The sequence below is a fragment of the Amia ocellicauda genome, unplaced genomic scaffold (genome assembly GCF_036373705.1).
Source record: "Amia ocellicauda isolate fAmiCal2 unplaced genomic scaffold, fAmiCal2.hap1 HAP1_SCAFFOLD_124, whole genome shotgun sequence".
Lineage (NCBI taxonomy): Eukaryota > Metazoa > Chordata > Actinopteri > Amiiformes > Amiidae > Amia > Amia ocellicauda.
Genome location: NW_027102689.1, coordinates 40112 through 171268, shown reverse-complemented (window position 1 = coordinate 171268; position 131157 = coordinate 40112). Strand labels below are relative to the sequence as shown.

At 43.6% G+C, this 131157-nt stretch overlaps 31 non-coding genes and 129 pseudogenes across 31 annotated transcripts; 47 read left to right on the top strand and 113 right to left on the bottom strand.

Annotated features, from left to right (window-relative positions):
• The first annotated feature begins 209 nt into the window (after window positions 1-209).
• On the top strand, window positions 210-328 carry LOC136722074 (uncharacterized; annotated as a pseudogene).
• Window positions 329-555: 227 nt separating this feature from the next.
• Window positions 556-674, top strand: LOC136721958 (uncharacterized; annotated as a pseudogene).
• Window positions 675-884: 210 nt separating this feature from the next.
• On the top strand, window positions 885-1002 carry LOC136721913 (uncharacterized; annotated as a pseudogene).
• Window positions 1003-1212: 210 nt separating this feature from the next.
• On the top strand, window positions 1213-1331 carry LOC136722063 (uncharacterized; annotated as a pseudogene).
• A 210-nt stretch (window positions 1332-1541) lies between these two features.
• On the top strand, window positions 1542-1660 carry LOC136722057 (uncharacterized; annotated as a pseudogene).
• A 211-nt stretch (window positions 1661-1871) lies between these two features.
• On the top strand, window positions 1872-1990 carry LOC136722072 (uncharacterized; annotated as a pseudogene).
• Window positions 1991-2217: 227 nt separating this feature from the next.
• LOC136721968 (uncharacterized) lies at window positions 2218-2336 on the top strand (annotated as a pseudogene).
• A 210-nt stretch (window positions 2337-2546) lies between these two features.
• LOC136721911 (uncharacterized) lies at window positions 2547-2664 on the top strand (annotated as a pseudogene).
• A 210-nt stretch (window positions 2665-2874) lies between these two features.
• LOC136721993 (uncharacterized) lies at window positions 2875-2993 on the top strand (annotated as a pseudogene).
• A 216-nt stretch (window positions 2994-3209) lies between these two features.
• LOC136721914 (uncharacterized) lies at window positions 3210-3328 on the top strand (annotated as a pseudogene).
• A 539-nt stretch (window positions 3329-3867) lies between these two features.
• On the top strand, window positions 3868-3986 carry LOC136722035 (uncharacterized; annotated as a pseudogene).
• A 219-nt stretch (window positions 3987-4205) lies between these two features.
• LOC136722003 (uncharacterized) lies at window positions 4206-4324 on the top strand (annotated as a pseudogene).
• A 215-nt stretch (window positions 4325-4539) lies between these two features.
• LOC136721910 (5S ribosomal RNA) lies at window positions 4540-4658 on the top strand. The gene has a single exon (XR_010806187.1). It is a non-coding gene; the product is annotated as a 5S ribosomal RNA (ribosomal RNA).
• A 209-nt stretch (window positions 4659-4867) lies between these two features.
• LOC136722062 (uncharacterized) lies at window positions 4868-4986 on the top strand (annotated as a pseudogene).
• Window positions 4987-5200: 214 nt separating this feature from the next.
• Window positions 5201-5319, top strand: LOC136721962 (uncharacterized; annotated as a pseudogene).
• Window positions 5320-5527: 208 nt separating this feature from the next.
• LOC136721938 (uncharacterized) lies at window positions 5528-5646 on the top strand (annotated as a pseudogene).
• A 225-nt stretch (window positions 5647-5871) lies between these two features.
• On the top strand, window positions 5872-5990 carry LOC136721970 (uncharacterized; annotated as a pseudogene).
• Window positions 5991-6234: 244 nt separating this feature from the next.
• Window positions 6235-6353, top strand: LOC136721937 (uncharacterized; annotated as a pseudogene).
• Window positions 6354-6572: 219 nt separating this feature from the next.
• LOC136721988 (uncharacterized) lies at window positions 6573-6691 on the top strand (annotated as a pseudogene).
• A 219-nt stretch (window positions 6692-6910) lies between these two features.
• LOC136721931 (uncharacterized) lies at window positions 6911-7029 on the top strand (annotated as a pseudogene).
• A 216-nt stretch (window positions 7030-7245) lies between these two features.
• Window positions 7246-7364, top strand: LOC136721951 (uncharacterized; annotated as a pseudogene).
• A 210-nt stretch (window positions 7365-7574) lies between these two features.
• On the top strand, window positions 7575-7693 carry LOC136722004 (uncharacterized; annotated as a pseudogene).
• A 227-nt stretch (window positions 7694-7920) lies between these two features.
• LOC136721899 (uncharacterized) lies at window positions 7921-8039 on the top strand (annotated as a pseudogene).
• A 224-nt stretch (window positions 8040-8263) lies between these two features.
• Window positions 8264-8382, top strand: LOC136721897 (uncharacterized; annotated as a pseudogene).
• A 216-nt stretch (window positions 8383-8598) lies between these two features.
• Window positions 8599-8717, top strand: LOC136721950 (uncharacterized; annotated as a pseudogene).
• Window positions 8718-8926: 209 nt separating this feature from the next.
• LOC136722009 (uncharacterized) lies at window positions 8927-9045 on the top strand (annotated as a pseudogene).
• Window positions 9046-9261: 216 nt separating this feature from the next.
• On the top strand, window positions 9262-9380 carry LOC136721894 (uncharacterized; annotated as a pseudogene).
• A 210-nt stretch (window positions 9381-9590) lies between these two features.
• Window positions 9591-9709, top strand: LOC136722024 (uncharacterized; annotated as a pseudogene).
• Window positions 9710-9918: 209 nt separating this feature from the next.
• On the top strand, window positions 9919-10037 carry LOC136722047 (5S ribosomal RNA). The gene has a single exon (XR_010806209.1). It is a non-coding gene; the product is annotated as a 5S ribosomal RNA (ribosomal RNA).
• A 221-nt stretch (window positions 10038-10258) lies between these two features.
• On the top strand, window positions 10259-10377 carry LOC136721977 (uncharacterized; annotated as a pseudogene).
• Window positions 10378-10587: 210 nt separating this feature from the next.
• On the top strand, window positions 10588-10706 carry LOC136721918 (uncharacterized; annotated as a pseudogene).
• A 211-nt stretch (window positions 10707-10917) lies between these two features.
• LOC136721959 (5S ribosomal RNA) lies at window positions 10918-11036 on the top strand. The gene has a single exon (XR_010806191.1). It is a non-coding gene; the product is annotated as a 5S ribosomal RNA (ribosomal RNA).
• A 216-nt stretch (window positions 11037-11252) lies between these two features.
• On the top strand, window positions 11253-11371 carry LOC136721949 (uncharacterized; annotated as a pseudogene).
• A 209-nt stretch (window positions 11372-11580) lies between these two features.
• LOC136722025 (uncharacterized) lies at window positions 11581-11699 on the top strand (annotated as a pseudogene).
• A 220-nt stretch (window positions 11700-11919) lies between these two features.
• On the top strand, window positions 11920-12038 carry LOC136721930 (uncharacterized; annotated as a pseudogene).
• A 210-nt stretch (window positions 12039-12248) lies between these two features.
• Window positions 12249-12367, top strand: LOC136721917 (uncharacterized; annotated as a pseudogene).
• A 219-nt stretch (window positions 12368-12586) lies between these two features.
• On the top strand, window positions 12587-12705 carry LOC136722054 (5S ribosomal RNA). The gene has a single exon (XR_010806216.1). It is a non-coding gene; the product is annotated as a 5S ribosomal RNA (ribosomal RNA).
• Window positions 12706-12916: 211 nt separating this feature from the next.
• Window positions 12917-13035, top strand: LOC136721947 (5S ribosomal RNA). The gene has a single exon (XR_010806190.1). It is a non-coding gene; the product is annotated as a 5S ribosomal RNA (ribosomal RNA).
• A 216-nt stretch (window positions 13036-13251) lies between these two features.
• Window positions 13252-13370, top strand: LOC136721964 (uncharacterized; annotated as a pseudogene).
• A 216-nt stretch (window positions 13371-13586) lies between these two features.
• Window positions 13587-13705, top strand: LOC136722013 (uncharacterized; annotated as a pseudogene).
• Window positions 13706-13919: 214 nt separating this feature from the next.
• LOC136722026 (uncharacterized) lies at window positions 13920-14038 on the top strand (annotated as a pseudogene).
• Window positions 14039-14250: 212 nt separating this feature from the next.
• Window positions 14251-14369, top strand: LOC136721998 (uncharacterized; annotated as a pseudogene).
• A 216-nt stretch (window positions 14370-14585) lies between these two features.
• Window positions 14586-14704, top strand: LOC136721973 (uncharacterized; annotated as a pseudogene).
• A 205-nt stretch (window positions 14705-14909) lies between these two features.
• On the top strand, window positions 14910-15028 carry LOC136722015 (uncharacterized; annotated as a pseudogene).
• Window positions 15029-15245: 217 nt separating this feature from the next.
• On the top strand, window positions 15246-15364 carry LOC136722053 (5S ribosomal RNA). Its single transcript, XR_010806215.1, has one exon. It is a non-coding gene; the product is annotated as a 5S ribosomal RNA (ribosomal RNA).
• Window positions 15365-19772: 4408 nt separating this feature from the next.
• On the top strand, window positions 19773-19887 carry LOC136722040 (U5 spliceosomal RNA). Its single transcript, XR_010806203.1, has one exon. It is a non-coding gene; the product is annotated as a U5 spliceosomal RNA (small nuclear RNA).
• Window positions 19888-46770: 26883 nt separating this feature from the next.
• Window positions 46771-46885, bottom strand: LOC136722039 (U5 spliceosomal RNA). Its single transcript, XR_010806202.1, has one exon. It is a non-coding gene; the product is annotated as a U5 spliceosomal RNA (small nuclear RNA).
• A 6502-nt stretch (window positions 46886-53387) lies between these two features.
• Window positions 53388-53506, bottom strand: LOC136721984 (uncharacterized; annotated as a pseudogene).
• A 218-nt stretch (window positions 53507-53724) lies between these two features.
• LOC136721916 (uncharacterized) lies at window positions 53725-53843 on the bottom strand (annotated as a pseudogene).
• Window positions 53844-54066: 223 nt separating this feature from the next.
• Window positions 54067-54185, bottom strand: LOC136722031 (uncharacterized; annotated as a pseudogene).
• A 223-nt stretch (window positions 54186-54408) lies between these two features.
• On the bottom strand, window positions 54409-54527 carry LOC136721941 (uncharacterized; annotated as a pseudogene).
• A 219-nt stretch (window positions 54528-54746) lies between these two features.
• Window positions 54747-54865, bottom strand: LOC136721955 (uncharacterized; annotated as a pseudogene).
• A 226-nt stretch (window positions 54866-55091) lies between these two features.
• On the bottom strand, window positions 55092-55210 carry LOC136721896 (uncharacterized; annotated as a pseudogene).
• A 211-nt stretch (window positions 55211-55421) lies between these two features.
• On the bottom strand, window positions 55422-55540 carry LOC136721948 (uncharacterized; annotated as a pseudogene).
• A 216-nt stretch (window positions 55541-55756) lies between these two features.
• On the bottom strand, window positions 55757-55875 carry LOC136721898 (5S ribosomal RNA). The gene has a single exon (XR_010806186.1). It is a non-coding gene; the product is annotated as a 5S ribosomal RNA (ribosomal RNA).
• Window positions 55876-56090: 215 nt separating this feature from the next.
• Window positions 56091-56209, bottom strand: LOC136722002 (uncharacterized; annotated as a pseudogene).
• A 210-nt stretch (window positions 56210-56419) lies between these two features.
• Window positions 56420-56538, bottom strand: LOC136722069 (uncharacterized; annotated as a pseudogene).
• A 210-nt stretch (window positions 56539-56748) lies between these two features.
• Window positions 56749-56867, bottom strand: LOC136722060 (uncharacterized; annotated as a pseudogene).
• A 211-nt stretch (window positions 56868-57078) lies between these two features.
• On the bottom strand, window positions 57079-57197 carry LOC136721904 (uncharacterized; annotated as a pseudogene).
• A 220-nt stretch (window positions 57198-57417) lies between these two features.
• LOC136721925 (uncharacterized) lies at window positions 57418-57536 on the bottom strand (annotated as a pseudogene).
• Window positions 57537-57746: 210 nt separating this feature from the next.
• On the bottom strand, window positions 57747-57865 carry LOC136721982 (uncharacterized; annotated as a pseudogene).
• A 216-nt stretch (window positions 57866-58081) lies between these two features.
• On the bottom strand, window positions 58082-58200 carry LOC136722068 (uncharacterized; annotated as a pseudogene).
• Window positions 58201-58410: 210 nt separating this feature from the next.
• On the bottom strand, window positions 58411-58529 carry LOC136722059 (uncharacterized; annotated as a pseudogene).
• Window positions 58530-58737: 208 nt separating this feature from the next.
• Window positions 58738-58856, bottom strand: LOC136722067 (uncharacterized; annotated as a pseudogene).
• Window positions 58857-59064: 208 nt separating this feature from the next.
• Window positions 59065-59183, bottom strand: LOC136722006 (uncharacterized; annotated as a pseudogene).
• Window positions 59184-59399: 216 nt separating this feature from the next.
• Window positions 59400-59518, bottom strand: LOC136721909 (uncharacterized; annotated as a pseudogene).
• A 223-nt stretch (window positions 59519-59741) lies between these two features.
• Window positions 59742-59860, bottom strand: LOC136722030 (uncharacterized; annotated as a pseudogene).
• A 223-nt stretch (window positions 59861-60083) lies between these two features.
• On the bottom strand, window positions 60084-60202 carry LOC136721940 (uncharacterized; annotated as a pseudogene).
• Window positions 60203-60421: 219 nt separating this feature from the next.
• LOC136721954 (uncharacterized) lies at window positions 60422-60540 on the bottom strand (annotated as a pseudogene).
• Window positions 60541-60766: 226 nt separating this feature from the next.
• On the bottom strand, window positions 60767-60885 carry LOC136721895 (uncharacterized; annotated as a pseudogene).
• Window positions 60886-61096: 211 nt separating this feature from the next.
• LOC136721946 (uncharacterized) lies at window positions 61097-61215 on the bottom strand (annotated as a pseudogene).
• Window positions 61216-61431: 216 nt separating this feature from the next.
• Window positions 61432-61550, bottom strand: LOC136722073 (5S ribosomal RNA). The gene has a single exon (XR_010806219.1). It is a non-coding gene; the product is annotated as a 5S ribosomal RNA (ribosomal RNA).
• Window positions 61551-61765: 215 nt separating this feature from the next.
• On the bottom strand, window positions 61766-61884 carry LOC136722001 (uncharacterized; annotated as a pseudogene).
• Window positions 61885-62103: 219 nt separating this feature from the next.
• On the bottom strand, window positions 62104-62222 carry LOC136722048 (5S ribosomal RNA). The gene has a single exon (XR_010806210.1). It is a non-coding gene; the product is annotated as a 5S ribosomal RNA (ribosomal RNA).
• Window positions 62223-62431: 209 nt separating this feature from the next.
• LOC136722058 (uncharacterized) lies at window positions 62432-62550 on the bottom strand (annotated as a pseudogene).
• A 221-nt stretch (window positions 62551-62771) lies between these two features.
• LOC136722052 (5S ribosomal RNA) lies at window positions 62772-62890 on the bottom strand. Its single transcript, XR_010806214.1, has one exon. It is a non-coding gene; the product is annotated as a 5S ribosomal RNA (ribosomal RNA).
• A 219-nt stretch (window positions 62891-63109) lies between these two features.
• Window positions 63110-63228, bottom strand: LOC136721924 (uncharacterized; annotated as a pseudogene).
• A 210-nt stretch (window positions 63229-63438) lies between these two features.
• LOC136721903 (uncharacterized) lies at window positions 63439-63557 on the bottom strand (annotated as a pseudogene).
• Window positions 63558-63772: 215 nt separating this feature from the next.
• On the bottom strand, window positions 63773-63891 carry LOC136722065 (uncharacterized; annotated as a pseudogene).
• A 210-nt stretch (window positions 63892-64101) lies between these two features.
• On the bottom strand, window positions 64102-64220 carry LOC136721928 (uncharacterized; annotated as a pseudogene).
• Window positions 64221-64428: 208 nt separating this feature from the next.
• LOC136722005 (uncharacterized) lies at window positions 64429-64547 on the bottom strand (annotated as a pseudogene).
• Window positions 64548-64763: 216 nt separating this feature from the next.
• LOC136721935 (5S ribosomal RNA) lies at window positions 64764-64882 on the bottom strand. The gene has a single exon (XR_010806189.1). It is a non-coding gene; the product is annotated as a 5S ribosomal RNA (ribosomal RNA).
• Window positions 64883-65093: 211 nt separating this feature from the next.
• LOC136721915 (uncharacterized) lies at window positions 65094-65212 on the bottom strand (annotated as a pseudogene).
• Window positions 65213-65422: 210 nt separating this feature from the next.
• LOC136721972 (uncharacterized) lies at window positions 65423-65541 on the bottom strand (annotated as a pseudogene).
• Window positions 65542-65761: 220 nt separating this feature from the next.
• On the bottom strand, window positions 65762-65880 carry LOC136722029 (uncharacterized; annotated as a pseudogene).
• Window positions 65881-66090: 210 nt separating this feature from the next.
• Window positions 66091-66209, bottom strand: LOC136721944 (uncharacterized; annotated as a pseudogene).
• Window positions 66210-66425: 216 nt separating this feature from the next.
• Window positions 66426-66544, bottom strand: LOC136721922 (5S ribosomal RNA). Its single transcript, XR_010806188.1, has one exon. It is a non-coding gene; the product is annotated as a 5S ribosomal RNA (ribosomal RNA).
• Window positions 66545-66756: 212 nt separating this feature from the next.
• Window positions 66757-66875, bottom strand: LOC136722064 (uncharacterized; annotated as a pseudogene).
• Window positions 66876-67085: 210 nt separating this feature from the next.
• On the bottom strand, window positions 67086-67204 carry LOC136722041 (5S ribosomal RNA). Its single transcript, XR_010806204.1, has one exon. It is a non-coding gene; the product is annotated as a 5S ribosomal RNA (ribosomal RNA).
• Window positions 67205-67414: 210 nt separating this feature from the next.
• Window positions 67415-67533, bottom strand: LOC136722023 (uncharacterized; annotated as a pseudogene).
• Window positions 67534-67749: 216 nt separating this feature from the next.
• Window positions 67750-67868, bottom strand: LOC136722061 (5S ribosomal RNA). The gene has a single exon (XR_010806218.1). It is a non-coding gene; the product is annotated as a 5S ribosomal RNA (ribosomal RNA).
• A 225-nt stretch (window positions 67869-68093) lies between these two features.
• Window positions 68094-68212, bottom strand: LOC136721987 (uncharacterized; annotated as a pseudogene).
• A 216-nt stretch (window positions 68213-68428) lies between these two features.
• LOC136721929 (uncharacterized) lies at window positions 68429-68547 on the bottom strand (annotated as a pseudogene).
• Window positions 68548-68757: 210 nt separating this feature from the next.
• LOC136722046 (5S ribosomal RNA) lies at window positions 68758-68876 on the bottom strand. Its single transcript, XR_010806208.1, has one exon. It is a non-coding gene; the product is annotated as a 5S ribosomal RNA (ribosomal RNA).
• A 210-nt stretch (window positions 68877-69086) lies between these two features.
• Window positions 69087-69205, bottom strand: LOC136722021 (uncharacterized; annotated as a pseudogene).
• A 216-nt stretch (window positions 69206-69421) lies between these two features.
• Window positions 69422-69540, bottom strand: LOC136722049 (5S ribosomal RNA). The gene has a single exon (XR_010806211.1). It is a non-coding gene; the product is annotated as a 5S ribosomal RNA (ribosomal RNA).
• A 225-nt stretch (window positions 69541-69765) lies between these two features.
• LOC136722071 (uncharacterized) lies at window positions 69766-69884 on the bottom strand (annotated as a pseudogene).
• Window positions 69885-70103: 219 nt separating this feature from the next.
• Window positions 70104-70222, bottom strand: LOC136721992 (uncharacterized; annotated as a pseudogene).
• A 210-nt stretch (window positions 70223-70432) lies between these two features.
• LOC136721952 (uncharacterized) lies at window positions 70433-70551 on the bottom strand (annotated as a pseudogene).
• Window positions 70552-70767: 216 nt separating this feature from the next.
• LOC136721996 (uncharacterized) lies at window positions 70768-70886 on the bottom strand (annotated as a pseudogene).
• A 225-nt stretch (window positions 70887-71111) lies between these two features.
• LOC136721942 (uncharacterized) lies at window positions 71112-71230 on the bottom strand (annotated as a pseudogene).
• A 210-nt stretch (window positions 71231-71440) lies between these two features.
• Window positions 71441-71559, bottom strand: LOC136722070 (uncharacterized; annotated as a pseudogene).
• A 220-nt stretch (window positions 71560-71779) lies between these two features.
• LOC136722018 (uncharacterized) lies at window positions 71780-71898 on the bottom strand (annotated as a pseudogene).
• Window positions 71899-72114: 216 nt separating this feature from the next.
• LOC136722045 (5S ribosomal RNA) lies at window positions 72115-72232 on the bottom strand. The gene has a single exon (XR_010806207.1). It is a non-coding gene; the product is annotated as a 5S ribosomal RNA (ribosomal RNA).
• Window positions 72233-72441: 209 nt separating this feature from the next.
• Window positions 72442-72560, bottom strand: LOC136721971 (5S ribosomal RNA). Its single transcript, XR_010806192.1, has one exon. It is a non-coding gene; the product is annotated as a 5S ribosomal RNA (ribosomal RNA).
• Window positions 72561-72784: 224 nt separating this feature from the next.
• LOC136722028 (uncharacterized) lies at window positions 72785-72902 on the bottom strand (annotated as a pseudogene).
• A 210-nt stretch (window positions 72903-73112) lies between these two features.
• Window positions 73113-73231, bottom strand: LOC136722007 (5S ribosomal RNA). Its single transcript, XR_010806195.1, has one exon. It is a non-coding gene; the product is annotated as a 5S ribosomal RNA (ribosomal RNA).
• A 218-nt stretch (window positions 73232-73449) lies between these two features.
• LOC136722014 (5S ribosomal RNA) lies at window positions 73450-73568 on the bottom strand. Its single transcript, XR_010806196.1, has one exon. It is a non-coding gene; the product is annotated as a 5S ribosomal RNA (ribosomal RNA).
• A 216-nt stretch (window positions 73569-73784) lies between these two features.
• On the bottom strand, window positions 73785-73903 carry LOC136721906 (uncharacterized; annotated as a pseudogene).
• A 219-nt stretch (window positions 73904-74122) lies between these two features.
• Window positions 74123-74241, bottom strand: LOC136721926 (uncharacterized; annotated as a pseudogene).
• A 551-nt stretch (window positions 74242-74792) lies between these two features.
• On the bottom strand, window positions 74793-74911 carry LOC136721936 (uncharacterized; annotated as a pseudogene).
• Window positions 74912-75135: 224 nt separating this feature from the next.
• On the bottom strand, window positions 75136-75253 carry LOC136722027 (uncharacterized; annotated as a pseudogene).
• A 210-nt stretch (window positions 75254-75463) lies between these two features.
• LOC136721995 (5S ribosomal RNA) lies at window positions 75464-75582 on the bottom strand. Its single transcript, XR_010806194.1, has one exon. It is a non-coding gene; the product is annotated as a 5S ribosomal RNA (ribosomal RNA).
• Window positions 75583-75800: 218 nt separating this feature from the next.
• Window positions 75801-75919, bottom strand: LOC136721892 (5S ribosomal RNA). Its single transcript, XR_010806185.1, has one exon. It is a non-coding gene; the product is annotated as a 5S ribosomal RNA (ribosomal RNA).
• A 216-nt stretch (window positions 75920-76135) lies between these two features.
• Window positions 76136-76254, bottom strand: LOC136722032 (5S ribosomal RNA). The gene has a single exon (XR_010806198.1). It is a non-coding gene; the product is annotated as a 5S ribosomal RNA (ribosomal RNA).
• A 220-nt stretch (window positions 76255-76474) lies between these two features.
• Window positions 76475-76593, bottom strand: LOC136721975 (uncharacterized; annotated as a pseudogene).
• Window positions 76594-76816: 223 nt separating this feature from the next.
• On the bottom strand, window positions 76817-76935 carry LOC136721979 (uncharacterized; annotated as a pseudogene).
• A 210-nt stretch (window positions 76936-77145) lies between these two features.
• LOC136721943 (uncharacterized) lies at window positions 77146-77264 on the bottom strand (annotated as a pseudogene).
• Window positions 77265-77480: 216 nt separating this feature from the next.
• On the bottom strand, window positions 77481-77599 carry LOC136721932 (uncharacterized; annotated as a pseudogene).
• A 210-nt stretch (window positions 77600-77809) lies between these two features.
• On the bottom strand, window positions 77810-77928 carry LOC136721986 (uncharacterized; annotated as a pseudogene).
• A 218-nt stretch (window positions 77929-78146) lies between these two features.
• LOC136721907 (uncharacterized) lies at window positions 78147-78264 on the bottom strand (annotated as a pseudogene).
• A 556-nt stretch (window positions 78265-78820) lies between these two features.
• LOC136721893 (uncharacterized) lies at window positions 78821-78939 on the bottom strand (annotated as a pseudogene).
• A 220-nt stretch (window positions 78940-79159) lies between these two features.
• LOC136721908 (uncharacterized) lies at window positions 79160-79278 on the bottom strand (annotated as a pseudogene).
• A 215-nt stretch (window positions 79279-79493) lies between these two features.
• On the bottom strand, window positions 79494-79612 carry LOC136722008 (uncharacterized; annotated as a pseudogene).
• Window positions 79613-79836: 224 nt separating this feature from the next.
• On the bottom strand, window positions 79837-79955 carry LOC136722019 (uncharacterized; annotated as a pseudogene).
• Window positions 79956-80171: 216 nt separating this feature from the next.
• LOC136721963 (uncharacterized) lies at window positions 80172-80289 on the bottom strand (annotated as a pseudogene).
• Window positions 80290-80508: 219 nt separating this feature from the next.
• LOC136722034 (uncharacterized) lies at window positions 80509-80627 on the bottom strand (annotated as a pseudogene).
• A 216-nt stretch (window positions 80628-80843) lies between these two features.
• On the bottom strand, window positions 80844-80962 carry LOC136722051 (5S ribosomal RNA). The gene has a single exon (XR_010806213.1). It is a non-coding gene; the product is annotated as a 5S ribosomal RNA (ribosomal RNA).
• A 215-nt stretch (window positions 80963-81177) lies between these two features.
• Window positions 81178-81296, bottom strand: LOC136721999 (uncharacterized; annotated as a pseudogene).
• A 224-nt stretch (window positions 81297-81520) lies between these two features.
• Window positions 81521-81639, bottom strand: LOC136722037 (5S ribosomal RNA). Its single transcript, XR_010806200.1, has one exon. It is a non-coding gene; the product is annotated as a 5S ribosomal RNA (ribosomal RNA).
• Window positions 81640-82209: 570 nt separating this feature from the next.
• Window positions 82210-82328, bottom strand: LOC136721965 (uncharacterized; annotated as a pseudogene).
• Window positions 82329-82537: 209 nt separating this feature from the next.
• LOC136721921 (uncharacterized) lies at window positions 82538-82656 on the bottom strand (annotated as a pseudogene).
• A 224-nt stretch (window positions 82657-82880) lies between these two features.
• On the bottom strand, window positions 82881-82999 carry LOC136721969 (uncharacterized; annotated as a pseudogene).
• A 210-nt stretch (window positions 83000-83209) lies between these two features.
• On the bottom strand, window positions 83210-83328 carry LOC136721927 (uncharacterized; annotated as a pseudogene).
• A 560-nt stretch (window positions 83329-83888) lies between these two features.
• LOC136722075 (uncharacterized) lies at window positions 83889-84007 on the bottom strand (annotated as a pseudogene).
• Window positions 84008-84231: 224 nt separating this feature from the next.
• Window positions 84232-84350, bottom strand: LOC136721994 (uncharacterized; annotated as a pseudogene).
• Window positions 84351-84560: 210 nt separating this feature from the next.
• LOC136722042 (5S ribosomal RNA) lies at window positions 84561-84679 on the bottom strand. The gene has a single exon (XR_010806205.1). It is a non-coding gene; the product is annotated as a 5S ribosomal RNA (ribosomal RNA).
• Window positions 84680-84895: 216 nt separating this feature from the next.
• On the bottom strand, window positions 84896-85014 carry LOC136721957 (uncharacterized; annotated as a pseudogene).
• Window positions 85015-85227: 213 nt separating this feature from the next.
• LOC136722079 (uncharacterized) lies at window positions 85228-85346 on the bottom strand (annotated as a pseudogene).
• A 209-nt stretch (window positions 85347-85555) lies between these two features.
• On the bottom strand, window positions 85556-85674 carry LOC136721983 (5S ribosomal RNA). The gene has a single exon (XR_010806193.1). It is a non-coding gene; the product is annotated as a 5S ribosomal RNA (ribosomal RNA).
• Window positions 85675-86227: 553 nt separating this feature from the next.
• LOC136721905 (uncharacterized) lies at window positions 86228-86346 on the bottom strand (annotated as a pseudogene).
• Window positions 86347-86569: 223 nt separating this feature from the next.
• LOC136721976 (uncharacterized) lies at window positions 86570-86688 on the bottom strand (annotated as a pseudogene).
• A 211-nt stretch (window positions 86689-86899) lies between these two features.
• On the bottom strand, window positions 86900-87018 carry LOC136721902 (uncharacterized; annotated as a pseudogene).
• Window positions 87019-87233: 215 nt separating this feature from the next.
• LOC136722016 (uncharacterized) lies at window positions 87234-87352 on the bottom strand (annotated as a pseudogene).
• A 212-nt stretch (window positions 87353-87564) lies between these two features.
• Window positions 87565-87683, bottom strand: LOC136721990 (uncharacterized; annotated as a pseudogene).
• A 215-nt stretch (window positions 87684-87898) lies between these two features.
• On the bottom strand, window positions 87899-88017 carry LOC136722078 (uncharacterized; annotated as a pseudogene).
• Window positions 88018-88572: 555 nt separating this feature from the next.
• Window positions 88573-88691, bottom strand: LOC136721900 (uncharacterized; annotated as a pseudogene).
• Window positions 88692-88901: 210 nt separating this feature from the next.
• LOC136721981 (uncharacterized) lies at window positions 88902-89020 on the bottom strand (annotated as a pseudogene).
• A 227-nt stretch (window positions 89021-89247) lies between these two features.
• On the bottom strand, window positions 89248-89366 carry LOC136721974 (uncharacterized; annotated as a pseudogene).
• A 215-nt stretch (window positions 89367-89581) lies between these two features.
• LOC136722076 (uncharacterized) lies at window positions 89582-89700 on the bottom strand (annotated as a pseudogene).
• A 221-nt stretch (window positions 89701-89921) lies between these two features.
• On the bottom strand, window positions 89922-90040 carry LOC136721991 (uncharacterized; annotated as a pseudogene).
• A 215-nt stretch (window positions 90041-90255) lies between these two features.
• Window positions 90256-90374, bottom strand: LOC136721953 (uncharacterized; annotated as a pseudogene).
• Window positions 90375-90583: 209 nt separating this feature from the next.
• On the bottom strand, window positions 90584-90702 carry LOC136722056 (5S ribosomal RNA). The gene has a single exon (XR_010806217.1). It is a non-coding gene; the product is annotated as a 5S ribosomal RNA (ribosomal RNA).
• Window positions 90703-90917: 215 nt separating this feature from the next.
• LOC136722012 (uncharacterized) lies at window positions 90918-91036 on the bottom strand (annotated as a pseudogene).
• A 219-nt stretch (window positions 91037-91255) lies between these two features.
• On the bottom strand, window positions 91256-91374 carry LOC136721961 (uncharacterized; annotated as a pseudogene).
• Window positions 91375-91593: 219 nt separating this feature from the next.
• LOC136721920 (uncharacterized) lies at window positions 91594-91712 on the bottom strand (annotated as a pseudogene).
• Window positions 91713-91927: 215 nt separating this feature from the next.
• On the bottom strand, window positions 91928-92046 carry LOC136722010 (uncharacterized; annotated as a pseudogene).
• A 218-nt stretch (window positions 92047-92264) lies between these two features.
• Window positions 92265-92383, bottom strand: LOC136721960 (uncharacterized; annotated as a pseudogene).
• Window positions 92384-92602: 219 nt separating this feature from the next.
• Window positions 92603-92721, bottom strand: LOC136721919 (uncharacterized; annotated as a pseudogene).
• Window positions 92722-122114: 29393 nt separating this feature from the next.
• Window positions 122115-122229, top strand: LOC136722036 (U5 spliceosomal RNA). Its single transcript, XR_010806199.1, has one exon. It is a non-coding gene; the product is annotated as a U5 spliceosomal RNA (small nuclear RNA).
• The last annotated feature ends 8928 nt before the right edge of the window (window positions 122230-131157 follow it).

Below are 131157 nucleotides of genomic sequence, written 5' to 3'. Positions count from 1 at the left end.
TTACGTCTCCTGGGTAACTTCATCGTAGCTCTTAATACTCTCTTTCAGTCTGGAGGAGATATAATTGAAGAATTGTACACGTACCTGGCTACTTTCAACACCCTTTGCTGCACTGATATTTTTACCACCATTTCTCTTTTTTTTTATTTGCTGGATGTTCCGTCAAAACCCGCCAACCATTAAGAGACATCATGCAGCCAGGCCACTTGGCTTGCAGCCACACCGTCCTGAACGCCCCCGATCTCATCAGATCTTGGAATTTAAACGGGGCAGGGCCTGGTCAGTACTTGGATGGGTGACCTCCTGAAAATGCCAGGTGCTGCAAGCTTTTTACGTCTCCTGGGTAACTTCATCGTAGCTCTTAATACTCTCTTTCTGTCCGGAGGAGATATAATTGAAGAATTGTACACGTACCCGGCTACTTTCAAAACCCATTACTGCACTGATATTTTTCCCTCCATTTTTCTTTTTCTTTTTTTTTTTTTTTTTTTTTTTGCTGGAAGTTCTGTCAATACCCGCCAGCCATGAAGAGACATCATGCAGCCAAGCCTCTCGGCTTGCGGCCACACCGTCCTGAACGCGCCCGATCTCGTCAGATCTCGGAATTTAAACGGGGCAGGGCCTGGTCAGTACTTTTATGGGTGACCTTCTGGAAATACGAGGTGCTGCAAACTTTTTACGTCTCCTGGGTAACTTCATCGTAGCTCTTAATTCTCTTTTTCTGTTTGGACGAGATATAATTGAAGAATTGTACACGTACCCGGCTACTTTCAACAGCCTTTGCTGCAATGATATTTTTCCCTCCATTTCTCTTTTTTTTTTTTGCTGGCTATTCCGTCAATACCCGCCAGCCTTTAAGAGACATCATGCAGCCAGGCATATTGGCTTGCGGCCACACCGTCCTGAACGCGCCCGATCTCGTCAGATCTCGGAAGCCAAACGGGGCAGGGCCTGGTCAGTACTTGGATGGGAGACCTCCAAAAATACCAGGTGCTGCAAGCTTTTTACGTCACCTGGGTAACTTCATCGTAGCTCTTAATAGTCTCTTTCTGTCTGGAGGAGATATAATTCAAGTATTGTACACGTACCCGGCTACTTTCAACACCCTTTGCTGCACTGGTATTTCTCCCTCCATTTCTCTTTTTTTTTTTTGCTGGCAGTTCCGTCAATACCCGCCAGCCTTTAAGAGACATCATGCAGCCAGGTCTCTCGGCTTGTGGCCACACCGTCCTGAATGCGCCCGATCTCGTAAGATCTCGGAAGCTAAACGGGGCAGGGCCTGGTCAGTACTTGGATGGCTGACCTCCTAGAAATACCAGGTGCTGCAAGCTTTTTACGTCTCTTGGGTAACTTCATCGTAGCTCTTAATACTCTCTTTCTGTCTGCAGGAGATATAATTGAAGAATTGTACACGTACCCGGCTACTTTCAACACCCTTTGCTGCACTGGTATTTCTCCCTCCATTTCTCTTTTTTTTTTTTGCTGGCTGTTCCGTCAATACCCGCCAGCCTTTAAGAGACATCATGCAGCCAGGCATCTTGGCTTGCGGCCACACCGTCCTGAACGCGCCCGATCTCGTCAGATCTCGGAGGCTAAACGGGGTAAGGCCTGGTCAGTACTTGGATGGGTGTCCTCCTGGAAATACCAGGTGCTGCAAGCTTTTTACGTCTCCTGGGTAACTTCATCGTAGCTCTTAATACTCTCTTTCAGTCTGGAGGAGATATAATTGAAGAATTGTACACGTACCTGGCTACTTTCAACACCCTTTGCTGCACTGATATTTTTACCACCATTTCTCTTTTTTTTTATTTGCTGGATGTTCCGTCAAATCCCGCCAACCATTAAGAGACATCATGCAGCCAGGCCTCTTGGCTTGCAGCCACACCGTCCTGAACGCCCCCGATCTCATCAGATCTTGGAATTTAAACGGGGCAGGGCCTGGTCAGTACTTGGATGGGTGACCTCCTGAAAATGCCAGGTGCTGCAAGCTTTTTACGTCTCCTGGGTAACTTCATCGTAGCTCTTAATACTCTCTTTCTGTCCGGAGGAGATATAATTGAAGAATTGTACACGTACCCGGCTACTTTCAAAACCCATTACTGCACTGATATTTTTCCCTCCATTTTTCTTTTTCTTTTTTTTTTTTTTTTTTTTTTTGCTGGAAGTTCTGTCAATACCCGCCAGCCATGAAGAGACATCATGCAGCCAAGCCTCTCGGCTTGCGGCCACACCGTCCTGAACGCGCCCGATCTCGTCAGATCTCGGAATTTAAACTGGGCAGGGCCTGGTCAGTACTTTTATGGGTGACCTTCTGGAAATACGAGGTGCTGCAAACTTTTTACATCTCCTGGGTAACTTCATCGTAGCTCTTAATTCTCTTTTTCTGTCTGGAGGAGATATAATTGAAGAATTGTACACGTACCCGGCTACTTTCAACAGCCTTTGCTGCAATGATATTTTTCCCTCCATTTCTCTTTTTTTTTTTTGCTGGCTATTCCGTCAATACCCGCCAGCCTTTAAGAGACATCATGCAGCCAGGCATATTGGCTTGCGGCCACACCGTCCTGAACGCGCCCGATCTCGTCAGATCTCGGAAGCCAAACGGGGCAGGGCCTGGTCAGTACTTGGATGGGAGACCTCCAAAAATACCAGGTGCTGCAAGCTTTTTACGTCACCTGGGTAACTTCATCGTAGCTCTTAATAGTCTCTTTCTGTCTGGAGGAGATATAATTCAAGTATTGTACACGTACCCGGCTACTTTCAACACCCTTTGCTGCACTGGTATTTCTCCCTCCATTTCTCTTTTTTTTTTTTGCTGGCAGTTCCGTCAATACCCGCCAGCCTTTAAGAGACATCATGCAGCCAGGCATCTCGGCTTGCGGCCACACCATCCTGAACGCGCCCGATCTCGTCAGATCTCGGAAACTGAATGGGGCAGGGCCTGGTCAGTTCTTGGATGGGAGAACTCCTGGAAATACCAGGTGCTGCAAGCTTTTTACGTCTGCTGGGTAAGTTTATCGTAGCTCTTAATACTCTCTTTCTGTCTGGAGGAGATATAATTGAAGTATTGTACACGTACCCGGCTACTTTCAACACCCATTGCTGCACTGATATTTTTCCCTCCATTTTTCTTTTTCTTTATTATTTTTTCTGGAAGTTCCGTCAATACCCGCCAGCCTTTAAGAGACATCATGCAGCCAGGCCTCTTGGCTTGCAGCCACACCATCCTGAACGCGCCTGATCTCGTCAGATCTCGGAAGCTAAACGGGGCAGGGCCTGATCAGTACTTGGATTGGAGACCACCAGGAAATACCAGGTGCTGCAAGCTTTTTACGTCTCCTGGGTAACTTCATCGTAGCTCTTAATACTCTCTATCTGTCTGGAGGTGTTATAATTGAGGAATTGTACACGTACCCAGCTACTTTCAACAGCCTTTGCTGCACTGGTATTTTTCCCTCTATTTTTCTTTTTTTTATTTGCTGGCAGTTCCGTCAATACCCGCCAGCCTTTAAGAGACATCATGCAGCCAGGCGTCTCGGCTTGCGGCCACACAGTCCTGAATGAGCCCGATGTCAGAAGATCTCGGAAACTAAACGGGGCAGGACCTGGTCAGTACTTGGATGGGAGATCTTCTGGAAATACCTGGTGCTGCCAGCTTTTTACGTCTCCTGGGAAACTTCATCGTAGCTCTTAATACTCTCTTTCTGTCTGGAGAATATATAATTGAAGAATTGTACACGTACCCGGCTACTTTCAAAACCCTTTGCTGCACTGGTATTTTTCCCTCTATTTTTCTTTTTTTTTTTTGCTGGCAGTTCCGTCGATACCCGCCAGCCTTTAAGAGACATCATGCAGCCAGGCGTCTCGGCTTGCGGCCACACAGTCCTGAATGAGCCCGATGTCAGAAGATCTCGGAAGAAAAACTGGGCAGGGCCTGGTCAGTAATTGGATGGGTGACCTCCTAGAAATACCAGGTGCTGCAAGCTTTTTACATCTCCTGGGTAACTTCAGCGTAGCTCTTAATACTCTCATTCAGTCTGGAGGAGATATAATTGAAGAATTGTACATGTACCCGACTACTTTCAACACCCTTTCCTGCACTGATATTTTTCCCTCCATTTTTCTATTTTTTTTTTTTTTTTTTTGCTGGAAATTCCGTCAATACCCGCCAGCCTTTAAGAGACATCATGCAGCCTGGCATCTCGGCTTGCGGCCACACCATCCTGAACTCGCCCGATCTCGTCAGATCTTGGAAGCTAAACGGGGCAGGACCTGGTCGGTACATGAATGTGAAACCTCCTGGAAATACCTGGTGCTGCAAGCTTTTACGTCTCCTGGGTAACTTTATCGTAGCTCTTAATACTCTCTATCTGTCTGGAGGAGATATAATTGAAGTATTGTACACGTACCCAGCTACTGTCAACACCCTTTGCTGCACTGATATTTTTCCATCCATTTTTCTTTTTTTTTTTTTTTTTTGCTGGAAGTTCCGTCAATACCCGCCAACCTTTAAGAGACATCATGCAGCCAGGCTTCTTGGCTTGCGGCCACACCGTCCTGAATGCGCCCGATCTCGTCAGATCTCGGAAGCTAAACGGGGCAGGGCCTGGTCAGTACTTGGATGGGAGACCTCCTAGAAATACCAGGTGCTGCAAGCCTTTTACGTCTCCTGGGTAACTTCATCGTAGCTCTTAATACTCTCTTTCTGTCTCCAGGAGATATAATTGAAGAATTGTACACGTACACGGCTACTTTCAACAGCCTTTGCTGCACTGATATTTTTCCCTCCATTTTTCATTTTTTTTTTGCTGGAAGTTCCGTCAATATCCGCCAACCTTTAAGAGACATCATGCAGCCAGGCCTCTCGGCTTGTGGCCACACCGTCCTGAATGCGCCCGATCTCGTAAGATCTCGGAAGCTAAACGGGGCAGGGCCTGGTCAGTACTTGGATGGCTGACCTCCTAGAAATACCAGGTGCTGCAAGCTTTTTACGTCTCCTGGGTAACTTCATCGTAGTTCTTAATATTCTATTTCTGTCTGGAGGAGACATAATTGAAGTATTGTACACGTACCCAGCTACTGTCAACACCCTTTGCTGCACTAATATTTTTCCATCCATTTTTCTTTTTTTTTTTTTTTTGCTGGAAGTTCCGTCAATACCCGCCAACCTTTAAGAGACATCATGCAGCCAGGCCTCTCGGCTTGTGGCCACACCGTCCTGAATGCGCCCGATCTCGTAAGATCTCAGAAGCTAAACGGGGCAGGGTCTGGTCAGTACTTGGATGGCTGACCTCCTAGAAATACCAGGTGCTGCAAGCTTTTTACGTCTCCTGGGTAACTTCATCATAGCTCTTAATACTCTCTTTCTGTCTGCAGGAGATATAATTGAAGAATTGTACACGTACCCGGCTACTTTCAACACCCATTGCTGCACTGGTATTTCTCCCTCCATTTCTCTTTTTTTTTTGCTGGATGTTCCGTCAAAACCCGCCAACCATTAAGAGACATCATGCAGCCCGGCCTCTTGGCTTGCAGCCACACCGTCCTGAACGCCCCCGATCTCATCAGATCTTGGAATTTAAACGGGGCAGTGCCTGGTCAGTACTTGGATGGGTGACCTCCTGGAAATGCCAGGTGCTGCAAGCTTTTTACGTCTCCTGGGTAACTTCATCGTAGCTCTTAATACTCTCTTTCTGTCTGGAGGAGATATAATTGAAGAATTGTACACGTACCCGGCTACTTTCAACACCCTTTGCTGCACTGGTATATTTCCCTCTATTTTTCTTTTTTCTTTTTTTCTTTTTTTTTTTTGCTTGCAGTTCCGTCAATACCCGCCAGCCTTTAAGAGACATCATGCAGCCAGGCATCTCGGCTTGCGGCCACACCATCCTGAACGCGCCCGATCTCGTCAGATCTCGGAAGCTAAACGGGGCAGGACCTGGTCAGTACATGAATGTGAGACCTCCTGGAAATACCTAGTGCTGCAAGCTTTTACGTCTCCTGGGTAACTTAATCGTAGCTCTTAATACTCTCTCTCTGTCTGGAGGAGATATAATTGAAGTATTGTACACGTATCCAGCTACTGTCAACACCCTTTGCTGCACTGATATTTTTCCATCCATTTTTCTTTTTTCTTTTTTTTTTTTTTTTTTTTGCTGGAAGTTCCGTCAATACCCGCCAACCTTTAAGAGACATCATGCAGCCAGGCCTTTCGGCTTGTGGCTACAATTTTCGGCTTGTGGCCACACCGTCCTGAATGCGCCCGATCTCGTCAGATCTCGGAAGTTAAACGGGGCAGGACCTGGTCAGTACATGAATGTGAGACCTCCTGGAAATACCTGGTGCTGCAAGCTTTTTCGTCTCCTGGGTAACTTCATCGTAGCTCTTAATTCTCTCTTTCTGTCTGGAGGAGATATAATTGAAGAATTGTACACGTACCCAGCTACTGTCAATACCCTTTGCTGCACTGATATTTTTCCCTCTATTTTTCTATTTTTTTTTTTTTTTTTTTTGCTGGAAATTCCGTCAATACCCGCCATCCTTTAAGAGACATCATGCAGCCAGGCATCTCGGCTTGCGGCCACACCATACTGAACGCGCCCGATCTCGTCAGATCTCGGAAGCTAAACGGGGCAGGACCTGGTTAGTACATGAATGTGAGACCGCCTGGAAATACCTAGTGCTGCAAGCTTTTACGTCTCCTGGGTAACTTTATCGTAGCTCTTAATACTCTCTATCTGTCTGGAGGAGATATAATTGAAGAATTGTACATGTACCCGGCTACTTTCAACACCCTTTGCTGCACTGATATTTTTCCCTCCCTTTTTCTATTTTTTTTTTTTTTTTTTTTGCTGGAAGTTCCGTCAATACTTGCCAGCCTTTAAGAGACATCATGCACCCAGGTCTCTTGGCTTGCGGCCACACCGTCCTGAACGCGCCTGATCTCATCATATCTCGGAAGCTAAACGGGGCAGGGTCTGGCCAGTACTTGGTTGGGTGACCTCCTGGAAATACCAGGTGCTGCAAGCTTTTTACGTCTCCTGGGTAAATTCATCGTAGCTCTTAATACTCTCTTTCAGTCTGGAGGAGATATTATTGAAGAATTGTACACGTACCCGGCTACTTTCAACAGCCTTTGCTGCACTGATATTTCTCCCTCCATTTTTCTTTTTTTTTTTTTTTTTTTGCTGGAAGTTCGTCAATATCCGCCAGCCTTTAAGAGACATCATGCAGCCAGGCCTCTTGGCTTGTAGTCACACCGTCCTGAACGCGCCCGATCATATCAGATTTCGGAAGCTAAACGGGGCAGGGCCTGGTCAGTACTTGGATGTGTGACCTCCTGGAAATACCAGGTGCTGCAAGCTTTTTACGTCTCCTGGGTAACTTCATCGTAGCTCTTAAAACTCTCTTTCTGTCTCCAGGAGATATAATTGAAGAATTGTACACGTACCCGGCTACTTTCAACACCCTTTGCTGCACTGGTATATTTCCCTCTATTTTTCTTTTTTTTTTTTGCTGGCAGTTCCGTCAATACCCGCCAGCCTTTAAGAGACATCATGCAGCCAGGCATCTTGGCTTGCGGCCACACCATCCTGAACGCGCCCGATCTCGTCAGATCTCGGAAGCTAAATGGGGCAGGACCTGGTCAGTACATGAATGTGAGACCTCCTTGAAATACCTCGTGCTGCAAGCTTTTAAGTCTCCTGGGTAACTTTATCGTAGCTCTTAATACTCTCTATCTGTCTGGAGGAGATATAATTGAAGTACTGTACACGTACCCAGCTCCTGTCAACATCCTTTGCTGCACTGATATTTTTCCATCCATTTTTCTTTTTTTTTTTTTTTTTTTTTTTTTTTTTTGCTGGAAGTTCCGTCAATACCCGCCAACCTTTAAGAGACATCATGCAGCCAGGCCTCTCGGCTTGCGGCCACACCGTCCTGAATGCGCCCGATCTCGTCAGATCTCGGAAGCTAAACGGGGCATGGCCTGGTCAGTACTGGGATGGGAGACCTCCTAGAAATACCAGGTGCTGCAAGACTTTTACGTCTCCTGGGTAACTTCATCGTAGCTCTTAATACTCTCTTTCTGTCTGGAGGAGATATAATTGAAGAATTGTACACGTACCCGGCTACTTTCAAAACCCACTACTGCACTGATATTTTTCCCTCCATTTTTCTTTTTCTTTTTTTTTTTTTTTTTTTTGCTGGAAGTTCCGTCAATACCCGCCAACCTTTAAGAGACATCATGCAGCCAGGCCTCTCGGCTTGCGGCCACAACGTCCTGAATGCGCCCGATCTCGTCAGATCTCGGAAGCTAAACGGGGCAGGGCCTGGTCAGTACTTGGATGTGTGACCTCCTGGAAATACCAGGTGCTGCAAGCTTTTTACGTCTCCTGGGTAACTTCATCGTAGCTCTTAAAACTCTCTTTCTGTCTCCAGGAGATATAATTGAAGAATTGTACACGTACTAGGCTACTTTCAACACCCTTTGCTGCACTGATATTTTTCCCTCCATTTTTCTTTTTATTTTATTTTTTTGCTGGAAGTTCCGTCAATATCCGCCAGCCTTTAAGAGACATCATGCAGCCAGGCCTCTTGGCTTGTAGTCACACCGTCCTGAACGCGCCCGATCATATCAGATTTCGGAAGCTAAACGGGGCAGGGCCTGGTCAGTACTTGGATGTGTGACCTCCTGGAAATACCAGGTGCTGCAAGCTTTTTACGTCTCCTGGGTAACTTCATCGTAGCTCTTAAAACTCTCTTTCTGTCTCCAGGAGATATAATTGAAGAATTGTACACGTACCCGGCTACTTTCAACACCCTTTGCTGCACTGGTATATTTCCCTCTATTTTTCTTTTTTTTTTTGCTGGCAGTTCCGTCAATACCCGCCAGCCTTTAAGAGACATCATGCAGCCAGGCATCTCGTATTGCGGCCACACCGTCCTGAACGCGCCCGATCTCGTAAGATCTCGAAAGCTAAACGGGGCATGACCTGGTCAGTACTTGGATGGGAGACCTCCTTGAAATACCTCGTGCTGCAAGCTTTTACGTCTCCTGGGTAACTTTATCGTAGCTCTTAATACTCTCTATCTGTCTGGAGGAGATATTATTGAAGAATTGTACACGTACCCGGCTACTTTCAACAGCCTTTGCTGCACTGATATTTCTCCCTCCATTTTTCTTTTTTTATTTTTTTTTTTGCTGGAAGTTCCGTCAATACCCGCCAACCTTTAAGAGACATCATGCAGCCAGGCCTTTCGGCTTGTGGCCACACCGTCCTGAATGCGCCCGATCTCGTCAGATCTCGGAAGCTAAACGGGGCAGGGCCTGGTCAGTACTTGAATGGGAGACCTCCTAGAAATACGAGGTGCTGCAAGCTTTTTATGTCTCCTGGGTAACTTCATCGTAGCTCTTAATACTCTCTTTCTGTCTCCAGGAGATATAATTGAAGAATTGTACACGTACCCGGCTACTTTCAACACCCTTTGCTGCACTGGTATATTTCCCTCTATTTTTCTTTTTTTTTTTTGCTGGCAGTTCCGTCAATACCCGCCAGCCTTTAAGAGACATCATGCAGCCAGGCATCTCGGCTTGCGGCCACACCATCCTGAACGCGCCCGATCTCGTCAGATATCGGAAGCTAAACGGGGCAGGAACTGGTCAGTACATGAATGTGAGACCTCCTGGAAATACCTCGTGCTGCAAGCTTTTACGTCTCCTGTGTAACTTTATCGTAGCTCTTAATACTCTCTATCTGTCTGGAGGAGATATAATTGAAGTATTGTACACGTACCCAGCTACTGTCAACACCCTTTGCTGCACTGGTATTTCTCCCTCCATTTCTCTTTTTTTTTTTTGCTGGATGTTCCGTCAAAACCCGCCAACCATTAAGAGACATCATGCAGCCCGGCCTCTTGGCTTGCAGCCACACCGTCCTGAACGCCCCCGATCTCATCAGATCTTGGAATTTAAACGGGGCAGGGCCTGGTCAGTACTTGGATGGGTGACCTCCTGGAAATACCAGGTGCTGCAAGCTTTTTACGTCTCCTGGGTAACTTCATCGTAGCTCTTAAAACTCTCTTTCTGTCTCCAGGAGATATAATTGAAGAATTGTACATGTACCCGGCTACTTTCAACACCCTTTGCTGCACTGATATTTTTCCCTCCCTTTTTCTATTTTTTTTTTTTTTTTTTTTTGCTGGAAGTTCCGTCAATACTTGCCAGCCTTTAAGAGACATCATGCAGCCAGGTCTCTTGGCTTGCGGCCACACCGTCCTGAACGCGCCTGATCTCATCATATCTCGGAAGCTAAACGGGGCAGGGTCTTGCCAGTACTTGGTTGGGTGACCTCCTGGAAATACCAGGTGCTGCAAGCTTTTTACGTCTCCTGGGTAACTTCATCGTAGCTCTTAATACTCTCTTTCAGTCTGGAGGAGATATTATTGAAGAATTGTACACGTACCCGGCTACTTTCAACACCCTTTGCTGCACTGGTATTTCTCCCTCCATTTCTCTTTTTTTTTTTTGCTGGAAATTCCGTCAATACCCGCCAGCCTTTAAGAGACATCATGCAGCCAGGCATCTCGGCTTGCTGCCACACCATCCTGAACGCGCCCGATCTCGTCAGATCTCGGAAGCTAAACGGGGTAGGACCTGGTCAGTACTTGAATGTGAGACCTCCTGGAAATACCTGGTGCTGCAAGCTTTTACGTCTCCTGGGTAACTTTATCGTAGCTCTTAATACTCTCTTTCAGTCTGGAGGAGATATAATTGAAGAATTGTACACGTACCCGGCTACTTTCAACACCCTTTCCTGCACTGATATTTTTCCCTCCATTTTTCTATTTTTTTTTTTTGCTGGAAATTCCGTCAATACCCGCCAGCCTTTAAGAGACATCATGCAGCCAGGCCTCTTGGCTTGCGGCCACACCGTCCTGAACGCGCCCGATCTCGTCAGATCTCGGAAGCTAAACGGGGCAGGGCCTGGTCAGTACTTGGATGGGAGACCTCCTAGAAATACCAGGTGCTGCAAGCCTTTTACGTCTCCTGGGTAACTTCATCGTAGCTCTTAATACTCTCTTTCTGTCTCCAGGAGATATAATTGAAGAATTGTACACATACTAGGCTACTTTCAACACCCTTTGCTGCACTGATATTTTTCCCTCCATTTTTCTTTTTATTTTATTTTTTTGCTGGAAGTTCCGTCAATATCCGCCAGCCTTTAAGAGACATCATGCAACCAGGCCTCTTGGCTTGTAGTCACACCGTCCTGAACGCGCCCGATCATATCAGATTTCGGAAGCTAAACGGGGCAGGGCCTGGTCAGTACTTGGATGTGTGACCTCCTGGAAATACCAGGTGCTGCAAGCTTTTTACGTCTCCTGGGTAACTTCATCGTAGCTCTTAAAACTCTCTTTCTGTCTCCAGGAGATATAATTGAAGAATTGTACACGTACCCGGCTACTTTCAACACCCTTTGCTGCACTGGTATATTTCCCTCTATTTTTCTTTTTTTTTTTGCTGGCAGTTCCGTCAATTCCCGCCAGCCTTTAAGAGACATCATGCAGCCAGGCCTCTTGGCTTGCAGCCACACCATCCTGAACGCGCCCCATCTCGTCAGATCTCGGAAGCTAAACGGGGCAGGACCTGGTCAGTACATGAATGTGAGACCTCCTTGAAATACCTCGTGCTGCAAGCTTTTACGTCTCCTGGGTAACTTTATCGTAGCTCTTAATACTCTCTATCTGTCTGGAGGAGATATAATTGAAGAATTGTACATGTACCCGACTACTTTCAACACCCTTTGCTGCACTGATATTTTTCCCTCCCTTTTTCTATTTTTTTTTTTTTTTTTTTTTGCTGGAAGTTCCGTCAATACTTGCCAGCCTTTAAGAGACATCATGCAGCCAGGTCTCTTGGCTTGCGGCCACACCGTCCTGAACGCGCCTGATCTCATCATATCTCGGAAGCTAAACGGGGCAGGGTCTGGCCAGTACTTGGTTGGGTGACCTCCTGGAAATACCAGGTGCTGCAAGCTTTTTACGTCTCCTGGGTAACTTCATCGTAGCTCTTAATACTCTCTTTCAGTCTGGAGGAGATATTATTGAAGAATTGTACACGTACCCGGCTACTTTCAACACCCTTTGCTGCACTGGTATTTCTCCCTCCATTTCTCTTTTTTTTTTTTGCTGGAAATTCCGTCAATACCCGCCAGCCTTTAAGAGACATCATGCAGCCAGGCATCTCGGCTTGCTGCCACACCATCCTGAACGCGCCCGATCTCGTCAGATCTCGGAAGCTAAACGGGGTAGGACCTGGTCAGTACTTGAATGTGAGACCTCCTGGAAATACCTGGTGCTGCAAGCTTTTACGTCTCCTGGGTAACTTTATCTTAGCTCTTAATACTCTCTTTCAGTCTGGAGGAGATATAATTGAAGAATTGTACACGTACCCGGCTACTTTCAACACCCTTTCCTGCACTGATATTTTTCCCTCCATTTTTCTATTTTTTTTTTTTTTTTTTATGCTGGAAATTCCGTCAATACCCGCCAGCCTTTAAGAGACATCATGCAGCCAGGCGTCTCGGCTTGTGGCCACACCGTCCTGAACGCGCCCGATCTCGTCAGATCTCGGAAACTAAACGGGGCAGGACCTGGTCAGTACTTGGATGGGAGACCTCCTGGAAATACCAGGTGCTGCAAGCTTTTTCGTCTCCTGGGTAACTTCATCGTAGCTCTTAATACTCTATTTCTGTCTGGAGGAGATATAATTGAAGAATTGTACACGTACCCGGCTACTTTCAACACCCTTTCCTGCACTGATATTTTTCCCTCCATTTTTCTATTTTTTTTTTTTGCTGGAAATTCCGTCAATACCCGCCAGCCTTTAAGAGACATCATGCAGCCAGGCCTCTTGGCTTGCGGCCACACCGTCCTGAACGCGCCCGATCTCGTCAGATCTCGGAAGCTAAACGGGGCAGGGCCTGGTCAGTACTTGGATGGGAGACCTCCTAGAAATACCAGGTGCTGCAAGCCTTTTACGTCTCCTGGGTAACTTCATCGTAGCTCTTAATACTCTCTTTCAGTCTGGAGGAGTTATAATTGAAGTATTGTACACGTACCCGGTTACTTTCAACACCCTTTGCTGCACTGATATTTTTCCCTCCATTTTTCTTTTTTCTTCATTATTTTGCTGGAAGTTCCGTCAATATCCTCCAGCCTTTAAGAGACATCATGCAGCCAGGCCTCTTGGCATGCGGACACATTGTCCTGAATGCGCCCGATCTCATCAGATCTCGGAAGCTAAACGGGGCCGGGCCTGGTCAGTACTTGAATGTGAGAACTCGTGGAAATACCTGGTGCTGCAAGCTTTTTACGTCTCCTGGGTAACTTTATCATAGCTCTTCATTCTCTTTTTCTGTCTGGAGGAGATATAATTGAAGAATTGTACACGTACCCGGCTACTTTCAACACCCTTTGCTGCAGTGGTATTTTTCCCTCCATTTTTCTTTTTTCTTTTTTATTTTGCTGGAAGTTCCGTCAATACCCTCCAGCCTTTAAGAGACATCATGCAGCCAGGCCTCTTGGCATGCGGACACATTGTCCTGAACGCGCCCGAACTCATCAGATCTCGGAAGCTAAACGGGGCAGGACCTGGTCAGTACTTGAATGTGAGACCTCCTAGAAAAACCTGGTGCTGCAAGCTTTTACGTCTCCTGGGTAACTTCATCGTAGCTTTTTATACTCTCTTTCTGTCTGGAGGAGATATAATTGAAGTATTGTACACGTACCCGGCTACTTTTAACACCCTTTGCTGCACTGATATTTTTCCCTCCATTTTTCTTTTTTCATTTTTTTTTGCTGGAAGTTCTGTCAATACCCTCCAGCCATTTAGAGACATCATGCAGCCAGGCCTCTTGGCTTGCGGCCACACCGTCCTGAACGCGCCCGAACTCGTCAGACCTTGGAAACTAAACGGGGCAGGGCCTGGTCATTACTTGAATGTGGGACCTCCTGGAAATACCTGGTTCTGCAAGCTTTTTACGTCTCCTGGGTAACTTTATCGTAGCTCTTAATACTCTCTTTCTGTCTGGAGGAGATATAATTGAAGTATTGTACACGTACCTGGCTACTTTCAACATCCTTTGCTGCACTGATATTTTTCCCTCCGTTTTTCTTTTTTTTTTTTTTGCCGGAAGTTCCGTCAATACCCGCCAACCATTAAGAGACATCATGCAGCCAGGCCTCTCGGCTTGTGTCCACACCGTCCTGAACGCGCTCGATCTCGTCAGATCGCGTAAGCTGAACGGGGCAGGTCCTGGTCAGTACTTGGATGGGTGACCTCCTGGAAATACCAGGTGCTGCAAGCTTTATACGTCTCTTGGGTAACTTCATCGTAGCTCGTAATACTCTCTTTCAGTCTGGAGGAGATATAATTGAAGAATTGTACACGTACCCGGCTACTTTCAACACCCTTTGCTGCACTGATATTTTTCCCTCCATTTTTCTTTTTTCTTTTTTTTTTTGCCGGAAGTTCCGTCAATACCCTCCAGCCTTTAAGAGACATCATGCAGCCAGCTCTCTAGGCTTGCGGCCACACTGACCTGAACGTGCCCGATCTTGTCAGATCTTGGAAGCTAAACGGGGCAGGGCCTGGTCAATACTTGGATGGGAGACCTCCTGGAAATACCTGGTGCTGCAAGCTTTTTAGTCTCCTGAGTAACTTCATTGTAGCTCTTAATAATCTCTTTCTGTCTGGAGGTGTTATAATTGAGGATTTGTCCACGTACCCGGCTACTTTCAACACCATTTGCTCCACTGGTATTTTTCCCTCCATTTTTCTTTTTTTTGCTGGAAGTTCCGTCAATACCCGCCAGCCTTTAAGAGACATCATGCAGCCAGGCTTTTTGGCTTGCGGCCACACCGTCCTGAACGCGCCCGATCTTGTCAGATCTAGGAAGCAAAACGTGGCAGGACCTGGTCAGTATTTGGATTGGTGACCTCCTGGAAAAACTAGGTACTGCAAGCTTTTTACGTCTCCTGGGTAACTTCATCGTAGCTCTTAATACTCTCTTTCTGTCAGGAGAAGATACAATTGAAGAAATGTACACGTACCCGGCAACTTTCAACACCCTTTGCTGCACTGATATTTTTCCCTCCATTTTTCTTTTTTCTTTTTTTTTTTTGCTGGAAGGTCCGTCAAAACCCGCCCGCCTTTAAGAGACATCATGAAGCCAGGCCTCTCGGCTTGCGGCTACACCGTCCTGGACGCACCCCGTCTCGTCAGATCTCGGAAGCTAAACAGGGCAGGGCCTGGTCAGTACTTGGATGGGTGACCTCCTGGAAATACCAGGTGCTGCAAGCTTTATACGTCTCCTGGGTAACTTCATCGTAGCTCTTAATACTCTTTATCTGTCTGGAGGAGATATAATTGAAGTATTGTACACTTTGTCTTAGGGACAGTCTGGCTAGCAGTGATTGAGTGGTTGACAGACGACAAGCAACGGAATGTACGTGCTCTGTGATGTCATAGCAGTCAGCTGAGAGAGGCTCGTGATGTCATCGCTGAGCTGTCTGTCTGTCTGTCTGTCTGTCTCTCTCTCTCTCTTTCTCTCTCTCTCTCTCTCTCTCTCTCCCTCTCAATTCAATTCATTTGTATTGTCAAAGCAATTGGACATGCATACATACATACATACATATATATGGAAAATAAACAATATGTGTACATCTCTTTCTGCATTAGTGGTGCCCTCACAGATGTGCAAGTTACATGACAGACAGACAGACAGACACACACACACTTTCACACACAGACAGACAGACACAGACACACACAGACACACACACACATACTTTGACAGACAGACAGACAGACACACGCATATTATGGGTCTTTGTTGGGTAGTGAAATGGGTAGCATCAGTCGCAGTGTGGGTAATGTCAGGGAGCCAATCATAGTCCCCGTTATTTGCATATCGTGGCGCAAAGCATTCTGGGAAAAGCAACTAAACACGTTTAGTCATGTATTTGTCCATAGTTTACACATGAGATGAAAGAGACAGTATGATGTATTGAGCACCTGGGATTCCTCATGTGTATGTGAGGGGCAGAGGAACCGGATCCCAAGTGTGCGTCCCAGGTGCTATAGGTTTCAAAGCATGCAGGGGAATAGGCACCCCACCCTGACACCTATAGAAGACTGGATAGGGAGATATAAATAGCAATGGGGAGACTCTTGACTTGGTGTGGCTCTATCCATATAGTGGGGCCAGCAGGTGCAGCAATAGAAGCTCAGCCTGGGGAGACTGGATTTAGCATTTCCTCTCCATTTTGATAACTATCCATAATCATTTCTGCAAAATACTTCTATGATACCTATGTATGTTTTTTACTTGTACTATATTATACTATCAAGTATCAGTGTACACATACAATGTGACCTGTTACATTAATACAGAGGCCACGGAAGGCCAGATCACTAATAGCCACTGTCCCCTGATATTACACTTTTTTACAATCACTTTGGCACTCATTTCAGAACCTTGATGTCATTTTTCAAAACTCTAGACACTAAACTCACACCCGATGATCAAAATGCACATTTTTCAAAACTCTAACACTTTTTTACAATTGCTTGGATACAATACACATCAACCTCAGATCATTTGTTCATTGAACTAAAATGACACAACTTAACATCAAAGTATTACCATTTCAAAATGCAATTCACACATTACATCTGAGATCACTGTCTATTCATTTCATTACAAAGATCTAACTATCAATTGATACAGCTGCTCAAAATGATAAGTGACTGTTGCATTACTCTTAATGCATAATTTTATGGAAACTGACAAACAATATTCCATGTTTCGATCATGAAAGTTTCAGGATAATGAGATCCATTGACATCAATAAAAGAGGAGCATGAACCAGTTGGACTACATTATCTATGGATGTAATATTTCATCATCATTCATCATCATGTAGCACTTTTCCACACCATGTTTGCAGTGTGGAAGGAAAGTTAGAAATTTTTTCTCTAATACCTGTTTTTCTCTCTTGTATACTTAAGAAAGATAAGGTCAAGCTAGAAGGTCAGGCCAGAAGGTAGTTTGATTTCTGTTTGTTATTTACGATGAGAATCTTGGAGACAATGTCAAACAGTATGATTGAAGTGCCTGCTCCCTAATCCATGTGTTGATCTATGAACTCTGTCCTATAATGATATAAATTCTGCTTAGCTAACTTTTAAGATAACATAGTAATGACTTTCTGATTATAACCAGCTCTTTGATTTTTGTGTATAAAAGCTCTGACTGTTAAAATGAAGGCAGAGCGACTTTGGGATCTACTTGAGTCACTGTTCCTCTCCACGCTGCGTGTATTAAAGGCATTGCAACTAACGCTCCAACCTGGTTGAAGATGATTGTTCTTCCACATCAGATTTGACATTACTGTATGTATGCAGGCCCTTGTAATTGCTTTTCCAATACTGCCAACTGGTTATTGATGATTGATTTCACATTGTGGTACGAGTATCGAGTGAAATGAGTGCTATCCACCCCAGCAACACAGTGATAACATGGAGCCGGCAAGTCATCCAGGTCACAATAGAGGTCAAGCAGTGGGAGGAGGAAGACGTGGTGGTCAAAGGAATGGAAGGGGACATGCACCCCTTCTGAGAGGTGGTCGTGGGCCTCGTCATAGAGGAGGGCTTAGGCCTCACCAGAGAGGCAGCCATGGGCCTCATTTGAGAGGTGTTGGGGGAACGTGGTAGAGGACAAGGCCACGGACCAGACAGCGGCAGCAACAGCAAATAGTGTCCAGTGAAATCCGAGAAATAGTTGTAGAGCATGTTGTAAATCATGGCATGACCATGACTGAGGCAGCTACAATGATTCAATCAAACCTCAGAATCAACTCAGGATCAACTGTGGCCTCAATCATCAGAAATTTCCGTACTGAGAAGCGGCAAGTCTTCAGCATGCACTAAACATTAGGCTACTCTCAATTGTCAAATGACTGTATACTGCATACCAATGTGTAGCACAGAGTATAGTGTGCCTTTTGAAAGAAATGCAGACAGAGTGAAGCAGCTGATGACTGAGTATGTTCAGGTATGTTCAGTTTCAAGATGCCTCTTGTGAAAAATGGTTGTGAGAACCTGAACCTGAACACAGGGCTGATGGAAATTCAGAAGTACAGTAATCAATCCTTTGTTTTACACTAAGCCAGGTGAGGAACACTGCAGTTGACATTTTACTGTAGTTTTGTTCTTTTTTGTAGCTAATTATTGTTGCATGGCTTCAAAGAAACCTATGGTGTGATTTGATTGTATTGCATCAATACATTTCAGATTTTGTTCAATGATTCCACTGTGTCTGTAGTATTCTCTCTACTAGTCCTTTTACAGTGATGTATTTATGTGTAGTACCATAATGAAACATGTATCACATATTTTGTACTACAATATTTAATGATTGTACGAACAACTACACAGTGAAACTATCGGTATCTTCTGTGTGGGTGATCTAAATAAATGTTACTATGGTATTTCATGATAAATGAATTATTTGAACCAACAAGTCTGCAAGTGCAAGGTTTCTTTAAAGATATGAATGCACAATGCAATGTTTTGAACATTGGACAGCCTGTGTTACAAGTGATGACCGTTTTGAGTTTTGTGTCTAGAGTTTTGAAAAATGACATCAAGGTTCTGAAATGAGTGACAAAGTGATTGTAAAAAACTGTATATTCATCCTATTTAATGTGCTCTTTTAAAATGTACTTTTCTTTTTTATGTTGCCATTTCTGTTCTACCAATGTTTCAGTTGTTAGCCAAAGATTGACAGAGTACATCTCATACACACAGGCCAGACAGCAAGGATTTCTTTTTGAAATTCAATTACAAATGCTGCATGAACTCATCAATACGATTAGAGCTCCTGAAAGCAATATAACTAACTCACTCTACAGCATCTCATTAGCAGTGAAAAGAAACCAAGAAAGTTGGGACAGTCGACTGTTTACCACTATGTAACATCACCTTTTCTTTTAATAACACTTATTAAGCACTTGGGCACTGAAGACACCACTTGGTTAAGTTTAGCAAGTGGGATTTCCCCCCATTCATCCATTATGCATTTCCTCAGCTGCGCAACTGCACAGGGCCTTCGATGTCTTATTTTGCACTTCATAGTGCGCCACACATTCTCAATTCGGAGACAGGTCAGGACTGCAGGCAGGCCATGCTAGCACCCGCACTCTCTGCCTATGCAACCATGCGCTTGAAATCTGGGCAGAATGTGGTTTGGCGTTATCCTGCTGAAAAATGCAGGGACGTCCCTGGAAAAGACGATGTCTGGATGGCAGCATATGTTGCTCCAAAATGTGTACATCTCTTTCTGCAAAAATGGTGCCCTCACAGATGTGCGAGTTACATGACAGACAGACACTCATACACACTGTCACACCCACACACACACACACACTTTCACAGACAGACACACGCACACACACTCACTTTCACACAGAGACAGACACACAAACACAGAAACAGACACACACACACTCACTTTCACACAGAGACACACAAACACATACACTTTCACACAGACACACACACACATACATACATACATACATATATAAGGAAAAGAAACAATACATTTAAAAATCACAAAAAGATGTAATAAAGTACAGAAAATCTAAATGTAATAAAATGTGATCTTTAATACACACAAATATGTATGGCTGGTCGGATGCGTCTTGGACTCGGGTTCCTCTTCATTACGTATAATGCTTTTGCCTTTTGCTATAGCTTTCCGTGGAGGGGATCGTGGGTGAGTTTGTACCATTCTTGGGAGGCTCTGCCTTGTTGGGGCGGAGCTGTGATCCAGGTGAACAGCAGATCGGACATAGGTGGGCATGTGGGCGGAGGAGGAAGGCCGGTCAAGCAAATAAGCTTGCTAAGGTACGCAGCAGCAGCAAGCAGCCCCACCATCCAGTCAGCCAGCCAGTCTGGCTGGCAGTGACTGAGTGGTTGACAGACGGCAAGCAACGGAATGTACGTGCTCTGTGATGTCATAGGAGTCACCTGAGAGAGATGTTTGTGATGTCATCGCTGAGCTGGCTGGCTCTGTGTGTCTTGCTGGCTGTGTGTGTGTGTGTGAGAGAGAGAGAGACTTTTTGACTTTTATCAGACTTCATTGCCTGTTTGCAACACGCAATAATTCATACAAAAGAAAATAAATAAATAAATAAAAAATAGTGTTCCCCTTTGTTTGTCTCCCCCCAACAAGCATTAACTCCGTCACTGATCTATACACTTTTAAAGAAAGCAACCCAATACACACAACAAAACAACCATCAAATACTAAACCCTATAAATGAATTACATAATAAAAACCAACTCCCCGTCATACAATTCACAAAGGGCATCATTAATACACCAGACCTGTTCAAAACTCTCCAAATCATTCATCAGCCTGTAATAGTTAAACTCTAGTCTGACTCTGCACTTGACCAGCATGGCAAACACTCTCACTGCATCCTCACTGCCCTCCCCACACACTCTGTTCTTCCTAGTCTTATAGACGGCCATTTTAGCCTGGCCCAGCAAGAAGTTTACCAGCTGGTCCACATGTTTGGTCCTTCTGGTGTATCGCGCCCCTAAAATAAAAACCTTTGTGTTAAAAATCAGGTTAAGATCAGTAAAAAGACGAGTTAAAAGACTAAAAATGGGTGACAACCGAGAGCAAGTGCTGAAACAGTGAAACACGGTCTCTCTCTGAGCACAGAATGGGCAGGCGTCGGACACAGCAGGGTTAAGAACAGTAATAAAAGAATTGACAGCAATAATGGTGTGTAACACCCTCCACTGCAGATTGCCAGCTCTCTTATTGAGGGGGGCTTGTACAGGCTTCTCCAGGCGGGCGCAGTGTCTTCCCCCAGCCCCAGCCTGTAAAGTAATTTTAGGAATCACAAAGAAACAGTTGAAAGTGCTAAATAAGTATTTTGATGCACCATATTAATTTAGGAAATTTACATGTTGTTTTTCATCAGCTTCTGTATCTGATGGCTCCACATCACTGGCTGGATTGACAGCAACGACACTCTAAAAAAAGAAGTGTTAAGTTTGAGCATTCAGGACTTGTTTTGAAGATCCTGAATATCACTGGTCCACAATTTATCTGTGAAACTATGGGTTAATCTCCATATACAAAATACTTTTCACACACACTTTAAATTTACAACTAAATTTACATGTTGATGTCTTTCGTCAGCTTCTGTATTTGATGGCTCAATATAACTGGTTGCATTAACAGCAACGGCACACTACAAGAAAATAACATTATATTTAAACATTCAGGACTGGTTTAGCATCACCTCGAATATCCCTAGCCCTTGAGGTCGATTGTTATTGTGGTCTTCAAGACCAGTGCTTCTCAACCTTAGTCCTGGAGGAGGCCCACTGTCTGCTGATTTTCATTACAACAACATTGTAGGTTATATCAGTGACTGTGGTCCTAAAGTACCCCTATGCCTGCTGTTTTTTTTCCAGTTGAGCTCTTAATTACCTAATTGGCTTAACTGAAGCCATTTAACCCTTTTCCCAGGTCTTTGGTTGTTGATGAGTTACAAAGAGCTGGATTGTGGCCCGCCATGACTGGAAGTGAAGAACACTCACTCTAGGCCTTTAACTTAATGTTCATATGTAGGGGCCTATCCATCTGATTTGTTTTTGCACATTTATTAACAGAAAAATTGATGGTACGTGAAATCATCTGAGCTGAAAAATATAATGTTCCACCAATAATAAAATAAATGTATTAATTAAAATTATAGAGATAATAGAATGTTCACAGATTATTAGTTCAGAAAACAAAATATTTTTTTATATCTTAAATAGAATTAACACTCAAATCAGTTGTAGGGTAAACAAGGTCTATTTTTTGGATTGATTTTATAATTATACATGTATGGCTGCATGAAGCTTACCTGAGAATCTGATATTTTAGTAACTTTGTTGCTTCTTGTTGGGTAGTCCACGTTTGCCGCCGTTCTTTTTCTGTAAATGTAAATCAAAAGGCAATAATTACATACTGTAATTAAAATACAAAAAGTATAAACATTGTATTATTATTTTTGTATCCTGTTTCTCCATCTCGATGCTGTTCTTTTTGGAATTGCATATCTAGGTTTACTTAAATACTGTTTATAAGATTGTAAACTCATCATCCAAATTTCTTCATTTGCCAAACTTTATGTAGTGCGCTTGCAGTTTCAGAAGAAGAAAAAAAACTGTAACAGATGGGATATGTAGTACTTTATACTCGAGTGGTCTATGCGATTACACCCTGTTGGTGTTATTAAGAACGCCAAGTACCAGAATGCAGAGCGGGACTGTTTTTTGTGCCGTGACTTGTCGGGGGAAAAACGCGCAGAAAAAACGGACGAGAAGGTGAAGGTAGTATGGCGGTGATGCACGCGTTGGTGAAGTGGGAAAGCGGGGTCGACAAAGACTCTTACAGCGTGATTCCCACTGCTTGCTTTCGCAATTTTGATTTATTCAGCATTGCTGATGATGACGAAGAGACGACTCGAAACTTCAGAGCAGAGTGGAGAGACACGAACAAACCTCCAAAAGGTGGATGGCCTGTCCATGAAGCGCAGATCATTATGACTGGTAACAATGTTTATTTAAAAAAAAAAAACATTAAAGTCTTTACATGCTATTTGATATATACAATCACAGTATATTTGAAATGAATGTTTAAGTTATTAATGTGTTGTACGTCTAACATACTCTTATAACATGGTAGGTGGTGGTGAGGGCGCTAAAAACTCATCATACTTGACTGGCATTTGTAAGAACGATTTATTGTGTGTTGTGCTTTACAATAAAATCCCCCAAATCACAAAATAAATTAAACCAGATATAATTTAACTTCAGTTTTGATTCAGTGTTGGCTGTTCATCTTAATTTGTATGGTCAAAGCACAGTATTTTTATGACAAATAAATATAATCCCCAAATATCTGTGGACATAATGCAGGGTTTTATTTATTTTATTTTTATTTTAGGAAAAGAAGGCGAACTAAGAAGAAAACTTAATGACCTAACAAAAATGCCCTGTCCTAAAATGAAGAGAGTACCTAAACCAAACAAAAAACTTCAAATTTCAGATGATAGTGACCTTGATGAACCACAGTTACCGGTGAGATAATTACTGCAAATATTAAATAAATGTATTGCAGGATTGTTTTTTTTTAATCATATTCATATATATATATATTTTCATTTTAAACTCTTTTCCTCTCTGAATACAGCACAGAATAAGAAAGAAAACCGATGGAGCTTCAAGAATTAGATCCCGTCATATTCTACAGACATTTAAAGAGTCCAGTGAAGTTGAGCTACAGCAAAACGTTAAGCAGCTCGAAAAGGAAAACACAAGACTTAAAAATGAAAACCAATGTCTTCGAAACCGTATGGTTGATGGTAAGTTTTTTTATTTATAGCAAATAATTCCTTACCTTGATAAATGTTATTCTTCAGTAATTTAGATTCCAGAGTAATGTATTATAGTTGATCATACTGAAGTAATCTAGAACCACAATACAGACTCTTAATGTGCACTGTCTAATAGTTTAATAATACTGATTATTAAATAAAGTTTTTCAACATAACTTCATAATCCTACATTAATGACTATATGCATTACATTAGACCTGGTAATTGTTGTATTTTATCTCTTTTATTTTTTTCATAGCTAATGTTAATGACCCACAAAAAGGTCAGTTTGCCAATAACATAGAGCAAGTCTCTCAAGTATAATTGCAGGCATTGATGGTTTTGTTTTCACTTTGTATTAAATATATTACTAGAAATGATTATCATTTAATACTAAGGTTTTTTTCTCCAGAGATTCCAGACCTTTTGGACAATCTGAAAAAAATTGTAACAAAAGCCACATTTATCAGCAATGAAGACAAAAGTGTGTCACCATCAAGTGGTTCTGACAGCCCCACAGCAAATTGTTCTGAATCTGACAAAGAATCACCAAAACAGGTATAACACTCTTGGTCTACAATATTACAAAGACAAGGTAAAAATATATATATTGAAAACAAATATTGGTTGTAAACAATCTAATGATGCTACATTATCAGTTATATTCATAGTTAAAGTTGATAATAAGAATGTAATTGAATTATGGGTGTCACAGATTCACTGACTTTATTATGTCTGTAAATTAATAAACTTAGAATTGAGACATACTGTGGTCTTTAATAACACATTTCTGTAACAAAATCACAGCCTTACTGATAATGTATTCCACTTAACATAATATAAGAATAGTTTGGGGATAAACTTGTTTTTTATTTACCATTGTCTTTTAGGTGGAAATATTCCCAGGCACTGGAGTTTACATTGACAAACTGTCCTGGATCCTTGCAGAGAGGTGCAGCACGAATACGTCATATGCAAGAACCCTGACGGTTGCTGTCTTTGACTTTCCAACATTACTAAAGAGCAATCTTCGTGGTGGTGGCAGCAAGAGAGATCCAACTTCGGAGACATTAAGATCCTCATTGATGTTATTGAGGATCATATACAGCTGCCTTCGGAAGGACACGACGTGTTTCAGTTGCGGGGCTTTGCAGCCCAGCGGGACCCTCTTAATGCCGGACATCAGCTGCCCGAGCCGGTGCGGATGAACGGAGGGACGTTAGACAGCGTTACCTTCCGGGCAGGAGCAGCGAGCGGCAACACCGGGGTGAAAGTGTCGTCTAACACTGTGCCATTAGCCACTAGCTGATTGAGCAGATCAGTGGTTTTTAAGAAGATAACAATGGCAGCAGACTTGATATTTTCACACCCTGCTACCTCCCCAACCGCTAACACACACTGCTCTAGGGGGCAGAACTGCACCGGAGCGATCTTGACTCCATGGCGTCGGGTCAGTTTTTCAAAAGACGCATTCAGGGGGTCCGACCCCCCGACCCGGGAAGAACTACCGGTACTCCCCCCTCCCCTCCCCTGTTCCCCCACAATAAGAAAAGCACTGAAAACAGAAGACAAAATAAACAAACTGAAAAAAGTAAAGCAACAAAAAAACGCAGCCAAAGGACAGAGCTCTCAGCAGCACTCCCGCTCACTGCAGACCCCTCCCACACACTCCCAGCTGAGAGAGAGAGAGAGAGAGAGAGAGAGTTAGTGTCTGTCTCTCTCTCTCTGTAGATGCATCATAGGGAACATATGTAACAATCTCTCTTTTTGTTTACCAAAAATGAGAATGAACGTATTTCAAGTGGGTGTTGCCTTGGTTGGAAACGTTTTAAGATTATTTATGAAGTGTAAAGTGGATTTGTCTCAGTTCTCCGTAGTTTTCAATGTATGTGCCATTCAGTAGCGTTCATGTTACAGATGTGCCCTATGGTAGGGTCAATAAAATGTCAGTAAAACTTTATTTTAGCAATTATGGAGGGGAAGAACTGCAAATAGAGGGTCCCCACTAATTATCTAACTTACCAACAACGTTTAAAATTAGGTCTTGCGAAGCTGCCAAATAATGCTGTATAATCGTATGTGTCTTCATACACCGGCTGCTATAGTCTGATAGCTTTGATTATATATATATATTTTCTCGTGAACCACAAATGCTATTTGCTTGATTTTTACAGAGTATGTTATAAATACCATTGTTATGAAGCCTGACAAATTGTATGCTGTAATTATGAATATTTTCAAATCATTTGTTTGTTTTTCCTAACATGTTACAAATGTTCCCTATGTGAAAGATGCATTATATCTTAATAACGTCTAAACAATTAAAGATATACAGATTATTATTTTCGGTAAAGTTATAACACATTGCTATTAACTATGTGTGTCAGTAAAAGTTTAAAAAATCCTAATAATTTTTTATTGATCCTGCAAAATAGGTGTTTAGGGAACATTTGTAACATTAGGGTTACGATTTGCCATAGACGCGGAATGAGTTTGATTGTGATGTTAAATGGGGTTTAAAGACGCAGTCGCCTCGGTGCTGATTACTATTGCTGTGTTTCTCCACTTCTACTCCATGCTTGGGAACGCCCACATCCAGTGACGTCAAAACCGGTGGAAAAGCGGGCCGGTTCAAAAAAGATCAGCTGGATCCCAGGCCGAGCAGCAGCTCCGGCTCCAGCACCGGCACCATGTCGCTGGAAAAGCGCTAAGTGAGCTCACAGTGAGCTCAGTGTAATGTCTGCTCTGGTGAGCTCACAGTGTGACCTAGTCGTGAGTTCACGTCTTCACTGGGTAGTCCATGACAACTTAATTGACTCAATTCTTGGGCTTAATTGGTCAAAATGACCATTGGTTGAAGGTACTCAGGGACTGATGTGTAGAGAGACTTATTAAACCTGCAGGATTGTGGTTTTCCCAGAACAGAATTAACCAGTGTAGCGTTATGTTGGGTGTATTCTGATAAGAGCATTTTAGCTCTGAGCTGAAGCACTGATCTAAAGAAGACCTCTCCCCCCCAAATTTATCAGATTTCCTTAACTCATCAGCATGTGAACTGGTTTACATCAAAGTGACAGTCTTGGGAAGATGGCACCAAGAATGGGCCAAATAGCTTGGAATCCCTGCTGTGAGATGTCTGGGGAAGGGGGCCTGTAGGAAATAAAAACTCTTTGAAGTGGATGAGAGCCGAAATCCCGACATAGAGCTACGAACCCGGGCCAACCGGCATTTCCAAAAGATGGCATGGATTGACATCAGTCATAAATCAAGCCCCCCTCCAATAGGACACTGGGGGCTGAAACCGAAATCCAATCTCAAGAACTCAGGAACCAATCACCTATTGATCTGATAGACTATAAAGGACAAACACGGCCTTTCTTTCTCTCTCTCTCTCACCTGAACCAGTAACTCGCTGCCACAGCTCAACCTGTAGCTCTGTTGCCCGAACCGGAACCAGAAACCAACCAAGTCTTTGCCGGCAACAGAAGAGTTAAACTGGGAGAAGGAGATTGAGCCGTACAAAGAATTCTTTTAAAGGACTTTATTAAATAAAGAACTTTACAGACTGCGCTGCCCGCCTGTGCCCACCTGATCAGTGGAGTTTTACAGCTGGACAAATGACTAAGTCGACTGAATACGAAAGTGTCAGTCATTTAAATAGCTATTTGAGTTTTAAGAAACTTGACCCTTGGAACAAACAGGGCCCTGCTTTCCTCAAAGACTTTGTCTTCAAGTAACTACGGTGGAAACCTGCTTACAAAGAAGATTTTGTGCACAACCTTGGAGCCTTCAAACCAGTGGAAAATCTGTTTGGAAACGACTCTACTTTCGCGAAACCCCAACTTCCAGGTGCATCGACTGAGTGGAAGTTCTTGGACAAAGCCGAACCGGACTGCCTTTGTTCCAAACCACACGGACCTCGTGCCGTGTGCTGTTATCTGAGCCCGAAGGCAGAGAGGCCTCTCTGCGACGAAGTTCAGATAAGTTTAACAGTTTGGAGTTCATGATTCATGACATTTGAGAAATCAATTAGAAATGTTAATCTGTGATTCATAACTCTAGAATGTGTAATATCATTTAGTTTTCTTAAATATAAATGTGTGTTGCATTAAACTGTTTTGTTGATAATTTTTGAAATAAAATCTGTCAACGCCGAGAAATATCTTCTCATTCCTGTTTAACTGTTTAGTCTGAAATTGACACAAGTTAATAGACACCAGATTATAGGTGGCCCTGCCTATCCTTAATCATTGAATAATAATCAGTTAAGGGAAATTGTGGTAACAAGTAATGATAGGATCTTTCTCTCCACCTAAACGTTAATGAGACTGATATATATATATAACGAGAAGTTACCTGACATAAATACTAACCTGCGTAGTTATTTAATGTCTGACTAATAATACTAACAAGAGACTCACCTTCATCTTACTAACTGGTATTGTAGTCAATGTGTTTATAACCTCTTTTGTTTAACGATTTGTGTTATCATATGCGATCCCATGGTCTTTGATTTGGTCACGGAAGTGATTTGTCTTTGATTTGTTGATATAGAGTTGAATTTTAATTAGTTTTTCCCTTTTGTATAATTAGTGTAGTGCTACATTTAGTCTTTGTTTTGAATAAATTTGACAATTTATATCTTTGGAATTGGTGTCTGCGTCCAATTATTACAGAAATTGAGTTCTACAAGATTCCAGGATTCGTGATAAGGTGATACTATAAATTCACTTCTTTAATTGAAATTTATAAGTGTACCTTACGCTACAGGTGGAACGGGAGCTTCGTGCCCTGGATGTGCATCCCACAAATCTCCATCAACTGCAAGATGCTATCCTATCAATATGGGCCAACATTTCTAAAGAATGCTTTCAGCACCTTGTTGAATCAATGCCACGTAGAATTAAGGCAGTTCTGAAGGCGAAAGGGGGTCAAACACAGTATTAGTATGGTGTTCCTAATAATCCTTTAGGTGAGTGTATATGGAAAAGGAACAATATGTGTACATCTCTGCATATGGTGCCCTAACAGATGTGCAAGTTACATGACAGACAGACACTCACACACACTTTCAAAGACAGACAGACAGACAGACACTCACACACACTTTCACACACTCACTTTCACAGACAGACAGACACAGACACAGACACACTCACTTTCACACAGAGACAGGCACATTTTCACACAGAGACAGACACACAAACACACACAAACAGACACAGACACATACTTTGACAGACAGACAGACAGACAGACACACGCATATTATGGGTCTTTGTTGGGTAGTGAAATGGGTAGCATCAGTCGCAGTGTGGGTAATGTCAGGGAGCCAATCATAGTCCCCGTTATTTGCATATCGTGGCGCAAAGCATTCTGGGAAAAGCAACTAAACACGTTTAGTCATGTATTTGTCCATAGTTTACACATGAGATGAACGAGACAGTATGACGTATTGAGCACCTGGGATTCCTCATGTGTATGTGAGGGGCAGAGGAACCGGATCCCAAGTGTGCGTCCCAGGTGCTATAGGTTTCAAAGCATGCAGGGGAATAGGCACCCCACCCTGACACGTATAAAAGATTGGATAGGGAGATATAAATAGCAATGGGGAGACTCTTGTACTTGGTGTGGCTCTATCCATATAGTGGGGCCAGCAGGTGCAGCAATAGAAGCTCAGCCTGGGGAGACTGGATTTAGCATTTCCTCTCCATTTTGATAACTATCCATAATCATTTCTGCAAAATACTTCTATGATACCTATGTATGTTTTTTACTTGTACTATATTATACTATCAAGTATCAGTGTACACATACAATGTGACCTGTTACATTAATACAGAGGCCACGGAAGGCCAGATCACTAATAGCCACTGTCCCCTGATATTACACTTTTTTACAATCACTTTGGCACTCATTTCAGAACCTTGATGTCATTTTTCAAAACTCTAGACACTAAACTCACACCCGATGATCAAAATGCACATTTTTCAAAACTCTAACACTTTTTTACAATTGCTTGGATACAATACACATCAACCTCAGATCATTTGTTCATTGAACTAAAATGACACAACTTAACATCAAAGTATTACCATTTCAAAATGCAATTCACACATTACATCTGAGATCACTGTCTATTCATTTCATTACAAAGATCTAACTATCAATTGATACAGCTGCTCAAAATGATAAGTGACTGTTGCATTACTCTTAATGCATAGTTTTATGGAAACTGACAAACAGTATTCCATGTTTCGATCATGAAAGTTTCAGGATAATGAGATCCATTGACACCAATAACCGAGGAGCATGGTTTCTTAGGGTTACCATAGACTTGACTGTGTCTTCTTGTTTGTGAAGGAACAGGACTGTGTTTTCCTGTCTGGGTTCCCGCAGGCTTAAGTGGGTTTGACCTACTATTAGAAAAAAAAAAAAAAAGGAGCGCTAATTAATTGTTCAATATCTGATACGCCGGTGATAATATAAAATAACGTGTTTATAGTTTATAGAAGTTTATAGTGTTTATGGTAAATGAAGAAAAGTCATTAAGTTATATACAAGTTCTATAAATGCAAACATTGAAAAGCATGTTTGTTGTTATTCCTATATAGGATTTAGTATTATTTGTGTTTTCTTGTTTTTTGCTATGTTTTCTCCCCTGTCGTTTATTGTTATTTTGCGGGCTTGCACGCCTTGGTTGTTGTGTACAAAACGATACATAGAAAATGGGAAAACGTGTTACTGTGTGGGAACAGCTCTAGTAAGACGGGCGACCCGCCACTTAAAGGTACACATGTAAGTTACATGTATGATAACTATGGAGTGAAGCGGTGCGTTTGACTGGACAATAGGTGACAGAAAATTAAGGTTTCCAGAAGATGGGACTTTTGATTCAGATAGACTTGAGCACCTAAAAACGGTTTTGCAAAATAGGAATACAAAGCATTAAGAAATGAGAAACCAAAGCTAGCTATCTTAAAACATTTGTTAGAGAAAAGAAAGAAAAGACAACAGGCATAATTCAATCTGAATGCCCCGAAGACAAATTAAAAATATATATATATGTTTTTCAGTATAAATGACAGTCCTCAAGATACTGAAGGAAAATTACTAGATAAGTAATAAATAAGGGTAGTTTGAGACACTGCAGGTCAATATAACATGCCAACCAAAACCATGGTATCTGAATTTACTATGGATATAAATTAATATGTGTCTCTTTGTATGTTTGTACGTTTTCAGTTTGCGCAAGGTAAATGTCCATATTTTGACTTTTTCATGTACTGTATAGTCCAGAATATGACTAAGAGAGTCATAAGTCACAAATAGTTACAGAATGATAGCTAAAAAACGCCAGTTAAATATGTTGTAATAACAGACCTACAAGAAAGTCAGCATTTAACTGTACACAGAATGCTATTGCAAACAGAAATAATAATACAAAATTAAGTTATTTAAATAGGTCTTACGAATACAGAAGTTAAAAGTAACATGTTAGAAATGGAATTAGAGCCAAATTTAGAAATAGGAATCCGAGGCAACCACAAACATTCGGTGAAGGTTTCTTACATATTGATAAATAGATAACCAGATACTCCAGGAAATTAACGATGTGCTCATTTGGAAGCTATGAGTTCCACAATGAAGAGTTTTTAAATCCCTAGTAATAGATCCCTAAATACAATGTGTAGGTAAGAAATTAACTATTGATCAGTTCAATCTGGATTCGGGAACAGTTCTTCTGAACCTGTACTGGTGTAGATTGGACTTCAATAGGAGGAAGTGACACAATAAAGACATGAGCCGCGCAGGAGGACAGTCTTAGTGCCCACGCAGGTTCTTAGTTGGGGAAATCATTGACTGGACACATTTTTTGAAAATGTGCTTTCCTGAAGTACCTGGACATCATTATTCAGATCAATGAAAAGGCTTATTTTCCAAAGATTAAATACATTCATTAACTACAATAATGTAGTGAAATGTATATAAATAGTAATAATACAAATCGATCAAATATAACTTGCATTTTCTTGTAAGAAATTAGGAATAGGAGAAAGAACAGCTGTTGGGATGCAGTGCGATGTTATCCAAAATTGAAAGCGGTTGAGAAAGGAGAGTTTGTTCTGTGTGAGACAAATGTACTGCCACGAGAGACTCTGATGGTGATTGACTGGAATATGAGGGAAAATAATGAAGTTACTACAGGTATAACTAAAGGTGTAACATAACTAATTTAATGAAACATAGTCATGGCAAGTTATAAAACTGTTTGGAAATAGTCCTTTCACAAACAGAAATACCCTATCAATTAGGAAGAGGGGGGCAGGGGGCAAGGGCCGTATGTGCTCCTCTGCTCCCCCTGTTCGCCTGAGCAGACAAGCAGCCTGAGATGAGAGAGAGAGAGAGAGAGAGAGAGAGAGAGAGAGAAGTCAGAGACAAGGCAGAGACTGTAAGTACGTGTAAGGGTTCATAACTTATTACAAACAGAGCAAGAGTGTAATGAATGGTAATTTACACTGCTTGTATTAATAATGATAATAATATTGATGTTGATACAGACGAATACGTCACATACTAGATGACAACCGCATAAAACTAATAATAATGAAAATAGGAATAATAGGAGTATGGAAATAATTTCAAATTATGGTTTATTGGTAAAAAATGAATTGAGAAACAAAGATTAATAACTGCCATCATTTACCCAACTACTATTAACTATGGTGTTGAAGGAGCTGCTGTAATAGTTATTGTAATGGTCTCAGGTATTTAAGTTAGATAAAAGGACAAAGATAAGCACATTGTTTTGAAACTTTGAAAACTCCACACAAAAAGAGTATCTACACTAGGAAGTAAAGCTGATTCAATAAACACAGAAGATATGATGCTGCTGACGACAGCTGAGTGCTGTACTGAAATAATTTGATAAATGAGATAAATTGGAATCAAGATTATTATTATTTTGAATTGTCCCTTTACTAGAAACCTTATAGATTGTGCGAATGTCAACTAATGTGATAGAGATGCCTTTTATAAGGACGATCTCTGATGTTGTGTGAACCACACATTGTGTCTTCAGACTGATTTATTCCACATGGCAGATATGCATATTATGAATCGTGTCCTGAAGGAACCGATGTCTGACCCATATGGAGAAGATGCTGGTGTTCTTGTTGAGACACAGTAGGCCAAGGGCGCGGCTTTAAAGACAGCCTCACAGCAACTTGAACAGACCAATGCTGAGGTCCACTACGCTGAAGTGATGCTTGACTCAGTGGAGAAATAAGTTAAAATACTATAATTAAAGGTTTTCCAGATTATAGGAATCTACAATATATTGTGAAACTGCTCAGATGACGTCCGCAGTAGCACATATTCTTCTATTGATAGTTTAATTTATAATGTACTATTAGTGGAGATGTCACATTATTCAAATGAATAGAATGACAGCCATGAAGTCAGAATCAGTCCATTGCCCTTCACTTAAGATTTGTACAATGTATAATGTTTATAAATCAAAACGCAACAAATATATGTACAATACAGTTTACAAACTGAATTTGTAAAAAAGAATGTTTTGCTGACTTTTGTATTCTCTTTGAAGCAACAAAATGTATGTGTTATGTATGTCGTAACTAGGGTTTGACTTTTATGACCTGGGGCTGGATGAAATTTAATTTGAGATGCACTGTAAAAGCTCCAGGAAATTGCAACTGGCCACTGCACCTTCCATAAGAGAGCTCAAACATTTGCTAATGCATTGGTTGCCTCACAGGCACTCTTTCCCTGGTTTGCCCATGTGGCGCATGGTGTTGGCCACACGGGCAAAGGGGGGATGTGTGCATCAGTCTTTTAAATTGGTTTGCCCCAGGTTTTATAGTAACAGCTTAGCAATTTTGTAGAACTTGCCACATTTGTCAAGCTCATAATCCTGCAATATGCAAATAGATTGTGTTCAAAAGCTTAAATGTTGTGGATATGAATATATACTTGTAATAATATATAGGTGTTCTAAATGGGTTGAAGCCTATCCCGTAGGAAGGCTGAAGTAGTAAAAGTAGCAAAAATACAGTTAAGGGATGTTATATGTAGATTTCGCATTCCAGGGAAATTTCCAGTGATAGGAACACTCACTTCACTGGGACAATAGTGCAGGAACTATGCAAAGCCCTGCGAGGTAAACAACATTTTCACTGCCCCATCAGGCTCAGTCAGCTGGAGCAGTGGAGAAACAAAATGGGATATTAAAGAATAAGCTGTCTAATATATGCAAACAAACAGGACTCAAACGTCCAGATCCCCTTCCTATAGTCCTAATGACAATGAAATCGTCAGCAAATTGAGAAAAACAGGTCTTTCTCCGTGTGAGATTATTATGGGATGACTTATGAGACTCTCCATCACTCCTCCATTGTCTGTAAGGGAAATGGACATCCACTTGATGGATGATGCTATGTTGTCTTTTTGTATGGGACTAACACGTGCTTTCGAAGCTGTCCATTCACAGATGAAAGCCGCCCAGACTGAACCATCCCAGCAGGTTTACCACCCCTTCCAGCAAGATGACTGTGTATATCAAAGCACACAAGAGAAAGTCCTCCCAACAGCCCAGGTGGACAGGGCCCTACCAGGTGCTCCTGACCACCCACACAGCTGTGAAGTGCCTAGGAACGACGACATGGATCCACTCCTCACACTGCAAACTTGCCAATCGAGGCGATCAGCACAACCCTGGTGGAGAACAGAGGGATAAAGGAATTGTTCTTCCACATCAGATTTGACATTACTGTATGTATGCAGGCCCTTGTAATTGCTTTTCCAATACTGCCAACAGGTTATTGATGATTGATTTCACATTGTGGTACGAGTATCGAGTGAAATGCGTGCTATCCACCTCAACAACACAGCGATAACATGGAGCCGGCAGGTGATCCAGGTCACAATAGAGGTCAAGCAGTGGGAGGAGGAAGACGTGGTGGTCAAAGGTGTAGCGTAAGGTACACTTATAAAATTCAATTAAAGAAGTGAATTTATAGTATCACCTTATCACGAATCCTGGAATCTTGTAGAACTCATTTTCTGTAATAATTGGATGCAGACACCAATTCCAAAGATATAAATTGTCAAATTTATTCAAAAACAAAGACTAAATGTAGCACTACACTAATTATACAAAAGGGAAAAACTAATTAAAATTCAACTCTAGATCAACAAATCAAAGACAAATCACTTCCGTGACCAAATCAAAGACCATGGGATCGCATATGATAACACACAAATCATTAAACAAAAAAGGTTATAAACACATTGACTACAATACCGGTTAGTAAGACGAAGGTGAGTCTCTCATTAGTATTGTTAGTCAGACATTCAATAACTATGCAGGTTAGTATTTATGTCAGGTAACTTCTCGTTATATATATATCAGTCTCATTAACGTTTAGGTGGAGAGAAAGATCCTATCATTACTTGTTACCACAATTTCCCTTAACTGATTATTATTCAATGATTAAGGATAGGCAGGGCCACCTATAATCTGGTGTCTATTAACTTGTGTCAATTTCAGACTAAACAGTTAAACAGGAATGAGAAGATATTTCTCGGCGTTGACAGATTTTATTTCTAAAATTATCAACAAAACAGTTGAATGCAACACACATTTATATTTAAGAAAACTAAATGATATTACACATTCTAGAGTTATGAATCACAGATTAACATTTCTAATTGATTTCTCAAATGTCATGAATCACAAACTCCAAACTGTTAAACTTATGTGAACTTCGTCGCAGAGAGGCCTCTCTGGCTTCGGGCTCAGATAACAGCACACGGCACGAGGTCCGTGTGGTTTGGAACAAAGGCAGTCCGGTTCGGCTTTGTCCAAGAACTTCCACTCAGTCGATGCACCTGGAAGTTGGGGTTTCGCGAATGTAGAGTCTTTTCCAAACAGATTTTCCACTGGTTTGAAGGCTCCAAGGTTGTGCACAAAATCTTCTTTGTAAGCAGGGTTCCACCGTAGTTACTTGAAGACAAAGTCTTTGAGGAAAGCAGGGCCCTGTTCGTTCCAAGGGTCAAGTTTCTTAAGACTCAAATAGCTATTTAAATGACTGACACTTTCGTATTCAGTCGACTTAGTCAATTGTCCAGCTGTAAAACTCCACTGATCAGGTGGGTCTGTAAAGTTCTTGATTTAATAAAGTCCTTTAAAAGAATTCTTCGCTCAATCTCCTTCTCCCAGTTTAACTCTTCTGTTGCCGGCAAAGACTTGGTTGGTTTCTGGTTCCGGTTCGGGCAACAGAGATACAAGTTGAGCTGTGGCAGCGAGTTACTGGTTTAGGTGAGAGAGAGAGAGAGATGCCGTGCGTTACCCTTTATACGCCTGTCAGATCAATAGGTGATTGGTTCTTTAGTTTGTGAGATTGGATTTCGGCTTCAGCCCCCAGTGTCCTATTGGAGGGGGGCTTGATTTATGACTGATGTCAATCCATGCCATCTTTTGGAAATGCCGGTTGGCACGGGTTCGTAGCTCTGTGTCGGGATTTCGGCTCTCATCCACTTCAAAGAGTTTTTATCACCTACAGGCCCCTTTCTCCAGACATCTCATAGCAGAATAACAAACTATTTGGACTCTTCTCGGTGCCATCCTCCCCAAAACTGTCACTTTGATGCAAACCAGTTCCAAGCTGATGAGCTAAGGAAATCTGATAACTTTGGGGGGGAGAGGTCTTCTTTAGATCCGTGCTTCAGCTCAGAGCCCAAATACTCTTATCCAAATACACCCAACATAACGCTACATACCCCCTTTCTTGAATGGGACTGAGGTTGACTAGGGCGTTATCCCCTTCAAGACAAAATAAGACGTTAAGCATTTATCTCAAAGTTATGTAACAGAATTCAACAGTGGACTTCACCATTCATGACCCCGAGAAATCAAAGAAAACAAACTAATAGTTCATTATTTAAGCAGAATGTATTCCAATCAAATTGACAATCCTATACTAGCACATATACAGGTTACATATTAAAACACAAGTACATTAAAACAAAAAAACAATTGGTATTACTCAGTATTGAGTATGGTTACTGACGGTAACCAATAGGTGGAAGTTGATTAACAGAGGGAGGTGACTGGGAATTCAGGTGTTATTCAGGCACCTGACCTTCACTATGTCTATAATAGTTGGTAGGGACCTGGGTTCGAATGGTTGGCTTACATGGTAAGCCGGTGCCCCCTTTAGGGACATGCACAAAAAATGGTCTCATTGGGAAGTTGTACCTTGGTGGCTGTATCATATCTGTCATTCAATTCCACAGGCTTTGGTGATTCAACTTGAGCCCACAACCTGTTCAATAGATCCTGACCAATGATCAACTTCTCTGTTTCAAATTTGGAAATATAAACTGGATGAACCAACTTAATCTTCCCAAAGGTGAACTCTAACAATGCCTTTTGAGTGAGCTGTGCCTTAGTCTCTGTGTAACTTGTAATGTTCACACCACAAGCTTCCACTTTCAGTCGTTGGTCTGAGGTTTCCATAATTTGTTTCAGGTTGCCCATTGTGGTGGCAGACATTAAACAAATTTCAGCCCCAGTGTCCAACAAGGCTCCTCACTCCCACACATTCTCAATGGTCACTTCTATGTAAACTTGCTTGGCTCTGCCTCTCTGTGTCAGATCACCCAGTAACATCACCAAAGGTTCAGCTTGCCTGCAGGCAACTTCCCCCACTGGGAGGTCCCAGTGGGCTGATGTGTCAGAGAAACCCCCCTGCTGTTCCTCACATCCAATCAAAAACACAGAGGCGGGGACAGGGGGTGGTTCCAGAGCTAGTCATTCCTTAGGTGGCGAGTCCGGCCCTTTACCCTGGCTACTAACTTCCAGTTTGGGAAGAGGGGGCAAAGGGAGCAGAGCTAAGCGTAGCAGTAGCTCAGAAACTGCAACATTGCTCAGAGACTGAGTTAACCCACCTAGGCTAGGAGCAGATTTCTTTTTTTTATTGTAAGCCTGGGTGTCTTGGATTCCATCCTTGGGAGGTTCTTTCCTTCTTTGAATCTCTGTCCCCTCTAACTCCAGTGGAGAAATAGGGCTCTCAGAGCGCCTTGCCAGTACTTGGGTGCTTGAATCTTTACGATCAGAAGTGCTATTGTACTTGCTTTCCCAAGCTTTCTGTGCCATTTTTTCGAATTTCAGCTATGTTCATATACGTTGCGTCTGCATGTAATATGATCATTTCCTTAATCGTTGGGAACAAATTAGCAACAAACAACCCTTTAAAGCTCACCTCTTCCTCGGCCCCGGGTCGATCTTGACCCGCAAAATAGGTTTTCCTAAGCTTTTCATAGTAATCACGGGGGGACTCATGCTTACCCTGTTTGATCTGGTGTGCGGCAGTCACTGCTGCCACTGGATCAATGAACCTGGAATAGTCCCTAACTAATGCTCTGCACAAGCGTTGAAACCTATCGCAGACCATGGACCCTTGCCTCTCCATCCAAGAATGGACTTGGCGAGAGGTAGTTTTGCGGATTAGGAGAACCTTTTCCTTCTCCGTAGCCTCAGGATAGAAACTCAAAGCATACTTAATGTCCTTAATATACGCTTCCACATTTCCTTCCTTGTCTGCTGGGTTAAAGGTTTCACAATCTTTAGCCAGTTCTCTCAACTGGCGCATGTTAACCTTTCGGTCTGGACTCTCGGGAGAGGAAGTTCGTCTGTGCGACGAGCTTCTTACCCTGGATGGAGAAAGACTACAGGGAGGGGTACGATCAGGACGAGGCAACCCGGGGCCTAAATGTGGAGACGGTGTGCGACTCCGTGCATTGGCCGGTTCCGGCTGTTCCTTTATGCTGTCAGGTGTCAGCTTTGCAGCCCACCAAGAGGCAGCTTTCAGGGCCCCTATTTGTTGCTTGAGACGCTCATTTTCAACTTCAGTTGATTTGAGTTCTCCCCTAAGCACCTGATTTACTCTCCTCATTTCTTCACTGTCCCTTTTTAAATGTATGACCTCGCCTTCGAGTATCTCCATTTTTACAGTGCCCAAATCTTTCTCCCTGACTGTTTTGCAAAGACACATTTCCAAAACATCCCGGTCCTTCAAAACTATCCTTTCATTTTCAACCGCTTTACATCTGTCATTTTGCAGACCTTTTACTTGGATCAGAGTTGTTTCCAATTCAACTTGACATTGTCTTAAATCATTTCCTAATTGCTCTCTCTGTTCAATTAAGTCCTCTTTTTCAGCATTCAACACAATGACTTGTTTTCCACAAGTATCTAGCTTTCCTTCAAATTCTAAAACCATTCCATGCCGTTTGGCTCTTTCTTCTTTCGCTTTAGCATACTTTTCTCCTAGCTTTTTCAGTTTTTCAAACTTGCTTATGATCCAGTTCACTACCCTTGAGCTCGCAAGTGCTAAGCTAGCCATAACTTTCATCACCTCTATCGACTCTTTTTCGAGTTGCGTCGTAGTGTCGTTTACCAACTGAGTTCGACGCGACTCTACTTCAAAGTCCAAACTGCCTAGTTGTCCAAGGAATTCAGGAATCTCTGTTCCTGGTACCTTAACAATCAATGCTTCACATGGGGACATTTGGGTAATCATTGTTTTGGCTATTCAGTAACAACCCAACAGAACAGTACTCGATTAATCACCTAATGACTCTAATGCCAACGCTTAGGATATCAACAATTTATCACAAGTAACTAAAACAGACTTAATCTTTTGTGACTTTGGATTTATGACTGATGTCAATCCATGCCATCTTTTGGAAATGCCGGTTGGCCTGGGTTCGTAGCTCTATGTCGGGATTTCGGCTCTCATCCACTTCAAAGAGTTTTTATCACCCACAGGCCCCTTTCTCCAGACATCTCATAGCAGAATAACAAACTATTTGGCCTCTTCTCGGTGCCATCCTCCCCAAAACTGTCACTTTGATGCAAACCAGTTCCAAGCTGATGAGCTAAGGAAATCTGATAACTTTGGGGGGGAGAGGTCTTCTTTAGATCCGTGCTTCAGCTCAGAGCCCAAATACTCTTATCCAAATACACCCAACATAACGCTACACACCACATCCCAAAGATGCTCTATTGGGTTGAGATCTGGTGACTGTGGGGGCCAGTTTAGTACAGTGAACTCATTGTCATGTTCAAGAAACCAATTTGAAATGATTCGACCTTTGTGACATGGTACATTATCCTGCTGGAAGTAGCCATCAGAGGATGGGTACATGGTGGTCATAAAGGGATGGACATGGTCAGAAACAACGGGCCGTGGCATTTAAACGATGCCCAATTGGCACTAAGGTGCCTAAAGTGTGCCAAGAAAACATCCCCCACACCATTACATCCACTACCACCAGCCTGCACAGTGGTAACAAGGCATGATGGATCCATGTTCTCATTCTGTTTACGCCAAATTCTGACTCTGAAATCGAGACTCATCAGACCAGGCAACATTTTTCCAGTCTTCAACTGTCCAATTTTGGTGAGCTTGTGCAAATTGTAGCCTCTTTTTCCTATTTGTAGTGGAGATGAGTGGTACCCAGTGGGGTCTTCTGCTGTTGTAGCCCATCCGCCTCAAGGTTGTACGTGTTGTGGCATCACAAATGCTTTGCTGCATACCTCGGTTGTAACGAGTGGTTATTTCAGTCAAAGTTGCTCTTCTATCAGCTTGAATCGAGTCGGCCCATTCTCCTCTGAGCTCTAGCATCAACAAGGCATTTTCGCCCACAGGACTGCCGCATACTGGATGTTTTTCCCTTTTCACACCATTCTTTGTAAACCCTAGAAATGGTTGTGCGTGAAAATCCCAGTAACTGAGCAGATTGTGAAATACTCAGACCGGCCCGTCTGGCACCAACAACCATGCCACGCTCAAAATTGCTTAAATCACCTTTCATTCCCATTCAGACATTCAGTTTGGAGTTCAGGAGATTGTCTTGACCAGGACCACACCCCTAAATGCATTGAAGCAACTGCCATGTGATTGGTTGGTTAGATAATTGCATTAATGAGAAATTGAACAGGTGTTCCTAATAATCCTTTAGGTGAGTGTATATGTATGTATGTATGTATGCATGTCCAATTGCTTTGACAATTCAAATGCACTGAATTGAGAGAGAGAGAGAGAGAGAGAGAGAGAGAGTTGTAGTCCAGACCACTGCAAAATTCCTGCTGAAGTGATCTGGATCACCACCCAATGGCCCAAGGACCACTGCAAACTTGGATTTCAATGTATTTGTGTAATGTGTGTTGCAATAGCACCTACCATGTTCCTTTGTGGTGATCTGGTTAATTCTGATCTGGGAAAACCACAATCCTGCAGGTTTAATAAGTCTCTCTACACATCAGTCCCTGAGTACCTTCAACCAATGGTCATTTTGACCAATTAAGCCCAAGATTTGAGTCAATTAAGTTGTCAAGGACTACCCAGTGAAGACGTGAACTCACGACTAGGTCACACTGTGAGCTCACCAGAGCAGACATTACACTGAGCTCACTGTGAGCTCACTTAGCGCTTTTCCAGCGACATGGTGACGGTGCTGGAGCCGGAGCCGCTGCCCTTAGCCGGTGGCTAACCCACCTCTATGTTACAAATGTTCCCTAAACACTTATTTTGCAGGATCAATAAAAATCCTTTAGGAAATTTAAACTTTTACTGACACACATAGTTAATAGCAATGTATTATAACTTTACCAAAAATAATAATCTGTATATCTTTAATTGTTTAGACGTTATTAAGATATAATGCATCTTTCACATAGGGAACATTTGTAACATGTTAGGAAAAACAAACAAATGATTTGAAAATATTCATAATTACAGCATACAATTTGTCAGGCTTCATAAGAATGGTATTTATAACATACTCTGTAAAAATCAAGCAAATAGCATTTGTGGTTCACGAGAAAATATATATATATAATCAAAGCTATCAGACTATAGCAGCCGGTGTATGAAGACACATACGATTATACAGCATTATTTGGCAGCTTCGCAAGACCTAATTTGAAACGTTGTTGGTAAGTTAGATAATTAGTGGGGACCCTCTATTTGCAGTTCTTCCCCTCCATAATTGCTAAAATAAAGTTTTACTGACATTTTATTGACCCTACCACTGCATAGGGCACATCTGTAACATGAACGCTACTGAATGGCACATACATTGAAAACTACGGAGAACTGAGACAAATCCACTTTACACTTCATAAATAATCTTAAAACGTTTCCAACCAAGGCAACACCCACTTGAAATACGTTCATTCTCATTTTTGGTAAACAAAAAGAGAGATTGTTACATATGTTCCCTATGATGCATCTACAGAGAGAGAGAGACAGACAGACACACACTCTCTCTCTCTCTCTCTCTCTCTCTCTCTCTCAGCTGGGAGTGTGTGGGAGGGGTCTGCAGTGAGCGGGAGTGCTGCTGAGAGCTCTGTCCTTTGGCTGCGTTTTTTTGTTGCTTTACTTTTTTCAGTTTGTTTATTTTGTCTTCTGTTTTCAGTGCTTTTCTTATTGTGGGGGAACAGGGGAGGGGAGGGGGGAGTACCGGTAGTTCTTCCCGGGTCGGGGGGTCGGACCCCCTGAATGCGTCTTTTGAAAAACTGACCCGACGCCATGGAGTCAAGATCGCTCCGGTGCAGTTCTGCCCCCTAGAGCAGTGTGTGTTAGCGGTTGGGGAGGTAGCAGGGTGTGAAAATATCAAGTCTGCTGCCATTGTTATCTTCTTAAAAACCACTGATCTGCTCAATCAGCTAGTGGCTAATGGCACAGTGTTAGACGACACTTTCACCCCGGTGTTGCCGCTCGCTGCTCCTGCCCGGAAGGTAACGCTGTCTAACGTCCCTCCGTTCATCCGCACCGGCTCGGGCAGCTGATGTCCGGCATTAAGAGGGTCCCGCTGGGCTGCAAAGCCCCGCAACTGAAACACGTCGTGTCCTTCCGAAGGCAGCTGTATATGATCCTCAATAACATCAATGAGGATCTTAATGTCTCCGAAGTTGGATCTCTCTTGCTGCCACCACCACGAAGATTGCTCTTTAGTAATGTTGGAAAGTCAAAGACAGCAACCGTCAGGGTTCTTGCATATGACGTATTCGTGCTGCACCTCTCTGCAAGGATCCAGGACAGTTTGTCAATGTAAACTCCAGTGCCTGGGAATATTTCCACCTAAAAGACAATGGTAAATAAAAAACAAGTTTATCCCCAAACTATTCTTATATTATGTTAAGTGGAATACATTATCAGTAAGGCTGTGATTTTGTTACAGAAATGTGTTATTAAAGACCACAGTATGTCTCAATTCTAAGTTTATTAATTTACAGACATAATAAAGTCAGTGAATCTGTGACACCCATAATTCAATTACATTCTTATTATCAACTTTAACTATGAATATAACTGATAATGTAGCATCATTAGATTGTTTACAACCAATATTTGTTTTCAATATATATATTTTTACCTTGTCTTTGTAATATTGTAGACCAAGAGTGTTATACCTGTTTTGGTGATTCTTTGTCAGATTCAGAACAATTTGCTGTGGGGCTGTCAGAACCACTTGATGGTGACACACTTTTGTCTTCATTGCTGATAAATGTGGCTTTTGTTACAATTTTTTTCAGATTGTCCAAAAGGTCTGGAATCTCTGGAGAAAAAAACCTTAGTATTAAATGATAATCATTTCTAGTAATATATTTAATACAAAGTGAAAACAAAACCATCAATGCCTGCAATTATACTTGAGAGACTTGCTCTATGTTATTGGCAAACTGACCTTTTTGTGGGTCATTAACATTAGCTACGAAAAAAATAAAAGAGATAAAATACAAGAATTACCAGGTCTAATGTAATGCATATAGTCATTAATGTAGGATTATGAAGTTATGTTGAAAAACTTTATTTAATAATCAGTATTATTAAACTATTAGACAGTGCACATTAAGAGTCTGTATTGTGGTTCTAGATTACTTCAGTATGATCAACTATAATACATTACTCTGGAATCTAAATTACTGAAGAATAACATTTATCAAGGTAAGGAATTATTTATTAAATACTGTGCTTTGACCATACAAATTAAGATGAACAGCCAACACTGAATCAAAACTGAAGTTAAATTAAATTAAATTATTATTATTATTATTATTATTATTATTATTATTATTATTATTAAATTATTATTATTATTAAATTATATCTGGTTTAATTTATTTTGTGATTTGGGGGATTTTATTGTAAAGCACAACACACAATAAATCGTTCTTACAAATGCCAGTCAAGTATGACGAGTTTTTAGCGCCCTCACCACCACCTACCATGTTATAAGAGTATGTTAGAAGTACAACACATTAATAACTTAAACATTCATTTCAAATATACTGTGATTGTATATATCAAATAGCATGTAAAGACTTTAATGTTTTTTTTTTTTAAATAAACATTGTTACCAGTCATAATGATCTGCGCTTCATGGACAGGCCATCCACCTTTTGGAGGTTTGTTCATGTCTCTCCACTCTGCTCTGAAGTTTCGAGTCGTCTCTTCGTCATCATCAGCAATGCTGAATAAATCAAAATTGCGAAAGCAAGCAGTGGGAATCACGCTGTAAGAGTCTTTGTCGACCCCGCTTTCCCACTTCACCAACGCGTGCATCACCGCCATACTACCTTCACCTTCTCGTCCGTTTTTTCTGCGCCTTTTTCCCCCGACAAGTCACGGCACAAAAAACAGTCCCGCTCTGCATTCTGGTACTTGGCGTTCTTAATAACACCAACAGGGTGTAATCGCATAGACCACTCGAGTATAAAGTACTACATATCCCATCTGTTACAGTTTTTTTTCTTCTTCTGAAACTGCAAGCGCACTACATAAAGTTTGGCAAATGAAGAAATTTGGATGATGAGTTTACAATCTTATAAACAGTATTTAAGTAAACCTAGATATGCAATTCCAAAAAGAACAGCATCGAGATGGAGAAACAGGATACAAAAATAATAATACAATGTTTATACTTTTTGTATTTTAATTACAGTATGTAATTATTGCCTTTTGATTTACATTTACAGAAAAAGAACGGCGGCAAACGTGGACTACCCAACAAGAAGCAACAAAGTTACTAAAATATCAGATTCTCAGGTAAGCTTCATGCAGCCATACATGTATAATTATAAAATCAATCCAAAAAATAGACCTTGTTTACCCTACAACTGATTTGAGTGTTAATTCTATTTAAGATATAAAAAAATATTTTGTTTTCTGAACTAATAATCTGTGAACATTCTATTATCTCTATAATTTTAATTAATACATTTATTTTATTATTGGTGGAATATTATATTTTTCAGCTCAGATGATTTCACGTACCATCAATTTTTCTGTTAATAAATGTGCAAAAACAAATCAGATGGATAGGCCCCTACATATGAACATTAAGTTAAAGGCCTAGAGTGAGTGTTCTTCAATTCCAGTCATGGCGGGCCACAATCCAGCTCTTTGTAACTCATCAACAACCAAAGACCTGGGAAAAGGGTTAAATGGCTTCAGTTAAGCCAATTAGGTAATTAAGAGCTCAACTGGAAAAAAAACAGCAGGCATAGGGGTACTTTAGGACCACAGTCACTGATATAACCTACAATGTTGTTGTAATGAAAATCAGCAGACAGTGGGCCTCCTCCAGGACTAAGGTTGAGAAGCACTGGTCTTGAAGACCACAATAACAATCGACCTCAAGGGCTAGGGATATTCGAGGTGATGCTAAACCAGTCCTGAATGTTTAAATATAATGTTATTTTCTTGTAGTGTGCCGTTGCTGTTAATGCAACCAGTTATATTGAGCCATCAAATACAGAAGCTGACGAAAGACATCAACATGTAAATTTAGTTGTAAATTTAAAGTGTGTGTGAAAAGTATTTTGTATATGGAGATTAACCCATAGTTTCACAGATAAATTGTGGACCAGTGATATTCAGGATCTTCAAAACAAGTCCTGAATGCTCAAACTTAACACTTCTTTTTTTAGAGTGTCGTTGCTGTCAATCCAGCCAGTGATGTGGAGCCATCAGATACAGAAGCTGATGAAAAACAACATGTAAATTTCCTAAATTAATATGGTGCATCAAAATACTTATTTAGCACTTTCAACTGTTTCTTTGTGATTCCTAAAATTACTTTACAGGCTGGGGCTGGGGGAAGACACTGCGCCCGCCTGGAGAAGCCTGTACAAGCCCCCCTCAATAAGAGAGCTGGCAATCTGCAGTGGAGGGTGTTACACACCATTATTGCTGTCAATTCTTTTATTACTGTTCTTAACCCTGCTGTGTCCGACGCCTGCCCATTCTGTGCTCAGAGAGAGACCGTGTTTCACTGTTTCAGCACTTGCTCTCGGTTGTCACCCATTTTTAGTCTTTTAACTCGTCTTTTTACTGATCTTAACCTGATTTTTAACACAAAGGTTTTTATTTTAGGGGCGCGATACACCAGAAGGACCAAACATGTGGACCAGCTGGTAAACTTCTTGCTGGGCCAGGCTAAAATGGCCGTCTATAAGACTAGGAAGAACAGAGTGTGTGGGGAGGGCAGTGAGGATGCAGTGAGAGTGTTTGCCATGCTGGTCAAGTGCAGAGTCAGACTAGAGTTTAACTATTACAGGCTGATGAATGATTTGGAGAGTTTTGAACAGGTCTGGTGTATTAATGATGCCCTTTGTGAATTGTATGACGGGGAGTTGGTTTTTATTATGTAATTCATTTATAGGGTTTAGTATTTGATGGTTGTTTTGTTGTGTGTATTGGGTTGCTTTCTTTAAAAGTGTACAGATCAGTGGCGGAGTTAATGCTTGTTGGGGGGAGACAAACAAAGGGGAACACTTTTTTATTTATTTATTTATTTTCTTTTGTATGAATTATTGCGTGTTGCAAACAGGCAATGAAGTCTGATAAAAGTCAAAAAGTCTCTCTCTCTCTCACACACACACACACAGCCAGCAAGACACACAGAGCCAGCCAGCTCAGCGATGACATCACAAACATCTCTCTCAGGTGACTCCTATGACATCACAGAGCACGTACATTCCGTTGCTTGCCGTCTGTCAACCACTCAGTCACTGCCAGCCAGACTGGCTGGCTGACTGGATGGTGGGGCTGCTTGCTGCTGCTGCGTACCTTAGCAAGCTTATTTGCTTGACCGGCCTTCCTCCTCCGCCCACATGCCCACCTATGTCCGATCTGCTGTTCACCTGGATCACAGCTCCGCCCCAACAAGGCAGAGCCTCCCAAGAATGGTACAAACTCACCCACGATCCCCTCCACGGAAAGCTATAGCAAAAGGCAAAAGCATTATACGTAATGAAGAGGAACCCGAGTCCAAGACGCATCCGACCAGCCATACATATTTGTGTGTATTAAAGATCACATTTTATTACATTTAGATTTTCTGTACTTTATTACATCTTTTTGTGATTTTTAAATGTATTGTTTCTTTTCCTTATATATGTATGTATGTATGTATGTGTGTGTGTGTCTGTGTGAAAGTGTATGTGTTTGTGTGTCTCTGTGTGAAAGTGAGTGTGTGTGTGTCTGTCTCTGTGTTTGTGTGTCTGTCTCTGTGTGAAAGTGAGTGTGTGTGCGTGTGTCTGTCTGTGAAAGTGTGTGTGTGTGTGTGGGTGTGACAGTGTGTATGAGTGTCTGTCTGTCATGTAACTCGCACATCTGTGAGGGCACCATTTTTGCAGAAAGAGATGTACACATTTTGGAGCAACATATGCTGCCATCCAGACATCGTCTTTTCCAGGGACGTCCCTGCATTTTTCAGCAGGATAACGCCAAACCACATTCTGCCCAGATTACAAGCGCATGGTTGCGTAGGCAGAGAGTGCGGGTGCTAGCATGGCCTGCCTGCAGTCCTGACCTGTCTCCGAATTGAGAATGTGTGGCGCACTATGAAGTGCAAATTAAGACAACGAAGGCCCTGTGCAGTTGCGCAGCTGAGGAAATGCATAATGGATGAATGGGGGGAAATCCCGCTTGCTAAACTTAACCAAGTGGTGTCTTCAGTGCCCAAGTGCTTAATAAGTGTTATTAAAAGAAAAGGTGATGTTACATAGTGGTAAACAGTCGACTGTCCCAACTTTCTTGGTTTCTTTTCACTGCTAATGAGATGCTGTAGAGTGAGTTAGTTATATTGCTTTCAGGAGCTCTAATCGTATTGATGAGTTCATGCAGCATTTGTAATTGAATTTCAAAAAGTAATCCTTGCTGTCTGGCCTGTGTGTATGAGATGTACTCTGTCAATCTTTGGCTAACAACTGAAACATTGGTAGAACAGAAATGGCAACATAAAAAAGAAAAGTACATTTTAAAAGAGCACATTAAATAGGATGAATATACAGTTTTTTACAATCACTTTGTCACTCATTTCAGAACCTTGATGTCATTTTTCAAAACTCTAGACACAAAACTCAAAACGGTCATCACTTGTAACACAGGCTGTCCAATGTTCAAAACATTGCATTGTGCATTCATATCTTTAAAGAAACCTTGCACTTGCAGACTTGTTGGTTCAAATAATTCATTTATCATGAAATACCATAGTAACATTTATTTAGATCACCCACACAGAAGATACCGATAGTTTCACTGTGTAGTTGTTCGTACAATCATTAAATATTGTAGTACAAAATATGTGATACATGTTTCATTATGGTACTACACATAAATACATCACTGTAAAAGGACTAGTAGAGAGAATACTACAGACACAGTGGAATCATTGAACAAAATCTGAAATGTATTGATGCAATACAATCAAATCACACCATAGGTTTCTTTGAAGCCATGCAACAATAATTAGCTACAAAAAAGAACAAAACTACAGTAAAATGTCAACTGCAGTGTTCCTCACCTGGCTTAGTGTAAAACAAAGGATTGATTACTGTACTTCTGAATTTCCATCAGCCCTGTGTTCAGGTTCAGGTTCTCACAACCATTTTTCACAAGAGGCATCTTGAAACTGAACATACCTGAACATACTCAGTCATCAGCTGCTTCACTCTGTCTGCATTTCTTTCAAAAGGCACACTATACTCTGTGCTACACATTGGTATGCAGTATACAGTCATTTGACAATTGAGAGTAGCCTAATGTTTAGTGCATGCTGAAGACTTGCCGCTTCTCAGTACGGAAATTTCTGATGATTGAGGCCACAGTTGATCCTGAGTTGATTCTGAGGTTTGATTGAATCATTGTAGCTGCCTCAGTCATGGTCATGCCATGATTTACAACATGCTCTACAACTATTTCTCGGATTTCACTGGACACTATTTGCTGTTGCTGCCGCTGTCTGGTCCGTGGCCTTGTCCTCTACCACGTTCCCCCAACACCTCTCAAATGAGGCCCATGGCTGCCTCTCTGGTGAGGCCTAAGCCCTCCTCTATGACGAGGCCCACGACCACCTCTCAGAAGGGGTGCATGTCCCCTTCCATTCCTTTGACCACCACGTCTTCCTCCTCCCACTGCTTGACCTCTATTGTGACCTGGATGACTTGCCGGCTCCATGTTATCACTGTGTTGCTGGGGTGGATAGCACTCATTTCACTCGATACTCGTACCACAATGTGAAATCAATCATCAATAACCAGTTGGCAGTATTGGAAAAGCAATTACAAGGGCCTGCATACATACAGTAATGTCAAATCTGATGTGGAAGAACAATCATCTTCAACCAGGTTGGAGCGTTAGTTGCAATGCCTTTAATACACGCAGCGTGGAGAGGAACAGTGACTCAAGTAGATCCCAAAGTCGCTCTGCCTTCATTTTAACAGTCAGAGCTTTTATACACAAAAATCAAAGAGCTGGTTATAATCAGAAAGTCATTACTATGTTATCTTAAAAGTTAGCTAAGCAGAATTTATATCATTATAGGACAGAGTTCATAGATCAACACATGGATTAGGGAGCAGGCACTTCAATCATACTGTTTGACATTGTCTCCAAGATTCTCATCGTAAATAACAAACAGAAATCAAACTACCTTCTGGCCTGACCTTCTAGCTTGACCTTATCTTTCTTAAGTATACAAGAGAGAAAAACAGGTATTAGAGAAAAAAATTCTAACTTTCCTTCCACACTGCAAACATGGTGTGGAAAAGTGCTACATGATGATGAATGATGATGAAATATTACATCCATAGATAATGTAGTCAAACTGGTTCATGCTCCTCGTTTATTGATGTCAATGGATCTCATTATCCTGAAACTTTCATGATCGAAACATGGAATATTGTTTGTCAGTTTCCATAAAATTATGCATTAAGAGTAATGCAACAGTCACTTATCATTTTGAGCAGCTGTATCAATTGATAGTTACATCTTTGTAATGAAATGAATAGACAGTGATCTCAGATGTAATGTGTGAATTGCATTTTGAAATGGTAATACTTTGATGTTAAGTTGTGTCATTTTAGTTCAATGAACAAATGATCTGAGGTTGATGTGTATTGTATCCAAGCAATTGTAAAAAAGTGTTAGAGTTTTGAAAAATGTGCATTTTGATCATCGGGTGTGAGTTTAGTGTCTAGAGTTTTGAAAAATGACATCAAGGTTCTGAAATGAGTGCCAAAGTGATTGTAAAAAAGTGTAATATCAGGGGACAGTGGCTATTAGTGATCTGGCCTTCCGTGGCCTCTGTATTAATGTAACAGGTCACATTGTATGTGTACACTGATACTTGATAGTATAATATAGTACAAGTAAAAAACATACATAGGTATCATAGAAGTATTTTGCAGAAATGATTATGGATAGTTATCAAAATGGAGAGGAAATGCTAAATCCAGTCTCCCCAGGCTGAGCTTCTATTGCTGCACCTGCTGGCCCCACTATATGGATAGAGCCACACCAAGTACAAGAGTCTCCCCATTGCTATTTATATCTCCCTATCCAATCTTATATACGTGTCAGGGTGGGGTGCCTATTCCCCTGCATGCTTTGAAACCTATAGCACCTGGGACGCACACTTGGGATCCGGTTCCTCTGCCCCTCACATACACATGAGGAATCCTAGGTGCTCAACACGTCATACTGTCTCTTTCATCTCATGTGTAAACTATGGACAAATACATGACTAAACGTGTTTAGTTGCTTTTCCCAGAATGCTTTGCGCCACGATATGCAAATAACGGGGACTATGATTGGCTCCCTGACATTACCCACACTGCGACTGATGCTACCCATTTCACTACCCAACAAAGACCCATAATATGCGTGTGTCTGTCTGTCTGTCTGTCAAAGTATGTGTGTGTGTGTCTGTGTGTGTCTGTGTCTGTCTGTCTGTGTGTGAAAGTGTGTGTGTGTCTGTCTGTCTGTCTGTCATGTAACTTGCACATCTGTGAGGGCACCACTAATGCAGAAAGAGATGTACACATATTGTTTATTTTCCATATATATGTATGTATGTATGTATGCATGTCCAATTGCTTTGACAATACAAATGAATTGAATTGAGAGGGAGAGAGAGAGAGTAAGAGAGAGAGAGACAGACAGACAGACAGACAGACAGACAGAGAGAGACACACACACACACACACACACACACACACACACAGAGAGCCAGCCAGCCAGCTCAGCGATGACATGACGAGCCTCTCTCAGCTTACTGCTATGACATCACAGAGCACGTACATTCCGTTTAACAAATCGTTAAACAAAAAAGGTTATAAACACATTGACTACAATACCGGTTAGTAAGACGAAGGTGAGTCTCTCGTTAGTATTATTAGTCAGACATTCAATAACTACGCAGGTTAGTATTTATGTCAGGTAACTTCTCGTTATATATATATCAGTCTCATTTACGTTTAGGTGCCGAGAAAGATCCTATTTGTTACCACAATTTCCCTTAACTGATTATTATTCAATGATTAAGGATAGGCAGGGCCACCAATAATCTAATGTCTATTAACTTGTGTCAATTTCAGACTAAACAGTTAAACAGGAATGAGAAGATATTTCTCGGCGTTGACAGATTTTATTTCTAAAATTATCAACAAAACAGTTTAATGCAACTCACATTTATATTTAAGAAAACTAAATGATATTACACATTCTAGAGTTATGAATCACAGATTAACATTTCTAATTGATTTCTCAAATGTCATGAATCACAAACTCCAAACTGTTAAACTTATGTGAACTTCGTCGCAGAGAGGCCTCTCTGGCTTCGGGCTCAGATAACAGCACACGGCACGAGGTCCGTGTGGTTTGGAACAAAGGCAGTCCGGTTCGGCTTTGTCCAAGAACTTCCACTCAGTCGATGCACCTGGAAGTTGGGGTTTCGCGAATGTAGAGTCTTTTCCAAACAGATTTTCCATTGGTTTGAAGGCTCCAAGGTTGTGCACAAAATCTTCTTTGTAAGCATGGTTCCACCGTAGTTACTTGAAGACGAAGTCTTTGAGGAAAGCAGGGCCCTGTTTGTTCCAAGGGTCAAGTTTCTTAAGACTCAAATAGCTATTTAAGTGACTGACACTTTCGTATTCAGTCGACTTAGTCAATTGTCCAGCTGTAAAACTCCACTGATCAGGTGGGTCTGTGAAGTTATTTATTTAATAAAGTCCTTTAAAATAATTCTTCGCTCAATCTCCTTCTCCCAGTTTAACTCTTCTGTTGCCGGCAAAGACTTGGTTGGTTTCTGATTCCGGTTCTGGCAACAGAGCTACAGGTTGAGCTGTGGCAGCGAGTTTCTGGTTCAGGTGAGAGAGAGAGAGAGAGAAAGACTGTCCGCTGTTCCTTAAAGTCTGTCAGATCAGTAGGTGATTGGTCCCTGAGTTCTTGAGATTGGATTTCGGTTTCAGCCCCCAGTGTCCTATTGGAGGGAGGCTTTATTTATGACTGATGTCAATCCATGCCATCTTTTGGAAATGCCGGTTGGCCTGGGTTCGTAGCTCTATGTCGGGATTTCGGCTCTCATCCACTTCAAAGAGTTTTTATCACCTACAGGCCCCTTTCTCCAGACATCTCATAGCAGAATTCCAAACTATTTGGCCTCTTCTCGGTGCCATCCTCCCCAAAACTGTCACTTTGATGCAAACCAGTTCCAAGCTGATGAGCTAAGGAAATCTGATAACTTTGGGGGGGGAGCGGTCTTCTTTAGATCAGTGCTTCAGCTCAGAGCCCAAATGCTCTTATCCAAATACACCCAACATAACGCTACATATGTATGTATGTATGTATATATGTGTAGAAGGAAAATTAGAAATTATTTTCTTACACCTGTTTTTCTCTCTTGTATACTTAAGAAAGATACGGTCAAGCTAGAAGGTCAGCCCAGAAGATAGTTTGATTTCTGTTTGTTATTTACGATGAGAACCTTGGAGACATTGTCAAACGGTATGACCTACGTGCCTGTTCCCTAAAACCATGTGTTGACCTATGAACTCTGTTCTATAATGATATATGTTCTGCTTAGTTAGCCTTTAAGATAACATTGTAATGACTTTCTAGCATGTATGGATGTATGTATGTATGTATATATATATATAAATATATGTATGTATGTATGTCCAATTGCTTTGACAATACAAATGAATTGAATTGAGAGGAAGAGAGAGAGAGAGAGAGAGAGAGAAAGAGAGAGAGAGAGACAGACAGACAGACAGACAGACAGACAGCTCAGCGATGACATGACGAGCCTCTCTCAGCTGACTGCTATGACATCACAGAGCACGTACATTCCATTGCTTGTCGTCTGTCAACCACTCAGTCACTGCTAGCCAGACTGTCCCTAAGACAAAGTGTACAATACTTCAATTATATCTCCTCCAGACAGATAAAGAGTATTAAGAGCTACGATGAAGTTACCCAGGAGACGTAAAAAGCTTGCATCACCTGGTATTTCCTGGAGGTCACCCATCCAAGTACTAACCAGGCCCTGGCCCATTTAGTTTCTAAGGTCTGACGAGATCGGGCACGTTCAGGACGGTGTGGCCGCAAGCCGAGATGCCTGGCTGCATGATGTCTCTTAAAGGCTGGCGGGTATTGACGGAATTTCCAGCATAAAAAAAAAAAAAAAAATAGAAAAATGGAGGGAAAAATATCAGTGCAGGAAAGGGTGTTGAAAGTAGCCGGGTACGTGTACAATTCTTCAATTATATCTCCTCCAGACTGAAAGAGAGTATTAAGAGCTACGATAAAGTTACCCAGGAGACGTAAAAGCTTGCAGCACCAGGTATTTCCAGGAGGTCTCACATTCAAGTACTGACCAGGTCCTACCCCGTTTAGCTTCCGAGATCTGACGAGATCGGGCGCGTTCAGGATGGTGTGGCAGCAAGCCGAGATGCCTGGCTGCATGATGTCTCTTAAAGGCTGGCGGGTATTGACGGAACTTCCAGCAAATAAAAAAATAAAAAGAAAAAAAGAAAAACGGAGGGAAAAAAATCAGTGCCGCAAAGGGTGTTGAAAGTAGCCAGGTACGTGTACAATTCTTCAATTAAATCTCCTCCAGACAGAAAGAGAGTATTAAAAGCTACGACGAAGTTCCCCAGGTGACGAAAAAAGCTTGCAGCGCCTGGAATTTCCAGAAGGTCTCACATTCAAGTAATGACCAGGCCCTGCCCAGTTTAGCTTCCGAGAGCTGACGAGATGGGGCGCGTTCAGGACAGTGTGGCCGCAAGCCAAGACGCCTGGCTGCATGATGTCTCTTAAAGGTTGGCGGGTATTGACGGAACTTCCAGCAGAAAAAATAAATAATTATAAAAATAAAAAAATTGATGGAAAAATATCAGTGCAGCAAAGGGTGTTGACAGTAGCTGGGTACGTGTACAATACTTCAATTATATCTCCTCCAGACAGAAAGAGAGTATTAAGAGCTACGATAAAGTTACCCAGGAGACGTAAAAGCTTGCAGCACCAGGTATTTCCAGGAGGTCTCACATTCAAGTACTGACCAGGTCTTGCCCCGTTTAGCTTCCGAGATCTGATGAGATCGGGCGCGTTCAGGACGGTGTGGCCGCAAACCTAGAGGCCTGGCTGCATGATGTCTCTAAAAGGCTGGCGGGTATTGACGGAACATCAAAGAAAAAAAAAGAAAAAAAAATAGAAAAATGGAGGGAAAAATATCAGTGCAGCAATGGGTGTTGAAAGTAGCCGGGTACGTGTACAATACTTCAGTTATATCTCCTCCAGACAGAAAGAGAGTATTAAGAGCTACGATAAACTTACCCAGCCGACGTAAAAAGCTTGCAGCACCTGGTATTTCCAGGAGGTCTCCCATCCAAGTACTGACCAGGCCCTGCCCCACTCAGTTTCCGAGATCTTACGAGATCGGACGCGTTCAGGACGGTGTGGCCGCAAGCCGAGATGCCTGGCTGCATGATGTCTCTTAAAGGCTGGCGGGTATTGACGGAACTGCCAGCAATAAAAAAAAAAAAAAAAAAAGAAATAGAAAAATGGAGGGAAAAATATCAGTGCAGTAATGGGTTTTGAAAGTAGCCGGGTACGTGTACAATTCTTCAATTATATCTCCTCCAGACAGAAAGAGAGTATTAAGAGCTACGATGAAGTTACCCAGGAGACGTAAAAAGCTTGCAGCACCTGGCATTTCCAGGAGGTCACCCATCCAAGTACTGACCAGGCCCTGCCCCGTTTAAATTCCAAGATCTGATGAGATCGGGGGCGTTCAGGACGGTGTGGCTACAAGCCAAGAGGCCGGGCTGCATGATGTCTCTTAATGGTTGGCGGGTTTTGACGGATCATCCAGCAAAAAAAAAAAAAGAGAAATGGAGGGAGAAATACCAGTGCAGCAAAGGGTGTTGACAGTAGCCGTGTACGTGTACAATTCTTCAATTATATCTCCTGGAGACAGAAAGAGAGTTTTAAGAGCTACGATGAAGTTACCCAGGAGACGTAAAAAGCTTGCAGCACCTGGTATTTCCAGGAGGTCACACATCCAAGTACTGACCAGGCCCTGCCCCGTTTAGCTTCCGAAATCTGATATGATCGGGCGCGTTCAGGACGGTGTGACTACAAGCCAAGAGGCCTGGCTGCATGATGTCTCTTAAAGGCTGGCGGATATTGACGGAACTTCCAGCAAAAAAATAAAATAAAAAGAAAAATGGAGGGAGAAATATCAGTGCAGCAAAGGGTGTTGAAAGTAGCCTAGTACGTGTACAATTCTTCAATTATATCTCCTGGAGACAGAAAGAGAGTATTAAGAGCTACGATGAAGTTACCCAGGAGACGTAAAAGGCTTGCAGCACCTGGTATTTCTAGGAGGTCTCCCATCCAAGTACTGACCAGGCCCTGCCCCGTTTAGCTTCCGAGATCTGACGAGATCGGGCGCATTCAGGACGGTGTGGCCGCAAGCCGAGAGGCCTGGCTGCATGATGTCTCTTAAAGGTTGGCGGGTATTGACGGAACTTCCAGCAAAAAAAAAAAAAAAAAAGAAAAATGGATGGAAAAATATCAGTGCAGCAAAGGGTGTTGACAGTAGCTGGGTACGTGTACAATACTTCAATTATATCTCCTCCAGACAGATAGAGAGTATTAAGAGCTACGATAAAGTTACCCAGGAGACGTAAAAGCTTGCAGCACCAGGTATTTCCAGGAGGTCTCACATTCATGTACCGACCAGGTCCTGCCCCGTTTAGCTTCCAAGATCTGACGAGATCGGGCGAGTTCAGGATGGTGTGGCCACAAGCCGAGATGCCTGGCTGCATGATGTCTCTTAAAGGCTGGCGGGTATTGACGGAATTTCCAGCAAAAAAAAAATAGAAAAATGGAGGGAAAAATATCAGTGCAGGAAAGGGTGTTGAAAGTAGCCGGGTACGTGTACAATTCTTCAATTATTTCTCCTGGAGACAGAAAGAGAGTATTAAGAGCTACGATGAAGTTACCCAGGAGACGTAAAAAGCTTGCAGCACCTGGCATTTCCAGGAGGTCACCCATCCAAGTACTGACCAGGCCCTGCCCCGTTTAAATTCCAAGATCTGATGAGATCGGGGGCGTTCAGGACGGTGTGGCTGCAAGCCAAGAGGCCGGGCTGCATGATGTCTCTTAATGGTTGGCGGGTTTTGACGGAACATCCAGCAAAAAAAAAAAAGAGAAATGGAGGGAGAAATTCCAGTGCAGCAAAGGGTGTTGAAAGTAGCCGGGTACGTGTACAATTCTTCAATTATATCTCCTGCAGACAGAAAGAGAGTATTAAGAGCTACGATGAAGTTACCCAGGAGACGTGAAAAGCTTGCAGCACCTGGTATTTCTAGGAGGTCAGCCATCCAAGTACTGACCAGGCCCTGCCCCGTTTAGCTTCCGAGATCTTACGAGATCGGGCGCATTCAGGACGGTGTGGCCACAAGCCGAGAGGCCTGGCTGCATGATGTCTCTTAAAGGTTGGCGGGTATTGACGGAACTTCCAGCAAAAAAAAAAAAAAGAAAAATGGATGGAAAAATATCAGTGCAGCAAAGGGTGTTGACAGTAGCTGTGTACGTGTACAATACTTCAATTATGTCTCCTCCAGACAGAAAGAGAGTATTAAGAGCTACGATGAAGTTACCCAGGAGACAAAAAAGCTTGCAGCACCAGGTATTTCCAGGAGGTCACCCATCCAAGTACTGACCAGACCCTGCCCCTTTTACCTTCCGAGATCTTACGAGATCGGGCGCATTCAGGACGGTGTGGCCGCAAGCCAAGAGACCTGGCTGCATGATGTCTCTTAAAGGCTGGCAAGTATTGACGGAACTTCCAGCAAAAAAAAAAAAAAAAAAAAATAGAAAAAGGGAGGGAAAAATATCAGTGCAGCAAAGGGTGTTGAAAGTAGCCGGGTACATGTACAATTCTTCAATTATATCTCCTCCAGACAGAAAGAGAGAATTAAGAGCTACGATAAAGTTACCCAGGAGACGTAAAACCTTGCAGCACCTGGTATTTCCAGGAGGTCTCCCATCCAAGTACTGACCAGGTCCTGCCCCGTTTAGCTTTCGAGATCTTACGAGATCGGGCGCGTTCAGGACGGTGTGGCCACAAGCCGAGAGGCCTGGCTGCATGATGTCTCTTAAAGGTTGGCGGGTATTGACGGAACTTCCAGCAAAAAAAAAAAAAAAAAATAGAGGGAAATATACCAGTGCAGCAAAGGGTGTTGAAAGTAGCCGGGTACGTGTACAATTCTTCAATTATATCTCCTGGAGACAGAAAGAGAGTTTTAAGAGCTACGATGAAGTTACCCAGGAGACGTAAAAAGCTTGCAGCACCTGGTATTTCCAGGAGGTCACACATCCAAGTACTGACTAGGCCCTGCCCCGTTTAGCTTCCGAAATCTGATATGATCGGGCGCGTTCAGGACGGTGTGACTACAAGCCAAGAGGCCTGGCTGCATGATGTCTCTTAAAGGCTGGCGGATATTGACGGAACTTCCAGCAAAAAAAAAAAAAAAAAAGAAAAATGGATGGAAAAATATCAGTGCAGCAAAGGGTGTTGACAGTAGCTGGGTACGTGTACAATTCTTCAATTATATCTCCTGGAGACAGAAAGAGAGTATTAAGAGCTACGATGAAGTTACCCAGGAGACGTAAAAAGCTTGCAGCACCTGGCATTTCCAGGAGGTCACCCATCCAAGTACTGACCAGGCCCTGCCCCGTTTAAATTCCAAGATCTGATGAGATCGGGGGCGTTCAGGACGGTGTGGCTGCAAGCCAAGAGGCCGGGCTGCATGATGTCTCTTAATGGTTGGCGGGTTTTGACGGAACATCCAGCAAAAAAAAAAAAGAGAAATGGAGGGAGAAATACCAGTGCAGCAAAGGGTGTTGAATGTAGCCGGGTACGTGTACAATTCTTCAATTATATCTCCTGCAGACAGAAAGAGAGTATTAAGAGCTACGATGAAGTTACCCAGGAGACGTAAAAAGCTTGCAGCACCTGGTATTTCTAGGAGGTCAGCCATCCAAGTACTGACCAGGCCCTGCCCCGTTTAGCTTCCGAGATCTTACGAGATCGGGCGCATTCAGGACGGTGTGGCCACAAGCCAAGAGGCCTGGCTGCATGACGTCTCTTAAAGGTTGGCGGATATTGACGAACTTCCAGCAAAAAAAAAAAAGAAAAATGGAGGGAAAAATATCAGTGCAGGAAAGGGTGTTGAAAGTAGCCGGGTACGTGTACAATTCTTCAATTATATCTCCAGGAGACAGAAAGAGAGTATTAAGAGCTACGATGAAGTTACCCAGGAGACGAAAAAGCTTGCAGCACCTGGCATTTCCAGGAGGTCACCCATCCAAGTACTGACCAGGCCCTGCCCCGTTTAAATTCCAAGATCTGATGAGATCGGGGGCGTTCAGGACGGTGTGGCTGCAAGCCAAGAGGCCGGGCTGCATGATGTCTCTTAAAGGTTGGCGGATATTGACGAACTTCCAGCAAAAAAAAAAAAGAAAAATGGAGGGAAAAATATCAGTGCAGCAAAGGCTGTTGAAAGTAGCCGTGTACGTGTACAATACTTCAATTATATCTCCTCCAGACAGAAAGAGAGTACTAAGAGCTACGATGAAGTTACCCAGAAGACAAAAAAGCTTGCAGCACCAGGTATTTCCAGGAGGTCACCCATCCAAGTACTGACCAGGCCCTGCCCCTTTTACCTTTCAAGATCTGACGATATCGGGCGCGTTCAGGACGGTGTGGCCGAAAGCCAAGAGGCCCGGCTGCATGATGTCTCTTAAAGGCTGGCGGATATTGACGGAACTTCCAGCAAAAAAATAAAATAAAAAGAAAAATGGAGGGAAAAATATCAGTGCAGCAAAGGGTGTTGAAAGTAGCCTAGTACGTGTACAATTCTTCAATTATATCTCCTGGAGACAGAAAGAGAGTATTAAGAGCTACGATGAAGTTACCCAGGAGACGTAAAAGGCTTGCAGCACCTGGTATTTCTAGGAGGTCTCCCATCCAAGTACTGACCAGGCCCTGCCCCGTTTAGCTTCCGAGATCTGACGAGATTGGGGGCGTTTAGGACGGTGTGGCCGCAAGCCAAGAGGCCTGGCTGCATGATGTCTCTTAAAGGCTGGCGGGTATTGACGGAACTTCCAGCAAATAAAAAAATAAAAAGAAAAAAAGAAAAACGGAGGGAAAAAAATCAGTGCCGCAAAGGGTGTTGAAAGTAGCCAGGTACGTGTACAATTCTTCAATTAAATCTCCTCCAGACAGAAAGAGAGTATTAAAAGCTACGACGAAGTTCCCCAGGTGACGAAAAAAGCTTGCAGCGCCTGGAATTTCCAGAAGGTCTCACATTCAAGTAATGACCAGGCCCTGCCCAGTTTAGCTTCCGAGAGCTGACGAGATGGGGCGCGTTCAGGACAGTGTGGCCGCAAGCCAAGACGCCTGGCTGCATGATGTCTCTTAAAGGTTGGCGGGTATTGACGGAACTTCCAGCAGAAAAAATAAATAATTATAAAAATAAAAAAATTGATGGAAAAATATCAGTGCAGCAAAGGGTGTTGACAGTAGCTGGGTACGTGTACAATACTTCAATTATATCTCCTCCAGACAGAAAGAGAGTATTAAGAGCTACGATAAAGTTACCCAGGAGACGTAAAAGCTTGCAGCACCAGGTATTTCCAGGAGGTCTCACATTCAAGTACTGACCAGGTCTTGCCCCGTTTAGCTTCCGAGATCTGATGAGATCGGGCGCGTTCAGGACGGTGTGGCCGCAAACCTAGAGGCCTGGCTGCATGATGTCTCTAAAAGGCTGGCGGGTATTGACGGAACATCAAAGAAAAAAAAAGAAAAAAAAATAGAAAAATGGAGGGAAAAATATCAGTGCAGCAATGGGTGTTGAAAGTAGCCGGGTACGTGTACAATACTTCAGTTATATCTCCTCCAGACAGAAAGAGAGTATTAAGAGCTACGATAAACTTACCCAGCCGACGTAAAAAGCTTGCAGCACCTGGTATTTCCAGGAGGTCTCCCATCCAAGTACTGACCAGGCCCTGCCCCACTCAGTTTCCGAGATCTTACGAGATCGGACGCGTTCAGGACGGTGTGGCCGCAAGCCGAGATGCCTGGCTGCATGATGTCTCTTAAAGGCTGGCGGGTATTGACGGAACTGCCAGCAATAAAAAAAAAAAAAAAAAAAGAAATAGAAAAATGGAGGGAAAAATTTCAGTGCAGTAATGGGTTTTGAAAGTAGCCGGGTACGTGTACAATTCTTCAATTATATCTCCTCCAGACAGAAAGAGAGTATTAAGAGCTACGATGAAGTTACCCAGGAGACGTAAAAAGCTTGCAGCACCTGGCATTTCCAGGAGGTCACCCATCCAAGTACTGACCAGGCCCTGCCCCGTTTAAATTCCAAGATCTGATGAGATCGGGGGCGTTCAGGACGGTGTGGCTACAAGCCAAGAGGCCGGGCTGCATGATGTCTCTTAATGGTTGGCGGGTTTTGACGGATCATCCAGCAAAAAAAAAAAAAGAGAAATGGAGGGAGAAATACCAGTGCAGCAAAGGGTGTTGACAGTAGCCGTGTACGTGTACAATTCTTCAATTATATCTCCTGCAGACAGAAAGAGAGTTTTAAGAGCTACGATGAAGTTACCCAGGAGACGTAAAAAGCTTGCAGCACCTGGTATTTCCAGGAGGTCACACATCCAAGTACTGACCAGGCCCTGCCCCGTTTAGCTTCCGAAATCTGATATGATCGGGCGCGTTCAGGACGGTGTGACTACAAGCCAAGAGGCCTGGCTGCATGATGTCTCTTAAAGGCTGGCGGATATTGACGGAACTTCCAGCAAAAAAGTAAAATAAAAAGAAAAATGGAGGGAGAAATATCAGTGCAGCAAAGGGTGTTGAAAGTAGCCTAGTACGTGTACAATTCTTCAATTATATCTCCTGGAGACAGAAAGAGAGTATTAAGAGCTACGATGAAGTTACCCAGGAGACGTAAAAGGCTTGCAGCACCTGGTATTTCTAGGAGGTCTCCCATCCAAGTACTGACCAGGCCCTGCCCCGTTTAGCTTCCGAGATCTGACGAGATCGGGCGCATTCAGGACGGTGTGGCCGCAAGCCGAGAGGCCTGGCTGCATGATGTCTCTTAAAGGTTGGCGGGTATTGACGGAACTTCCAGCAAAAAAAAAAAAAAAAAAGAAAAATGGATGGAAAAATATCAGTGCAGCAAAGGGTGTTGACAGTAGCTGGGTACGTGTACAATACTTCAATTATATCTCCTCCAGACAGATAGAGAGTATTAAGAGCTACGATAAAGTTACCCAGGAGACGTAAAAGCTTGCAGCACCAGGTATTTCCAGGAGGTCTCACATTCATGTACCGACCAGGTCCTGCCCCGTTTAGCTTCCAAGATCTGACGAGATCGGGCGAGTTCAGGATGGTGTGGCCACAAGCCGAGATGCCTGGCTGCATGATGTCTCTTAAAGGCTGGCGGGTATTGACGGAATTTCCAGCAAAAACAAAAAAAAAAAAATAGAAAAATGGAGGGAAAAATATCAGTGCAGGAAAGGGTGTTGAAAGTAGCCGGGTACGTGTACAATTCTTCAATTATTTCTCCTGGAGACAGAAAGAGAGTATTAAGAGCTACGATGAAGTTACCCAGGAGACGTAAAAAGCTTGCAGCACCTGGCATTTCCAGGAGGTCACCCATCCAAGTACTGACCAGGCCCTGCCCCGTTTAAATTCCAAGATCTGATGAGATCGGGCGCATTCAGGACGGTGTGGCTGCAAGCCAAGAGGCCGGGCTGCATGATGTCTCTTAATGGTTGGCGGGTTTTGACGGAACATCCAGCAAAAAAAAAAAGAGAAATGGAGGGAGAAATTCCAGTGCAGCAAAGGGTGTTGAAAGTAGCCGGGTACGTGTACAATTCTTCAATTATATCTCCTGCAGACAGAAAGAGAGTATTAAGAGCTACGATGAAGTTACCCAGGAGACGTAAAAAGCTTGCAGCACCTGGTATTTCTAGGAGGTCAGCCATCCAAGTACTGACCAGGCCCTGCCCCGTTTAGCTTCCGAGATCTTACGAGATCGGGCGCATTCAGGACGGTGTGGCCACAAGCCGAGAGGCCTGGCTGCATGATGTCTCTTAAAGGTTGGCGGGTATTGACGGAACTTCCAGCAAAAAAAAAAAAAAAAAAAAAAAAGAAAAATGGATGGAAAAATATCAGTGCAGCAAAGGGTGTTGACAGTAGCTGTGTACGTGTACAATACTTCAATTATGTCTCCTCCAGACAGAAAGAGAGTATTAAGAGCTACGATGAAGTTACCCAGGAGACAAAAAAGCTTGCAGCACCAGGTATTTCCAGGAGGTCACCCATCCAAGTACTGACCAGGCCCTGCCCCTTTTACCTTCCGAGATCTTACGAGATCGGGCGCATTCAGGACGGTGTGGCCGCAAGCCAAGAGACCTGGCTGCATGATGTCTCTTAAAGGCTGGCAAGTATTGACGGAACTTCCAGCAAAAAAAAAAAAAAAAAAAATAGAAAAAGGGAGGGAAAAATATCAGTGCAGCAGAGGGTGTTGAAAGTAGCCGGGTACATGTACAATTCTTCAATTATATCTCCTCCAGACAGAAAGAGAGAATTAAGAGCTACGATAAAGTTACCCAGGAGACGTAAAACCTTGCAGCACCTGGTATTTCCAGGAGGTCTCCCATCCAAGTACTGACCAGGTCCTGCCCCGTTTAGCTTTCGAGATCTTACGAGATCGGGCGCGTTCAGGACGGTGTGGCCACAAGCCGAGAGGCCTGGCTGCATGATGTCTCTTAAAGGTTGGCGGGTATTGACGGAACTTCCAGCAAAAAAAAAAAAAAAAAATAGAGGGAAATATACCAGTGCAGCAAAGGGTGTTGAAAGTAGCCGGGTACGTGTACAATTCTTCAATTATATCTCCTGGAGACAGAAAGAGAGTTTTAAGAGCTACGATGAAGTTAACCAGGAGACGTAATAAGCTTGCAGCACCTGGTATTTCCAGGAGGTCAGCCATCCAAGTACTGACCAGGCCCTGCCCCGTTTAAATTCCAAGATCTGATGAGATCGGGGGCGTTCAGGACGGTGTGGCTGCAAGCCAAGAGGCCGGGCTGCATGATGTCTCTTAAAGGTTGGCGGATATTGACGAACTTCCAGCAAAAAAAAAAAAAAAAAAGAAAAATGGATGGAAAAATATCAGTGCAGCAAAGGGTGTTGACAGTAGCTGGGTACGTGTACAATTCTTCAATTATATCTCCTGGAGACAGAAAGAGAGTATTAAGAGCTACGATGAAGTTACCCAGGAGACGTAAAAAGCTTGCAGCACCTGGCATTTCCAGGAGGTCACCCATCCAAGTACTGACCAGGCCCTGCCCCGTTTAAATTCCAAGATCTGATGAGATCGGGGGCGTTCAGGACGGTGTGGCTGCAAGCCAAGAGGCCGGGCTGCATGATGTCTCTTAATGGTTGGCGGGTTTTGACGGAACATCCAGCAAAAAAAAAAAAGAGAAATGGAGGGAAAAATATCAGTGCAGGAAAGGGTGTTGAAAGTAGCCGGGTACGTGTACAATTCTTCAATTATATCTCCAGGAGATAGAAAGAGAGTATTAAGAGCTACGATGAAGTTACCCAGGAGACGTAAAAAGCTTGCAGCACCTGGTATTTCTAGGAGGTCAGCCATCCAAGTACTGACCAGGCCCTGCCCCGTTTAAATTCCAAGATCTGATGAGATCGGGGGCGTTCAGGACGGTGTGGCTGCAAGCCAAGAGGCCGGGCTGCATGATGTCTCTTAAAGGTTGGCGGATATTGACGAACTTCCAGCAAAAAAAAAAAAGAAAAATGGAGGGAAAAATATCAGTGCAGCAAAGGCTGTTGAAAGTAGCCGTGTACGTGTACAATACTTCAATTATATCTCCTCCAGACAGAAAGAGAGTACTAAGAGCTACGATGAAGTTACCCAGAAGACAAAAAAGCTTGCAGCACCAGGTATTTCCAGGAGGTCACCCATCCAAGTACTGACCAGGCCCTGCCCCTTTTACCTTTCAAGATCTGACGATATCGGGCGCGTTCAGGACGGTGTGGCCGAAAGCCAAGAGGCCCGGCTGCATGATGTCTCTTAAAGGCTGGCGGATATTGACGGAACTTCCAGCAAAAAAATAAAATAAAAAGAAAAATGGAGGGAAAAATATCAGTGCAGCAAAGGGTGTTGAAAGTAGCCTAGTACGTGTACAATTCTTCAATTATATCTCCTGGAGACAGAAAGAGAGTATTAAGAGCTACGATGAAGTTACCCAGGAGACGTAAAAGGCTTGCAGCACCTGGTATTTCTAGGAGGTCTCCCATCCAAGTACTGACCAGGCCCTGCCCCGTTTAGCTTCCGAGATCTGACGAGATCGGGCGCGTTCAGGACGGTGTGGCCGCAAGCCAAGAGGCCTGGCTGCATGATGTCTCTTAAAGGCTGGCGGGTATTGACGGAATTTCCAGCAAAAAAAATAAATAGAAAAATGGAGGGAAAAATATCAGTGCAGGAAAGGGTGTTGAAAGTAGCCGGGTACGTGTACAATTCTTCAATTATATCTCCTCCAGACTGAAAGAGAGTATTAAGAGCTACGATAAAGTTACCCAGGAGACGTAAAAGCTTGCAGCACCAGGTATTTCCAGGAGGTCTCACATTCAAGTACTGACCAGGTCCTACCCCGTTTAGCTTCCGAGATCTGACGAGATCGGGCGCGTTCAGGATGGTGTGGCAGCAAGCCGAGATGCCTGGCTGCATGATGTCTCTTAAAGGCTGGCGGGTATTGACGGAATTTCCAGCAAAAAAAAAAAAGAGAAATGGAGGGAGAAATACCAGTGCAGCAAAGGGTGTTGAAAGTAGCCGGGTACGTGTACAATTCTTCAATAATATCTCCTCCAGACTGAAAGAGAGTATTAAGAGCTACGATGAAGTTACCCAGGAGACGTAAAAAGCTTGCAGCACCTGGTATTTCCAGGAGGTCACCCAACCAAGTACTGGCCAGACCCTGCGCCGTTTAGCTTCCGAGATATGATGAGATCAGGCGCGTTCAGGACGGTGTGGCCGCAAGCCAAGAGACCTGGCTGCATGATGTCTCTTAAAGGCTGGCAAGTATTGACGGAACTTCCAGCAAAAAAAAAAAAAAAAAAAAATAGAAAAAGGGAGGGAAAAATATCAGTGCAGCAAAGGGTGTTGAAAGTAGCCGGGTACATGTACAATTCTTCAATTATATCTCCTCCAGACAGATAGAGAGTATTAAGAGCTACGATAAAGTTACCCAGGAGACGTAAAAGCTTGCAGCACGAGGTATTTCAAGGAGGTCTCACATTCATGTACTGACCAGGTCCTGACCCGTTTAGCTTCCGAGATCTGACGAGATGGGGCGCGTTCAGGATGGTGTGGCTGCAAGCCAAGAGGCCTGGCTGCATGATATCTCTTAAAGGCTGGCGGGTATTGACGGAACTGCCAGCAAAAAAAAAAAAGAAAAATAGAGGGAAATATACCAGTGCAGCAAAGGGTGTTGAAAGTAGCCGGGTACGTGTACAATTCTTGAATTATATCTCCTGGAGACAGAAAGAGAGTTTTAAGAGCTACGATGAAGTTACCCAGGAGACGTAAAAAGCTTGCAGCACCTGGTATTTCCAGGAGGTCACACATCCAAGTACTGACCAGGCCCTGCCCCGTTTAGCTTCCGAAATCTGATATGATCGGGCGCGTTCAGGACGGTGTGACTACAAGCCAAGAAGCCTGGCTGCATGATGTCTCTTAAAGGCTGGCGGATATTGACGGAACTTCCAGCAAAAAAATAAAATAAAAAGAAAAATGGAGGGAAAAATATCAGTGCAGCAAAGGGTGTTGAAAGTAGCCTAGTACGTGTACAATTCTTCAATTATATCTCCTGGAGACAGAAAGAGAGTATTAAGAGCTACGATGAAGTTACCCAGGAGACGTAAAAGGCTTGCAGCACCTGGTATTTCTAGGAGGTCTCCCATCCAAGTACTGACCAGGCCCTGCCCCGTTTAGCTTCCGAGATCTGACGAGATCGGGCGCGTTCAGGACGGTGTGGCCGCAAGCCAAGAGGCCTGGCTGCATGATGTCTCTTAAAGGCTGGCGGGTATTGACGGAATTTCCAGCAAAAAAAAAAAAAAGAAAAATGGAGGGAAAAATATCAGTGCAGGAAAGGGTGTTGAAAGTAGCCGGGTACGTGTACAATTCTTCAATTATATCTCCTGGAGACAGAAAGAGAGTATTAAGAGCTACGATGAAGTTACCCATGAGACGTAAAAAGCTTGCAGCACCTGGCATTTCCAGGAGGTCACCCATCCAAGTACTGACCAGGCCCTGCCCCGTTTAAATTCCAAGATCTGATGAGATCGGGGGCGTTCAGGACGGTGTGGCTGCAAGCCAAGAGGCCGGGCTGCATGATGTCTCTTAATGGTTGGCGGGTTTTGACGGAACATCCAGCAAAAAAAAAAAAGAGAAATGGAGGGAGAAATACCAGTGCAGCAAAGGGTGTTGAAAGTAGCCGGGTACGTGTACCATTCTTCAATTATATCTCCTGGAGACAGAAAGAGAGTTTTAAGAGCTACGATGAAGTTACCCAGGAGACGTAAAAAGCTTGCAGCACCTGGTATTTCCAGGAGGTCTCCCATCCAAGTACTGACCAGGCCCTGCCCCGTTTAGCTTCCGAGATCTGATGAGATCGGGGGCGTTCAGGACGGTGTGGCTGCAAAGCCAAGAGGCCGGGCTGCATGATGTCTCTTAATGGTTGGCGGGTTTTGACGGAACATCCAGCAAAAAAAAAAAAGAGAAATGGAGGGAGAAATACCAGTGCAGCAAAGGGTGTTGAAAGTAGCCGGGTACGTGTACAATTCTTCAATTATATCTCCTCCAGACAGAAAGAGAGAATTAAGAGCTACGATAAAGTTACCCAGGAGACGTAAAACCTTGCAGCACTAGGTATTTCCAGGCGGTCTCACATTCATGTACTAACCAGGCCCTGCCCCGTTTAGCTTCCGAAATCTGATATGATCGGGCGCGTTCAGGACGGTGTGACTACAAGCCAAGAGGCCTGGCTGCATGATGTCTCTTAAAGGCTGGCGGATATTGACGGAACTTCCAGCAAAAAAATAAAATAAAAAGAGAAATGGAGGGAAAAATATCAGTGCAGCAAAGGGTGTTGAAAGTATCCTAGTACGTGTACAATTCTTCAATTATATCTCCTGGAGACAGAAAGAGAGTATTAAGAGCTACGATGAAGTTACCCAGGAGACGTAAAAGGCTTGCAGCACCTGGTATTTCTAGGAGGTCTCCCATCCAAGTACTGACCAGGCCCTGCCCCGTTTAGCTTCCGAGATCTGACGAGATCGGGCGCATTCAGGACGGTGTGGCCGCAAGCCGAGAGGTCTGGCTGCATGATGTCTCTTAAAGGTTGGCGGGTATTGACGGAACTTCCAGCAAAAAAAAAAAAAAAAAAAAAGAAAAAGAAAAATGGAGGGAAAAATATCAGTGCAGTAATGGGTTTTGAAAGTAGCCGGGTATGTGTACAATTCTTCAATTATATCTCCTCCAGACATAAAGAGAGTATTAAGAGCTACGATGAAGTTACCCAGGAGACGTAAAAAGCTTGCAGCACCTGGCATTTCCAGGAGGTCACCCATCCAAGTACTGACCAGGCCCTGCCCCTTTTACCTTCCGAGATCTGACGATATCGGGCGCGTTCAGGACGGTGTGGCCGAAAGCCGAGAGGCCCGGCTGCATGATGTCTCTTTAGGCTGGTGGGTATTGACGGAACTTCCAGCAAAAAAAAAAAGAAAAAAAGAAAAATGGAGGGAGAAATATCAGTGCAGCAAAGGCTGTTGAAAGTAGCCGGGTACGTGTACAATTCTTCAATAATATCTCCTCCAGACTGAAAGAGAGTATTAAGAGCTACGATGAAGTTACCCAGGAGACGTAAAAAGCTTGCAGCACCTGGTATTTCCAGGAGGTCACCCAACCAAGTACTGGCCAGACCCTGCCCCGTTTAGCTTCCGAGATATGATGAGATCAGGCGCGTTCAGGACGGTGTGGCCGCAAGCCAAGAGACCTGGCTGCATGATGTCTCTTAATGGTTGGCGGGTTTTGACGGAACATCCAGCAAAAAAAAAAAAGAGAAATGGAGGGAGAAATACCAGTGCAGCAAAGGGTGTTGAAAGTAGCCGGGTACGTGTACCATTCTTCAATTATATCTCCTGGAGACAGAAAGAGAGTTTTAAGAGCTACGATGAAGTTACCCAGGAGACGTAAAAAGCTTGCAGCACCTGGTATTTCCAGGAGGTCTCCCATCCAAGTACTGACCAGGCCCTGCCCCGTTTAGCTTCCGAGATCTGACGAGATCGGGGGCGTTCAGGACGGTGTGGCTGCAAAGCCAAGAGGCCGGGCTGCATGATGTCTCTTAATGGTTGGCGGGTTTTGACGGAACATCCAGCAAAAAAAAAAAAGAGAAATGGAGGGAGAAATACCAGTGCAGCAAAGGGTGTTGAAAGTAGCCGGGTACGTGTACAATTCTTCAATTATATCTCCTCCAGACAGAAAGAGAGAATTAAGAGCTACGATAAAGTTACCCAGGAGACGTAAAACCTTGCAGCACTAGGTATTTCCAGGCGGTCTCACATTCATGTACTAACCAGGCCCTGCCCCGTTTAGCTTCCGAAATCTGATATGATCGGGCGCGTTCAGGACGGTGTGACTACAAGCCAAGAGGCCTGGCTGCATGATGTCTCTTAAAGGCTGGCGGATATTGACGGAACTTCCAGCAAAAAAATAAAATAAAAAGAAAAATGGAGGGAAAAATATCAGTGCAGCAAAGGGTGTTGAAAGTATCCTAGTACGTGTACAATTCTTCAATTATATCTCCTGGAGACAGAAAGAGAGTATTAAGAGCTACGATGAAGTTACCCAGGAGACGTAAAAGGCTTGCAGCACCTGGTATTTCTAGGAGGTCTCCCATCCAAGTACTGACCAGGCCCTGCCCCGTTTAGCTTCCGAGATCTGACGAGATCGGGCGCATTCAGGACGGTGTGGCCGCAAGCCGAGAGGTCTGGCTGCATCATGTCTCTTAAAGGTTGGCGGGTATTGACGGAACTTCCAGCAAAAAAAAAAAAAAAAAAAAAGAAAAAGAAAAATGGAGGGAAAAATATCAGTGCAGTAATGGGTTTTGAAAGTAGCCGGGTATGTGTACAATTCTTCAATTATATCTCCTCCAGACATAAAGAGAGTATTAAGAGCTACGATGAAGTTACCCAGGAGACGTAAAAAGCTTGCAGCACCTGGCATTTCCAGGAGGTCACCCATCCAAGTACTGACCAGGCCCTGCCCCGTTTAGCTTCCGAGATATGATGAGATCAGGCGCGTTCAGGACGGTGTGGCCGCAAGCCAAGAGACCTGGCTGCATGATGTCTCTTAAAGGCTGGCAAGTATTGACGGAACTTCCAGCAAAAAAAAAAAAAAAAAAAATAGAAAAAGGGAGGGATAAATATCAGTGCAGCAAAGGGTGTTGAAAGTAGCCGGGTACATGTACAATTCTTCAATTATATCTCCTCCAGACAGATAGAGAGTATTAAGAGCTACGATAAAGTTACCCAGGAGACGTAAAAGCTTGCAGCACGAGGTATTTCAAGGAGGTCTCACATTCATGTACTGACCAGGTCCTGCCCCGTTTAGCTTCCGAGATCTGACGAGATCGGGCGCGTTCAGGATGGTGTGGCCGCAAGCCAAGATGCCTGGCTGCATGATGTCTCTTAAAGGCTGGCGGGTATTGACGGAACTGCCAGCAAAAAAAAAAAAGAAAAATAGAGGGAAATATACCAGTGCAGCAAAGGGTGTTGAAAGTAGCCGGGTACGTGTACAATTCTTCAATTATATCTCCTGGAGACAGAAAGAAAGTTTTAAGAGCTACGATGAAGTTACCCAGGAGACGTAAAAAGCTTGCAGCACCTGGTATTTCCAGGAGGTCACACATCCAAGTACTGACCAGGCCCTGCCCCGTTTAGCTTCCGAAATCTGATATGATCGGGAGCGTTCAGGACGGTGTGACTACAAGCCAAGAGGCCTGGCTGCATGATGTCTCTTAAAGGCTGGCGGATATTGACGGAACTTCCAGCAAAAAAATAAAATAAAAAGAAAAATGGAGGGAAAAATATCAGTGCAGCAAAGGGTGTTGAAAGTAGCCTAGTACGTGTACAATTCTTCAATTATATCTCCTGGAGACAGAAAGAGAGTATTAAGAGCTACGCTGAAGTTACCCAGGAGATGTAAAAAGCTTTCAGCACCTGGTATTTCCAGGAGGTCACCCATCCAATTACTGACCAGGCCCTGCCCAGTTTTTCTTCCGAGATCTGACGAGATCTTGCGTCTTCAGGACGGTGTGGCCGCAAGCCGAGATGCCTGGCTGCATGATGTCTCTTAAAGGTTGGCGGGTATTGACGGAACTTCCAGCAAAAAAAAAATATAAAAAAAGAAAAAAGAAAAATGGATGGAAAAATATCAGTGCAGCAAAGGGTGTTGACAGTAGCTGGATACGTGTACAATACTTCAATTATATCTCCTCCAGACAGAGAGAGAGTATTAAGAGCTACGATGAAGTTACCCAGGAGACGTAAAAAGCTTGCGGCACCTGGTATTTCTAGGAGGTCTCCCATCCAAGTACTGACCAGGCCCTGCCCCGTTTAGCTTCAGAAATCTGACGAGATCGGTCGCATTCAGGACGGTGTGGCCACAAGCAGAAAGGCCTGGCTGCATGATGTCTCTTAAAGGTTGGTGGGTATTGACGGAACTGCCAGCAAAAAAAAAAAAGAAAAATAGAGGGATATATACCAGTGCAGCAAAGGGTGTTAAAAGTAGCCGGGTACGTGTACAATTCTTCAATTATATCTCCTGGAGACAGAAAGAGAGTATTAAGAGCTACGATGAAGTTACCCAGGAGACGTAAAAAGCTTGCAGCACCTAGTATTTCTAGGAGGTCTCCCATCCAAGTACTGACCAGGCCCTACCCCGTTTAGCTTCCAAGATCTGACGAGATCGGGCGCATTCAGGACGGTGTGGCCACAAGCCGAAAGGCCTGGCTGCATGATGTCTCTTAAAGGTTGGCGGGTATTGACGGAACTTCCAGCAAAAAGAAAAAAAAAAAAAAATAGAAAAATGGAGGGAAAAATATCAGTGCAGGAAAGGGTGTTGAAAGTAGCCGGGTACGTGTACAATTCTTCAATTATATCTCCTGCAGACTGAAAGAGAGTATTAAGAGCTACGATAAAGTTACCCAGGAGACGTAAAAGCTTGCAGCACCTGGTATTTCCAGGAGGTCTCACATTCAAGTACTGACCAGGTCCTGCCCCGTTTAGCTTCCGAGATCTGACGATATCATGCGCATTCAGGACGGTGTGGCCGAAAGCCGAGAGGCCCAGCTGCATGATGTCTCTTTAAGGCTGGCGGGTATTGACGGAACTTCCAGCAAAAAAAAAAAGAAAAAAGAAAAATGGAGGGAAAAATATCAGTGCAGCAAAGGGTTTTGAAAGTAGCCGGGTACGTGTACAATTCTTCAATAATATCTCCTACAGACTGAAAGAGAGTATTAAGAGCTATGATGAAGTTACCCAGGAGACGTAAAAAGCTTGCAGCACCTGGTATTTCTAGGAGGTCTCCCATCCAAGTACTGCCCAGGCCCTGCCCTGTTAGCTTCCGAGATCTGACGAGATCGGGCGCGTTCAGGATGGTGTGGCCGCAAGCCAAGATGCCTGGCTGCATGATGTCTCTTAAAGGCTGGCGGGTATTAACGGAACTGCCAGCAAAAAAAAAAAGAAAAATAGAGGGAATAATACCAGTGCAGCAAAGGGTGTTGAAAGTAGCCGGGTACGTGTACAATTCTTCAATTATATCTCCTGGAGACAGAAAGAGAGTATTAAGAGCTACGATGAAGTTACCCAGGAGACGTAAAAAGCTTGCAGCACCTGGTATTTCTAGGAGGTCTCCCATCCAAGTACTGACCAGGCCCTGCCCCGTTTAGCTTCCGAGATCTGACGAGATCGGGTGCATTCAGGACGGTGTGGCCACAAGCCGAAAGGCCTGGCTGCATGATGTCTCTTAAAGGTTGGCGGGTATTGACGGAACTTCCAGCAAAAAAAAAAAATAAAAAAAGAAAAAAGAAAAATGGATGGAAAAAAATCAGTGCAGCAAAGGGTGTTGACAGTAGCTGGATACGTGTACAATACTTCAATTATATCTCCTCCAGACAGAGAGAGAGTATTAAGAGCTACGATAAAGTTACCCAGGAGACGTAAAAGCTTGCAGAACTAGGTATTTCCAGGAGGTCTCACTTTCATGTACTGACCAGGCCCTGCCCCGTTAGCTTCCGAGATCTGACGAGATCGGGCGCGTTCAGGATGGTGTGGCCGCAAGCCGAGATGCCTGGCTGCATGATGTCTCTTAAAGGCTGGCGGGTATTGACGGAACTGCCAGCAAAAAAAAAAAAGAAAAACAGAGGGAAATATACCAGTGCAGCAAAGGGTGTTGAAAGTAGCCGGGTACGTGTACAATTCTTCAATTATATCTCCTGGAGACAGAAAGAGAGTATTAAGAGCTACGATGAAGTTACCCAGGAGACGTAAAAAGCTTGCAGCACCTGGTATTTCTAGGAGGTCTCCCATCCAAGTACTGACCAGGCCCTGCCCCGTTTAGCTTCCGAGATCTGACGAGATCGGGCGCATTCAGGACGGTGTGGCCACAAGCCGAAAGGCCTGGCTGCATGATGCCTCTTAAAGGTTGGCGGGTATTGACGGAACTTCCAGCAAAAAAAAAAAAAAAAAAAAGAAAAATGGATGGAAAAATATCAGTGCAGCAAATGGTGTTGACAGTAGCTGGGTACGTGTACAATACTTCAATTATATCTCCTCCAGACAGATAGAGAGTATTAAGAGCTACGATAAAGTTACCCAGGAGACGTAAAAGGCTTGCAGCACCTGGTATTTCTAAGAGGTCTCCCATCCAAGTACTGACCAGGCCCTGCCCCGTTTAGCTTCCGAGATCTGATGAGATCGGGCGCATTCAGGACGGTGTGGCCGCAAGCCGAGAGGCCTGGCTGCATGATGTCTCTTAAAGGTTGGCGGGTATTGACGGAACTTCCAGCAAAAAAAAAAAAAAAAAAGAAAAATGGATGGAAAAATATCAGTGCAGCAAAGGGTGTTGACAGTAGCTGGGTACGTGTACAATACTTCAATTATATCTCCTCCAGACAGAAAGAGAGTATTAAGAGCTACGATGAAGTTACCCAGGAGACGTAAAAGGCTTGCAGCACCTGGCATTTCTAGGAGGTCTCCCATCCAACTACTGACCAGGCCCTGCCCCGTTTAGCTTCCGCGATCTGACGAGATCGGGCGCATTCAGGACGGTGTGGCCACAAGCCGAAAGGCATGGCTGCATGATGTCTCTTAAAGGTTGGCGGGTAGTGACGGAACTTCCAGCAAAAAAAAAAAAAAAAAAATAGAAAAATGGAGGGAAAAATATCAGTGCAGGAAAGGGTGTTGAAAGTAGCCGGGTACGTGTACAATTCTTCAATTATATCTCCTGGAGACAGAAAGAGAGTATTAAGAGCTACGATGAAGTTACCCAGGAGACGTAAAAAGCTTGCAGCACCTGGTATTTCTAGGAAGTCTCCCATCCAAGTACTGACCAGGCCGTGCCCCGTTTAGCTTCCGAGATCTGACGAGATCGGGCGCATTCAGGACGGTGTGGCCACAAGCCGAAAGGCCTGGCTGCATGATGTCTCTTAATGGTTGGCGGGTATTGACGGAACTTCCAGCAAAAAAAAAAAAAAAAAAATAGAAAAATGGAGGGAAAAATATCAGTGCAGGAAAGGGTGTTGAAAGTAGCCGGGTACGTGTACAATTCTTCAATTATATCTCCTGCAGACTGAAAGAGAGTATTAAGAGCTACGATAAAGTTACCCAGGAGACGTAAAAGCTTGCAGCACCTGGTATTTCCAGGAGGTCTCACATTCAAGTACTGACCAGGTCCTGCCCCGTTAAGCTTCCGAGATCTGACGATATCATGCGCGTTCAGGACGGTGTGGCCGAAAGCCGAGAGGCCCGGCTGCATGATGTCTCTTGAAGGCTGGCGGGTATTGACGGAACTTCCAGCAAAAAGTAAAAGAAAAAGAAAAATGGAAGGAAAAATATCAGTGCAGCAAAGGGTGTTGACAGTAGCTGGGTACGTGTACAATACTTCAATTATATCTCCTCCAGACAGATAGAGAGTATTAAGAGCTACGATAAAGTTACCCAGGAGACGTAAAAGCTTGCAGCACGAGGTATTTCCAGGAGGTCTCCCATCAAAGTACTGACCAGGCCCTGCCCCGTTTAGCTTCCAAGATCTGACGAGATCGGGCGAGTTCAGGACGGTGTGGCCACAAGCCGAAAGGCCTGGCTGCATGATGTCTCTTAAAGGTTGGCGGGTATTGACGGAACTTCCAGCAAAAAAAAAAAATAAAAAAAGAAAAAAGAAAAATGGATGGAAAAAAATCAGTGCAGCAAAGGGTGTTGACAGTAGCTGGATACGTGTACAATACTTCAATTATATCTCCTCCAGACAGAGAGAGAGTATTAAGAGCTACGATAAAGTTACCCAGGAGACGTAAAAGCTTGCAGAACTAGGTATTTCCAGGAGGTCTCACTTTCATGTACTGACCAGGCCCTGCCCCGTTAGCTTCCGAGATCTGACGAGATCGGGCGCGTTCAGGATGGTGTGGCCGCAAGCCGAGATGCCTGGCTGCATGATGTCTCTTAAAGGCTGGCGGGTATTGACGGAACTGCCAGCAAAAAAAAAAAAGAAAAACAGAGGGAAATATACCAGTGCAGCAAAGGGTGTTGAAAGTAGCCGGGTACGTGTACAATTCTTCAATTATATCTCCTGGAGACAGAAAGAGAGTATTAAGAGCTACGATGAAGTTACCCAGGAGACGTAAAAAGCTTGCAGCACCTGGTATTTCTAGGAGGTCTCCCATCCAAGTACTGACCAGGCCCTGCCCCGTTTAGCTTCCGAGATCTGACGAGATCGGGCGCATTCAGGACGGTGTGGCCACAAGCCGAAAGGCCTGGCTGCATGATGCCTCTTAAAGGTTGGCGGGTATTGACGGAACTTCCAGCAAAAAAAAAAAAAAAAAAAAGAAAAATGGATGGAAAAATATCAGTGCAGCAAATGGTGTTGACAGTAGCTGGGTACGTGTACAATACTTCAATTATATCTCCTCCAGACAGATAGAGAGTATTAAGAGCTACGATAAAGTTACCCAGGAGACGTAAAAGGCTTGCAGCACCTGGTATTTCTAAGAGGTCTCCCATCCAAGTACTGACCAGGCCCTGCCCCGTTTAGCTTCCGAGATCTGATGAGATCGGGCGCATTCAGGACGGTGTGGCCGCAAGCCGAGAGGCCTGGCTGCATGATGTCTCTTAAAGGTTGGCGGGTATTGACGGAACTTCCAGCAAAAAAAAAAAAAAAAAAGAAAAATGGATGGAAAAATATCAGTGCAGCAAAGGGTGTTGACAGTAGCTGGGTACGTGTACAATTCTTCAATTATATCTCCTGGAGACAGAAAGAGAGTATTAAGAGCTACGATGAAGTTACCCAGGAGACGTAAAAAGCTTGCAGGACCTGGTATTTCCAGGAGGTCTCCCATCAAAGTACTGACCAGGCCCTGCCCCGTTTAGCTTCCGAGATCTGATGAGATCGGGCGCGTTCAGGATGGTGTGGCCGCAAGCCGAGATACCTGGCTGCATGATGTCTCTTAAAGGCTGGCGGGTATTGACGGAATTTCCAGCAAAAAAAAAAAAAAAAAAAATAGAAAAATGGAGGGAAAAATATCAGTGCAGGAAAGGGTGTTGAAAGTAGCCGGGTACGTGTACAATTCTTCAATTATATCTCCTCCAGACTGAAAGAGAGTATTAAGAGCTACGATGAAGTTACCCAGGAGACGTAAAAAGCTTGCAGCACCTGGTATTTCCAGGAGGTCAACAATCCAAGTACTGACCAGGCCCTGCCCCGTTTAGCTTCCGAGATCTGACGAGATTGGGGGCGTTTAGGACGGTGTGGCCGCAAGCCAAGAGGCCTGGCTGCATGATGTCTCTTAAAGGTTGGCGGGTATTGACGGAACTTCCAGCAGAAAAAATAAATAATAATAAAAATAAAAAAATGGATGGAAAAATATCAGTGCAGCAAAGGATGTTGACAGTAGCCGGGTACGTGTACAATTCTTCAATTATATCTCCTGGAGACAGAAAGAGAGTATTAAGAGCTACGATAAAGTTACCCAGGAGACGTAAAAGCTTGCAGCACGAGGTATTTCCAGGAGGTCTCACATTCATGTACTGACCAGGTCCTGCCCCGTTTAGCTTCCGAGATCTGACGAGATCGGGCGCGTTCAGGATGGTGTGGCCGCAAGCCGAGATGCCTGGCTGCATGATGTCTCTTAAAGGCTGGCGGGTATTGACGGAACTGCCAGCAAAAAAAAAAAAGAAAAATAGAGGGAAATATACCAGTGCAGCAAAGGGTGTTGAAAGTAGCCGGGTACGTGTACAATTCTTCAATAATATCTCCTGGAGACAGAAAGAGAGTATTAAGAGCTACGATGCAGTTACCCAGGAGACGTAAAAAGCTTGCAGCACCTGGTATTTCCAGGAGGTCACACATCCAAGTACTGACCAGGCCCTGCCCCGTTTAGCTTCCGAAATCTGATATGATCGGGCGCGTTCAGGACGGTGTGACTACAAGCCAAGAGGCCTGGCTGCATGATGTCTCTTATTGGTTGGCGGGTATTGACGGAACTTCCAGCAAAAAAAAAAAAAAAAAAAGAAAAATTGATGGAAAAATATCAGTGCAGCAAAGGGTGTTGACAGTAGCTGGGTACGTGTACAATACTTCAATTATATCTCCTCCAGACAGATAGAGAGTATTAAGAGCTACGATAAAGTTACCCAGAAGATGTAAAAGCTTGCAGCACCAGGTATTTCCAGGAGGTCTCACATTCATGTACTGACCAGGTCCTGCCCCGTTTAGCTTCCGAGATCTGACGAGATCGGGCGCGTTCAGGATGGTGTGGCCGCAAGCCGAGATGCCTGGCTGCATGATGTCTCTTAAAGGCTGGCGGGTATTGACGGAACTGCCAGCAAAAAAAAAAAAGAAAAATAGAGGGAAAAATACAAGTGCAGCAAAGGGTGTTGAAAGTAGCCGGGTACGTGTACAATTCTTCAATTATATCTTCTCCAGACAGAAAGAGAGTATTAAGAGCTACGATGAAGTTCCCCAGGAGACGTAAAAAGCTGGCAGCACCTGGTATTTCCAGGAGGTCTCACATTTAAGTACTGACCAGGTCCTGCCCCGTTTAGCTTCCGAGATCTGACAAGATCGGGCGCGTTCAGGACGGTGTGGCCACAAGCCGAAAGGCCTGGCTGCATGATGTCTCTTAAAGGCTGGCGGGTATTGACGGAATTTCCAGCAAAAAAAAAAAAAAAAAAAAAGAAAAATGGATGGAAAAATATCAGTGCAGCAAAGGGTGTTGACAGTAGCTGGGTACGTGTACAATTCTTCAATTAAATCTCCTCCAGACAGAAAGAGAGAATTAAGAGCTACGATAAAGTTACCCAGGAGACGTAAAAGCTTGCAGCACCAGGTATTTCCAGGAGGTCTCCCATCCAAGTACTGACCAGGCCCTGCCCCGATAGCTTCCGAGATCTGACGAGATCGGGCGCGTTCAGGACGGTGTGGCCACAAGCCGAAAGGCCTGGCTGCATGATGTCTCTTAAAGGTTGGCGGGTATTGACGGAACTTCCAGCAAAAAAAAAAAAAAAAAAAAATAGAAAAATGGAGGGAAAAATATCAGTGCAGGAAAGGGTGTTGAAAGTAGCCGGGTACGTGTACAATTCTTCAATTATATCTCCTGGAGACAGAAAGAGAGTATTAAGAGCTACGATGAAGTTACCCAGGTCGACGTAAAAAGCTTTCAGCACCTGGTATTTCCAGGAGGTCACCCATCCAATTACTGACGAGGCCCTGCCCAGTTTTTCTTCCGAGATCTGACGAGATCTTGCGTCTTCAGGACGGTGTGGCCTCAAGCCAAGAGGCCTGGCTGCATGATGTCTCTTAAAGGCTGGAGGGTATTGATGGAACTTCCAGGAAAAAACAAAAGAAAAAAGAAAAATGGAGGGAAAAATATCAGTGCAGCAAAGCGTGTTGAAGGTAGCCGGGTACGTGTACAATTCTTCAATTATATCTCCTGCAGACAGATAGAGAGTATTAAGAGCTACGATAAAGTTACCCAGGAGACGTAAAAGCTTGCAGCACCAGGTATTTCCAGGAGGTCTCACATTCAAGTACTGACCAGGTCCTGCCCCGTTTAGCTTCCGAGATCTGACGAGATCGGGCGCGTTCAGGACGGTGTGGCCGCAAGCCGAGATGTCTGGCTGCATGATGTCTCTTAAAGGCTGGCGGGTATTGACGGAATTTCCAGCAAAAAAAAAAAAAAAAAAAATAGAAAAATGGAGGGAAAAATATCAGTGCAGGAAAGGGTGTTGAAAGTAGCCGGGTACGTGTACAATTCTTCAATTATATCTCCTGGAGACAGAAAGAGAGTATTAAGAGCTACGATGAAGTTACCCAGGAGACGTAAAAGGCTTGCAGCACCTGGTATTTCTAGGAGGTCTCCCATCCAAGTACTGACCAGGCCCTGCTCCATTTAGCTTCCGAGATCTGACGAGATCGGGTGCATTCAGGACAGTGTGGCCGCAATCCAAGAGGCCTGGCTGCATGATGTCTCTTAAAGGTTGGCGGGTATTGACGGAACTTCCAGCAAAAAAAAAAAAAAAAAAGAAAAATGGATGGAAAAATATCAGTGCAGCAAAGGGTGTTTACAGTAGCTGGGTACGTGTACAATACTTCAATTATATCTCCTCCAGACAGATAGAGAGTATTAAGAGCTACGATAAAGTTACCCAGGAGACGTAAAAGCTTGCAGCACCAGGTATTTCCAGGAGGTCTCACATTCATGTACTGACCAGGTCCTGCCCAGTTTAGCTTCCAAGATCTGTCGAGATCGGGCGAGTTCAGGATGGTGTGGCCGCAAGCCGAGATGCCTGGCTGCATGATGTCTCTTAAAGGTTGGCGGGTATTGACGGAACTTCCAGCAAAAAAAAAATATAAAAAAAGAAAAAAGAAAAATGGATGGAAAAATATCAGTGCAGCAAAGGGTGTTGACAGTAGCTGGATACGTGTACAATACTTCAATTATATCTCCTCCAGACAGAGAGAGAGTATTAAGAGCTACAATAAAGTTACCCAGGAGACGTAAAAGCTTGCAGCACTAGGTATTTCCAGGAGGTCTCACATTCATGTACTGACCAGGTCCTGCCTCGTTTAGCTTCCGAGATCTCACGAGATCAAGCGCGTTCAGGATGGTGTGGCCGCAAGCCGAGATGCCTGGCTGCATGATGTCTCTTCAAGGCTGGCGGGTATTGACGGAACTTCCAGCAAAAAAAAAAAGAAAAAAGAAAAATGGAGGGAAAAATATCAGTGCAGCAAAGGGTTTTGAAAGTAGCCGGGTACGTGTACAATTCTTCAATAATATCTCCTACAGACTGAAAGAGAGTATTAAGAGCTATGATGAAGTTACCCAGGAGACGTAAAAAGCTTGCAGCACCTGGTATTTCCAGGAGGTCACCCATCCAAGTACTGACCAGGCCCTGCCCCGTTAGCTTCAGAGATCTGATCAGATCGGGCGCGTTCAGGACGGTGAGGCCGCAAGCCAAGAGGCCTGGCTGCATGATGTCTCTTAAAGGCTGGCGGGTATTGACGGAACTTCCAGCAAAAAAAAAAAAAAAAAATATGGAAAATGGACGGAAAAATATCAGTGCAGCAAAGGCAGTTGAAAGTAGCCGGGTACGTGTACAATACTTCAATTATATCTCCTCCAGACAGATAGAGAGTATTAGGAGCTACGCTGAAGTTACCCAGGAGATGTAAAAAGCTTTCAGCACCTGGTATTTCCAGGAGGTCACCCATCCAATTACTGACCAGGCCCTGCCCAGTTTTTCTTCCGAGATCTGACGAGATCTTGCGTCTTCAGGACGGTGTGGTCTCAAGCCAAGAGGCCTGGCTGCATGATGTCTCTTAAAGGCTGGAGGGTATTGATGGAACTTCCAGCAAAAAACAAAAGAAAAAAGAAAAATGGAGGGAAACATATCAGTGCAGCAAAGCGTGTTGAAGGTAGCCGGGTACGTGTACAATTCTTCAATTATATCTCCTGGAGACAGAAAGAGAGTATTAAGAGCTACGATGAAGTTACCCAGGAGACGTAAAAGGCTTGCAGCACCTGGTATTTCTAGGAGGTCTCCCATCCAAGTACTGACCAGACCCTGCCCCGTTTAGCTTCCGAGATCTGATGAGATCGGGTGCATTCAGGACAGTGTGGCCGCAATCCAAGAGGCCTGGCTGCATGATGTCTCTTAAAGATTGGCGGGTATTGACGGAACTTCCAGCAAAAAAAAAAAAAAAAAAGAAAAATGGATGGAAAAATATCAGTGCAGCAAAGGGTGTTTACAGTAGCTGGGTACGTGTACAATACTTCAATTATATCTCCTCCAGACAGATAGAGAGTATTAAGAGCTACGATAAAGTTACCCAGGAGACGTAAAAGCTTGCAGCACCAGGTATTTCCAGGAGGTCTCACATTCATGTACTGACCAGGTCCTGCCCCGTTTAGCTTCCAAGATCTGTCGAGATCGGGCGAGTTCAGGATGGTGTGGCCGCAAGCCGAGATGCCTGGCTGCATGATGTCTCTTTAAGGCTGGCGGGTATTGACGGAACTTCCAGCAAGAAAAAAAAATAAAAAAAGAAAAAAGAAAAATGGATGGAAAAATATCAGTGCAGCAAAGGGTATTGACAGTAGCTGGATACGTGAACAATACTTCAATTATATCTCCTCCAGACAGAGAGAGAGTATTAAGAGCTACGATAAAGTTACCCAGGAGACGTAAAAGCTTGCAGCACTAGGTATTTCCAGGAGGTCTCCCATCAAAGTACTGACCAGGCCCTGCCCCGTTTAGCTTCCGAGATCTGACGAGATCGGGCGCGTTCAGGATGGTGTGGCCGCAAGCAGAGATGCCTGGCTGCATGATGTCTCTTAAAGGCTGGCGGGTATTGACGGAACTGCCAGCGAAAAAAAAAAAGAAAAATAGAGGGAAAAATACCAGTGCAGCAAAGGGTGTTGAAAGTAGCCAGGTACGTGTACAATTCTTCAATTATATCTTCTCCAGACTGAAAGAAAGTATTAAGAGCTACGATGAAGTTTCCCAGGAGACGTAAAAAGCTGGCAGCACCTGGTATTTCCAGGAGGTCTCACATTTAAGTACTGACCAGGTCCTGCCCCGTATAGCTTCCGAGATCTGACAAGATCGGGCAAGATCGGGCAAGATCGGGCGCGTTCAGGACGGTGTGGCCGCAAGCCAAGAGGCCGGGCTGCATGATGTCTCTTAAAGGCTGGCGGGTATTGACGGAACTTCCAGCAAAAAATAAAAAATTAATAATTAGAAAAATGGAGGGAAAAATATCAGTGCAGGACAGGGTGTTGAAAGTAGCCGGGTACATGTACAATTCTTCAATTATATCTCCTCCAGACTGAATGAGAGTATTAAGAGCTACGCTGAAGTTACCCAGGAGATGTAAAAAGCTTGCAGCACCAGGTATTTCCAGGAGGTCTCACATTCAAGTACTGACCAGGTCCTGCCCCGTTTAGCTTCCGAGATCTTACGAGATTGGGCGCGTTCAGGACGGTGTGGCCGCAAGCCGAGATGCCTGGCTGCGTGATGTCTCTTAAAGGCTGGCGGGTATTGACGGAACTGCCAGCAAAAAAAAAAAAAAAAATAGAGGGAAATATACCAGTGCAGCAAAGGGTGTTGAAAGTAGCCGGGTACGTGTACAATTCTTCAATTATATCTCCTGGAGACAGAAAGAGAGTATTAAGAGCCACGATGAAGTTACCCAGGAGACGTAAAAAGATTGCAGTACCTGGTATTTCTAGGAGGTCTCCCATCCATGTACTGACCAGGCCCTGCCCCGTTTAGCTTCCGAGATCTGACGAGATCGGGCGCATTCAGGACGGTGTGGCCACAAGCCGAAAGGCCTGGCTGCATGATGTCTCTTAAAGGTTGGCGGGTATTGACGGAACTTCCAGCAAAAAAAAAATATATAAAAAGAAAAAAGAAAAATGGATGGAAAAATATCAGTGCAGCAAAGGGTGTTGACAGTAGCTGGATACGTGTACAATACTTCAATTATATCTCCTCCAGACAGAGAGAGAGTATTAAGAGCTACGATAAAGTTACCCAGGAGACGTAAAAGCTTGCAGCACTAGGTATTTCCAGGAGGTCTCACATTCATGTACTGACCAGGTCCTGCCCCGTTTAGCTTCCGAGATCTGACGAGATCGGGCGCGTTCAGGATGGTGTGGCCGCAAGCCAAGATGCCTGGCTGCATGATGTCTCTTAAAGGCTGGCGGGTATTGACGGAACTGCCAGCAAAAAAAAAAAAGAAAAATAGAGGGAAATATACCAGTGCAGCAAAGGGTGTTGAAAGTAGCCGGGTACGTGTACAATTCTTCAATTATATCTCCTGGAGACAGAAAGAGAGTATTAAGAGCTACGATGAAGTTACCCAGGAGACGTAAAAAGCTTGCAGCACCTGGTATTTCTAGGAGGTCTCCCATCCAAGTACTGACCAGGCCCTGCCCCGTTTAGCTTCCAAGATCTGACGAGATCGGGCGCATTCAGGACGGTGTGGCCACAGGACGGTGTGGCCACAAGCCGAAAGGCCTGGCTGCATGATGTCTCTTAAAGGCTGGCGGGTATTGACGGAACTGCCAGCAAAAAAAAAAAAGAAAAATGGAGGGAAAAATATCAGTGCAGGACAGGGTGTTGAAAGTAGCCGGGTACATGTACAATTCTTCAATTATATCTCCTCCAGACTGAATGAGAGTATTAAGAGCTACGCTGAAGTTACCCAGGAGATGTAAAAAGCTTTCAGCACCTGGTATTTCCAGGAGGTCAGCCATCCAATTACTGACCAGGCCCTGCCCAGTTTTTCTTCTGAGATCTTACGTCTTCAGGACGGTGTGGCCTCAAGCCAAGAGGCCTGGCTGCATGATGTCTCTTAAAGGCTGGAGGGTATTGATGGAACTTCCAGCAAAAAAAAAAAAAAAAAAAAAAAAAAAAGAAAAATTAATGGAAAAATATCAGTGCAGCAAAGGGTGTTGACAGTAGCTGGATACGTGTACAATACTTCAATTATATCTCCTCCAGACAGAGAGAGAGTATTAAGAGCTACGATAAAGTTACCCAGGAGACGTAAAAGCTTGCAGCACTAGGTATTTCCAGGAGGTCTCCCATCCATGTACTGACCAGGCCCTGCCCCGTTTAGCTTCCGAGATCTGACGAGATCGGGCGCATTCAGGACGGTGTGGCCACAAGCCGAAAGGCCTGGCTGCATGATGTCTCTTAAAGGTTGGCGGGTATTGACGGAACTTCCAGCAAAAAAAAAATATATAAAAAGAAAAAAGAAAAATGGATGGAAAAATATCAGTGCAGCAAAGGGTGTTGACAGTAGCTGGATACGTGTACAATACTTCAATTATATCTCCTCCAGACAGAGAGAGAGTATTAAGAGCTACGATAAAGTTACCCAGGAGACGTAAAAGCTTGCAGCACTAGGTATTTCCAGGAGGTCTCACATTCATGTACTGACCAGGTCCTGCCCCGTTTAGCTTCCGAGATCTGACGAGATCGGGCGCGTTCAGGATGGTGTGGACGCAAGCCAAGATGCCTGGCTGCATGATGTCTCTTAAAGGCTGGCGGGTATTGACGGAACTGCCAGCAAAAAAAAAAAAGAAAAATAGAGGGAAATATACCAGTGCAGCAAAGGGTGTTAAAAGTAGCCGGGTACGTGTGCAATTCTTCAATTATATCTCCTGGAGACAGAAAGAGAGTATTAAGAGCTACGATGAAGTTACCCAGGAGACGTAAAAAGCTTGCAGCACCTGGTATTTCTAGTAGGTCTCCCATCCAAGTACTGACCAGGCCCTGCCCCGTTTAGCTTCCGAGATCTGACGAGATCGGGCGCATTCAGGACGGTGTGGCCACAAGCCGAAAGGCCTGGCTGCATGATGTCTCTTAAAGGTTGGCGGGTATTGACGGAACTTCCAGCAAAAAAAAAAAAAAAAAAGAAAAATGGATGGAAAAATATCAGTGCAGCAAATGGTGTTGACAGTAGCTGGGTACGTGTACAATACTTCAATTATATCTCCTCCAGACAGAAAGAGAGAATTAAGAGCTACGATGAAGTTACCCAGGAGACGTAAAAAGTTTGCAGCACCTCGTATTTCCAGAAGGTCACCCATAAAAGTACTGACCAGGCCCTGCCCCGTTTAAATTCCGAGATCTGACGAGATCGGGCGCGTTCAGGACGGTGTGGCCGCAAGCCAAGAGGCCTGGCTGCATGATGTCTCTTAATGGCTGGCGGGTATTGACAGAACTTCCAGAAAAAAAAAAAAAAAAAGAAAAATGGAGGGAAAAATATCAGTGCAGCAATGGGTGTTGAAAGTAGCCGGGTACGTGTACAATACTTCAATTATATCTCCTCCAGACAGATAGAGAGTATTAAGAGCTACGATAAAGTTACCCAGGAGACGTAAAAGCTTGCAGCACCAGGTATTTCCAGGAGGTCTCACATTCAAGTACTGACCAGGTCCTGCCCCGTTTAGCTTCCGAGATCTGACGAGATCGGGCGCGTTCAGGACGGTGTGGCCGCAAGCCGAGATGTCTGGCTGCATGATGTCTCTTAAAAGCTGGCGGGTATTGACGGAACTGCCAGCAAAAAAAAAAAGAAAAATAGAGGGAAATATACCAGTGCAGCAAAGGGTGTTGAAAGTAGCCGGGTACGTGTACAATTCTTCAATTATATCTCCTGGAGACAGAAAGAGAGTATTAAGAGCTACGATGAAGTTACCCAGGAGACGTAAAAAGCTTGCAGCACCTGGTATTTCTAGGAGGTCTCCCATCCAAGTACTGACCAGGCCCTGCCCCGTTTAGCTTCCGAGATCTGACGAGATCGGGCGCATTCAGGACGGTGTGGCCGCAAGCCGAGAGGCCTGGCTGCATGATGTCTCTTAAAGGTTGGCGGGTATTGACGGAACTTCCAGCAAAAAAAAAAAAAAAAAAAATAGAAAAATGGAGGGAAAAATATCAGTGCAGGAAAGGGTGTTGAAAGTAGCCAGGTACGTGTACAATTCTTCAATTATATCTCCTGCAGACTGAAAGAGAGTATTAAGAGCTACGATAAAGTTACCCAGGAGACGTAAAAGCTTGCAGCACCTGGTATTTCCAGGAGGTCTCACATTCAAGTACTGACCAGGTCCTGCCCTGTTTAGCTTCCGAGATCTGACAATATCATGCGCGTTCAGGACGGTGTGGCCGAAAGCCGAGAGGCCTGGCTGCATGATGTCTCTTTAAGGCTGGCGGGTATTGACGGAACTTCCAGCAAAAAAAAAAAGAAAAAAGAAAAATGGAGGGAAAAATATCAGTGCAGCAAAGGGTGTTGAAAGTAGCCGGGTACGTGTACAATTCTTCAATTATATCTCCTCCAGACAGAAAGAGAAAATTAAGAGCTACGATAAAGTTACCCAGGAGACGTAAAAGCTTGCAGCACCAGGTATTTCCAGGAGGTCTCCCATCCAAGTACTGACCAGGTCCTGCCCCGTTTAGCTTCCGAGACCTTACAAGATCGGGCGCGTTCAGGACGGTGTGGCCGCAAGCCGAGAGGCCTGGCTGCATAATGTCTCTTAAAGGTTGGCGGGTATTGACGGAACTTCCAGCAAAAAAAAAAAAAAAAAAAAAAAAAAGAAAAATGGATGGAAAAATATCAGTGCAGCAAAGGATGTTGACAGTAGCTGGGTACGTGTACAATACTTCAATTATATCTCCTCCAGACAGAAAGAGAGTATTAAGAGCTACGATAAAGTTACCCAGGAGACGTAAAAGCTTGCAGCACCAGGTATTTCCAGGAGGTCTCACATTCATGTACTGACCAGGTCCTGCCCCGTTCAGCTTCCGAGATCTGACGAGATCGGGCGCGTTCAGGATGGTGTGGCCGCAAGCCGAGATGCCTTGCTGCATGATGTCTCTTAAAGGCTGGCGGGTATTGACGGAACTGCCAGCAAAAAAAAAAAACGAAAAATAGAGGGAAATATACCAGTGCAGCAAAGGGTGTTGAAAGTAGCCTAGTACGTGTACAATTCTTCAATTATATCTCCTCCAGACAGATAGAGAGTATTAAGAGCTACGATGAAGTTACCCAGGAGACGTAAAAGGCTTGCAGCACCTGGTATTTCTAGGAGGTCTCCCATCCAAGTACTGACCAGGCCCTGCCCCGTTTAGCTTCCGAGATCTAACGAGATCAGGCGCGTTCAGGACAATGTGGCCGCAAGCCAAGAGGCCTGGCTGCATGATGTCTCTTTAAGGCTGGCGGGTATTGACGGAACTTCCAGCAAAAAAAAAAAGAAAAAGAAAAATGGAGGGAAAAATATCAGTGCAGCAAAGGCTGTTGAAAGTAGCCGGGTACATGTACAATTCTTCAATTATATCTCCTCCAGACAGAAAGAGAGAATTAAGAGCTACGATGAAGTTACCCAGGAGACGTAAAAAGTTTGCAGCACCTCGTATTTCCAGAAGGTAACCCATAAGAGTACTGACCAGGCCCTGCCCCGTTTAGCTTCCAAGATCTGACGAGATCGGGCGAGTTCAGGATGTCGTGGCCGCAAGCCGAGACGCCTGGCTGCATGATGTCTCTTAAAGGCTGGCGGGTATTGACGGAATTTCCAGCAAAAAAAAAAAATAGAAAAATGGAGGGAAAAATATCAGTGCAGGAAAGGGTGTTGAAAGTAGCCGGGTACGTGTACAATTCTTCAATTATATCTCCTGGAGACAGAAAGAGAGTATTAAGAGCTACGATGAAGTTACCCAGGAGACGTAAAAAGCTTGCAGCACCTGGTATTTCTAGGAGGTCAGCCATCCAAGTACTGACCAGGCCCTGCCCCGTTTAGCTTCCGAGATCTGACGAGATCTTGCGTCTTCAGGACGGTGTGGCCTCAAGCCAAGAGGCCTGGCTGCATGATGTCTCTTAAAGGCTGGAGGGTATTGATGGAACTTCCAGCAAAAAACAAAAGAAAAAAGAAAAATGGAGGGAAAAATATCAGTGCAGCAAAGCGTGTTGAAGGTAGCCGGGTACGTGTACAATTCTTCAATTATATCTCCTCCAGACAGATAGAGAGTATTAAGAGCTACGATAAAGTTACCCAGGAGACGTAAAAGCTTGCAGCACCAGGTATTTCCAGGAGGTCTCACATTCAAGTACTGACCAGGTCCTGCCCCGTTTAGCTTCCGAGATCTGACGAGATCGGGCGCGTTCAGGACGGTGTGGCCGCAAGCCGAGATGTCTGGCTGCATGATGTCTCTTAAAGGCTGGCGGGTATTGACGGAACTTCCAGCAAAAAATAAAAAATAAATAAATAGAAAAATGGAGGGACAAATATCAGTGCAGGACAGGGTTTTGAAAGTAGCCGGGTACGTGTACAATTCTTCAATTATATATTCTCCAGACAGAAAGAGAGTATTAAGAGCTACGATGAAGTTTCCCAGGAGACGTAAAAAGTTGGCAGCACCTGGTATTTCCAGAAGATCTCCCATCCAAGTACTGACCAGGTCCTGCCCCGTTTAGTTTCCGAGATCTTCCGAGATCGGGCTCGTTCAGGACTGTGTGTCCGCAAGCCGAGAGGCCTGGTTGCATGATGTCTCTTAAAGGCTGGCGGATATTGACGGAACTTCCAGAAAAAATAATAAAGAAAAAGAAAAATGGAGGAAAAAATATCAGTGCAGCAATGGGTGTTGAAAGTAGCCGGGTACGTGTACAATACTTGAATTATATCTCCTCCAGACAGAAAGAGAGTATTAAGAGCTACGATGAAGTTACCCAGGAGACGTAAAAGCTTGCAGCACCAGGTATTTTCAGGAGGTCTCACATTCAAGTACTGACCCGGTCCTGCCCCGTTTAGCTTCCGAGATCTGACGAGATCGGGCGCGTTCAGGATGGTGTGGCCGCAAGCCGAGACGCCTGGCTGCATGATGTCTCTTAAAGGCTGGCGGGTATTGACGGAACTGCCAGCAAAAAAAAAAAAAAAAAATAGAGGGAAAAATACCAGTGCAGCAAAGGACGATGAAAGTAGCCGGGTACGTGTACAATTTCTCAATTATATCTCCTCCAGACAGATAGAGAGTATTAAGAGCTACGATGAAGTTTCCCAGGAGACGTAAAAAGTTTGCAGCACCTCGTATTTCCAGAAGGTAACCCATAAGAGTACTGACCAGGCCCTGCCCCGTTTAAATTCCGAGATCTGACGAGATCGGGCGCGTTCAGGACGGTGTGGCCGCAAGCCGAGACGCCTGGCTGCATGATGTCTCTTAATGGCTGGCGGGTATTGACGGAACTTCCAGCAAAAAAAAAAAAAAAAAAAAAAAGAAAAAGAAAAATGGAGGGAAAAATATCAGTGCAGTAATGGGTTTTGAAAGTAGCCGGGTACGTGTACAATTCTTCAATTATATCTCCTGGAGACAGAAAGAGAGTATTAAGAGCTACGATGAAGTTACCCAGGAGACGTAAAAAGCTTGCAGCACCTGGTATTTCTAGGAGGTCTCCCATCCAAGTACTGACCAGGCCCTGCCCCGTTTAGCTTCCGAGATCTGACGAGATCTTGCGTCTTCAGGACGGTGTGGCCTCAAGCCAAGAGGCCTGGCTGCATGATGTCTCTTAAAGGCTGGAGGGTATTGATGGAACTTCCAGCAAGAAACAAAAGAAAAAAGAAAAATGGAGGGAAAAATATCAGTGCAGCAAAGCGTGTTGAAGGTAGCCGGGTACGTGTACAATTCTTCAATTATATCTCCTCCAGACAGATAGAGAGTATTAAGAGCTACGATAAAGTTACCCAGGAGACGTAAAAGCTTGCAGCACCAGGTATTTCCAGGAGGTCTCACATTCAAGTACTGACCAGGTCCTGCCCCGTTTAGCTTCCGAGATCTGACGAGATCGGGCGCGTTCAGGACGGTGTGGCCGCAAGCCGAGATGTCTGGCTGCTTGATGTCTCTTAAAGGCTGGCGGGTATTGACGGAACTTCCAGCAAAAAATAAAAAATAAATAAATAGAAAAATGGAGGGAAAAATATCAGTGCAGGACAGGGTGTTGAAAGTAGCCGGGTACATGTACAATTCTTCAATTATATCTCCTCCAGACTGAATGAGAGTATTAAGAGCTACGCTGAAGTTACCCAGGAGATGTAAAAAGCTTGCAGCACCTGGTATTTCCAGGAGGTCACCCATCCAATTACTGACCAGGCCCTGCCCAGTTTTTCTTCCGAGATCTGACGAGATCTTGCGTCTTCAGGACGGTGTGGCCTCAAGCCAAGAGGCCTGGCTGCATGATGTCTCTTAAAGGCTGGAGGGTATTGATGGAACTTCCAGCAAGAAACAAAAGAAAAAAGAAAAATGGAGGGAAAAATATCAGTGCAGCAAAGGGTGTTGAAAGTAGCCGGGTACATGTACAATTCTTCAATTATATCTCCTCCAGACTGAATGAGAGAATTAAGAGCTACGATAAAGTTACCCAGGAGACGTAAAAGCTTGCAGCACCAGGTATTTCCAGGAGGTCTCCCATCCAAGTACTGACCAGGTCCTGCCCCGTTTAGCTTCCGAGATCTTACAAGATCGGGCGTCTTCAGGACGGTGTGGCCTCAAGCCAAGAGGCCTGGCTGCATGATGTCTCTTAAAGGCTGGCGGGTATCAACGGAACTGCCAGCAAAAAAAAAAAAGAAAAATAGAGGGAAAAATATCAGTGCAGGACAGGGTGTTGAAAGTAGCCGGGTACATGTACAATTCTTCAATTATATCTCCTCCAGACTGAATGAGAGAATTAAGAGCTACGATAAAGTTACCCAGGAGACGTAAAAGCTTGCAGCACCAGGTATTTCCAGGAGGTCTCCCATCCAAGTACTGACCAGGTCCTGCCCCGTTTAGCTTCCGAGATCTTACAAGATCGGGCGCGTTCAGGACGGTGTGGCCGCAAGCCGAGATGCCTGGCTGCATGATGTCTCTTAAAGGTTGGCGGGTATTGACGGAACTTCCACCAAAAAAAAAAAAAAAAAAGAAAAATGGATGGAAAAATATCAGTGCAGCAAAGGGTGTTGACAGTAGCTGGGTACGTGTACAATACTTCAATTATATCTCCTCCAGACAGATAGAGAGTATTAAGAGCTACGATAAAGTTACCCAGGAGACGTAAAAGCTTGCAGCACCAGGTATTTCCAGGAGGTCTCACATTCATGTACCGACCAGGTCCTGCCCCGTTTAGCTTCCGAGATCTGACAAGATAGGGCGCGTTCAGGACGGTGTGGCCGCAAGCCGAGATGTCTGGCTGCATGATGTCTCTTAAAGGCTGGCGGGTATTGACGGAATTTCCAGCAAGAAAAAAAAAAAAAAAAAAGAAAAATGGAGGGAAAAATATCAGTGCAGGAAAGGGTGTTGAAAATAGCCGCGTACGTGTACAATTCTTCAATTATATCTTCTCCAGACAGAAAGAGAGTATTAAGAGCTACGATGAAGTTCCCCAGGAGACGTAAAATGCTGGCAGCACCTGGTATTTCCAGGAGGTCTCACATTTAAGTACTGACCAGGTCCTGCCCCGTTTAGCTTCCGAGATCTGACGAGATCGGGCGCGTTCAAGATGGTGTGGCCGCAAGCCGAGATGCCTGGCTGCATGATGTCTCTTAAAGGCTGGCGGGTATTGACGGAATTTCCAGCAAAAAAAAAAAAAAAAAAATAGAAAAATGGAGGGAAAAATATCAGTGCAGGAAAGGGTGTTGAAAGTAGCCGGGTACGTGTACAATTCTTCAATTATGTCTTCTCCAGACAGAAAGAGAGTATTAAGAGCTACGATGAAGTTCCCCAGGAGACGTTAAAAGCTGGCAGCACCTGGTATTTCCAGGAGATCTCCCATCCAAGTACTGACCAGGCCCTGCCCCGTTTAGTTTCCGAGATCTGACGAGATCGGGCGCGTTCAGGACGGTGTGGCCACAAGCCAAGAGGCCTGGCTGCATGATGTCTCTTAAAGACTGACGGGTATTGACGGAACTTCCAGCAAAAAAAAAATGGATAAAGAAAAATGGAGGGAAAAATATCAGTGCAGCAATGGGTGTTGAAAGTAGCCGGGTACGTGTACAATACTTCAATTATATCTCCTCCAGACAGATAGAGAGTATTAAGAGCTACGATAAAGTTACCCAGGAGACGTAAAAGCTTGCAGCACCAGGTATTTCCAGGAGGTCTCACATTCATGTACCGACCAGGTCCTGCCCCGTTTAGCTTCCGAGATCTGACAAGATAGGGCGCGTTCAGGACGGTGTGGCCGCAAGCCGAGATGTCTGGCTGCATGATGTCTCTTAAAGGCTGGCGGGTATTGACGGAATTTCCAGCAAGAAAAAAAAAAAAAAAAAGAAAAATGGAGGGAAAAATATCAGTGCAGGAAAGGGTGTTGAAAGTAGCCGGGTACGTGTACAATTCTTCAATTATATCTTCTCCAGACAGAAAGAGAGTATTAAGAGCTACGATGAAGTTCCCCAGGAGACGTAAAATGCTGGCAGCACCTGGTATTTCCAGGAGGTCTCACATTTAAGTACTGACCAGGTCCTGCCCCGTTTAGCTTCCGAGATCTGACGAGATCGGGCGCGTTCAAGATGGTGTGGCCGCAAGCCGAGATGCCTGGCTGCATGATGTCTCTTAAAGGCTTGCGGGTATTGACGGAATTTCCAGCAAAAAAAAAAAAAAAAAAATAGAAAAATGGAGGGAAAAATATCAGTGCAGGAAAGGGTGTTGAAAGTAGCCGGGTACGTGTACAATTCTTCAATTATGTCTTCTCCAGACAGAAAGAGAGTATTAAGAGCTACGATGAAGTTCCCCAGGAGACGTTAAAAGCTGGCAGCACCTGGTATTTCCAGGAGATCTCCCATCCAAGTACTGACCAGGCCCTGCCCCGTTTAGTTTCCGAGATCTGACGAGATCGGGCGCGTTCAGGACGGTGTGGCCACAAGCCAAGAGGCCTGGCTGCATGATGTCTCTTAAAGACTGATGGGTATTGACGGAACTTCCAGCAAAAAAAAAATGGATAAAGAAAAATGGAGGGAAAAATATCAGTGCAGCAATGGGTGTTGAAAGTAGCCGGGTACGTGTACAATACTTCAATTATATCTCCTCCAGACAGAAAGAGAGTATTAAGAGCTACGATGAACTCACCTAAAGGATTATTAGGAACACCATTCTAATACTGTGTTTGACCCCCTTTCGCCTTCAGAACTGCTTTAATTCTACGTGGCATTGCTTCAACAAGGTGCTGAAAGCATTCTTTAGAAATGTTGGCCCATATTGATAGGATAGCATCTTGCAGTTGATGGAGATTTGTGGGATGCACATCCAGGGCACGAAGCTCCCGTTCCACCACATCCCAAAGATGCTCTATTGGGTTGAGATCTGGTGACTGTGGGGGCCAGTTTAGTACAGTGAACTCATTGTCATGTTCAAGAAACCAATTTGAAATGATTTGACCTTTGTGACATGGTGCATTATCCTGCTGGAAGTAGCCATCAGAGGATGGGTACATGGTGGTCAAAAAGGGATGGACATGGTCAGAAACAATGCTCAGGTAGGCCGTAGCATTTAAACGATGCCCAATTGGCACTAAGGGGCCTAAAGTGTGCCAAGAAGACATCCCCCACACCATTACACCACCACCACCAGCCTGCACAGTGGTAACAAGACATGATGGATCCATGTTCTCATTCTGTTTACGCCAAATTCTGACTCTACCATCTGAATGTCTCACCTCTTTTTCCTATTTGTAGTGGAGATGAGTGGTACCCGGTGGGGTCTTCTGCTGTTGTAGCCCATCCGCCTCAAGGTTGTACGTGTTGTGGCTTCACAAATGCTTTGCTGCATACCTTGTTTGTAACGAGTGGTTATTTCAGTCAAAGTTGCTCTTCTATCAGCTTGAATCAGTCGGCCCACTCTCCTCTGACCTCTAGCATCAACAAGGCATTTTCGCCCACAGGACTGCCGCATACTGGATGTTTTTCCCTTTTCACACCATTCTTTGTAAACCCTAGAAATGGTTGTGCGTGAAAATCCCAGTAACTGAGCAGATTGTGAAATACTCAGACCGGCCCGTCTGGCACCAACAACCATGCCACGCTCAAAATTGCTTAAATCACCTTTCATTCCCATTCAGACATTCAGTTTGGAGTTCAGGAGATTGTCTTGACCAGGACCACACCCCTAAATGCATTGAAGCAACTGCCATGTGATTGGTTGATTAGATAATTGCATTAATGAGAAATTGAACAGGTGTTCCTAATAATCCTTTAGGTGAGTGTATATGTATGTATGTGTATGTATGTCCAATTGCTTTGACAATACAAATGAAATGAATTGAGAGAGAGAGAGAGAGAGAGAGAGAGGAATATGAGCTCCTAAAAAACATTTGTTTTTATACATAAGCGGATTTAATTAGTGATTTACAAATGAATATATAGCACTATAAACATACACAGAAGACATGGAATAGAAATTCAGAAGAAAAAGTATTCAAAAAATAATAATTTTAAGAGAAACACAAAAAGAAGAAAGCAGAGAGACAGTTCAGGAAGAAAAGTCAGAAAAGAAAATCTGAAGACAAGAATTGGAGGTAAGACCTTTCACCTATAGAGACAAATAATTAAACAAAACAATATGTATTAATAAAATAAATAAGCATTCTCAGTAGTTGACTCAGCCAATGAAAATGCAGAGCTCCGATTTGAATAGAGTGACAGTAGGAGAGAGCCCAACTGCCACTGAGACTGATACAAATCTATCGAACAGCAGTCTGACTGCAGAGCTGCCTTTTGAAATCCGATACCCTGAAGAAATTCGCTCTGCACAGGCTAAGAAGGACTACAAACAAGCTGTGATGAGAGCATCTCCTTAGACCCTCATCCTAGACTACACCGGTAAAGGAGAAAACAGGGTCAAGAACAATCTACTGTTCTACACCGCCTTTCACAAAACCCTGTGCCAGACATACCCCAATAACAACAAGAGGGGCATTAGCAGAGGCAGGCAGATCTCAGTGCTGGTAGAGAAAGACACAGACAGTGTGATGCTCACTTTTAATGTATACCACAACGGGACCATCATGGTGCAGGGCAGCGAGAGCAGCCTGGACCAATTAGCTCTCGGCTTCCACACCTCAAAGCAGCAGACTGAGGTAGAGAAACAAGAGCCAGAGCCGGCCACCCTGCAGTCTGCCCCCAGCCACACGGAGCCAGACAGTGCCCCATCTCCCACAGACTGCCCCCCTGTCTCCCCAAAACTCTCCAGCAACATTAAAACACTAAAGGAATGCCTATCAGTGCTGGAGCTGGAGTTTGCGGAGTTCAGGGAGCAGACCTTGAGCACCCTGGCCCAGACCTCCTTGTGCGATCAGCTCCGGGATGAGATGCACAGACTAAAGATGCAGCACAAGGCTGAGATCCATGAGCTGAGAGCAGCAGTGAGAGACCTGGAGGAGCAGAGCCAAACCCTGAGGACGGAGCTGCGCAGAGCGAGGGAGGAGCTGACCAGGACACCCCAGCACAGCCAGCTAAGGAGCCTGCAGAGCCAGCTGGAGGAGCTAAGAGAGGAGCTACACATCACTGGAGCACAGAGACTGCACTGCACTGACCCCACAACACCTCCAACCCCTGACGCACCCACTGATCCACCCACACTCCCCACCACTCCTGACACACCCACTATCACCAGACCTGCCACTAATACACAACCCCCTGAAACGCCACTCCCCCAAAACACACCCGCTGCCCCCACCACTCCCGACGCAAACCCGGAGTGGCAGGTCAACGCAGAGGTGGTCATTCTGAGCGAATCCAATGGGAAGTTCCTGGTTGAGAGGCGCCTCTTCCCTGGGCGAAAAGTGAAAAAGCTTTGGTGCTCCACAGCACAGAGAGCCCTGGAGCTGCTCTCCAAGAGGAGGCTTTGCCAAGTCAAACACATCCTCATCCACACCGGCACTAACGACCTGAGTGCCCGCAGGGGCGATGTGGCCTCAGCCCTGAGACAGGTAGCAACGAAAGCCACAGAGGAATTCCCAACTGCCAAAATTTCCATCTCCACACTGCTGCCCCACACAGACGTGCCCCTGCACATCATCCAGGCCATCAACGCAGAAGTGTCCCGAAGATGTGCCCTCCTCCCCAACGTCCACCTGGCACACCACTGAGACATCCAGCCACATCACCTGTATGACCACGTCCACCTCAACAAGACGGGTGTGAGGATCATCTCAAAGGTCCTCAAGGACACAACCCTGGGCCGAAACCCCACACACCCCCACCTCGAGACCAGGAGCAAACCCCCCAGCCCCCGGCCACATCCCCAGCCACCGGCTCCACCCCAGCCCCAGCCCCTGAGACCCCGCGGCCCCATTCCCCACCCCCCCATCCCCAGAGGGCCCGTCCAGCACAGCAGAGCGGACAGCCGGGGACCAGCACAGCCACACAGCCACGCAGCAGCGGCTTCCAGAGCCTGGAGGCCCGATGCTGCCCAGCTGGCCCAGATAAGGCAACTCCTCAGTGTCATCTGTACCACACTGCTGAGTTAACTGAGCCTCAACACACATATATATGGTTGTGGAGATGGAGAGTAAGAAAAAATGTGATTTAATTATTCTGATATTTTGATGCAAAGATAAAATCTTTGAGTGATTATTATGTATATCCATATATAATTATTAATAGTAATATAATATCAGTTGTAGACCACAAATTAAACTTTCTTATGTAGAAGAGACAAGTATAATAAAATATATTAACATGTCCTTTAAAATAAGCAGTTGGAATATGCAGGGTTTACGCTCCTCAACTTTTGGAATAAAGAGCACAGGCCCTGAACTGATCAACACTGTAAATAGTTCAGATGTTTTCATTCTTGTAGAGACTTGGTGCTGTGCAGATATGTCTATACACTGGATGGATACAATGGATACAGGGAGCTGATTGTGCCCTCCTATAAAAAACCCAAAGTCAGGTGTGGCAGGGCCTCGTGGGGGATTATCGTGTGGTACAGGGAGGAGCTCCGAGCAGCCCTATGCCCAGTACAGAGAGGAGACACACACCTGTGGATGAAAATCAGAAAAGACACCCTACAAAATAACACAGATATATACCTATGTGCAATTTATATGCCACCCGCAGACTCCCCCTACTATAATGAGGAAGGCTTTCATGAGCTTCAAAACGAAATCTGCCACTTCCAGACCCTGGGCTCTGTACTGCTGTGTGGCGATCTCAATGCCAGGACTGGCAGAGAGATGGACTACATCAATACAGAGGGGAACACACACCTGTTCGGAGACTCCCCGCTGTGCCACACACACACCTCCACACTGACACAGCCACGACAGCGTGGTAAACAAGAGCAGGAAGCAGGTAGTGCGCCTATGTAAAAGCCTGGGTCTATATATCATCAATGGCAGGACCAGGGGGTACTCTCTGGGGAGATTCACATACTGCTCGGCTCTGGGCAGCAGTGTGGTGGACTACGCCATAACTGACCTGGACCCACAAGCCAACAATGCGTTTATAGTCAGACAACAATCTCCACTATCAGACCACAGCCAAATAACACTTTACCTAAAAAGATCAGCGCAGCCACAAGTCAGAGCCAAACTTCCCACAAAACTGGTCTCCCTGCCACCCAGTTAGAGCTGGTCAGAGCCCAGCACAGAGAACTACACAAGAGCCCTGAATAGTGATGAGATTGAAAACATGTTAGACAGATATCAATCCTCACACTATCAAATAAACCAAAACGGAATAAACTCAGCCACCAAAACACTGAATGAAATATTTGAGAGACTGGCTTTAAAATCAAACATTAAAACAATTAAAAACCAAAATATGAAATCGTCTAAAAGAAAAAAAGAACAGTGGTGTGACCAGGAGTGTGAAACTTCTAGGAAACACCTGAGACATCTCTCCAACACTAAACACAGAGAGCCCGACAACCAGGAGGCTCGCCTCAGCTACTGCCAGGCCCTGCGGCACTACAAGCAACTCCTCAGTAAGAAAAAAGACCACTATATGGGCAGAATAAATACCCCAAAAACAAAAAATGAAATACCAATTCAAAATGGAGAAATCTGGAAAACACACTTTGAAAAACTTTACCAAAATGTTGAAAACAATCCAAAGCCAGAACAGGTTAAAATATTAAAAAACCTAAATAAATTGGAAGAAATCATTAAGAATAACCAAAATCCCTTAGATAACCCATTTACAATACAGGAACTAAAACATCAACTCAAAATCCTCAAACCCAGGAAAGCCAGCGGCCCCGACAGCATCAGCCCTGAGATGCTGAAGCACAGCAGCCCGCAGCTGCAGGAGGCTCTGCTCAAACTCTTTAACCTGGTGCTGAGAGCCGGGTGTTTCCCTGAGGTCGGGAATCAAGGATTGATCACCCCGATTTTTAAAAGTGGAGACAAATTAGACCCCAATAACTACTGGGGCAGCTGTGTGAGCAGTAACCTGGGGAAGGTGTTCTGCAGTATCATCAATGCCCAGATACTGGCCTTCCTTACCAAGCACAGTGTCCTGAATAAGAGTCAGATTGGCTTCCTACCAAAACACCGCACAACCGATCATATTTACACTCTACACACCCTCATAAATAAATATACCCAAAACAATAAAGGAAAAATATTTGCCTGTTTTGTAGACTTTAGAAAGGCATTTGACTCAATCTGGCACAAGGGATTATTTTATAAACTTCTACAGAGTGGTGTAGGGGGTAAAGTTTATGACATCATTAAATCAATGTATTCTGAAAACAAATGCGGAGTTCAAATTGGCAACTCAAGAACAGAGTTCTTCATTCAGGGGCGGGGAGTGAGACAGGGCTGCAGTCTGAGTCCAACACTGTTCAACATCTACATCATCGAGTTGGCCACAGTGTTGGAGCAGTCTGACGCCCGCAGCCTAACTCTCCATGACACAGAGATCAAGTTCCTGCTCTACGCAGACGACCTGGTGCTGCTGTCGCCCACAGAGCAGGGGCTTCAGCAGAACCTGGCGCTGCTAGAGCAGTACTGTCAGAAATGGGCCCTGGCAGTCAATCTGGACAAGACCAGAGTTATGGTTTTCCAGAAAAAAGCCCCATCTCAGGGAAACAGGTACCGCTTCACTCTGGGCAGCACTGGATTAGAGCACTGCACCAGATACAACTACCTTGGCCTGACCATCAGTGCGTCAGGGAGCTTCAGCCTGGCTATAAACGCATTAAAAGACAAGGCACGCCGGGCATTTTATGCCATAAAGACACAATTTGGGAAAACAACAATACCAATAACTATTTGGATTAAAATATTAAACTCCATCATCCAACCAATCCTGCTATATGGGAGCGAAGTGTGGGGTCCCCTCATGAACCTCAATAACAACAATTGGGACAAAAGCCCCATGGAAATATTCCACCTAGAATTTAATAAAAACATCTTACACGTACACAGAAACGCCCCCACGGCTCACAGAGCCCGAACACACAATGACCAAAACAACAACAATTGGGAAAATTGACATGTACCTGAAAAGCAAATACACAAAAGATTAGAGACACGAATTAGAATTACAAAACAAATTGGAATGCTACCGGGCCCTGAATAGAAACATTACATTGGCTGAATACTTAAAAATCCAAAATATAAAAGAGAGACAAAATCTAACTAAATACAGGCTCAGTGACCACAGCCTCGCCATTGAAAAAGGCCGCTACAGAAAATTCTGGGTTGCCAGAGAAGAGCGGCTGTGCAGCCAGTGTGACCTAGGGGAGGTCGAAACACAGGCACATTTCCTGCTGTCCTGCCCTAAATACACAAAAATCAGGGAGACATACTTTAAAATATTAAAAATGCATATCCCTGAGTTCAGCATGATCCCCGATTGCTGCAAACTCCCCGTCCTGCTGGGAGAGGAGGAGCGCACTGCCTTCTTAGCAGCGCAATATGTATCCACCTGCCACAGCCTGCGAGACAGTGTGTAGACACCAGCCTGTGGCACTCCATTTGCAAAACAAAATAAAAACAGTGATTTTTCTGATGTCATGACACAAATTTTGATACAAACAACAAATATGGTTTATATCCTACTTAATTTTATTTCAATGTGTACTATATTTGTTCCACTGAATCTTGTATTGCAATGTTTTGTCTTGATTGATAGAACATTTGTATCTGCTTTGGCAATATTGTGATAGATCATGCCAATAAAGCACCTTTGAATTGAATTGAAATGAATTGACAGACAGACAGACACACGCACACACACACACACACACACACACAGAGCCAGCCAGCCAGACAGCCAGCCAGCTCAGCCATGACATCACGAGCCTCTCTCAGCTGACTGCTATGACATCACAGAGCACGTACATTCCGTTGCTTGCCGTCTGTCAACCACTCAGTCACTGCCAGCCAGACTGGCTGGCTGGCTGGATGGGGGGGCTGCTTGCTGCTGCTGCGTATCTTAGCAAGCTAATTTGCCTGACCGGCCTTCCTACTCCTATTCCCAAATGCCCACCTAAGCCCGATCTACTGTTCACCTGGATCACAGCTCCGCCCCAACAAGGCAGATCCTCCCAAAAATGGTACAAACTGATCCACGTTCCCCTCCACGGAAAGCTTTAGCCCAAAATAAGGGACACATTCTGTAACAACATAACGAATGCCCACCCAACCTGTGACAAAACTGAGAAAAAAGAAAAACGCTCAGTCCTCCTGGTGGAGGGACACACAGCCACCCTGGCTGCCCAATATGTCAGCGCCTACCACAGCCTGAGGGACACAGTGACACACGAGCACCGGCTGTAAATATAATGTAAATACTCGTTTGTAATGCATGTCATTGTATTTCAAAAAGGAATCTGGAAATAGTAAACCTATTTTCTTTATTTGAATGTATTAAAGATCACATTTTATTACATTTTCTTTTTCTGTACTTCATTACATTATATTGAGATTCATAATTCTATTATTTATTTTCCGTATGTATGTATGTATGTATTGTGACAAACCAAGGGGCAGGGTCATACATGGCAGATATGTCAGGCCAGGTCTGCTGCAAGGTGTGTACTCTAGGGTAGAATACCGACCCTAGGCAACTACACTCCCCAGAAACCCTCAGGCAGCCATTCTAGCACCTAATGTGGTCACTTGGTGTTACTTCCTCAATTATTCACCAGGTATATAAGGCAGGCCTGAGAGAGAGAGAAGTGAGAGACAATAGGGTGAGTTATCTGGAAAACAGAGGTAGCTCATAAGGAGAAAGCCAAGACTTATTTATTCCAGACTTTGTTTAAAATAGAATGATTATGTAAGATTAGTTACAACTCCAGTGTGAGTTAGGTTTTGTTTTCAGATTTGTTTTGTTTGAAGTAAACATACAGGCACAGCCCTGTATTTGCAACCTCCTCCCTGGGTCATGACTGGTTTTTACTCCTAAGAAGATCACAGAGAAGACCCGCACATGTGTACAGCCAAGGCGTTTTGTCACATTTGGTGTAGAATGCGGGCAGCACCTCATGAAACCCAGACTGGCTGAGTGAATTTTTTTATCCCAAAAAAAAAAAAACTACAGGCTGTAATAGCCCAACAGGAAGCGACCAGGGTGCAGCAGGTGGCTCACCAGGATGCTATGCGGATGCATCAGGAAGCACAGCAGGTCCAGCATGATACAAATAAAATGTTTAGAGAAGAGCAGGAAAAGGTGACTAAAGAGCTGAAAGAGAGTGTTGAAGCACTTGCAACCAGGATTGGGCCACAGGGGGCTGCAACCCATTCCACTCCCCGCACCAATCACTTTCTGCAGAAAATGACAAAACAGGACGATGTTGAGGCCTTCCTTATGACCTTTGAGAGGACAGCGGAAAGAGGGATGGCCAAAAGATTCCTGGGAAGGGCTTGTGGCACCTTATCTGGCAGGGGATGCACAGAAAGCGTACTTTGATCTGGAGCTGAAGGACGCCCAGGACTATGATAAATTGAAAGCGGAGATAATGACCCGATTGGGCGTGACCACCGCAGTGAGGGCACATCGGTTTCAGCAGTGGGCCTACCAACCAGGACAACCAATCCGAACGCAGATGTTTGATATGATCCATCTGGCCAGGAAATGGCTACAGCCAGAGGTCCATTCATCAGCCGAGGTGGTGGAGGCCATAGTCCTTGACAACTACCAACGCTGTTTGCCCAAGGACGTTCGACGCTGGGTTGGCCAGAATGAGGTACTGTCCGCTGACACCTTGGTGGCCATTGTAGAGCGGTTCTATACAGCCGGAGCAGCAGAGCATGTACCGGAGGTTAAAAACTCGTTCCCCAGGCCATGACGAACCAGCGGACCGGGTAAGATGGTTCCAAAGTACTCTGGGAAACATGACGCGCTGGGTTGGAAGAAAAGAGCAAGACTGGGGGGGGCAAAGGTGGGGCCTAAAGCCGAGACTAAGGGTTATAGGGGGTCACCATCACAACCAATTGTCTGCTACAATTGTGACAAAGTAGGACATATTGCGGCCCACTGCCCAGGTAGAGAGGAACCAATGCAATGTAATGTGTGTGATATGGGGAAAGAGAAACCGGTATTTTATGCCTGCCCTGTTGGGACGGATGTTTTCATAGGCGGAGTACCTAATCCAAAACACATGTGTACAGTGATAGTCGATGAGAAAGAAGTGGCTGCTCTACTCGACTCTGGCAGTATGGTTACACTGGTCACAGAAAAATTAGTAGCGACCAACAAGCTGGATAGACATCAGGAGCTCAGTATCACATGCACACATGGTGACACACGCCCCTATCCCACAGCCCTTGTAAACATACAGACAGAGGCCGGGAAACTAGATTACGAAGTCGGTGTGGTACCCAACATGCCATATGATGTGATACTGGGACGATATTTTCCTAATTTTGGAAAACTAGATAGAAAACATAGTAAATTGGAAATGCTCACTGAAAACTGTAAGCCAGAAGTTGCCTCGATCCCACAACTAGAGCTAAAAGTAGACCTGGTTCCAGTTGAGTCGACAGTGAAGGTTTTGGTTGGGGAAAATTAAACTGAAAACATAGGGGTGGAATGTAGTGACGTAGATGACCCTATGGAGGGTGAGGAACCCAGCACTAGCAGGGTGGGTGAGAATCCATTCATAGAGACCCCTGAAGCTGACAATGTAGAAGTGTCAGTGTTAGAGGGACTCCCCACTGATTTTGGCAGCGCACAGGTGCGAGATCTCACTCTACACTATGCTAAAGAAAATGTGAAGGTAGTAAATGGGACCCCTATGACTACTGCAGACCCGCCAACAGCTTATCCTTATTTTATGGTAAAAAATGACCTATTGTACCGTGTAAATAAGATAGGGGTGGACATTGTGGAGCAATTGCTAGTTCCCACCCCATTCAGACGAACAGTTCTCAATCTGGCACATGGGCATATCCTGGGGGGACATCTGGGGATGGACAAAACCAAGGATAGACTCCTGAGGAGGTTTTACTGGCCAGGCGTACATGCAGACGTGACAGAACATTGTAGCTCATGTCCTGAATGTCAACTACATGCTCCTAAACCAGCCTTCAGAAGCCCATCATAGAGACCCCCTTTGCTAGGATAGCTATGGATGTGGTGGGACCTCTCCCGAAATCAGCCAGAGGGCATCAGTATATACTGGTTATTTTGGATTATGCCACCAGGTACACAGAAGCCATTCCACTGCGGACCATGGCTTCAAAAGGTATTGCAAAAGAGCTAATGTTGATGTGTAGTAGGGTGGGGATACCGAGGGAGATATTAACAGATCAGGGCACACCCTTTATGTCTAAGGTTATGACCGATCTGTGTAAATTGTTGCAGGTTAAGCAGTTGAGAACATCAGTCTACCACCCACAAACAGATGGGTTGGTTGAGAGATTTAATAGGACCCTGAAGTCCATGCTAAGAAAGGTAATCGATAAGGATGGGAAAAATTGGGAATTCATGCTGCCCTACTTGATGTCTGCCATTAGGGAAGTCCCACAGGCTTCCCTGGGCTTTTCGCCTTTTGAACTGTTATATGGGAGGCACCCCAGGGGGATATTAGACATAGCCCGTGAAACGTGGGAACACGAGTCCACTCCTTTCCGGAGTGTAGTCGAGCACATCAATGCTATGCAAGAGAGATTAGCCACAGTCACTCCCATTGTGAGAGAGCACCTAAGGCAGGCACAGGAACACCAACAATTCGCCTATAATCGTCAGGCTACACTGAGGGTGTTCCAGCCTGGTGATAGGGTGTTGGTGTTGGTTCCCACTGTAGAATGTAAATTTCTGGCTACGTGGATGGGACCTTATGAGATTATAGAGTGAATACGGGAAGTGAACTATAAGGTTCAGCAACCCGGCCGCCGACCCCCAGAACAAATATATCATGTCAACTTAATAAAAGCCTGGAAGGACAGGGAAGTGTTGATGTTGACTTACCCCCCTCAGCCACTAGGGACACCGAAGGTGAATATTGCAGCTGCCTTGTCACCTGACCAGTTGAAGGAGGTGAACGACTTGATAATACGTAATAGGGAAGTTTTCTCAGGCATACCGGGGCGTACCCATTTAGTCTCTCACAACATTGTGTCTCTCCCAGGAAAGAAGGTAAATATGAGGCCTTACAGGGTACCAGAAGCTCGCAGGAACACTATTAGAAATGAGGTTAAGGAAATGCTGGAGGCAGGGGTTATTGAAGAATCCCACAGTGAGTGGTCCAGCCCTATAGTCATGGTTTCCAAACCTGATGGCTCCTGGAGATTCTGTAATGATTTTAGAAAGGTTAATGAAATTTCAAAGTTTGATGCATACCCAATGCCCCGAGTAGATGAATTGTTACAGAATATTGGGAATGCTCGCTATATTTCAACTATTGACTTAGCCAAGGGCTACTGGCAGATTCCCTTGACCCCGGGTGCCAAAGAAAAAACAGCCTTTGCAACCCCAGATGGTCTGTTTCACTACACAGTGATGCCCTTTGGCCTGCATGGTGCTCCTGCCACCTTTCAAAGGTTGATGGACCACATACTTAGACCACACAGGACGTATGCGGCAGCATATTTAGATGATGTGGTCATTCACAGTCCAGATTGGGAATCACATTTGTCTCAGCTCCAAGCGGTATTGGATTCAATACATGCAGCAGGCCTGATGGCTAATCCAACCAAATGCAATTTGGGGTTGGAAGAGGCCAAATACTTGGGCTATACAGTAGGGAGGGGTATGGTGAAACCCCAAATATCCAAGGTTGAAGCCATAAACTCTTGGCCTAGGCCTGTCAATAAAAAGCAGGTTAGGGCATTTTTAGGGTTAACTGGGTATTACCGGAGGTTTATTCCCAACTATGCTACCTTAGCGGCCCCTCTGACTGATATGACTAAGGCTACAGAACCCAATATGGTTAGATGGGGTGATACAGCAAACCGGGCTTTCCGGAGCCTACAGGAGGCGCTCTGCCGCAACCCCGTTTTAATGGTACCTGACTTTCAGAAAGAATTTATAGTCCAGACGGACGCCTCTGAGGTGGGGATCGGAGTGGTTTTGTCCCAAAGAATGGGTGATCACGAACACCCGGTGTTGTTCCTTAGCAGAAAGTTGGAATCCAATGAAATAAATTATTTGGTAGTTGAAGAAGAATGTTTGGCAGTGAAGTGGGCTTTGGACAGTCTTCGATACTATTTGTTGGGCAGGCACTTCACCCTGATCACTGACCATGCCCCCCTCACTTGGATGCATCGTTCGAAAGACAGGAATGCCCGTGTGATGAGGTGGTTTTTGAGTCTCCAACATTTTCATTTCACCCTGCAGCACAGGCCAGGGAAGGCCATGGGGAATGTTGATGGGCTGTCCCGGGTGCATCCTTTTTTGCGGCTGTCGCTCGACCTATGGGGTCGCAGCTGGGGGGGAGGATGTGGGACAAACCAAGGGGCAGGGTCATACATGGCAGACATGTCAGGCCAGGTCTGCTGCAAGGTCTGCACTCTAGGGAAGAAAACCGACCCTAGACAACTACACTCCCCAGAAACCCTCAGGCAGCCTAATGTGGTCACTTGGTGCTACTTCCTCAATTATTCACCAAGTATATAAGGCGGAAAGATAGAGTCAAGCTAGAAGGTCAGGCCAGAAGCTAGTTTGATTTCTGTTTGTTATTTACGATGATAACCTTGGAAACAATGTCAAACGGTATGACCTACGTGCCTGTTCCCTAAAACCATGTGTAGACCTATGGACTCTGTTCTATAATGATATATGTTCTGCTTAGTTAGCCTTTAAGATAACATAGTAATGACTTTCTAGCATGTATGCATGTATGTATGTCCAATTGCTTTGACAATACAAATGAATTGAATTGAGAGGGAGAGAGAGAGAGAGAGAGAGAGAGAGAGAGAGAGAGAGACAGACAGACTGAAAAACAGACAAACAGACACACACACACACACACAGACATACACACACACACACAGAGCCAGCCAGCCAGCCAGCTCAGCGATGACATCACGAGCCTCTCTCAGCTGACTGCTATGACATCACAGAGCACGTACATTCCGTTGCTTGCCGTCTGACAACCACTCAGTCACCGCCAGCCAGACTGGCTGGCTGGCTGGATGTGGGGGATGCTTGCTGCTGCTGCGTACCTTAGCAAGCTTATTTGCTTGACCGGCCTTCCAACTCCTCTGCCCACATGCCCACCTATGCCCGATCTGCTGTTCACCTGGTCACAGCTCCGCCCCAACAAGGCAGATTCTCCCAAAAATGGTACAAACTGATCCACGTTCCCCTCCACGGAAAGCTTTAGCCCAAAATAAGGGACAAATTCTGTAACAACATAATGGATGCCCACCCAACCTGTGACAAAACTGAGAAAAAAGAAAAACGCCAGTCCTCCTGGGGGAGGGACACACAGCCACCCTGGCTGCCCAATATGTCAGCGCCTACCACAGCCTGAGGGACACAGTGACACACGAGCACCGGCTGTAAATATAATGTAAATACTTGTTTGTTATGCATGTCATTGTATTTCAAAAAAGGAATCTGGAAATAGTAAACCTATTTTCTTTATTTGTATGTATTAAAGATCACATTTTTTTACATTTTCATTTTCTGTACTTCATTACATCTTATTGTGATTCATAATTCTATTATTTATTTTCCGTTTAGATGTATGTATGTATGTATGTATGTATGTATGTATGTATATGTATGTATGTCCAATTGCTTTGACAATACAAATGAATTGAATTGAGAGGGAGAGAGAGAAAGAGAGAGAGAGAGAGAGAGAGAGAGAGAGAGAGAGAGAGAGAGAGAGAGGAATATGAGCTCCTAAAAAACATTTGTTTTTATACATAAGCGGATTTAATTTGTCATTTACAAATGAATATATAGCACTATAAACATACACAGAAGACATGGAATAGAAATTCAGAAGAAAAAGTATTCAAAAAATAATAATTTTAAGAGAAACACAAAAAGAAGAAAGCAGAGAGACAGTTCAGGAAGAAAAGTCAGAAAAGAAAAGCTGAAGACAAGAATTGGAGGTAAGACCTTTCACCTATAGAGACAAATAATTAAACAAAAAAATATGTATTAATAAAATAAATAAGCATTCTCAGTAGTTGACTCAGCCAATGAAAATACAGAGCTCCAATTTGAATAGAGTGACAGTAGGAGAGAGCCCAACTGCCACTGAGACTGATACAAATCTATCGAACAGCAGTCTGACTGCAGAGCTGCCTTTTGAAATCCGATACCCTGAAGACATTCGCTCTGCACAGGCTAAGAAGGACTACAAACAAGCTGTGATGAGAGCATCTCCTGAGACCCTCATCCTAGACTACACCGGTAAAGGAGAAAACAGGGTCAAGAACAATCTACTGTTCTACACCCAGTACCCCACCGCCTTTCACAAAACCCTGTGCCAGACATACCCCAATAACAACAAGAGGGGCATTAGCAGAGGCAGGCAGATCTCAGTGCTGGTAGAGAAAGACACAGACAGTGTGATGCTCACTTTTAATGTATACCACAACGGGACCATCATGGTGCAGGGCAGCGAGAGCAGCCTGGACCAATTATCTCTCGGCTTCCACACCTCAAAGCAGCAGACTGAGGTAGAGAAACACGAGCCAGAGCCGGCCACCCTGCAGTCTGCCCCCAGCCACACGGAGCCAGACAGTGCCCCATCTCCCACAGACTGCCCCCCTGTCTCCCCAAAACTCTCCAGCAACATTAAAACACTAAAGGAATGCCTATCAGTGCTGGAGCTGAAGTTTGCGGAGTTCAGGGACTAAAGATGCACCACAAGGCTGAGATCCATAAGCTGAGAGCAGCAGTGAGAGACCAGGAGGAGCAGAGCCAAACCCTGAGGACGGAGCTGCACAGAGCGAGGGAGGAGCTGACCAGGACACCCCAGCACAGCCAGCTGAGGAGCCTGCAGAGCCAGCTGGAGAAGCTAAGAGAGGAGCACAGAGACTGCACTGCACTGACCCCACAACACCTACAACCCCTGACGCACCCACTGACGCACCCACTGATCCACCCACACTCCCCACCACTCCTGACACCCCCACTATCACCAGACCTGCCACTAATACACAAACCCCTGAAACGCCACTCCCCTAAAACACACCCGCTGCCCCCACCACTCCCGACGCAAAACCCGGAGTGGCAGGTCAACACAGAGGTGGTCATTCTGAGCGACTCCAATGGGAAGTTCCTGGATGAGAGGCGCCTCTTCCCTGGGTGAAAAGTGAAAAAGCTTTGGTGCCCGACAGCACAGAGAGCCCTGGAGCTGCTCTCCAAGAGGAGGCTGTGCCAGGTCAAACACATCCTCATCCACACCGGCACTAACGACCTGAGTGCCCGCAGGGGCGATGTGGCCTCAGCCCTGAGACAGGTGGCAAAGAAAGCCACAGAGGAATTCCAAACTGCCAAAATCACCATCTCCACACTGCTGCCCCGCACAGACGTGCCCCTGCACATCATCCAGGCCATCAACGCAGAAGTATCCCGAAGATGTGCCCTCCTCCCCAACGTCCACCTGGCACACCACTGAGACATCCAGCCACATCACCTGTATGACCACGTCCACCTCAACAAGACGGGTGTGAGGAAGGTCCGTTTTTAGTGTTTCTCTGAACACATCCAAGCTTACCTAGGCGCTACATATTATTTTCAATTACCCGTAATTCTGATCTGTATTTTGGCTTGTTAATAGAAGTTATTGAAGTTGGACTCCTAATTCAAAATAACCAATATGTATCTCAACGTAATTTACTGACAGACATCACTCTTTATCACTTTCACTTTTGAAGGAACTGCTTTGTATTCTGTGTATTGTTTTATTGTAGTGCTGCTTCCTTTCTTGGCCAGGTTTTACTTGCAAAAGTGATTTTATTCTCAATGTAAGCTCAAAGTCAAATAGTTTAAATAAGAAAACAATGTATTGAAATGAGAACATCATGAACCTGTGTAATTGTGCTGAAGGACAAGCACTGAAAGCAGAGAGAATTTTGTGTTTGGCATTGAATAGCCTTAAAGAAAACTATGCCGTTTTTGGAAACTTTCATATTTAAGTTGAATGTAGGCAAAAACATTCCAGTCACTCTGAAGAGAGAATACAGTTTACTGTTCGAATAAGTAGCCCCTGAATTGAAGATAAAAATCAAAAGTGCTGTTCGTAATTAGTTTACACTTTTACATCAGATGTCTTGTTTTTGCGTTCCAAATTGAGGAGTTGTGGCATATAATGTAAATGAAGTTACTTCACTAGTAGTGCGATTTCTACGTTGTGTATGTGTGTTTGTATATATGAACTCATACATTTTTTAAAGATTGTATTTGGAAAACAAATTCAGGTATAGCACGTGTCCCCCTTTTGAATGGGTTCTATATATAACATTTTAAAACGAATGGTTCTGTGTAGAACGCTATGTTTGGGGGTTCTTCATGTAACCCCTTTGAAGGGGTTCTACATAGAACCATAAAGGGATCCACCAGAGCGATTACTCGAGGAACCCTTTATGGTTCTGTGCAGAACAATTTCTTCTAAGAGTGTGGAGTGTCGCCACACAATTTCTCTCAGAGGGCTTTTGACCAATGGCAATCCAATCCTGAATGACGTCACCACTATCCTGTTGTACTTTATGGGAGAGATGTATTAAGTAGTTTATAATGAGAAGAATAACAATAATCACCTGTTTTTCATAGGTTTTGTATCCATGGTCTCCTTCATATTAGGAAAGGAAGTTGATCCATAGCCTACTCAGAGACAACTGAGAGTTGGTCTCTGAGCAGCAGCACAAAGGGGTCGAGTCTCTCAATGTCCGTGTGTTGGAGATATTCCACCATATTGGTCCCAGCCTTTAAAACAATGTTAAAGAAGATGTTAAAGATATTGTAGAAATATATTGCAGAAGAGCAGAACTACAATCACACTTTTTCAATGCTATTGCTGTTTTCTACCTCCCTGGTGAGGTACCAATGCGGGAAGTTTGAGAGAGTATTTCTAAAATGTGTATGATCCAATACACACAGTTATTTAAAAAGCTGACGTCTTGTACATGCTCACCAGAACCAAGCCTAATTAAATAACACATTTAATATTAAATAAGTACATGTGCAGTAGCCACTTGGACAATTACAGATCCCCAGGTCAAAACACAACAGAAAGACATGGAAGATCGTATTTTCAAATCACATCTGTGGCCCCCATAACTGTAATTTGGTATTAGTGGGTCAAAGGATTTATTTGGTTCAAGTGATAATAAGATCATATTTTGAAAACAAACACTACAGGATGTCATATTTAAAATGACTGTGAGTACCTTTCTTTAGTGACGGTTCTGAGGGGGGCAGGGATTAGTTGAGTGTGCTAATTGGAGCTGTGAAGTGTGCAGAGAAAATACAAATGTTTTCTTTTAATATGAAAACAAAGAACTTTTTTTTAACACCGACCTGGGATTGTGTTTCTTTCCAAGTTTCCTTATTGTTTCTGAGAAGAGACTGTTCACTTGCAAAGTGAACTGGACCCGTGTGACTCGCAGGTAAGGAGAGCCCGTGTTGAACTAAGATGGCTACAGTGAGTTTTCCTGGACAAAGCTCGGGCAAAGGATAGCGCAGAGTGCACCTGCACCTGAGATTGTGTTGAGAAGCTTTGTGATAAGAGCAGGTAAAGAGGGAAAAGAAACACAAGTATTTTCTTTGTTTGAAGAACACATTTTGTTTTAACTGAAACGGGACTACAACTTTTGAAAGGGAAATAGTTGCTAGTGCACTGTATTTTTATTGAGTTTATTAGAAGAAAAAAGCTTATATTTTGGACAGAACGAACTCGTTTGGCATGCAACTAGCAGCAAACGATGTGAAGCAAACAAAACAGTTAGCAAGTTAGCAAGTTAGCAAGTTACAGTCTGTCCTAGGTCCGGGGGTGCTTATGGTTGTTTATGGGTTCCCTTACCTTAGCCAGTGTCATGTACGGGTGTCCGTACCTTACTGGAGTGTTTGTTTTTATTATAATATATATACATAATATAATATATAATAATGTAATATTTCAGATAAATCGTCACAGTGAGTGACACCAGCATTATTGGTTTTTTGAGAAATAAAAAAACAGAATGTAGAGAAGAAAATGTTGGAAGGAAGTTGGGAGAAAGACTGGTCTCCGAAGGAGCACCGGGACTGGTGGAAGCAACAACAACCAGATAAGACAGAGAAAGGAATTGTGATATTGTGTCAGGTTGGTGAGAATCAAGAAAAGAAAATAACAGAAATGGAAGATCATCATAAACAGTAATGTGAATTGAGAGAAGAAGTTGTGAAAAATACGATAGAATTAATAGAACTACAAGGCAAATTAGAAGGGCAAGAAAAGTGGTCAGAAAAGGTGAAGGTGTAGGTGCGCGATGTGCTGCCGTGTTAGGAGCGCGTCGCGACACAGATCACTCCGAGGACGACAGGCCCGATTGGGATGATTTAGATCGCAAAGCATGGGAATATGAAAAAGGAGGTTTTGCTAGCGCTCCTCCCCCATATAATCCGGAATATAAATCAATCACTGATTTTGGTTATAATAATACATTGTATCCAGATCTGACCGCTCTGAAAACGGTCCCAGCTGCACCCATGCAAGTCAAAACTAGACAGAGTAAAGAGGAAGGTCAATCAATAGTCTATACGACTAAAACCCATGTCCCCTTCTCCCCAGGAGAAAAAGAAATGATATGGGCGTCCCTCCCAAAATTAAAACCAAACCAGGGTAACACAACTTTTTGGGATATTCTAGATGAAAAGATGGTTATTCACCTCCTTCACCCGCACGATGTACACATCATCGTGAAGGCTAAATGTCCGCCCAACATTTGGATACAGTTACTACGAGAATATCAGACCGGGGAGTGGGCTAATGTAGCCTCTACAGATGAGGAGGAAATAACAGAACTTTTTCACAATGGATCAAGAAAACTGAGATAGTGAAATAATGAAATAATCGAGTGGGATTATTTGACATTTTATTCTAAATAATCATAAGCTTAAATAATAAGTTATAAGGGCTGTTTGAGACACTGCAGGGTCAATAAAACATGCCACAGATCGGATATCTGAATTATCTTTAGATATCAATGTGTATGTGCTTTGTGTGTTTATGAATATGTATAGTTTGAAGGTGATATAAGGTAAATGTCTATGTTTTGGCAATCATTTTAGAATTATATTTAAAAATGTAACAACAGATTTATCATATTCATGAGGATCTTTGGCTCTATACAGAGTGCCTCAAGCATCAGAAATCAGAAAGAAAGACTATTATAAGAAAAGTAATCCAAAATATACATTGAATAAACAGATGGATAATAATAGTAATACATAAATAGTCATGGTGTCTCCACAAGAAGAACCAGAATTTGTTTGTTAAACATCATGTTATGGACAAGCTCTGTCAAAAGTCAAATTCAAGGAAACGAAAGGCTAGAAGAGAGCCTGGTGCAGCCCTGACAGCCTGTGAAAGCAGGAGAATGTAAACAGTCTGGTGACATGTTACAGTCTTTCAGAAAATGTTTGGTTATTGGTGCCTAGCATATAATACCTGAAATGAAAGTCAAAGTAGACCATGGTTTTAAGATGAGTGATGTAGGAAAAGGGTAAGATACCGCAGAAGTATAAGATTACAACTATAGAATAAGTAAGCTCAAGTAATATAAAATGCTTTACAGGAGAAAAGTAAGAATGGAAAGGAAGAGTAAAAGAGAAGGTGTCCTAGGATTATGGGAATCATTATTGAGATCAATGGCCTATTGGCTAATATTTTGTTAGGTACATATATGACTTCAATAAACGAATAATGGAGTGACATCTGTATAAATATAAATAAAACATATTGATAAAAAAACCTGAATACATTTCTTGTAAGAAATTAAGAATAGGAGAAAGAATAGCTGTTAGAATGCAGAGCAATGTTAACCAAAGTTGAAGAGGGTTTGAGTAAGTTGACGAGGGTCTGAGTAAGTTGATAAGGCTTGGGAAGCAGGAAAAGGTGAGTTTGATGTGTGTGAGACAAATGTGCTGCCACTTTTAGCACAGAGAGCTTCTGATGGTGATTGAATGAAACGTGGGAAAATAAATAAACTTGATGTAGGATAAATGAATAAATAATTGAATGAGATATGAGCCGCAGAGACCTCCCACATTGGAAAGTGGACTACAGCATATAATCCTCTCCTCTCCCAGGGCAGGGTGATTAAGTGGGGACGCGTGTGAAGAGTGCAGGTGGACCCAGGTGAGTTGTGAAAGAAAGAAGAAACAAAAATAATAAGGCACGCGTGCAAACAATCAAAATAATACTAAGTGAATAACAAATTAAACAATAAAGTGAAAGATAATCAACACACAAAATAATGGCAATATAGAACCAAACAAAATACACAAGCCATATTGCATAAAGTGAAGTGAAATATAAATATAATAAGTAATGGTGATTAAGGAGCTAATTAACACCGTCCGTGACATTTACATTGGTTGGGTGTGTGGATACCAGTAATAATTTTTGTTTTATTGAAATACAAAATAATTCTATTTTTCCGAAGTGCTGAACTTTAATACAGTCTAGAAAGATTAATTTTTTGTCTTGGGCTATATTATTATTACCATAGTTTTTCTATTGTATAAGTATCTTGGAGTAGAGGCATAGGTGGGCATGTGGGCAGAGGAGTAGGAAGGCCGGTCAAGCAAATAAGCTTGCTAAGGTACGCAGCAGCAGCAAGCAGCCCCCACATCCAGCCAGCCAGCCAGTCTGGCTGGCAGTGACTGAGTGGTTGACAGACGGCAAGCAACGGAATGTACGTGCTCTGTGATGTCATAGCAGTCAGCTGAGAGAGGCTCGTGATGTCATCGCTGAGCTGGCTGGCTGACTGGCTGGCTGGCGGGCTGGCTGGCTCTGTGTGTGTGTGTGTTTGTGTGTGTGTCTGTTTTTCTGTTTGTCAGTCTGTCTGTCTGTCTCTCTCTCTCTCTCTCTCCCTCTCAATTCATTTGTATTGTCAAAAGCAATTGGACATACATACATTCATATATATATATATATATATATATATATATACATACATACATGCTAGAAAGTCATTACTATGTTATCTTAAAGGCTAACTAAGCAGAACATATATCATTATCGAACAGAGTTCATAGGTCTATACATGGTATTAGGGAACAGGCACGTAGGTCATTCTGTTTGACATTGTCTCCAAGGTTCTCATTGTAAATAACAAAGAGAAATCAAACTACCTTATGGCCTCCTGACCTTCTAGCTTGACCTTATCTTTCTTAAGTATACAAGAGAGAAAAACAGTTGTGAGAAAAGAATTTCTAACTTTCCTTCCACACATACATACATACATACATACATACATACATACATACAAACCAGAGGCATGCAAAAAAATATAAAGAGGAAGAAAATGTTGTATAGCACATACAAAAGGGATGGTGATGAAACAAAATACATAGAATATGTTGAGCTGCAAAGAGATCTTAAGAAAGGGATCAGGAAAGCAAAGAGGGAAATAGAAAGAAACATAGCTCTTGGAGCTACAACCATTGCAATGAGCTTTTTTCAAAATTACAACAGCAAGCGGTCAATTAAGGAGGAGGTGAAACAGATAAAGGGCAAAAATGGAGGTATCTTGGAAAACGAACAAGATGTGGCAAATATTCTAAATGAGTATTTCACAGAGGTTTTTACAAAAGAAAAAACAGATGACATGCCACAGGTTGACAATCAATCCAGTCAAACCCTAAGAGAGATCAGGATAAATGAGGAGGAGGTACTAAAGGGACTAGCAGAATTAAAATCAAACAAATCACCTGGGCCAGATGGGATATTTCCAACAGTACTTAAAGAAATGAGGGAAATTATGTATAGGCCGTTAACTCGATTATTTCAAATGACACTTAGAACAGGGGATGTTCCCACTGACTGGAAGACAGCAAATTTCATACCAATCCACAAGAAAGGGGACAAAACTGAGCCAGGAAATTACAGACCAATCAGTCTCACCTGCATCACCTGTAAAATGTTGGAAAAAATGATTAGACAGAAAATAGAGGAGCATCTCAATGAAAACCATATTCTTGGAGATAGTCAACATGGGTTTAGACGAGGCAGATCATGTCTTACTAACTTAATACATTTTTTTGAACATGCAACTGCAGCTGTAGATCACGTGAAAGCATATGATATGATATACTTAGATTTCCAAAAAGCTTTTGATAAGGTTCCACACCAAAGACTGATCCTCAAATTGGAAGCTGTAGGCATTCAGGGTCATGTAAGTAGATGGATTATGAACTGGTTGATGTATAGGAAACAGATTAGAGGAGTCACTTCTAACTGGAGTGAGGTTGTTAGTGGAGTTCCACAGGGATCAGTACTAGGGCCTTTGCTTTTTCTAATCTATATTAATGATCTGGACTCTGGGATACTTAGCAACCTTGTCAAATTTGCAGATGATACTAAAATAGGTGGCTTAGCAGATACAATCTTGGCAGCACATGCTATTCAGAGGAACTTAGATAAATTCAGTTGTGGGCTGACACCTGGCAAATGAAATTCAATGTGGACAAGTGCAAGGTAATACATGCAGTAAAACAAAAATGTCCACTATAATTACACTATGGGAGGTACAGATCTAGATGAAGTAATGCATGAGAAAGACCTAGGAATCTATGTGGATTCACTTTCTCCATCCAAACAATGTGGGGAAGCAATACAAAAGGCATACAGAATGCTAGGGTATATCGTCAAAAGTGTAGAATTTAAGTAATGTTAAGACTGTACAATGCGCTAGACCTCATCTGGAATACTGTGTACAGTTCTGGGCACCACACTTCAAGAAGGATATTGCTGCTTTAGAGACAGTTCAGAGGAGAGCAACCAGACTTATTCCAGGTCTGAAGGGAAAGTCCTACTCGGAGAGACTGAGGGAACTGAACCTTTTCACCCTGGAACAGAGGAGATTACGTGGGGACTTGATCCAAGTCTTCAAAATCATGAAAGGTTCCTCAAACCAGAGGAGCTTTTCCAGATCAGCAGGGACACACGCACCAGGGGACAACAAATGGAAATTGGGCTTCAAGGCATTCAAGATGGAAAGTGGTAGAAGCTGAAAGTTTGGGAACATTTAAAAATAGACTGGATAGGATCCATGGATCACTTAGATATTAATGGACACCAAACGAGCATGATGGGTCGAATGGCCTCCTCTCGTTTGTAAACTTTCTTATGTTCTTATGTTCTTATGTTCTTATGAATGTTCCCTAAGTTTGTTTCAAATGTTCCCTAATTTATGTTACAAATGTGCCTTAGCACCTCTCTCTCTCTCTCTCTCTCTCTCTCTCTCTCTCTCTGTCTCAATTCAGTGCATTTGTATTGTCAAAGCAATTGGACATGCATACATACATACATACATATATATGGAAAATAAACAATATGTGTACATCTCTGCATTAATGGTGCCCTAACAGATGTGCAAGTTACATGACAGACAGACAGACAGACACTCACACACACTTTCACACACACACACACACACACACTTTCACAGACAGACAGACAGACAGACACACACACACACACACACACACACTTGTATACCTGACACGTATAGAAGACTGGATAGGGAGATATAAATAGCAATGGGGAGACTCTTGTACTTGGTGTGGCTCTATCCATATAGTGGGGCCAGCAGCCACTTAGCAGGTGTAGCAATAGAAGCTCAGCCTGGGGAGACTGGATTTAGCATTTCCTCTCCATTTTGATAAGTATCCTTAATCATTTCTGCAAAATACTTCTATGATACCTATGTATGTTTTTTACTTGTACTATATTATACTATCAAGTATCAGTGTACACATACAATGTGACCTGTTACATTAATACAGAGGCCACGGAAGGCCAGATCACTAATAGCCACTGTCCCCTGATATTACACTTTTTTACAATCACTTTGGCACTCATTTCAGAACCTTGATGTCATTTTTCAAAACTCTAGACACTAAACTCACACCCGATGATCAAAATGCACATTTTTCAATTGCTTGGATACAATACACATCAACCTCAGATCATTTGTTCATTGAACTAAAATGATACAACTTAACGTCAAAGTATTACCATTTCAAAATGCAATTCACACATTACATCTGAGATCACTGTCTATTCATTTCATTACAAAGATCTAACTATCAATTGATACAGCTGCTCAAAATGATAAGTGACTGTTGCATTACTCTTAATTCATAGTTTTATGGAAACTGACGAACAGTATTCCATGTTTCGATCATGAAAGTTTCAGGATAATGAGATCCATTGACACCAATAACCGAGGAGCATGAACCAGTTGGACTACATTATCTATGGATGTAATATTTCATCATCATTCATCATCATGTAGCACTTTTCCACACCATGTTTTCAGTGTGGAAGGAAAGTTAGAAATTCTTTCTCTAATACCTGTTTTTCTCTCTTGTATACTTAAGAAAGATAAGGTCAAGCTAGAAGGTCAGGCCAGAAGGTAGTTTGATTTCTGCTTGTTATTTACGATGAGAATCTTGGAGACAATGTCAAACAGTATGATTGAAGTGCCTGCTCCCTAATCCATGTGTTGATCTATGAACTCTGTCCTATAATGATATAAATTCTGCTTAGCTAACTTTTAAGATAACATAGTAATGACTTTCTGATTATAACCAGCTCTTTGATTTTTGTGAATAAAAGCTCTGACTGTTAAAATGAAGGCAGAGCGACTTTGGGATCTTCTTGAGTCACTGTTCCTCTCCACGCTGCGTGTATTAAAGGCTTTGCAACTAACGCTCCAACCTGGTTGAAGATGATTGTTCTTCCACATCAGATTTGACATTACTGTATGTATGCAGGCCCTTGTAATTGCTTTTCCAATACTGCCAACTGGTTATTGATGATTGATTTCACATTGTGGTACGAGTATCGAGTGAAATGAGTGCTATCCACCCGAGCAACACAGTGATAACATGGAGCCGGCAGGTCATCCAGGTCACAATAGAGGTCAAGCAGTGGGAGGAGGAAGACGTGGTGGTCAAAGGAATGGAAGGGGACATGCACCCCTTCTGAGAGGTGGTCGTGGGCCTCGTCATAGAGGAGGGCTTAGGCCTCACCAGAGAGGCAGCCATGGGCCTCATTTGAGAGGTGTTGGGGGAACGTGGTAGAGGACAAGGCCACGGACCAGACAGCGGCAGCAACAGCAAATAGTGTCCAGTGAAATCCGAGAAATAGTTGTAGAACATGTTGTAAATCATGGCATGACCATGACTGAGGCAGCTACAATGATTCAATCAAACCTCAGAATCAACTCAGGATCAACTGTGGCCTCAATCATCAGAAATGTCCGTACTGAGAAGCGGCAAGTCTTCAGCATGCACTAAACATTAGGCTACTCTCAATTGTCAAATGACTGTATACTGCATACCAATGTGTAGCACAGAGTATAGTGTGCCTTTTGAAAGAAATGCAGACAGAGTGAAGCAGCTGATGACTGAGTATGTTCAGGTATGTTCAGTTTCAAGATGCCTCTTGTGAAAAATGGTTGTGAGAACCTGAACCTGAACACAGGGCTGATGGCAATTTAGAAGTACAGTAATCAATCCTTTGTTTTGCTTTTTACACTAAGCCAGGTGAGGAACACTGCAGTTGACATTTTACTGTAGTTTTGTTCTTTTTTGTAGCTAATTATTGTTGCATGGATTCAAAGAAACCTATGGTGTGATTTGATTGTATTGCATCAATACATTTCAGATTTTGTTCAATGATTCCACTGTGTCTGTAGTATTCTCTCTACTAGTCCTTTTACAGTGATGTATTTATGTGTAGTACCATAATGAAACATGTATCACATATTTTGTACTACAATATTTAATGATTGTACGAACAACTACACAGTGAAACTATCGGTATCTTCTGTGTTACTATGTTACTATGGTATTTCATGATAAATGAGTTATTTGAACCAACAAGTCTGCAAGTGCTAGGTTTCTTTAAATATATGAATGCACAATGCAATGTTTTGAACATTGGACAGCCTGTGTTACAAGTGATGACCGTTTTGAGTTTTGTGTCTAGAGTTTTGAAAAATGACATCAAGGTTCTGAAATTAGTGACAAAGTGATTGTAAAAAACTGTATATTCATCCTATTTAATGTGCTCTTTTAAAATGTACTTTTCTTTTTTATGTTGCCATTTCTGTTCTACCAATGTTTCAGTTGTTAGCCAAAGATTGACAGAGTACATCTCATACACACAGGCCAGACAGCAAAGATTTCTTTTTGAAATTCAATTACAAATGCTGCATGAACTCATCAATACGATTAGAGCTCCTGAAAGCAATATAACTAACTCACTCTACAGCATCTCATTAGCAGTGAAAAGAAACCAAGAAAGTTGGGACAGTCGACTGTTTACCACTATGTAACATCACCTTTTCTTTTAATAACACTTATTAAGCACTTGGGCACTGAAGACACCACTTGGTTAAGTTTAGCAAGTGGGATTTCCCCCCATTCATCCATTATGCATTTCCTCAGCTGCGCAACTGCACAGGGCCTTCGTTGTCTTAATTTGCACTTCATAGTGCGCCACACATTCTCAATTCGGAGACAGGTCAGGACTGCAGGCAGGCCATGCTAGCACCCGCACTCTCTGCCTACGCAACCATGCGCTTGTAATCTGGGCAGAATGTGGTTTGGCGTTATCCTGCTGAAAAATGCAGGGACGTCCCTGAAAAAGATGATGTCTCGATGGCAGCATATGTTGCTCCAAAATGTGTACATCTCTTTCTGCAAAAATGGTGCCCTCACAGATGTGCGAGTTACATGACAGACACTCATACACACTGTCACACCCATACACACACAAACACACACTTTTACAGACAGACACACGCACACACACACACACACACACACACACTTTCACAGACAGACAGACAGACACACACACTTTCACACACAATCACTTTCACAGACAGACACACACACACAAACTTACATACATACATACATACATACATACAGTGAGGGAAAAAAGTATTTGATCCCCTGCTGATTTTGTACGTTTGCCCACTGACAAAGAAATGATCAGTCTATAATTTCAATGGTAGGTGTATTTTAGCAGTGAGAGACAGAATAACAACAAGAAAATCCAGAAAAACGCATTTCAAAAAAGTTATAAATTGATTTGCATGTTAATGAGGGAAATAAGTATTTGATCCCCTATCAATCAGCAAGATTTCTGGCTCCCAGGTGTCTTTCATACAGGTAACGAGCTGAGATTAGGAGCACTCTCTTAAAGGGAGTGCTCCTAATCTCAGCTCGTTACCTGTATAAAAGACACTTGTCCACAGAAGCAATCAATCAATCAGATTCCAAACTCTCCACCATGGCCAAAGAGCTGTCCAAGGATGTCAGGGACAAGATTGTAGACCTACACAAGGCTGGAATGGGCTACAAGACCATCACCAAGCAGCTTGGTGAGAAGGTGACAACAGTTGGTGCGATTATTCGCAAATGGAAGAAACACAAAATAACTGTCAGTCTCCCTCAGTCTGGGGCTCCATGCAAGATCTCACCTCGTGGAGTTTCAATGATCATGAGAACGGTGAGGAATCAGCCCAGAACTACATGGGAGGATCTTGTTAATGATCTCAAGGTAGCTGGGACCATAGTCACCAAGAAAACAATTGGTAACACACTATGCCGTGAAGGACTGAAATCCTGCAGCGCCCGCAAGGTCCCCCTGCTCAAGAAAGCACATGTACAGACCCGTCTGAAGTTTGCCAATGAACATCTGAATGATTCAGAGGAGAACTGGGTGAAAGTGGTCTCAGATGAGACCAAAATCAAGCTCTTTGCCATCAACTCAACTCGCCGTGTTTGGAGGAGGAGGAATGACCTCAAGAACACCATTCCCACCATCAAACATGGAGGTGGAAACATTATGCTTTGGGGCTGTTTTTCTGCTAAGGGGACAGGACAACTGCACCGCATCAAAGGGACGATGGACGGGGCCATGTACCGTCAAATCATGGGTGAGAACCTCCTTCCCTAAGCCAGGGCATTGAAAATGGGTCAAATACTTATTTCCCTCATTAACATGCAAATCAATTTATAACTTTTTTGAAATGCATTTTTCTGGATTTTCTTGTTGTTATTCTGTCTCTCACTGCTAAAATACACCTACCATTAAAATTATAGACTGATCATTTCTTTGTCAGTGGGCAAACGTACAAAATCAGCAGGGGATCAATTACTTTTTTCCCCCACTGTACATACATATATATGGAAAAGAAACATTACAAGTATAAATCACAATAAGATGTAATAAAGTACAGATAAACAAAGTGTAATAAAATGTGATCTGTTTGAAAATGCAGGGACGTCACTGGAAAAGATGATGTCTGGATGGCAGCATATGTTGCTCCAAAATGTGTACATCTCTTCTGCAAAAATGGTGCCCTCACAGATGTGCGAGTTACATGACAGACAGACAGACAGACACTCACACACACTGTCACACCCACACACACTAACTTTCACACAGAGACAGACACACACACAAACACACACACACACACACACACACACACACACACACACACACACACACACACACACACACACACATACATACATACATACATATGGAAAAGAAACAATACTTTTATAAATCACAATAAGATGTAATAAAGTACAGAAAAACTAAATGTAAGAAAATGTGATCTTTAATACACACAAATATGTATGGCTGGTCGGATGCGTCTTGGACTCGGGTTCCTCTTCATTACGTATAACGCTTTTGCCTTTTGCTAAAGCTTTCCGTGGAGGGGATCGTGGGTGAGTTTGTACCATTCTTGGGGGGCTCTGCCTTGTTGGGGCGGAGCTGTGATCCAGGTGAACAGCAGATCGGGCATAGGTGGGCATGTGGGCAGAGGAGTAGGAAGGCCGGTCAAGCAAATAAGCTTGCTAAGGTACGCAGCAGCAGCAAGCAGCCCCCCCATCCAGCCAGCCAGCCAGTCTGGCTGGCAGTGACTGAGTGGTTGACAGACGGCAAGCAACGGAATGTACGTGCTCTGTGATGTCATAGCAGTCAGCTGAGAGAGGCTCGTGATGTCATCGCTGAGCTGGCTGGCTGGCTGGCTCTGTGTGTGTGTGTGTCTGTGTCTGTCTGTTTTTCTGTTTGTCAGTCTGTCTGTCTGTCTCTCTCTCTCTCTCTCTCTCTCTCTCTCTCTCTCTCCCTCTCAATTCAATTCATTTGTATTGTCAAAGCAATTGGACATACATACATACATACATACATATATGTAGCGTAAGGTACACTTATACATTTCAATTAAAGAAGTGAATTCATAGTATCACCTTATCACGAATCCTGGAGTCTTGTAGAACTCAATTTCTGTAATAATTGGACGCAGACACCAATTCCAAAGATATAAATTGTCAAATTTATTTAAAAACAAAGACTAAATGTAGCACTACACTAATTATACAAAAGGGAAAAACTAATTAAAATTCAACTCTAGAACAACAAATCAAAGACAAATCACTTCCGTGACCAAATCAAAGACCATGGGATCCCATAGGATAACACACAAATCGTTAAACAAAAAAGGTTATAAACACATTGACTACAATACCGGTTAGTAATTCTAGGAATCACTAAGAAACAGTTGAAAGTGCTAAATTGCAGTTTCAGAAGATGAAAAAAAACTGTAACTGATGGGATATGTAGTACTTTATACTCGAGTGGTCTATGCGATTACACCCTGTTGGTGTTATTAAGAACGCCAAGTACCAGAATGCAGAGCGGGACTGTTTTTTGTGCCGTGACTTGTCGGGGGAAAAAGGCGCAGAAAAAACGGACAAGAAGGTGAAGGTAGTATGGCGGTGATGCACGCGTTGGTGAAGTGGGAAAGCGGGGTCGACAAAGACTCTTACAGCGTGATTCCCACTGCTTGCTTTCGCAATTTTGATTTATTCAGCATTGCTGATGATGACGAAGAGACGACTCGAAACTTCAGAGCAGAGTGGAGAGACACGAACAAACCTCCAAAAGGTGGATGGCCTGTCCATGAAGCGCAGATCATTATGACTGGTAACAATGTTTATTTAAAAAAAAAAACATTAAAGTCTTTACATGCTATTTGATATATACAATCACAGTATATTTGAAATGAATGTTTAAGTTATTAATGTGTTGTACTTCTAACATACTCTTATAACATGGTAGGTGGTGGTGAGGGCGCTAAAACTCGTCATACTTGACTGGCATTTGTAAGAACGATTTATTGGGTGTTGTGCTTTACAATAAAATCCCCCAAATCACAAAATAAATTAAACCAGATATAATTTAACTTCAGTTTGATTCAGTGTTGGCTGTTCATCTTAATTTGTATGGTCAAAGCACAGTATTTTTATGACAAATAAATATAATCCCCAAATATCTGTGGACATAATGCAGGGTTTTATTTATTTTATTTTTATTTTAGGAAAAGAAGGCGAACTAAGAAGAAAACTTAATGACCTAACAAAAATGCCCTGTCCTAAAATGAAGAGAGTACCTAAACCAAACAAAAAACTTCAAATTTCAGATGATAGTGACCTTGATGAACCACAGTTACCGGTGAGATAATTACTGCAAATATTAAATAAATGTATTGCAGGATTGTTTTTTTTTAATCATATTCATATATATATATATTTTCATTTTAAACTCTTTTCCTCTCTGAATACAGCACAAAATAAGAAAGAAAACCGATGGAGCTTCAAGAATTAGATCCCGTCATATTCTACAGACATTTAAAGAGTCCAGTGAAGTTGAGCTACAGCAAAAAGTTAAGCAGCAGAAAAGGAAAACACAAGACTTAAAAATGAAAACCAATGTCTTCGAAACCGTATGGTTGATGGTAAGTTTTTTTATTTATAGCAAATAATTCCTTACTGAAGAATAACATTTATCAAGGTAATTTAGATTCCAGAGTAATGTATTATAGTTGATCATACTGAAGTAATCTAGAACCACAATACAGACTCTTAATGTGCACTGTCTAATAGTTTAATAATACTGATTATTAAATAAAGTTTTTCAACATAACTTCATAATCCTACATTAATGACTATATGCATTACATTAGATCTGGTAATTGTTGTATTTTATCTTTTTTATTTTTTTCGTAGCTAATGTTAATGACCCACAAAAAGGTCAGTTTCCCAATAACATAGAGCAAGTCTCTCAAGTATAATTGCAGGCATTGATGGTTTTGTTTTCACTTTGTATTAAATATATTACTAGAAATGATTATCATTTAATACTAAGGTTTTTTTCTCCAGAGATTCCAGACCTTTTGGACAATCTGAAAAAAATTGTAACAAAAGCCACATTTATCAGCAATGAAGACAAAAGTGTGTCACCATCAAGTGGTTCTGACAGCCCCACAGCAAATTGTTCTGAATCTGACAAAGAATCACCAAAACAGGTATAACACTCTTGGTCTACAATATTACAAAGACAAGGTAAAAATATATATATTGAAAACAAATATTGGTTGTAAACAATCTAATGATGCTACATTATCAGTTATATTCATAGTTATAGTTGATAATAAGAATGTAATTGAATTATGGGTGTCACAGATTCACTGACTTTATTATGTCTGTAAATTAATAAACTTAGAATTGAGACATACTGTGGTCTTTAATAACACATTTCTGTAACAAAATCACAGCCTTACTGATAATGTATTCCACTTAACATAATATAAGAATAGTTTGGGGATAAACTTGTTTTTTATTTACCATTGTCTTTTAGGTGGAAATATTCCCAGGCACTGGAGTTTACATTGACAAACTGTCCTGGATCCTTGCAGAGAGGTGCAGCACGAATACGTCATATGCAAGAACCCTGACGGTTGCTGTCTTTGACTTTCCAACATTATTAAAGAGCAATCTTCGTGGTGGTGGCAGCAAGAGAGATCCAACTTCGGAGAAAAAGACACCTCTGGATCGCTTAAAGGTGGAAGCCATATATGGTATGTAAATGCTGTTGTACAAAATTTCTAACTCTCCTTTTTAACTGTATAGAACACAAAGGGTTAGCATTTGAAATGTTCCTTTGGCCTTTGTTTTAGTTTCAGAGACTAGAGTTAATTTATTAATAAATAATAATACCTTACATGTAGCAGCTGGAAAGATCCCAAAGTGCTCTACAGACTCACTTCACCCACCACCCTCTGGGGTGCAGCCATTTTGTACCAGCAGATTACTACACAGCAGTAAAGGTGGAGTCATAACGAATTTGTTAGACCTGATTGAGGGAAGCCTGACTTAGAATTCAGCCACGTCACTCTTTCAACAACACCTTGTAAATCACCTTGGATTAATGCTTCAGACATATTAATACATAATAATAATGAATAGTGCCATGGGATCCTTGACAATATAAACTTTCATGTCTCATTTAAATTTGACTTTTGAGCAAATACTTCACATTTCAGTCCAGTTGTGCCACATCAATGTAATGCTTAAGCAAGGTATTAATGGAGAAAAGACTGCCTTTGCATAGCTGCTTCGCCAAGTACAGATTTTACTATGAACTAGTGTAAGACAAGTTTAAGAGCATACACCAAAACGTTTAAATACACCCACACACAAAAATGTTGATTTACTGTGGCAATATGTAACTAATGAACCCTTCTCAAAGATATGTGGTATGTTTATTAAAAGATTTTTATATATCTATGTGCAAGTCATTAAATCTATGTGATACATGTTTTTTAGGGGCTACCTTGAAAAAATTGCCCAGTACCCCAAAGAGTGTAATTGGTGGTGCAATTAATAGCAAGATAAATGAACTACGACACAGAATGAAACCAGAGTGAAGATTTGAAGAACCAGATCTGTATTTTTTGTTTTGTTTTCAACAGGGTTGGGGTCAATTCCAATTCAATTTTTAATTCCCTTTTCAATTCAATTCCAATAAAGAATATTCTGTGAATGCAAAAAGTAATTGCAATTTTGAATTGATTTGTAGGAGGAATTGGAATTGAAAAACAGGAATTGACCCCAACCATGGTTTTCAGTGAGTGTTGTACAAATTGATAGGTCAGGGTTTCTGTAAAAACTTAATAGAGGCCAGCAGGCGTGCACGATCTGGGAAAAACTGCTCCACTACAACAGACCTCTTTCCCTTCGTTTTCTCTAAAAACCTCCTGATATCCTTCACTGCAGCTCTGACTCACCGAGGACGAGGAGGCGAGAGAGGAATCCGTGAAGCCGCCCTCACTGTCACTCCGAGCCGCGATGCTCCAGCGTGTAGCCGGACCTTTCCCCACCAAGCCGCTCGCTACCCCAGCTTCACTACTGTGCCACCACTTCTTTTACTGCCACTATTTACCAACACCGTCCGTGCTCCCTCCCAGCACCTTCTTAGTGCGTTTTTTCCACCCGGCGCCTCGGCTTGTACCGCCGAGCCTGGCCCTGCCTCCTCCTCGGCTACACCCTGTGTGTCTGTCCGCCCGTCTGCTGGCTGCTGAGGTTGTTCCTCGTCACTAACCAGCGCCCCGTGCACCGCCTCAACACCATCTCCCCCCGGCGTCTCGGTCGTCACTATCCCCCGCTGCCTCGACCCCGTCCCCCAGCTGTGCGTCATCGCCTCCGGGCAGCTCTTCCCCCGTCACGGCATCAGTGGTACCATCGGTCCGACCGGCGACTGTCTCCTCCGCCGGGGCTCGATCTCTGTCTGCCCGCTGCATCTGTGGCTGCGGGCCGGTGTCTCTATTCCTCCCCGCGTCGCCCCGCTCCTCCTCCCGCTCCCTGTCCTGCTCGGGACAGTTCCTCACGACATGCCCCTCGCTCCCACACCTGAAACACTTCATGGACTCCGAAGTAGCGAACACGACGTAGTCGGTATTGTCGATCTTAAATTTAAAAATGACATTAAGATCCTCATTGATGTTATTGAGGATCATATACAGCTGCCTTCGGAAGGACACGACGTGTTTCAGTTGCGGGGCTTTGCAGCCCAGCGGGACCCTCTTAATGCCGGACATCAGCTGCCCGAGCCGGTGCGGATGAACGGAGGGACGTTAGACAGCGTTACCTTCCGGGCAGGAGCAGCGAGCGGCAACACCGGGGTGAAAGTGTCGTCTAACACTGTGCCATTAGCCACTAGCTGATTGAGCAGATCAGTGGTTTTTAAGAAGATAACAATGGCAGCAGACTTGATATTTTCACACCCTGCTACCTCCCCAACCGCTAACACACACTGCTCTAGGGGGCAGAACTGCACCGGAGCGATCTTGACTCCATGGCGTCGGGTCAGTTTTTCAAAAGACGCATTCAGGGGGTCCGACCCCCCGACCCGGGAAGAACTACCGGTACTCCCCCCTCCCCTCCCCTGTTCCCCCACAATAAGAAAAGCACTGAAAACAGAAGACAAAATAAACAAACTGAAAAAAGTAAAGCAAAAAAAAAACGCAGCCAAAGGACAGAGCTCTCAGCAGCACTCCCGCTCACTGCAGACCCCTCCCACACACTCCCAGCTGAGAGAGAGAGAGAGAGAGAGAGAGAGAGAGAGAGAGAGAGAGTTAGTGTCTGTCTGTCTCTCTCTCTCTGTAGATGCATCATAGGGAACATATGTAACAGTCTCTCTTTTTGTTTACCAAAAATGAGAATGAACGTATTTCAAGTGGGTGTTGCCTTGGTTGGAAACGTTTTAAGATTATTTATGAAGTGTAAAGTGGATTTGTCTCAGTTCTCCGTAGTTTTCAATGTATGTGCCATTCAGTAGTGTTCATGTTACAGATGTGCCCTATGCAGTGGTAGGGTCAATAAAATGTCAGTAAAACTTTATTTTAGCAATTATGGAGGGGAAGAACTGCAAATAGAGGGTCCCCACTAATTATCTAACTTACCAACAACGTTTCAAATTAGGTCTTGCGAAGCTGCCAAATAATGCTGTATAAGCACTACTCCACAGTGTTGCATTAATCACAGACTGTACCAAGGCTCCATGTGATTCTTTATTGCACTTATACTGTTATTATTGTTTATTTGATTTAATTTTAATTATTCACTGATTGAGTCGTGTTCTCAAATTGTTTGTTTTCATTGATTGTATTCACTGATTGATTGACATTAATTGATATTCACTATTATTGAACAGGCAGAAGCTTTGATCCCCAATGCGGCGCACCTGTATCACTGAGCAGCGGCCGCCTTCCCTCATGGCCACTACACCTGTGGACACTCAGCTGGAGATAAAGGCTGCCCTGCCAGAACAAAGGGGCACGGCGGAGCACCAGCAGGGACAGTGACTGCGGGACGGGTTACAGAGGAGAGGATATCGGCTGTGAGGGTGCCAGCCGGTAGGCACTAACTCCTCGCAGGGTCGGAGCGGGTCCCTGCAGATCGGGAGCTGCCTGGAGAAACATTAGCCGCTGGACGCAGTGACTCGACAGCGACAAGAGGATCTAAGGGACTATTACTGGCCAGAGACATTGACTTGGCTTCTACAAGACTGTATTCCTGGACTTGCCTTCTTGGCTCTGCGGTTTCCAGCTTCTCGGCGATAGACGGCACTTTGGGGCTCTGGACCAGCAGCCGGAGGGAGAAGCACATAGCGGACGGGTGAGAGGGATGCGCTCAATATCCCTGTGAGCTTGTGATCGCAGCACTTGCCAGTGAGCGAGCGTGTCCTCCTCCTGAGACTGCTCTTTGTCCTGGATTGGGGCTGCTTGTGCGGACGAGCTGCTCGTTTGTGAGGATCTCTAGCCTGGGACGGAACCGGAGGCCGAGCCGGGTTGGGACTGTGTAATTGAGACCATTCTCTCGCCATTCTCCATCGTTTCATACATACGTTTTTTGATTGTGAATATAGGGGGTATTGTCTGGGCTTAGTTTTATTTGGGAATTTAGTATAGTTTATTATATTTTCAGCTTTTGTATAGGTTTCTGTATTTTTATTTTTGCCCAGGTGATTAAAGGCAATTTTAATTGTAAAAAAAACATTGAGAGAACGGTCAGATTTCGTGCCCTGCTAGTTGCCCCTGCTGTATTGTACATGGTGAATTTTATTTAATGGACTAGAATAAGACCTTTCTTATTTACTGGTGACGTCTGTCCTGGGACCTTACCTGCAGGGGGAAATAAGTGAGTGGGAGCGAGTCCCCACCTCGCGTAACTCAGACTTCATGCGACCCAGTCAGAGGTGATTCTAGGGTATGTGGGGGCCCCAGGCAAAATAAATCCTGATGGTGAAGCCAGGGAGAGCATGGTGGGGTTTCCCATTTGCGACACCCCTGGACCCACTGTTCACTGCCACTCGTGACAATTTTCAGGTTTTTCTGAATGCTTAAACACTAACAGTGATTCTTGAAGTACTATCTCTGAAATAATTAACACTTTTAGGCAATGTATTTAACAAGTGAGCAATGGGTTCAATCAAATATGAGCTGTTATACTGTTGCAGGTATAATTGGGATATTTTGAGATGGAAACCGGTAAGTGCTGTAGTCTTACTGGTACAGTAATATGTACTGTACTTTCATAATGAGAAGGATCTCTCACTACAGTTTCTCAGTCGTTTATACACTGTGACCGAAAGCATGCACAGAGTGATCCGAGGTTCAAGCTAACATCCCAGAACCACTTCTGCAGGACTATGCACACCTTCACCTTGCTTCAACTCAATTGGTGAGTCCAGTTCACTCATGTTGCAAAACATTACTCGCAACTCTCAATGTGTTGGCACAATTGTCATTGAGAAAACACCTGTACCTTTTGTGCAATACATGAGTCATCAGACAAAACTCAAAGTGCTAATGTACTACAACACACTTCACGTCTGCAAACCCATCCATCCATTTTCAAAACACACAATTCCTGTGAGGGTCGCGGGGCAGCCAGAGCCGATCCCGGCAGTGATAGGGCACAAGGCAGGAATACAACCAGGACAGGATGCCAGGCCATCGCTGGGCAACATATACACAGCAATTTAACATAACCTAAACTGCATGTCTTTGGACAGTGGGAGGAAACTGCAGAGCCTGGAGAAAACCCACACGGCACATGGCAAATAATGCGATTAGACTCAGAGAAATCCAAACGTGTATAATAGAGGATAATGGGATGTTTCAGAACATAGACCATGTTTCAATATCCACTATTGATCGTTTGCTGAGAAGGCACAGGATGAGCATGAAGCAAATATATCGTGTACCATTTGAGAGGAACTCTGATCGTGTGAAAGAGATGTGCTACTTTTACATGCAAGTGAGTATGAAACTGTTTCCAGTACTATTGTGCACTTGGAAGAGACAGAGGTCCAGGAAGTGCAGTAATGCACCATGTTCTAATCACTGTTCCTACATGGTCAGAGAATACTCAAGCTTGATGCCAGCGATGACCACATTGAGTTCATCTATGTGGACGAGGTAGGATTCAAGAGGCGGTGCTGGGGAAGGAACATCATTGGCCAGCGAGCAGGTCCCTGGCCAAAGGGGTGGAAACATAACCATGTGGGCTGCTATCAGTCATTGCATTTTGTTGCTTGTTATATATAAATACATTGATAATTTTTGGGTAGGCAGGATCATCCATGCATCCATCCATTTTCAAAACCACTTAGGGTCGCAGGGAAGCTGGAGCTGATCCTAGCACGCATAGGGTGCAAGGCAGGAACACACCCAGGGCAGGATGCCAGGCCAGCACTGGGCAACACACACACACACATACAGGGCAATTTAGTATGGCCAATTAAGCTAACCCACATGTCGTTGGACGGTGGGAGGAAACCCACATGTACACGGGG